The sequence below is a fragment of the Zootoca vivipara genome, chromosome 1 (genome assembly GCF_965207765.1).
Source record: "Zootoca vivipara chromosome 1, rZooViv2.hap1.1, whole genome shotgun sequence".
NCBI classification, from domain to species: Eukaryota; Metazoa; Chordata; class Lepidosauria; order Squamata; family Lacertidae; genus Zootoca; species Zootoca vivipara.
This window is the reverse complement of record NC_142582.1, coordinates 18,516,367-18,640,127: the sequence shown is the minus strand read 5'-3', so window position 1 is coordinate 18,640,127 and position 123,761 is coordinate 18,516,367. Positions and strand designations below refer to the sequence as shown.

Here is a 123,761-nt window from a genome sequence, read left to right as displayed (position 1 = left end):
TTATTATAAAAATCACAGCAAGCCTCTTTCTTGCAAGCCAAAATTTTCACAGTACAGTACAATGTTAAAATTCTGAATACAAAATGCCTGGCTGTTGCAATGTTATTCTTCCACCTGCAAGCAAAATTATTTCCAAATCTAGCTCTAGCAACAGAATACACACGGCAACCATTTTGTGTGAGTTTTATTGGCATGCGACTACTGACGCGAGCACAGTTTTCAGCCCCAGAAGGGAGCAGAATGGGGCGAGCTTATGCACACTCCACTGAGATGCGAGATGACCCAGCACGCAAACCCTGTGCAAACAGGGAGTTGCCTGGAATATAAAGTAGCATTATAAATTATTTTTTTCTGAAATGCTTTATTCATATGAATCAAACTTTAAAATAGCAAATGAACTCATTGAACCTATGACTGAACAGTGAGTTTGCTACCACAAACAGTTGTTTTGGTTAGTGGTAAACCTTCAGTAGACTTTGATTGTTGAACATACTAAAATAATCCTGATCCAGCTGGGACAATGAGCATGCATATCCAGATGTGTACATGCAAATCCCCTGGCAGTCTGGAAGGCACGCGTGGAAGCAGGCTCAACAAGCATCCATAGTACAGCAATGCACATGCAGTTCCTCTGACTACTGGATCAGGACTGTAGCCCTGATTACAATTCATATTTTACATGAATAGAGGATATTAATTCCAGTATCTCATTCAGCCCCTCCACTGCCAGATGATCAAACCTTCATAAGTGGCAGGCAGGTGCAAACGTGAGTGTTGGTTTTTGATGATGCCAGACCTACTGTACTCTTTACTAGCTCACAGAGCAGAAATGTTTTACTTCCAAAGACTCTGATACCTTAAAGCAGTAGCATGATGTGTGTCTTAATTTGAAAACTTCCCTACTAAGCTGCTATTGGTTATAGCCAAGGGCAGTTTCATCCTGCACAGTACATTCTATCATCCAATTCACATAATGAATTTCCTAATAAGATGCCCCAAAGTGCAGATGGGTCTATTTTGCTGTTTCCCCACTATCACCAAAAATCTTAACACATCATTTGGCACTGCCATTACTCTGAAAAGGGTTTCATTCCTGAGTAAATATGTTTACAATCATCGCACTGTACTCTTAATCCGGCATCTCAGTTACTGCAAAGTGGCTAAACTGCATTCTTTAATGGAGGATCATGCCTAGGAGGCATTGCATGAATATTGCAATTGTGGAGGTGAATTAAATGTTAGCAGCAAAAATTATCAAGGAAGAGCTTAGGAACCAAAGAGAAGGTGAAGAGAGCATTATCTATTTTATGCCACATTTGCTGGATGTAAAGGAATTTCAATGCAACACCAAGTTAGGACCTGAGGTTGTGTGTACATGCAGCAAATAAGAGTTTGTGCCTGTTGAGTAAAAATGTACCATAGCTGCTTTAGATGTCTGGGTGTGTGAGCAACTGGCAATGCAAGACTATCTGGTTGGTTTATGGCTCCACCAGGTGGTCAAAGGCAGGATCAACATTTTGAGAAGTAGGCAATTCCCATAATCCAGTTCACTCCTGCTGTTGGCAAAAGCAGCAATGTCACTTTAAACTTCCACTGGCTTTTGTCCTCAGGTCAATGTTACTGTTTTTTCTCAGTCCTGCTCTCTATTGGACTTTAGTTTCTCAGTCCTCAACTCATCACTTTCTCTGCTTCCACCTTATTGTCACGACTCACTTATTTTTTATGCCCCATTCCCTTCTCTGCTTAATTTTTTAAAAAATCCTTCTGTCTCAATCTTCCTCGTCCCTCCACCATTCCTTTGTGTGCTGACTGTTGAGAAAGGGAGCTGTGTGTGAAGTGGAACTGTTGAATGTGCTCTTATTAGCAAAATCAGGGCTGTTATCTCAGGCACACATGTTGACCACAACCTGATTACAGCCAGACAGCAGAGCTGCTTATGGCTTCTAAAAGCGGTCCTTCTGCAGCCTCTGGTAGCTCCTTAGCCTTTCCCTTTCTTTCTCTCTGTGATCTTTCTCCCAGTACCTTCATGAGATACTGTAAAATTGGTTCCTGTGCTTAGCTGAAGCAGCGTTTGGTAGGAAAGTCTCTCTGCAGGTCCCTCAAAAAAAAATCTTTTTCTTTGCTGGAGTGGGGTGTCCCACCCTAGTTGGGGGTAACTTTTGGTACATCCCAACTATATAGCCTTGGGCTGTCAGTTGGGGGAAAAGTACCAATTGGTATGAAGGGTAGCTTTCATTAACACCACAAGGCTATTGGGACTGCACCCTACTTTTAATGATTGCAACTTTAATATTCACTCATTCCCATGCAGTAATCTGAACTTTATAGAGAGACAGACACACATGTGGGAGTTATGCCTAGCTGATCCTTGTTCTTCAGTTTCTTGTTCTTTACTTACATTTTAGGTTCGCTCCTGTGACCTACTTCAGGCTTAGCAAGTCTGCAAACTAGATTGTGGGAGCTCTTTACTTCCCAAAATGTTTGTTCTACCTTCAACCACCAGTTGGAACTATAACCCAACTCAATAGGCCTTGCTTTGCCAACGGGAAACTACCCTTCAGATAGATACCAATTGTGCTTTCTATAACGTGTGCACAACTTACTAGATATCTCCTGTCTTGATTATTCCTTGCAATACTGGCATTACGTTCACGATGGCTGCAATCGTTCATCCGCTTCTTGTTGAGTTTGTAAGTTACCATGACAGCATTAGAGACTACCGAATACTCCAGAATTCAGCTGAATTCAGTGAAAAACTGCTTTCATTCTACTACTTGGCAGCTGGCCAGATGTTTATAGAAGATAGAGCATAAACAGGAAGTTAAATATGTATAGAATTATTTAATAGGCTAGAGCAGCAAGAAATATCAGCTCAGAACAGAAAGTATACCACATTTTTAAAAAGAACTAATATGTTATTGCTACAGTTTCTTTTCATTCTTAAGAAGCTGAACATATCCAAATACTTTAAGAGAAATACTATAAAAGTGCAAAGAAACATACCCATAGCAATTAGATGTCAAAAGTACTATGTGCATTATGTCCAAACTTTCTTAACAACCTGAGGCCTGTTTCGTTTTTGCAAAAATCAGTGCAAGTATCAGTGGCATTAAATTAGGAGGCAGGCTGTGCTTTATTAACAACTTTCATTTACTGAAAAGCAAAATTCATCAACAGTTGAAGCACTTTCAAATACCACTGATTTCAACAGGAGAATTGAGGACTTGCTTAAGCCTCTCCAGCAATTCCATTTTGTCCAGATCATGTTCAGCGTTTTTGCATTAATTGCAACTGCTGATATAAAAGGGCTGGATCCAGAGATGTCTTGTGCATGTGGCAAGGCACTCCCATAAGTCAGCCCCACTGAATTCTCCGTAATTTCCTATCCCACTACAATCCCTGTACCCCATCACATGCCATTCCACAGTCCAACTCGGGTGGTGGGTGGCAGGAAAGTCCCACTACACGAGTGAAGTTCAACTCATCATTTTCAGGATTAATTAATTAAACCTGAATATTCTGAAGAGAGGCAAATATTCATTCTTGGAAATCCACCTAATGAATAACATATTTATGCACTACCATATTTGAGATTTTCATTCAGAATTCCTACAGAGGGTAAAAACACAAGGCACAAGTGTTATCAAGTGCCACTGATTTTAGTGGGAGATATTTATGTGCTAAACTTCCCAATTAATATGAATGAAACTCAAGCTGGATCATATGTGAAATTAAATGCATGTGGTTTGTTAGAAGAACTATGGTGTCTAACATTAGAAGGTTCAAACTGTTTGATTCCAAGAAAGAAAAGCATGATCATCTTTTATCTACAGTAGTTATTTCTCACATTGTAATGCTGTGCTAGTGCAACTGATTCCCAGATAAGGTTTATAACATTGCAGTTCTTTCATTCAACTAAGTTTTCCATGGAAGTCTCATTAGAATGCTTGGCAAGTGAAATTGTACAATATTTGAACAAGCTGTGCACTGACCTTTTTATATAAAATCTAGAATTTGCTAATACCAGATCTACCTGCTGAAGCAATTTAAGATGGAATGATTGAAATGAATTTAGCATACTCACTTTTTTAAACAAACGCTGCTCTAGAAAAGACATGGTTTTCTGACTCCTGTTTAGTGAAAATGTGTGCTCCCCCATACAAAATTATTAGAGCTGTACTGTAGTAAACCAGTCCTTAGAACTGTGTACTAAGGCTATCTTCTGCACACCACATATTGTCCCATTCTGCTATACACTGCGGAATGTAGTCATGTCTTTTGGCTCACTACTTGGGACACACCAGTCATCTGCTTCATGATTCGCTGTGTAATGTCTCCAAGCTGATTTGTTATATACCGGCAGTCTTTCAACAGATTCTGTTGATAAAGCCTGCAGAGAGAAGGAAAGGGCAGTGTTCAATATAACTTAGCCATCATCAGATCCTGCCTTTTAAATGGAAAGACGTTTGTCAAAACAGGTGATAAATAACATGCCTTTATGAAGATAACAGCATCTGTACCATAACCCTCTAGCGAATAGAGCTTCAGATCTCCTTGGAAGTACTGAGCATAGAGACGGGATATAGGCAAGCCGTAACCAAATCCAGCCTAAACATAACACACACACACACAAACCAACAAGAGTTAGCTAAAACATGAAAAACAAAAATAGTAATCTTCTGATCATTCCACCAGCGCAAGCATTTTAGCTTGCCATCCAGATTGGCTCCCTTCCTTCCTTCTTCCCTGTGGTGTTCTGGGGCCTTCTTGACACCCCCCCCCAAGGCCAATTTTGGGGGGTGCGAGGGAAGGACAGTGAAAACCCCCATCACGTCTTTGTGTGAACTTCTGCTAGTGGAACTTGTCTGTTGAATCCCGCCCAATATAATCAACATTTGCTAGAGGAAAAAAAATCTGTTGCTGGACACAAACATGAGAAAAAGGAAGTTACTTTTACAGTGAAAAGAAAATGAAGGCAAAACTGCAGGTAGGGGTTCTCTAATATTCTTCCTGATCCGTGCCAATGGCTTCCTATACAAATGAAACTGAAGCATGCAGTTATTTATTTTTTATTACATTTATAACTTGCCTTCCTTGAAAGGAGCTCAAGGTAGCATACATTTTTATTCTCCATTTAAATCTCACAACAAAGCTGTGAGAAAGACCAAGGTCACTCAGTAAGCTTCAACACTGGGGATTTGAACCTGAGTCTTCCAGGCCTTTGATGCAACACCCTTAACCACTAAGCCACACAGTTGGGCCTTCCTCTCCGGTTCATTCTTCTGTTCAATTGCCATTGCAAAAAAGCTGTCTTGCCCCAACTCCAGAGTAATGTTCATTTATCCCTATTGCATCTGCATGCAGTTTTCTCATCTGATAGGATTGCAAGGGCATCTGTACTGGATATCCAGTAATTTCACTGTGTGACCTGACTGGCATTATCAGATGTATAACCACTAGGCATAAGGAAAGACAAGTGTTAGATAATGTAGTAGAAGATACCACAGAAACTCGGATGAAGTGTAAGAACAAGCAGACACAGGACCTAGTGGTATATGAATTTATCTCACTGAACAATGTTCTTATTTGACTTGCTGTGGAGTAAAAAAAGCTGCCAAAGCTTAAAGCTTGGAAATTTCAATAGTTGGATTTTGAATTAACTGAAATTTCTTAAGTCTTCAAAAGCAGCCCCAAATGCAATAGCAATATATGGTTTTTATGATCATTTATCATGGGGGAAAGATATTCCACAAGTCTTGTTTCCCAATTTTACACAGCTCAAATGCAGGGCTTTTTTCCAGCTTTCTGCATTCACCAGAACTCAGTTCCAGAACCACTCAGGTGAGCACCATTGCCATTATAAGAGAACAAGAGAGGCATTCATGGTGAGTTCTGGCACCTCTTTCTTTCTTTTTTAAATAGAAAAATAGCACTGCTCAAATGGATTATATGAACTGCTTATATGACCCTTTACTTGCCCAGATAAGCCACCAAAATAACATAGGCACCAGCTCACAGAATCTTCAGCCTTAAACTTATTAGCATTTAAAATAGTTGTGCACCACTCTAGAAAGCAGAGAGCAAAAATGGCAGTGAGGCCGTTCTAAGCCCATGAACTGGAGCAAGTTACATGCAACATTAACAGCAGAAAGCAGGTTTTTGCTGATGGAACAGTGCCTTGCTAGAGCCTGATTTTCTTCACTGAAGTTTTTTTTTGCATTTGGAAGTTTGTTTCTACATGGAACTCTGGATACTGGCTTTAGTTAATAATAGCATCATTCTGGCCCATATTTACCATAAGCAATGGATCTGTGTATGGGCAACCTACAGCCAGTGTGGCCTAATTTCATGTGGCTCTTTGCCTATTTTTCAAAAGACCTCTCTGCAAATTTACATCTGGCAAGATTGACCTGTCCTTTCCTTGGTAGCCTGCTGGGTAGGCAAGAAATGGAGAATGGTGGGGAGAGAAGCAATAAAGAGAGCAAGAACCTCTGCATGTATCCACTACTGGCTCCCCCCCCCCAATTACCCCAAAGGAATGCTGCCCTCAACCAGAAAAGCCCCCCCCCAATGTACAAGAAAATATTTTGTTTACCATTTCAACTAACTAATTTGCCAACTGGCAATGCAAGGTATCGCATAAAAACAGCTTACATACCAGAGGTGTTGCTCGCGATGTCTCAACACGGGGACGGGGTGCAGTTGAATACATGTAGTTAAACAGCCGATCTATTTTCCTCAAAGGAACACCACCGCCACGATCACACATCTAGAAGGTGGAGGGGGGAAAACCTGCATTGAGCTTCTGTCTTTATAAGAATTCCCTTAAATGATATTTATTAAGAATGTGATTCATAAACAGCATGAATGATTAGGACTTGGGGGACGATTCATGCCACGCGCTCTAGATCTGGCTAAAAACAAACACTGGCACACCCAACCTTACATTAGAAATATACACCTTGTATATTTTATTATGTGCTTAATGTTTTTATATTGTGCTTTTATCTGGGGAACCGCCCTGAGACCTGCGAGTATAGTGTGGTATACTAACTAACTGAATGAATGAATGGTGAATGTTGGCCTGCATGTACAAAATGTACTTCTTCAAAACGATTTATACACACTGTACTCTTCAGTTAGCTTGGATGTTGAAGACCAGGCATCCCCAAACTTCGGCCCTCCACTGGTCCTGTTAGCTAGGGATCATGGGAGTTGTAGGCCAAAACATCTGGAGGACTGCAGTTTGGGGATGCCTGTTCAAGACAGCTAACAGAATAATAATAATAGGCAGCTAATAGAAATACAAGGGACCCAGGTGGCACTGTGGTTAAACCACTGAGCCTAGGGCTTGCTGATCAGAAGGTTGGCGGTTCGAATCCCTGCCAACCTAGAAGTTCGAAAGCACGTCAAAATGCAAGTAGATAAATAGGAACCACTACAGCGGGAAGGTAAATGGCGTTTCCATGTGCTGCTCTGGTTTGCCAGAAGCGGCTTTGTCATGCTGGCCACATGACCTGGAAGCTATACGCCGGCTCCCTCGGCCAATAGTGCGAGATGAGTGCGCAACCCCAGAGTCGGTCACGACTGGACCTAATGGTCAGGGGTCCCTTTACCTTTACCTTAATAGAAATACAATAATGCAAATCATACAAAACCAAAGATTTATTTTTTAATGCCAAGTAAGTAAAAACAGCAGAAAACATTTCAATAGCAACCCCAATCTATAAAAGATATAATCCCCACAAGGTCTCTTTAAAGCCAGGCGTAGACCACAAGCTGGGAATCCAGCAGAGAGTGTCATAGTTGGGATGTTCCACAGCTGAGGAGGCAGCAATCGAGAGTCTGCTCATATACCCATCCACTGAACCTCAGATGACACAGGGACATAGTGCAGGGTCTCCAATGTGGAATAGGGTATTGAGAAGCTACATATGGGAGGAGGTGATCAAGAAATCCTAGGCCCTGACTATCGCTGCAGATGAAACAATATTGTAGCAATACAATCTACCTGTCTGCCTCGGGTTAAAATCCTGGCAGCCTTTTGGGTCAAATTTCAGAACAGTCTTCAATGGCAGACAGTCCACTCTTGATATTACTATGACTGTGACCAGGACTGTTCAGTTCAAGAGGGGGCTGTAGCTGGCGAAAAGCACGACCACAGCTGCCACTCAAAACATCCAAGAATAACGATAGATACAGGAGCATCTCCCAGCTTCTCATCTGAATGTTAATGGGGAGCACAGCCATGTCCAAAATAGGTTGAACTCCTCCTCATCCTGGATCATAAGAGCCCTGAATTGGCAAAATAACTCTAGCAGTCCTGTTTGAATCATATGCGGCTTCTACATGCTATTTTATGATGCACATTATTTTGACCAGACAATTCATTAGTCAATAAACACCTAAAATGCCCGTGGCAGGTAAATGCACATCAAGGTGAAAATTACTGGAAAACCAGCACTTTAGCCGTTTGCCAGGACTACAAAGTGGGAAATGAGAGAGTAAACAAAGCCATTACCTTCACAGTTAAATCCTCATTGCCTAATGTGACGTGGACATGAATTGGAGGGTAAATGTCTCGATCCGCATGATGTTCCATTGTAGCTCTCATTGCATTCTAAGATTTCAAAACATGGAAGTAATGGCCAAATTACACATCTACATATCATAACAAAACAGTTCCATTTAGCTGCGATCACATAATGCTTCAAAAGATTTTAGAAGAAACTTGTTCTAGACTACATTATAAAGTTGCTTCCTGCTTGTTTTATGAAGCTACTCAACCTACTTGACTAGTATTTGGTCATTTCTGTCTTTCAAGATTGAAAGTTATTTTATGGATGAAGTGCTAGAACGGGAACAGTAGTCTGAATTCTGTTCCCTGCCGTTTTAGAATTTAAATATGGGCAACAACATATATTTTGTATTTTAGATATGAAATCGAGTCCCTTTACTTGCAGAGCAATCCATGGAAACAAAATCTGGAGGACAACTCTCTCATTCTCACATGCGACCCTGTGCACATAACAGGATCCCCTAGGGGTGGAGAATCTCCTGGTATTAAAAGGCAGCCATGACCACAGCTGTCACCTAAACATAGAGGAACAATGCTTGTTCAGGCATGGGGACAATCCCCTTCTGACTGCCTGGCCAATGGTCAGATATGACAGGGTTGCAATATGTCTGGTATTTCCTGGAAATATCCGGAATAATGCGTGTGGGTGGGAATCGATGAAATGTCTGGGAAATTCCAGGTGTATGGCAGCCCATGTTATTGCAGCTGCCTTTCCTGATTTTCCACAACAATAGCTGAGAAACGGCAATTTTTGCAATTATGCAACTTTGGGCAAAACTAAAAAAGCTCAACCATTTTGCCTACCCCCCTCAAGAGGCTCAACAACTGTCCAGATTTTCACTGCTTGTAATATGGCAACCCTGGATATGAGAAGAGCTGTAATCCAACAACATCTGCAGGCCCACATTCGTGTCCTAAGGCCAACTCCAGGCCTGGTGACCCAGTATGACCTGAAGCCCTACTATGCCTCACAAATCAGCCTGCCCTCCTCTGGGCTCCTTGGTGCACTGGCTACTTCCCTATGAGATTATGTTCACCCGAGTCTTTTGAAGGGAATGAAAATAAAACATCTAGCCGAGATGTGGGACGTTATCAGATATGGCTAGGAGAACAGCATTTGCATGAGGGCGAGATAAGGGTGGTGTGGGCACAGCAGAATGGCTACGGAGATCTCCTTCAAGACACTAGATTGTGTGTAAGCCTCACAATATTTTCAAAGCGCTTGTCTTTAAAAGTGCTTTTTCCCCCCCTTACTCTTTTTTCCCAGCATATCCAGTGTCGGGAATTGCCGTGTTTGTCTTGTTTCTTGACAGTTTGACAACAGAAAACAGAGAAAGAGGATCCACAACGTATCAGTGTGTTTTGTACAAACCTTGAAAAGTTCAAAAACCATGTAGTAGAGATGCGACGGCACATACACCACCTGCATGGGCTGCCCTGGTGATTTTACTGTAAAAAGAGGGGAACAAAAAACAACAACCGAGTGCTGAACTATCAGTTTTGGCAAGGCCTGACTGAGCAGACTAAACCGTGTGGCCCTCTTAGAAGTTTACAATGGCTCAGATTCAAAAAAGCTTATTTAGGCATGCCCAACAGCACTTGTATATCCATCCAGTGCGGTTTTTGGATTCCCACCCCTTGTTGAACACAAGCCACTTCTCTGCCCAAAAAACAGTATTAAAAATTTATTCTGAAACTTCAAAACTAATATGTTGGGACTAAGCACATGCTTATTTGGATCCAGGTACATAGTATTTGTTTTTCCATCTGTCTAAAACAGTGATGTCCAACCGGTCGGCCGCGATCGACAGGTAGATCTCCAGATGATCGTGGTCGATCACTGGATCCTTATCGATCGCGGGATTAAAAGCAATGTATAATGAATGTTTCCCCTCCCTGCCCTGTCCCTACGTAGCGTCAATAGGGCTGTATTTTATAGTCCGCTGCCGACGTTATTTGGCTTTATTGTTCTGTGCGGTTGTTAGTGTTAATGGTTAGTCTTTCCCCTCTACAAAAGCTCAACAACTTTGGCCTCTCCTCCCTAAAAAAGGCTCAGGAACTCTGGCAATCCTCCCACCCACCCACCCCATGCACTCTCCTCCTCCAATGACAATGGATAGATCACTGCCAGGTTTTTTTTATACTGGGAGTAGATCACAATCTCTTGGGAGTTGGATGTGCCTGGTCTAAACGATGCCCAACGATGTCCCCAATCTGAGAAGGTATATCAGAGGTATACCATTAAGTGCTTTCTCTGTGATTTGTGTCACAGGCCTTGCACACATAAAGACACATCCTTCTTGCAATAGTAACCACTGAATCATAGAATCATAGAGTTGGAAGAGACCACAAGGGCCATACAGTCCAACCCCCTGCCAAGCAGGAAACACCATCAAAGCATTCTTGACATATGCCTGTCAAGCCTCTGCTTAAGGACCTCCAAAGAAGGAGACTCCACCACACTCCTTGGTGGCAAATTCCACTGCCGAACAGCTGTTACTGTCAGGAAGTTCTTTCTAATGTTTAGGTGGAATCTTCTTTCTTGTAGTTTGAATCCATTGCTCCGTGTCCGCTTCTCTGGAGCAGCAGAAAACAACCTTTCTCCCTCCTCTATATGATATCCTTTTATATATTTGAACATGCCTATCATATCACCCCTTAACCTTCTCTTCTCCAGGCTAAACATACCCAGCTCCCATAGCCGTTCCTCATAAGGCATCATTCCCAGGCCTTTGACCATTTTGGTTGCTCTCCTCTGGACACCTCCTAGCTTTTCAGTATCCTTCTTGAACTGTGGTGCCCGGAACTGGACACAGTACTCCAGGTGAGGTCTGACCAGAGCAGAATACAGTGGTACTATTACTTCCCTTGATCTAGATGCTATACTCCTATTGATGCAGCCCAGAATTGCATTGGCTTTTTTTAGCTGCTGCATCACAATGTTGACTCATGTCAAGTTTGTGGTCTACCAAGACTCCTAGATCCTTTTCACATGTACTGCTCTCAAGCCAGGTGTCTCCCATCCTATATTTGTGCCTTTCAATTTTTTTTTTGCCCAAGTGTAGTACTTTACATTTCTCCTTGTTAAAATTCATCTTGTTTGCTTTGGCCCAGTTGTCTAATCTGTTAAGGCCATTTTGAAGTGTGATCCTGTCCTCTGGGGTATTAGCCACACCTCCCAATTTGGTGTCGTCTGCAAACTTGTTCAGGATGCCCTCAAGCCCATCATCCAAGTCATTGATAAAGATGTTGAATAAGACTGGGCCCAAGACAGAACCCTGTGGCACCCCACTAGTCACTACTCTCCAGGATGAACAACTGAAGGTTGTTGCAGCTCTTTGCCTTTTCAGTAAAAGGTCGCAGTAAAAGGTGTGTATATATGACTGATTTACTCTCTGCCGAGTGAAATAAAATCCTGATCTAGCAGTATTACAGGGCTGCGTTACTCATGCTGAAATTGTTGTTGAAATTGTTGTTTAAGGATACAACTTGAAATGTCAACTACATCTATTCATTTCATAAAAAGACTTTGTTTTTTGTTTTGTTTTGTTTAAAATGAAATAAAAAAAACCTGTTGAAACAAATAAGCATAGGATATGGGTTGGGGAGGACTCTAATAATAATCAAGAATGTCTTTCAATTAGACACTGGCACAACTACATTCTATACAGTAGGTAACAGGTTGTCTATAGTGATTAATTGTAGTGCTATATGTTAACAAGACCAGAGTGAGGACAGCTTGCTTCCTAGTCCTGCAGTGGTCAGAGGGAGCAGACCAAACAACATAGCAAAAATTTTCCTACTGGCTACCTGTCAACCTAGCAGTTCAAAAGCATGTTGAAGTGCAAGTAGATAAATAGGTACCGCTCCGGTGGGAAGGTAAACAGCGTTTCCATGTGCTGCTCTGGTTTGCCAGAAGCAGCTTATGCTGGCCGCATGACCTGGAAGCTGTCTACGGACAAACGCCAGAGTCGTCCGTGACTGGACCTAATGGTCAGGGGTACCTTTACCTTTACCTGCTATAACCGTAGGGCTTTCCAAAAGGGCAACAGGGGTCAGTGGCAAAGTGGCCACTGCTAAATGAATATACTGTCACCCTGGGACTCTTGCGACCCAGGTTCAAATCCTCATTCATCTAATAGGCAACCTTGGCTCTCCAGATGTTTTGGAACTACAACTCCCATGATACCTAGCTAACAGGGCCAGGGGTCAAGGATCATGAGAGTTGTAGTTCCAAAACATCTGGAGAGCCAAGATTGCCTATGCCTGATCTAATACATGGGTAGGCAAACTAAGGCACAGGGGCCGGATCTGGCCCAATCGCCTTCTAAATCCGGCCCACGGACGGTCCGGGAATCAGCGTGTTTTTACATGAGTAGAATGTGCCCTTTTATTTAAAATGCATCTCTGGGTTATTTGTGGGGCATAGGAATTCTTTCATTCCCCCCCCCCAAAAAATATAGTCTGGCCTCCCACAAGGTCTGAGGGACGGTGGACCAGCCCCCCTGCTGAAAAAGTTTGCTGACCCCTGGTAGCTTGACACCGAAAGCTACTTCACAAGCTCACGCTATGAACTTTTCACAGTGAACCCTGCAACATGCAGCACGTTTCTTTCACTGTGAAAACACGATGCAGAGAGCTGCAGCTGCCCAAGGTTTGCCATTGCCAGACTCAATAGAGGACAGGACTTCTGTGCCTTTAATTGCCCTGCTCTCTTTTGAGTCTGGAAACCTTAAAGAGAAACCGGCAGACCCTTTGTTTAATTTCCAAGCAAAGGGTCTGCTGGTTTCTCTTTAAGGTTTCCAGACTCAAAAGAGAGCAGGGCCATTAAAGGCACAGAAGTCCTGTCCTCTATTGAGTCTGGCAACCCTATGCACCATAGCATATTTCTATATTGAATTCGGCATATAGAGACACATCATGTTTAAGACTGTGCCCGGGGTACCTGATTAACATTCTATGCACCAGAGGCAGTACCTGCTCGCACTGCAGACTGAGCAAGACAGTCATCACACACGTGATGCCCAACCAATAGGAAGATGAGCACTACTATTGCAGTCTAAGAAGGGAGACCTGTACAAAAAGTGGCAGTGCATAAATCCTTGCCAAGGACTTGTGACTTCTTTTAATAATCCACTCTACTTCCTGTTCTTACCATTTCTCTCCTCGAGTACAAGTTCTGGAGAATTCATGTAATACAGGTCACAAAGTGTCTTTGCATTTTCATAGCCGTCTGCAAAAAAATTAAACCACAACAATTTTGTTTAAAGGTTTACACTTCGCAGCTCTGCACAATATCCTGGCGGCAGTTTTTAAAAAATGTCAGGAAACAGATTCATGACAGCCCAGTTCTTAACTGTTCAGGAATGAAATGCTGAGGACCGCAGCTGACACCGATCATGAATATTTCTGGCCACAACAACTCAAGTTACTAACTCAAGCCTTGATTCGGTGCAAAGTACAGAAAAAGTGTATGGTAATGCAGATTTTAATTTCCAGGGCTTTCTTTTCTTTCCTTTTTAAGAAAGAGGGGGGGAGCCAAATATATTGTCCCTGAGGTTGAATGTGTTTAAAAGTGTGTGAGCAATGTTTGGTAAAATCTCAGAAGCCAGAGCGGATTAAAAATTTCCAGTAGCCCTTCATAGCCCCCACCCCCACCCCTGACTAGCCAAATACAGGCTATAAAAAGCATAGGGAAGTAACCGTGATCCTATGCACATTTACTCTGTTGTCAGTCCTGTTTAGATCCAAGGTGTTTACTCTCCAGCCAAGTAAGTGAAGTCACACACACTCTCTAGTTTAGGACTAAATTACAAAAATTGTCTACAATTCCTATAATTCAGGTTTACTTTATGTATAATTTGGGTCAACTTGTTGATAATTTCCCCCCCTTTTTTGGCAAAGTATCCATAGCTGCCAAGTTTTCCCTTTTCTCACGAGGAAGCCTATTCAGCATAAGGGAATTTCCCTTAAAAAAAGGGATAACTTGGCAGCTATGAAAGTATCACACAGTCTTGATTATAACCACCAGCATAACTGACACCACGAAGAAGAAGAGGAGGAGGAGGAGGAGGAGGAGGAGGAGGAGGAGGAGGAGGAGTTGGAGGAGTTTGGATTCGATATCCCACTTTTTCACTACCCTAAGGAGTCTCAAAGTGGCTAACCATCTCCTTTCCCTTCCTCCCCCACAACAAACACTCTGTAAGGTGAGTGAGGCTGAGAGACTTCAGAGAAGTGTGACTAGCCCAAGGTCGCCCAGCAGCTGCATGTGGAGGAGCGGGGAAGCGAACCCGGTTCACCAGATTACAGAATCCACCGCTCTTAACCACTACACCACACTGGCACACGAACGATGTTAAACAGAGTCAACAGCCCGTTTAGACTGCCACCAATTATTTGCTATTACATCTGTTTTCCTTGATAAGTCTACCTGATGTTACCTTTTACGACTTCAACCACACTGCACTTAGGATCAATGCTTCCAATGTGTTTGGGATGAGCCGGGTTGACCTTCACTTTCCCCCCGAACAACATAGCTGCCAAACAGAAGAAGATAACAAACGTGCATCACAAGTGAATTCACAATTTATAGGATGCAAGAGCAGCAGTTTTTACATCCGGGGAACAAACAATTAATATACTGTTTTAAGAACAAAACTGGCAAGCGTTTACAGACAAGGAAAATGCTGAAAACATGGTGCCCCGTATACAAGCTCCTGGCTTTTGAAAGAAAATCACTCTCAGTTGCTCTGCACATCTCCGCGATTAACAGAAGTACTTACTGTGCTGATTAAGAAGCATTCTGATTGAAATCCGGCTCATGAAGAAACGGTCTAAAAAATACTGCACATTCTGACTGGTCACTGGATCAACACCATAGTTGTCCTTATACTCTATGATGCCCTGAGCCATGGTAGGAATGACATCGTTGTGACGATTCCGGATTGTTATCACAGTATCTGTAAAACTGGAACCAAGTGCACTCTCTGTGAAATGGGTCTAAGACACATTGAAAGCACTAGGTGGCTAAACTATGGTCTTCCATAAATTGCTGTACTACAGCTCCCACTGACCGTGCTGACTGTAGGCTGACTCAGCAAGTGCTGAAGAGCCAAAATTCCCCCACCACTGCTCAAGAGTCACACCTTCCACTTCAGTGCAAAAATAATAATAATAAATGGTCTTTTTTTAAAAAAAAAAAAAGCATCATGCTATTCAACAAATCATCCAGGAAGCGAAAACTGACCAAGAATTTGAAATTTCAAATCTCTGTTAGCATAGCCTGATCATTTTCAGAGCAAGGTCCATCAACCTTTGTTATTTTAAACGCTTAAGAAAGATGTGTCTACCTCTGACTTTTCTTCATTCAGAATACTCTGAAGACCTCATCTGTTCAATGGCATAAAAAGATGACACTCATCTTCTCAAAGCAGAATAACATCTGCACACAAAGAGTTTAGAGAATCTGTTGCCACAATATACTCAGATGCATTAAAATACACTTACCAAGAAATAGCTTCTGCATCTTCAGCACTTTTGTCTTTAAAATCAAGGATCTCCTGAAGGCTCTGGACGTACCTATAAACACAATTTCCGCACGGTTGGCCTTTGTCATATATATAGTCTAGCTGAAATTATTAGCCATTTCCTGCTAACATTTTCTAACCAAGTCGAGATCATTAACTCAGCAAAATAATATTGGAGAGGGTTAAAGGGTTGCTTTCAGCTTCCAAATCTTTCCTCACAAGTGAGAAGAAAACAAGCAGCAAAGGTATGTAAAAAAATAATGTTTTCTAGCATCACTTGCTGTGTCTATTAAATATCCAAGTTCAGTTTCGCTTTTTGCTTTTAAAAACTGATTCTTACCAACTCTGGACAAGCTGAACAGAAGGTGTTTTGAGAAGGTTGTCTGGAAGCAGGCTTATTTCTTTCATTATGTTTGCCAATCTTACTGGCAACTCCTGTCGCAGAAACATAAATGAAGTTTTCTCACACGCATTGTCAGATCCTAAAGGGGGGGAAATATAGGAATCAAACAATATATGCAGAACCATGGGATGTTATTTTATAAAGGGAACAATGAACCCAACTATGGAAATGTGCAAATTCACGAGGAAGAAGGAAACATGGGGACAGAATTTGTAGTTATTCTCCCACAAAAACACACACACAAAAATATATATGGAACATTTAAATAATAAATGAGGAACTCTTTTCCTGTGAAGGAGGGCTACATAATGATTCTTATTCTGACAATTAATTTATTAATCACCTTCTAAACCACTGCCTCAACGTGATTTACATGCCAGATAATTAAAAGCACAAAAACAGCAAATGCATACAAAACAAGACTGAAGCCTGAACATTTGGTAGTAAAAAACTATTTAACCAGCTGGGAAAGCCAGTTGGGACATAATTCAACAGGAATGCTATTCCACAGGTCAGGGACAGTCACATGAAAAGGCCTGCTCTGTGGAATACGCAGCTGTTCGTTACAGGGATCGAACCTGCAACCTTGGTGTTATCAGCATCATGCTCTAACCAACTGAGCTATCCAGGAGTCCATTGCAGTAATCCAACTCTGAAGTTACCAGTGCATGGGCAACCATGGTCAAGCTACCTCAATCCCGGAACGGTTGTAACTTCCTTACCACCCAAAGTTGGTAAAAGACACTTCCAGTCACCCCTACATCAACTTGAGGGTGATCTGTTTTGGATCACAACCTGGCAGTGGGCAGATCTCCCTTTTTCTTTCTCTCTTCCTCCAGTGGGCTGCAAGGGGAGGGTCAAATAGCTCTTGCTAGAGATATGAACCCTCACCTTCCTTCCGTTACTACATCCATTTGAGCTGTTCCCCCCATTTTCCCCTCTTCCTACCCTACTCCCATCCTTTCGGACTCATCTGTCACCGGCCACAATGAAATTAGGTTGAGCATTAAATTAGTAACATTAGTTTCTATCAAAAGGGATTTGGACAATAAGCGATCACGTAGCTTTGCTCAAGTTTAGCAGAAATCCTTGTGTACTCTATGATCAATACAGCAGAAGCCACTGACACTGCAATATATTTTTCTTGTGTTAACATTGTTGAAATGCTAACAACACACACCTATAAAAAAAACCAACCACCCTACACTCTTGAAGAGCGGCAAAATGATTTTTTCATTTCCTAGCAATAATAGCTAATGCTCAATTTAGAGCTCGTTCACCACACTTGCCTGATACATGTCAATATTTGGAGATACAGTACGCATTTTCCTTCACATTTTTTATGCTATTGAGCACTGTAAACACCAAACATGGAGGTGTACTTAGGAAAAGCAAAATTATCGCATAAAGTCCAAATCAGTCCTCATAAAGTTTCTGCTATCAGGTACACTGTTCGAATACAGCATATCAGCTGCCATGTCACAAATGGCAGTGTTAAAACAGTTCTGCAATTAGATACACAGAGGCAAATGGCAGCCTACAAACCAGATTAGATTTGAACAATATTGCTGAAATGCTTAAAAAATATTATATAAACCTGGCGTTTGCAGATTGATATTGTAGGACATTAAAGGTAAAGGGGCCCCTGACCATCAGGTCCAGTCGTGTCCGACTCTGGGGTTGCGGCGCTCATCTCGCTCTATAGGCCGAGGGAGCCGGCGTTTGTCCGCAGACGGCTTCCGGGTCATGTGGCCAGCATGACAAAGCTGCGTCTGGCGAATCAGAGCAGCGCACGGAAACGCCGTTTACCTTCCCGCCGGAGCGGTCCCTATTGATCTACTTGCACTTTGATGTGCTTTCGAACTGCTGGGTGGGCAGGAGCTGGGACCGAGCAACGGGAGCTCACCCCGTTGTAGGGATTTGAACCGCCGACCTTCTGATCAGCAAGCCCTAGACTCTGTGGTTTAACCCACAGCGCCACCTGGATCCCTGTAGGACATTAGTGCTTCTCAAATAGATAAAGGTGTAGAGTTTAGCTAATGCAATACAGACATGTATAAAATGTTCAGCAGGGTCACTTGCAATAAATAAGGAAAAGTAGCCATTACACACACACACACATGTCCATTTCATATATGGTCCACTTTGGGGGGAAATTAACAATATGGAATCCTGGCTTTAGAAGAGGACTCCACATACTATGATTGGGAAGTGCAGGCCTCAGCAATAATGACAACCAGGACAGAAAACTGTCCCACATAGCTGCCAAGTTATCCCTTTTTTAAAGGGATTTTCCCTTATGCTGAATAGGCTTCCTCGCGAGAAAAGGGAAAACTTGGCAGCTATGCTGTCCCAGGATAAAAAAGCAACACTTATTAAGACACATCTGAGCAGAGATAAAAGGGGCTACATCCAATAAAGTGGAATTCTTTGCACGCCAACATCGCACCTCTCTGCTCAGACTCCAGAAGAGGCATTGAAAGAATCCCTTTCTCCATAGCTGCCAAGTTATCCCATTTTTTAAGGGATTTTCCCTTATGCTGAATAGGCTTCCTCGCGAGAAAAGGGAAAACTTGGCAGCTATGCCTTTCTCGCCTGTTTAAGTGGCTGCGTGGCAATTTCCCTTTGCTGGAAACAGCCGCTTTGCACACTAGCAAGAGAATTTGGGCGCGTCTGTTAATGAAAGCTCTTAATTAAAACTTGCACCGCCAACCACAAGCGTGTTTACTCAGCCCCAGGAATACAATGTGTTGTTGTTGTTGTTGCTGCTGCTGCTGCAATAAAAGCGCGAGCCTATTTGCAAAGCTAAGCGGGGTCAACTTGGATGGGAAGGCCCAGCGTGTTGACATTCCTGCACTGCAAGGGGTTGGGCTAGATGAGCCTGGGGGTCCCCCTTCCAGCTCTACGACTGCCGCCGCAGCATTAGATCTGAACTCTCAGGCAACTCCGGAAGCAGCAGCCTGGTCGGATTTGTTTTGCTCGAAGCGACAACGCGAGGCCTTCTCCTCCTCCTGACCTGCAAACCCAGAACCCGAACGGGAGCGGAAGGAGGCGGCACAGAGGACGCCCGTTCCCATTGGCTGCGCGTCCCGGACCCGCACCCAGGCGCCTGCCATGGACGAGGGAGGGTCGCCGAGGGGAGGCCTAGCGCCCTCCGACCTCCAAGTAGGGTCTGCAAGGGACTGTGTCCCCGCCCCCACCCCACGGGGAGAAGAAAATGGTGGGCTGTTGGGAGGAAGGAAGGAAGGGCGCAAGCAAACGAAGGGGGCGCCGCGCTTTCTTTCCCACCGGGCTGGCGGCGCTCACTCACCGAAGTCGAGGAACTGCTTCATGGAGAGGGGAGACGGGGAGAAGCGGCAGTAGAAGTCCACCTGCTGAGGGATAGTGGCCGGGGAGACGCTCCTCAGCAGCGCCCGGAGGAGCCTCATGGCGACCCCTTTGCGCGTGAGAGTGAGCGAGGCGGCAGCCGGCGCGCAACGCGCACCAGGGCGCACGGGAAGCTGCGGCGCGGCGCGCTCCTCCGCTCTCGTTTTGGGTCCCCCTTCAGGTCGTCCCCGCCGCCATTTCCAGGCAGCTGCAAGCCGAAAAGCCTGTGGCTTTCCCAGGTAGGTTCTCTGCTCTGTGCGGAGATAGAAGGGAAGAGGTCGGCGGCGGCGGCGACGCCAGGCAAGGACAAGGGGCCGGGCGACAAGAGCGGCACGAGCGCCTCCTCCTCCTCTCGGCGCCCAGCCAAGGAGGGGGGAGAGGCGGGCCGAGGCGACGCCAAGGTGCGGCGGGTGGGTCCGGAAGAGGCGCTCCAACCTGAGGGAATCCGGTGCTTGCGGTCCAAGCCGCCTTTTCTCCTCAAAGATTTGGCTACCTGCACCCGCTTCTTTGGCTGCGTTTCGGTGCTGCTCGTTGCGTGCGTGCCTTGTGTCTCTTTTAGCAGCTGGTATTCCACAAGATTAATAATAATAATAATTCTTATTGGACCCCACCCCGCCCGTCAGACTGGGTTGCCCCAGACTCCCTGGCCCAGCCACTCAGGGATGCGACTCTGGCAGGGAGAATTGGGTTAGCCTTAACGCACCTCGCAACATAGCTGCCAAGTTTTTACCTTTTCTCGCGAGGAAGCCTATTCAGCATAAGGGAAAATCCCTTTTAAAAAGGGATAACTTGGCAGCTATGCCTCGCAAAGGACCTCAGAAGAAGTAGGATGTGCTCCCAAGTAAGGCCAACTCTACAATTCTATTATTCTTTTCTTTTTAATTATTGAAAAATTAAAAAGTACAACACTGCAAATGCAGAGAATAAAATAAGACACACAAAAATGAAGCAAAAACAAATAAAACCCATGTGGGAAACAAAACGGGGGGGAAAGGTACTGTACTATCAGTTTTTATAAATACCATATTCAATGGTATTTACAATAACACCCCCCCCCTTGCAATGTACACAATACAATTCTGTAATTCTTAAGTGCACAGGAGTACAGTCTTGAGTGACTTTGGCTGCAGTCCTGAACACCTGGGAACAAACCCCACTGAGCAATATACAGTGGTGTAGTAGGTCTTCCAAATATACATGCATAGGATTATGTTACGCACAGCAAGGAGAGAACAGGAATTCCATCCTGCCCCCTTTTTCTGTTTGCTAAAAATCATAATAAGGTTTGTCTCACCATTGCATTTTTTAAAAAGAAAGCTTAAACCAGGCATCCCCAAACTTTGGCCCTCCAGATGTTTTGGCCTACAGCTCCCATGATCCCTAGCTAACAGGACCAGTGGTCAGGAATGATGGGAATTGTAGTCCAAAACATCTGGAGGGCCAAAGTTTGGGGATGCCTGGCTTAAACTTTTCCATTTGTTGTTGGCCTGCAGCTATTTAAACATGTGTCGTCATGGGGGGTGGGGGGTGGATAGCATCATAAATAGACTCACACACCCAGTTCCCACATGAAAACTGCTTTTTGCTGCTGCTCTGGGAGGTTCTGCTCAAGGCGGACATACATTTATGTGTCTACGGTACTTACTACAGAGTAAGGCCCAGTTAATTCTTTGGGACTGCTGCATAAACATGCTTACGATCATGATTAAAAAGAGAACTTGGTGAGGACTGTTTGGAGTAGGGTGACCAGATGCAAAACAGAACAGTGCTAATGAATTGTTATCAGTTACATAAAAGGCATTGCAAAAGAAATAGAAGATACTGCCCTTTTTACACTAACTATTACAGTTGCGGGAACCTCGTCTTTTGGACTTGGCTACGCTAAGTAGAGCAATTGGTCCTGGCAGACAGGATTGGAATCTATAAGGTAAAAAAGGTAAAGGACCCCTGGACGGTTACTCCAGTCAAAGGTGACTATGGGGTGCAGCGCTCATCTCGCTTTCAAGCCAAGGGAGCCGGCGTTTGTCCACAGAGAGCTTTCCGAGTCATGTGGCCAGCAGGACTAAACCACTTTTGGCACAACGGGATACCGTGATGGAAACCAGAGCGCACAGAAACACCGTTTACCTTCCTGCCACAGCGGTACCTATTTATCTACTCACACTGGTGTGCTTTTTAACTTCTAGGTTGGCAGGAGCTGGGACAGAGCAATGGAAGCTCACCCCGTTGCAGCGGTTTGAATTGGAATCTATAACACATTATTAAAGATGCAACCCTATACACACTGGAGAGCAAGTCCAATTGGATTTACTTCTCACTAGATATCGCTTCTCAGCAGAGTAGAATTGTATTGCAAGATTAATTTTGAGTAGCAGGGACTATTCTTTCGGGATAGTTTTTGGATTACTTTCCCAACCTAGTCAATATCTTAGTTATTAGTAAACATAATGCATGTTTTACTGAGTACTTCCCCCCCCCCCAATCCACTACACTGAGTACTACTTTTTTTTTTTTTTAATAATATTTTTATTGGTTTTATAAAGAATTCATAAAAGAAAAGAATTAAAAAAGACAATATAAAAATAAAAAAAAGATTTAAAAATAGAAAAAAAAACAAAAAGGAAGTAAAAAAAAAGAAAAAAATGATAATAACACATTCTTGTTAACATCTTATCATTGACCTCCCCGCCCCTCCCTTCCCGATTCTTGTTTTCCAAATCTTTTATGCAGCTTTCGTAATACTTATACATAATTTAAACATTTACAATTCTTATTCTTCCATCATTACTATTTCCTTTCCAACTTTAAACACCCTCCTGACTTCTTCTAATTATATCCTTTAGCCTCTAATTACTCTCTAGGAAATATATCGTATTCCCAATCCTCCCTCTTTTTGAATATTTGCCATTCTTCTTGATTTTTTCCCCTACCTCTCCTGGGTAGCAATTCCCTCAAAGCCATCCCCAGATCCGTATTCCTTAAACCTTAGTCCTTAAACCTTTCCATTTCTTAAGCCTCATTGACCGTCCTTTGATTAATGCTTCATAAAAAATAATAATACATTTTTACCCCACACCCTCCCTGGACCTCTCCTTCCCACACCGCTCTCCCCTTTTCCCTTTTTGTTGTTTCTTATAATCAATCTGTTTCCCTCCCACATCTTCTTTTCCTTTGTCCCCCAATATCATCAAACTTCTGACTGGATTGTGTCCCCCTTCTCTCACTAGGAAGACACAGAACCAGTCCCAATCGTCCTTTTCTACCACATCTTGGTTGTCTCTGACTGGGGCCTGGTCTCCCTCTCTCACTGGCAGACCAGAACCCCAGACTTTGTCCCAATCTGGAGAGTCTTGCATCCAATAGAGTTCTTTCTCGGCCACTCTCACTGGCTGCTCTTCATCCGACTGCTCCTTTTTTTCTTCTTCTTGTAAATTTTCTCCGTGGTCATCTTCTTCTTGCTGTTCTTCCTGTTCTTGTGGTAGGAAAGCTTCCACTTGGGGTTGTAAAGTCCTTTTGGGATAGCACAGTTCTTCAGTCATTTCTTGGATAAAATCCAAAATCTGTTGTACGGTGATCACTTCCCCCTGCATGTCAGTTGTTTTGTCTAGCTGGTTCCTTTGTCTTCTCGTGTTACAGCAGGAAGCATATAGTATGGTTCCCAGGGTAGTGCTATTGTCCTTTGTTTGTTATGTTTGCAATAAAAAAAAAAGTCTCTATTACACCCCACGGCCAAGATTTCTTAAATCTCAGAGTCTCAAAGTAACACAAAATCACGCTATATTGTAACTATACTTCCAAAGTTCTCCGTTGCTTATACATTCTTTCCCCTCATCTCCTCACTAGTTTCTCTGGTAATGGCTTCCAGAGTCCCGCTCCCAGGGTCCCGGGGGGAATCGTTTAATCTCACAACGTCCTTTGCAGAGATCTAAAATAAAATACTCTCTTCCCTTGGCTCTGCCCCTAAGGGAAGGGTTCAGGTTAACTTTCTTAGAAGAGTTCGTATCCTTTCATAAACACGGCTGCAGGCTAGTTAGCTGCTGGTTGGAATATCGGTAAGGGGGGGAGCGACCTCCGTTCCCTTGTAATTTAAACTCCCCTCCCGTGTCCAAATTCAAATCTCTCAAAGCCAATTCTTCTTTCTTTTTACTCACGGTCAAATTCTATTTTTGGAGGTATCTGCCGCTCTCCTGTCGTCGGATCGGAGCTTTCCGCCATCCAAGTAGCACTGGACCCAAGGCTCCGTCGCGTTCTCTCTGCTCACGGTGCCCCCAAATAGAGGCTTTCCGGGCAGCGAATCGCGGCTTAATGGGGCACAGCTGGGAAATCCAAGCCCCCAGAACGCACAATCTGGGGTTCTACGGGTGGTCGCGGCGCTCGCGTGACTCACCCCTCCCTTGGTGGCGGTGGGTGTCTCGGCGCTCGAGACGAACCCCGCCGAGCGACAATGGCGGCAAACCGGAAGTCCTTCACTACACTGAGTACTACATAGCTGATGCATACACATTCTGTGAAAAGGTCGTAGTTTTCTGCAGTGCAGTAGACCTACACCTTACTGCATAACTATCATTTTCATGCATTTGTGTGTTGGTTCCTCCCTTTGGTAGTGGCTGCTGATTCTCAAACACCACTTCTATTTATTGGTTGAACTGTCAAATGTGGAATCAGTGTGACAAAGAATTGATTCCTATATTGTGGACATGTAAAATCTTCTGTTGTTGTTTATCCATGAATTTAATAAGTGCATAGCTGCGTAACCGGCCGGAACTCCCAAATGCAATGGTGTAATGACAACATGAGACCTGATCTGTCATTAGTGAAACTACAATCCTTTTTCACATGTACATGTATAGGATTTAGTTTCACAGCCGTAATCCTAAACACAATTCTTTGAAAAATGAGGGGCCCTTAATAGCAGCGTGTCGAACAGCCTAGCCATGCTTGTCTTTACAAAGAAATGTTCCATTGAAACTGTAAGGAGGTTCCTTTTTTTTGTTTTTTAGCAGGACTTAAAAAAATATTTTACTTGTAAGAAAACAGAAATGTACAAAAGAACATACAAAAGCAATGTTTAAATTTTGAATTGAAATGACCGAATTATAAATACAGGAAATCCCTGCAAATTATAAATGAATAGATCACAAGGGCTTTTGGAAATAATCAGCCAACACTGGCAGGATTTCCAGTAAGGGATGTTCCTGAGGATATTTATAATTCCAAAATACATGGTTTTTTTAAAAAATCCCAAGGCGTCCTTCGGAGCTCCGTGACTTGCCTGCGCTTTTAAATGTGTGTCAATTCTGACATGACCATCGAATACCAGGCTCCCCCCTCCCCTGACACCAGCAACAATTTCCAAAAAAACTCAAGAATTTTTTGCAACGCTTTGTTCTTGCCCTCCCACCCCTTATTGTCCTTATTTGCTACATTCCTGAAAATATTTAATAATCAAGCTTGTAAAATAGTAACAAAGTATTTCCTGAATTATTCACAAATGTTTGGCAATGTTCATCCATTGCATTACAGTATTTATGTTGAGGCTAAATTGGCCAGGACTTCCTTCCAATGAGAAAATGGGCAATAACCTTACCTTACCTCCCTCCCCTCCCCAGAGTTGTGAAATTTAGCATTTTTCAGAATCCTAAGCAAAGTGGCCCTATGTAATCTACCCAGGCTCTCATAACTGGTCTCATGCAATGGTCCCTCAAAGCTTCTCTCATAAAAATGCCTCTCTGCTGTATTAAAAGTCTTTTCTGCATCAATAACCTACTGTCGATCAGCCAAAGAAACAGTAGTAATTTCCCTCATTTTCTGATGGCTGTTTTAAACAGTTAACTGATCTTTGTGCTTAAAAAAGTCCCTGATTTTAATCGTTCTGCTAATAGCGAGGGTAGAATTTTGTGGTCCACATTCAACGCTGCACATCCGCACTTATTTCTTTCCAGGGTCATAGTAAAATTTGTGATATTTCCCTGCGCATACTGGTAATATCTTCCTTTCTATATGAAAATGATAAAAGTTAATCTGTGAATAAACTCTACTTTAAACACTTTAGAAAAATGTTGATGGTAATTGCCTTGGTCTGGCGCCTTATTCTATTTTGATTGTATACCATGTTGTATATTTTATTAAGAATTGCTGACTGTGAAAATCCTGTTCATTGTTACTCAAGAGGAAGTATCACTATGTTCAATAGGACTTACTTCCAAGTAAGTGTGAACTGGATTGCAGCCTAAATGATATAATCTATAAATTGAATTATATCTAATACAGGAAAGGTATAGTTTCGTATAGTATACTAAAGAGTCCGGAATCTCATCCTCCATCAGAGGAATTACCCTTAGATTATTTTAGTGGTGAAATCGGTTTAAATCCGAGTCTGAAACTAATAGGTTTTCTTGATTTGCCTCTATAATAATAAATACCCTGGTTAGAGAACGGCATAGCTTTTGCTTTGCCAAGCATTTTATATTTTGAATCTCAAGTGTTTGTTGTTTGTTTAGTTTAGCTGTTTTGATTTTGTGTTTTTTGCTGTATACTGTGTGGAGTGGCCCTAACCAGACTTAATATTGGTTACAAGTTTGCAGAAATAAAAAAATGTATAAGTTGTACACAATACACCGTCACAGAAAGAGCTTTTCATACAAAATTTATTTCACACTTTTTATACAAATATCCACAGGTGATTTTTAGCCGTGATTTAACATTTGATGTTAGCGACAGTCAGTGTATAAAACGAATATATATACCAGTGACGTGACTTGAGAGGACACTTTAGTATAAAGACCAGCCCTAATTTAGCATTGCCTATGGATTTGCCCCCACTTTTTTCCGACAAGGCACCAGAATTACAATTGTGTTGGTTTTTTTAATGAGAAGATGCAGTAGTGTTTTAAAGTTCTGCCTTTTCAAGTTTCAAAGCCCATAGCTGTGGGATCCTGAATGATGATGATTTAAGATGTGCTGCACCCAATAATATGCTGCTATGAGGCTCTTGTAGGAGACAAGCTGTTTAGCTGAGTGGGATACAAAGCAGCAGTATTTGGTGGAATACGTTGCGAGGCACCATAGTTGGTAAATGAAGCTTGGCAATAATAAGTTTAAATATTTATTTTTTAAAAAAGGCCTTTGGGAAAAAATAACACTTTTAAAATATAAACTGTGTGGTGAGAGATTTTTTTTCTTTTTTCTTTTTGGTTGGTCCGAAGACTATGATTCTATGAAGCCTTGAGTTGGAAAGAGACCACAAGGGTCATTTTGCCCCACTCCCTGCAACAGTGCAGGAATCTTTTGCCCAACATGAGTCTTGAACCCACGACTGTAGAGATTAAGGGTCTCTGGCTCTACTGACTGAGTGATCCCAGATCAAGGTGGAATGAAAGAAGTTGAACTTGACAGCCTTGGAAAGGACACTCGGCATCAGCTAGTGATTTATTTTTATTTATTTATTTTGTAGTGTAACTGTAAGGCATATAGAGTGGTTCCTGATGATAAATATTTAAAAGTTTGCATAGTTTTCACCCAATCTCAAACTATCTGCACATACTAAAGCTTCTGTTGATATTTCATATATAGTAAATGTTACAGCACATTTATTATCCTTGCTTAATCAGTACCAATGAGGGCTTTTTTTTAGTTTATATAGAGATGTAGCTTAAAAAAAAACAGCAAATACCTTGGTTACAATCACAAGTATCAAACTGTATGGAACTATTATTAAAATCAAAATTTACCATAAGTATTTAGGAGATTTACTCAGTAGTCTTAAATTGGACCGGTGAAGATCCATAGTTAAATTTATTCATAGCTTATCCTTTGTTTCAAGTGCGATAACATTTGCAGTAGTTGATCTTGTTGCAAATACAGAGCTAGAAAACCTCCCCCCTCGCCCCCACCCCCCCATGGAACACTTGCCACATAAGTTAGTCATATAAAATTTCTATAGATAAAACATCTGCAGGTATGCATTAGTGCACAAATTATTCAGAAGATACAATACTTCCTCTATTACACAATCATAAATATGTATAAAGAAGATTTTACAAGAATGTTTTAGTCGTTGATATCCAAAGGTTTAAGAATTGGCACATCTGGTGGAAAGTGTTCGGTCTTAAACCCTGAACTCTTTACACACTATTGCTCACTATATTTAAAGTTCATTTAAAAAAAAATCTTTGGCTTAACAGTAAGTCAAAGACAAAGATTTATGGTAAAAATAAATATATAGGAATGACTTACAGTATATACAAAAAGTACAACCAATATTCAAGCTTTTAAAAACAAACCTGTATATATTTGGTGTGAGCAACAGGGGCACACAAAGTGATCTTTAAAAAGCATGATTGAAACATGGCCTATTGCACGTTTTAAGATTATGCTGGCTTCCACTGGCTGTGCACAAGAGTTAGGACAAGGAATTAGCAGATTTAGGGTGCAATCGTATAGATGCTTATTTAGGAGTAAGACCCATGGAACTCGACAGGACCTGCTCCTGAGTAGACGTGTATACGATTGCACTGTTGGAGTTTTCAAATTTACTTGGAAGTACACATGTCGATGCCGCTATGTATGTGGGTGGGTGGTAATTTTTTTGGGTGGCAGGGCAGTAGCTTTAAAACTCCCCTCCCTTTGCCACAATAGAATCAGTACAGCAGTTAAAGGAAAGAGTGCCTTTAAATTAGGGCTGCCATATGTCCGCGTTTTCCTGGACACATGCAGGAATCGGGTTGCAAAATGGAGTCAGGGTGGATTTTTCCTGAAGCGGCAAAATGAATCGGGGGAAACCTGGACATATGGCAAGCAGGGCTTTAAGAAAAAAAGAAAAAGAAATGCTAAAAAAAACCCCAGCTTTGGGTAATATGGCAACCCTATTTAAATTCATGCAAAGTGCCCCACACTTTCACTACTGAGAAACATCCCCTATTCTCCATATATTCATAGACAGAAGGAATGGCTTCCACGTGAATATGACTTCCAGACAAAGCTAAGCTTCACCTCTCCTTTAGAAATTTAGCCACACCAATTTGCATTGGTTCTTGAATGCATACTTTTTTTTTTTACAAGAACACATACACATGTATTGGCAGAAACAAAAAAACGAATGAACCCAACAACCAACCAAATGCACGAAAGCTTTACAAAATGTCGGGAAACGTTTGCTTCTGTTGCATGCGGGGTTTTGTTTTGTTTTTTCACAAAACAAAAAAGCCTTTCAAAATCCAAGCATTTCCCCCAAAATGAAAGAACCCGTTACTTCACTTACATGGGCAAAGTGAAAGGTTTGATTTTAGCAGACTCCCACTAAAGTTGACAACCTATTTTCAGTGCCATGGCTTAATCCTAGAAATGGGAAGGAATAAACTTGCGACCATTTGCAGAGTGTCTTTCGCAAGTGAATACTTACAACCAGCTTCCATATGCATGAGATTAAAGGAAAGTATATTCCAGGTTTGGGGGGGCAGGGGGGCGGGGCTGGGATGTCCCTAAAAAACAGGAAATATAAAGCATGTTCCAAAGTTAATGCTTGGCTTGCTACCACTGGGAGGTTGCAACCACAAATGGGAGAGGTACCACTCTGTCACACTCAAGTCTCATATCATATATGTGTCTGCGTAGTGTTCTGTGGCCGGACTCTCCTCGCAAAAAAAAGTGACCGTTGCATTCCATGCAAGGCGATATCCCCTTCCACCAAGACACAGATTTAAATAACAAAAGACCAACAAACTGAAATGTTAAAAGAGCACCCATGTTTAGGGAAATGATCATAGTATCTTTCATCCAAGCGAGGTTGGGGATCTAGGTTAGCTGCTCAGGTATGCAAAAAAACAGGGAAAGGTTAGCCAGGTTGAGACAGGAACGAACATGCAGTTCGAACTAATGCACACTTCAAATCCTCGCAGGAGAGTTCTAATAAGCCACATATCTCAGGTTACTTCATCTCTATTTAGCTCTCAAACGCCTCTCCCACACAATTGGCTCAACCATTTGACAAAGAGACAGAGCAGCCTGAGATTATATTCGCTCTACAGGCTCTCCCATCTTCCTTTCCTGCCTGATAGTTTGGATTAAAACTGAAATGGCTTTTGAACATTGGACATTTTAGATAAGGCATGTAGATTGGTTTAAGCAGTCTTAAAAGTTAGGTCTGTAAAACAAAAAATGCTTTCATATAGAAGTAACAATATTTTTTTAAAGGCAGCTGTTTCTGTACATAGGACTTCCATCCTTCCATCATGTGAATCAAATACACTTTAAAAAAAAAAGAGAGCCTTCAGTTCAGGGGTGATCCTTAGGAATAACTTTCATTTTCATCCCATTTCGTGATCCACTGTTTTTTTGCATAATTCTCTTTAGTTTTTCCTTCTTTGATCTGCCTCTCCTCTTTCCGAATTCTTACAGCGTGGTAGCGTGGGACGCTGTCATCGTACCTGGAACGCTGGAAGAACCCACACTGTAGGGGAAGGAAATCCAAGATAGGAGTTAAATGTGTGGTTACATCCTTGCGCCGGCAGAACACAGACAAGCCTTCCTTTAAAGAGAACAGGCAAAATGCAGCACCCCAAATACAGCAGCAGCAGGAGTCGGCAAAGAGCACAATCCAAGCAGGTAAATAGAAATCACTTCCATTACTCTCAAATCTACCTTATATAGATGATAGATAGATATAGATGATAGATAGATAGATAGATAGATAGATAGATAGATAGATAGATAGATGATAGATGGATAGATAGCCAACATAGTTATACTCTATATGTTGTCAAGATAAAAGGTGAGTTTGTGGATTCTGGATTAATAATCCTATATTAGCAAACTATGGAAACAGTTCCCTGTAGAACAAGGTCCCACAAATACAGTATCTGGTGGCAGTGAGGAATTTCTTAAGTGACAAACAGAGCAAAATATTGATTTCAAGTTCTGCGTATCAGAACTTGGGGGTGAGGTGGGCAGAACTGGGAATGGCTTCTCACTTGGTGCCAGCTTGGATAGAAAGACAGAAACCTAACTCTTCTCCCCCCTCCAAAAAAACAAAAACCCAACTCTCTAGCACAAACTGAGGATTCATAAGGGATGAAAGTAAGGGAATGAAGACCAGGTCGAAAGGCATTCAGCAGTGAAAACTTCTCTTGTGCAAGGCTCTCCACTTTTCTAAAGAACTTTGGGAGGGAGGGAAGGGATCGGCCTTCTCACTTCACAGAAGGCTGGGGGGCAACAAGAAGTGGAAAGAACCTGTCTCACCACTTGACGGCCTCAAAGCTACATCCCACAGAACTCAGTGGAAGAGTGAGGCTGTTCAGTCTTGCTATTTCCCAGCGTCTTCCCTCCTAGCTTGGTATGAATGCTGACCCTCACGCCCCCAGCTGCCTGATTTGTACTTGCAGCCGCCAGACCCGACAGTAGGGCATGCAGGTATATTAATAATACACAAGAGACCAATGCTCTGTAGGGACTGTTCTCCATCCCTGCGGGGAGAGGGGGGGCAGCCTTGGTTATTCTATGCGCTCTGGAGGCCAGAAGCCTGACTCGTTTACTCCCATGGGCCTGTATATCTTATCACCAGTTTCCCTGGGATCTCAATGTCCTTGAGATGTCCCGTTTTTCTAATGATAGGGCCCTGTGCGTTCCTCTTGCCTACATATGAGAAATGCCTGCAGGAACTGCAAGAAGGGTGTTTATCTCTAGTCTCTCAAGCTGAGCTTGGCTGGGGCTGGCAGCTCACTGTTCAGCATGTTGAATGCTCTGCTTAATGGTGCTTCTGATTGGTTTCAGCAAATCTCACGAGATCTGAAGACCACCTATGGATACAGGGAATTAGCACAAGCATCTGCAGGCATTATCTTGCCTCCGACTGTTCACTCATGAAAATTGGGCACCAGATTAGTAGCTCTGGATCCACCCCTCACCTCAGTGCATGAGTCTTGAGATTGTTCAACAGACTCATAAGATAAATGCTCGTTTTGTCTGACAAATGACTCATTTCAGCTTCTTTTAGAGGTAACGCTTTTGCTCGTTAAAGATGAAAGTGGTTGTCTTGGCAATCCAGCAAGCAGAATATATTTACTTAAATATGACTTCAGGTTTTCGCAACAGCACACGGCATCATGCAGAAGGCAAGCTTCAGAGGAGAAATGCATATTTAAGGATAGAAACAGAAGTTCACAATTTACCATAAACTTCCCACAGAAATTGACAAATTGAGAACAGCCCTTTATGAGAGAAAGCAGTACCAGCAATAAAGGCTTTTGGCATGCGTTAGTGGTTAATAAAGCTATTGAACTTCTGAGCATAGGAGCAAAACATATCTAGAATCCTACAATCGATATAGGGTATGGCTCATGCTATATTGAAGCCTATGTCAAATCTCACATTGATTTAATTGTCGTGGGCTGCAATCACCGTCCACAGTCCAGATTGCGCGCGCGCGCAACCACCCACCCACCCACCACAATCGTATACATGTCTACTCAAATTAAACTCCCACTCAGATCAGCAGAGCATTCTCCCAGGTAAATGGGTACAGGATTGCAGCTTTAACTATGTGATGGATTGGGGAAGTAAAACCTTAAAATGCTAATGCCATAGTGACGATTGTTTTTAATGCGGAAAGAACCCACAGGCAGGTTTAAATGAACCACCTCTAATAGTTTCATTAACTACCTGTATGAAAACTTGCACTGCAGTCGGTGCAAGAAAACCATTCCCCCCCCACAAGCTTAGAGCTTCTTGCTTCACGTTTCAGTGGGAAAGCTAAAGTTGGTACGGATGCCATTTCTATTCATATCTTTCCTGCTTTCTCTTTCCTGCTTTCTCTTTCATCGACTCACATTCAAACAAAACAGCACAGGAGGTTCCAAGGCTGTCCTAGCCTCACATCTGAAAATGCTCCTATATCTAGGTGAGCGAGCTGGAGTTACCTAGCTCCTTGTTGTTTGCCAGTGAATAGCAGCTTGGCCCCACAATTTCCCTCGTGGTTTTCAGGAAAGCTTGCCTCTGGGCCAAACTATATAGGACATTCAACTTTGGCATTTAGTTTAATGTGAAGGTATTAAAAATTATATATAGCATCAGCCATAGGGATAGGACTGATCATTATTGGGATTGCAGCATGTGGGGAGGGGTAATTTAACCAATTCCTCCTTTGCTGCGGAAAATCCCTCTTCTGGAGCTCGCATTTGCTTTGGCCAGGGTGGGTGCAGGAATCACAGCGAGGGATTTCCTCCCAAGGTGAACAGCAATTTCGGAGAAGGGAGGGATCCTGACAATTATCATCCCCTCTTCTTTCCAGATGATGCTATTTCCATTTTTATTTTTATTTTTTTACGATCTGCATATTGAAGCGTGCAGATGCCTTTCACGTCATGTCTAGTTTGCTCCTGATAGAACCCATCTTCTCAATGAAGAACGGAGCCCGGGGGTTCCTTAGAACATTTCCTTTTGTTCCCATAGCAGAATAACATAGCTCCAGGGGCAAAATCTGTCACCTGGATCATGAGCCTAAGTGTTGAGAAGCTGGATTGCCATCCTTAAGCGGAAAGCCTTCAGAATTTCAAGGAAGAGCGCACAAGTAAACAGCTGTTAAAAATAATTGACGAAAGGATTTGCGTCCTCGTGCATTGAGAGAGGGAGAGACGGTTATAAACGACATAAGCAAGCGCAAATTGATATTTTGGAAACGCAGCAATTAATGGAAACAGATGCAGCAAGCTTCCAGTCATTAGCCACCACAACCAAAAAGCGTGTCCCGCAGCAGCTAACAAATTCAAAAAAACTGATCAATTACCAATTACAGAAGTAGATCAATACTATGCATCAGAAGTAAGCCTCTCTTTATCAGATGGCTGAGCATGGATTTCAGCCTTGTGATATTTGGCATCATAATGATCTTTCTTATCTCTCTTGAAGAAACCACACTATAAGGAAGTAAGGCATTTAGTCAATGTTACGGACTAATATGAAAAGCAAAAAAAAAGAGGAAGAAGAAAAAAGAAGGTGAACCATATGTATACGCGTGTTAAAATATCCATCCAATTATGTCACAGTTCTACAATAACCTTTGAAGCTGACTTTCTTGCAGTAGGACTTTTCCATCTCTGGCTTTGTCACTTGCTGTTTTCACCCTTCGGTTATATACATTATACAGTGGTACCTCGCAAGACGAATGCCTTGCACAACGAAAAAGTCGCAAGACGAAAGAGTTTTGCATTGCGCGAGGCATTCGCAAGACGGCGAGGTTTTCTATGACCACCGATTCGTCTTGCGAAGCGCGGCCATAGAAAGAGGAAGCGGGCGAGCCACAACAAAGGGGGAACCAGCTGTAGTGCGGCAAGAAGGCTGACAGCTGATCTTTTTTGCCTTCTTGCCACGCTATAGCTGTCAGCGCTTGCTCTCTTGGCTCGGGGAAGGCAGGCAGGCAGGCAAGAGAGCAAGCGCCTGCCTGCCTTCCCCGAGCCAAGCGCCCTTCCCCGAGCCCAGCGCCCGCAGCGCTGGGCTCGGGGGACTGGCGGCGGCGGCACCACTTGCTCTCTTGGCTTGGGGAAGGCAGGCAGGCAAGAGAGCAAGCCTTCACCAAGCCAAGAGAGCAAGCGCCGCCGCCAGTCCCCCGGAGCCCATAGGAACGCATTGATTTAGTTTCAATGCATTCCTATGGGAAACTGCAACTCGCAAGACGAATTTTTCGTAGGACGAATTGACTCCTGGAACGAATTAAATTCGTCTTGCGAGGCACCACTGTACATTATCAGCAGGCTGGCAAACATTAATTTAAAAAAAGACTATTTGGGGGAACCGGATACAAATGCTCCATGCATGAGGCTGAAATCACATGTTTGTTTTCTCTAGCAGAAAACAAAACGTGATTCACTTTTCTGAGAAATCAAACAGGTGTTTTAAAGAGGGAGTGACTATGAAGACCCTTTTTCAGCCTATGTATAAAAAGGTTTCTGATGGAATTTCTGTGTCCCATATTTTTGTGGGCAACTCAACACCTTGACTTCAAATAATCTGAACAGCACTGAGAGGAAGAACTGTGGGAGGTGTTCACGAACCTCCCATTTCCTATAAGGTTTTTGGCACACTGCATCGTCCTGCACACTGAGGTAGTGGAAAGGGTGACATATTGAGTCCTATGGGAATCTCCATACACCTGGGCAACAGCGTTTCACACGGAGAATGATTGGGTCCATTAGGTAGCGAGCTGAAATCCTTATCAATTATCCTTTGATGCAAGGGGAAGCACATTCATGTATACACACACACACACACACACACACACACAGACAGCGTGTTTAGATGTAGATATGTGAAAAACATCTCAAGATGGTGACCTGGTTCACACATAATGCTAGGCTATTTTTACATATCTACAAAGGACAGGATTCTGAAGTGAACTGAAAGAGACTGGCCCAGTTCATACAGAAAAAAGTTAAACCAAATCATAGCTTGGCACGAATGAGGAAAATTTGTGGGTTTCTTGAGAAGAAGATTGTGGCTGCTTTGTTCTTCCTCCAGTTCTGTTCCTACTATGCTGCGCTGAAATAAGCCATGGCGTGGGCTTGGTGTTGCATCCAAACCTAGACTCAAGATTTATCATGCTGCAGATAAACCATGAACAGTAGTCAAGGTTTATTCTATGGCTTGCTACTTGTGGTTTGGGGGAGATAAACCGCGGGTTTGATTTAGATGTAACACTAAGCCAAACCATAGCTTATCTCGCAGCAGGAGCAGTATTAGAGGAACACGGTTGTCATGGTATTCTTTCCAGAAATCTGGGCATTTGATTGGTCATGCTAAGCTATGGTTTGGCTTAGCATTACATGTGGTCTCCTTTATGAACTTGGTTACTTTCAGAATTCTTTTCAGAAGCCTCAGTGCCAACATTTCAATCCTAACAAGATTGAGTCATGTATATGCATATTTATTTTAAAATTAGGAATTGCTTCCCCATTTAATAACAGTCTCAAAATTAATTTTCGTGTTACAAATATACTACGTTGACATCTTATGAAGATAAATGCTATCCTACAAAAAATAAAATGCACATGAGTTTAAAATTACCGCCAGGTGTTTTTTTTTAGCACAAATAACATCAAAACTGATTTTTACCCCTACTACTTGCTTGTTTAGGCAAGTTGTTTCACTTAACATCTCAACCAAAGGAAAGACATTTCCCTATACTAAGTAGGTGGTGGCATCTTTCCATCTGTTTAAAAAATAACCCATGATGTGTGGTGCACATATTAAAATAGCATATTAGTAAAACAACTCACCTTCCATAGCAAGAATACCAACAGAGCAAGCATTAGCAAGCCTGCAAGAATAGCTACTAAGATGATCCACCAAGGCACGCCTTTATACAGAGCTACTGTCTTTGCAGGGAAGACAGTCACCCGCACCTACAGATCAGGAAAGTACATAGATGTCAGTGGAGAAGATGTCAGTGGGCACAATGCGTTGAACTTTAAAAATCTGCATCCTTTTGAGCAATGGAATCATAGTGGACAATGTTAAACCGTTTTTCAGATGGTTTATTACTACCGACTAAAAGTAGGAAGGAAGGAAGGATATCTTATACCCAAGAGCAGGTCCTTTGGACTATCTAGCTCAGTATTGTCTGCAATAGGGTTTCCCAAACTTGGGTCTCCAGCTGTTTTTGGACTACAGTTCCCAACATCCCTGACCACTGGGTCCTGCTAGCTAGGGGTGATGGGAGTTGTAGTCCACACAACGGCTGGAGACCCGAGTTCGGGAAACCCTGGTCTACAGCAAAGTGGAAAATCTTAGGTTCGGTGGGGTGGGGGCAAATGCAGCCCTTAAAAGCAGCTCTATCTGGATCTCCCCACCCACACCCCCTCTCTCCAGGCTACACCCTTCTCACTCCCCCTGCTATGCAGCTTCCCCGGGTGTTTTTGCCAGGCTGGACTGTATCTTTGCACTTCTCGGTAGAAGCAGAGGGCCTTCTCGGTAGTGGCACCCACCCTGTGGAATGCCCTCCCACTAGAGGTCAAAGAGAACAACAATTACCAGACCTTTAGAAGGCATCTCAAGGCAGCCCTGTTTAGGGAAGCTTTTAATGTTTGATGGATTTCTGTATTTTAGAATTGCTTTGTTGGAAGCCGCCCAGAGTGGCTGGGGGAACCCGGCCAGATGGGCGGGGTATAAATAATAAATTATTATTATTATTATTATTATTATTATTATTATTATTATTATACCAACAGTGCTTCCTGCTTGCCTGGGCTGAGTTGCAGACTCATTGAATTGTAGAGTTAGAAGGGACCCAGATGGTCCAATTCCCTGCAATGCAGGCGTGTGTGCAGAAATCAGCCCATTGTAAAAAGTTGAGATTTACAATTGTGGTTCCATCCATTTTTTGCCCTGGCCCCACCCACCACGGATATGTGGCCCCTGGGAAATCAGCCAGAAGGGAATGCGGCCCTCAGGCTGAAAGAGGGTTTCTTATGGAAGTATACAGTATTTCCTGTTGAACATGCTGCGCCCCTCATGCCCGAAGGAACAGTTCCCTCCCTGCCTATGGAAGCGTACGGCCTCCATCGTTAAAAGAAATGTTAGAGACTCACATCAGTAGCTTCGTTTGCCAGCTTTATGTTATCTGCCGCAGCAATGCTGATGGTTGCTCTAAGGACAATGTCTAGATAGCTCATTTTAGAGTATTCCTGGTAAAGCGGGGTGGGAAAGAAAGAAAGAAAGAAAAATTTGCATTGGATCAAATAAAACGAGGTGGTCCAAATCTATCTAAGACAAGTTAACGGAGCTTACCTCTAGAAATGTGCTATTCCATAGTCTCGAACGCAACACAACAGATGCTTTGCTGTCCAGTCCTTGTAAGGGGCATCTTATGGTGACACAGTTTGCCTCCCCGTTACATTGCTGCATTAAATACGCAAAACTTTATTAAAAGTGCATACTTTTAAGGTGGATACCCAATGTTTCTGCCCAATGTGCTGTTTTGCAGCCAAAAGGAACAATGAAAGCTTTTTTACTTTTACTTTTTCATAAACAGTAGGGAACTCTTTAATTGCATCAAGCTTATTCCATTGCTAAGATGCTGTTCGTATGAAGGGGAAAACTCCTACTTCCACTGGGAGCACTGGAAAAGACTTTCAAATCTTTCAGTAGAATTGACGATAGAGTCGTACCTTGGATCCCAAATGCCCTGGAACTCGGACGTCTTGGCTCCCGGACGCCACAAACCCGGAAGTGATTGTTCTGGTTTGTGAACGTTCTTTTGGAACCTAAACATTCAACGGGGCTTCCACAGCTTCTGGTTGGCTGCAGGAGCTTCCTTCAGCCAATCAGAAGCCACAATTTGGCTTTCAAACGTTTTTCAAACAAAAATATAGTTCCGACTTTGTCCCTGCCCTCAGGATTACAATCTGCCCCTCTTCAAAAGTTTTACAAACTCCCAGCTGTGTACTGCTGTGGCTAAAAAAGAGGGTCTTAGGGTTGGATAAAGACGGGCAGAGCAATCCTAACACTGGCCCAGGGAGCAGCAGAGTGTCCCCTTTTTTGCCCATATTCGGTGCGTGGAATAGGAAGCTCCATGCCAGAGTTGTGACAGCAAAACTACTTTGGGCTGTGTGGAAGAAAGCATCTGCCCCATCAACACAGGGCCGACTTAAGGGTATCCAGCGCCGTGGTTCAAAAATTTCTCTGGCGCCCCCCCTTCCCTCCGGCCTGCACAGCTCCCGGCTCCGAGTCAGAGCGCAGGGACGGGAACTCACCTCCGGGAGAGGTCACCTGCTGTGCCCTGGCCGCAATGAGGAAGGGCGGGCAACGGGCAGCCTCAAACCCTGGGCTTCCTCAGGAATCCCAAGGGTGGGAAGGAGGTCAGCAACTCCCGCCTTACGAAGGCCCTCCTGCAGTCCGGAGCCCTCCCGCCAGCAGCGGAGGCCAGATGGGCACCACTGAGCCAGCAGGGAAAGCCCCGGACTGCAGGAAAGCATCCGGAGCCTTCCCGCCAGCAGGGATGACCCTGGCGCTGCGTTTCATTGGAAGAGCTGCTGCCGTGTGGTGTTGCCTCTACCAATCAAACGCCTCGCCGGGATGAGGGATGACCCTGGCGGTGCAGAGCGGAACAGGGTCCTAGTGCCTCCGAAGGGCACTGGAGGCACCAAGCCCCTGCTCCCCCTCGCTTACCTCCCTGCTCTCCCCTGAGCGGCGCAGCTGGTGGGTGTGCAGGAGGGAAAAGGGAGGCTCCCCCACTTGCTGGGGTGCCCCTGGGTGCCCTGGCCCAACGCACCAGTAAACCCAATGGGAAAGACGGGCCTGCATCCACACACCCTAGCAAAGGAATCGGGTTTGGGCTATTCAGTCTCATGAAAATCAACAGCAACTGACATAAGTGAACTAATGTAAGTGAAGACTAACTTGTCTCACTGATTTCAATGGAAGCTAAGATCAATTAACTTAGTTTGGGTCCAATGCTGATCATTTTATTAGGACATAAACTGCCACAGACTTTGCAATCTAATAAATTGGTCTCTAATCTGCAAAGATTTATGCCCAGATAAAAGTGTTCATTTTTAAGGTGACAGGCGACTGTACAGTGGAACCTCGGTTTACGAACGCCGCAGACCCATCTGGAATGGATTAATCCACCTTCCATTACTTTCAATGGGAAAGTTCGCTTCAGTTTAAGAACGCTTTAGTTTATGAACAGACTTCTGGAACCAATTGTCTTAATAAACCGAGGTACCACTGTAATCCTTTAAATTTCAAAACAACAGTTATTTTTTTAAATACGTGTTACATGTAACTCAATAAAATTATTCAACAGGAATTCAAAATCTTTATGCATAATACCTCCCTGCATAAATATCCGCACTTGGCATCGGCACTTGGTGACTAATTTGGAAAATAAAGGGAGGGAGAGGGATACAAAGCAGCCGGTAACAGGTTAAGGCAAATGCTTACCAAAGTCTTATATTTTCTTTCTGAAAACAAAGAAAAGCCTTTGCCACCCTCTGTCTGTTTCTCTGCAACTTGACGTTTTGTCCTTGAACTTCGAGACATCTATAAAAATTGAACAGGGATACAAATGCAGTCGGGTCTTTTTTCTTTTTTTTAAGAAGTGTGCTATAGAAGATTTAAAAAATTAACACAACTGAGTAGTTGGAGCAGGATTTATGCAGGAGAACTGAATTCTGCAGCCTTCTCCAAGCAGCATCACCACCCAATTTCCTTTTTGCACCTTTTCTCAGGCGCTCTTGCAAAGACAACAACATACGGCCTTATTCCAGTAACCAAAGGTCTTTAATACATCCCTGCAGTAGCAGGTGCTTGGAGAGGTGCTAGCCAGATCACAGGACTCACCTCAATTCTGTGCCAAGATGACGAAAACTTACAGTTGTTTCACTCTCTATTTAAGAAGCCAACTAAAGGCACCAAACACCTATTACTGCTGAATTGTTAGTCAGCTATTTATTTCAAAAATGTTCTGAGAGGTAAACACTTACTTACCTTAATTCCCAAGGGGTTTATTTCATTCTGAGGTTCGCACTGGACTTCTCCTAACTCTTTGGAGTTGATAGACACCAAATACAGCAGCCATTTGCCTCCCTTGATTTCTTTTGGCCACAGGATGTCCAAGGAAGCTGTGCCAAATGTTTTCAGCGGCTTGCCCAAGTTAATTATCTGTCAAGAATATCAAAAAGAAACAAACATGCATTTTCTCATGCAACAAGACATTATCGATATTAGTTGTATAACCAAAACAAGCTATAGCTTAGGGCCCCACTCTCTTGAAGGCGCCCCAAAAATGTAAAGGAAAAAATCTGGATGTACATTTCTGAAACATAAGGTAAAAACAAATAAAATAATACCTACATACAGCAACAGTGTTTTGTGTTGTGTAGGCTCCTATGATGTAGGTAATAGGCCCCCGCCTGCCAGCCTGCTCCCTAAAATATCACTTGTTTGCTCATTTCTATATATAGGGTAGGGACCCAGGTGGCGCTGTGGGTTAAACCACAGAGTCTAGGGCTTGCTGATCAGAAGGTCAGCGGTTCGAATCCCTGTGACGGGGTGAGCTCCCGTTGCTCGGTCCCAGCTCCTGCCAACCTAGCAGTTCGAAAGCACGTCAAAATGCAAATAGATAAATCGGAACCGCTACAGCGGGAATGTAAACGGCGTTTCCATGTGCTGCTCTGGTTTGCCAGAAGTGACTTTGTCATGCTGGCCACATGACCTGGAAGCTATACGCCAGCTCCCTTGGCCAATAATGCGAGATGAGTGTGCAACCCCAGAGTCGGTCACGACTGGACCTAATGGTCAGGGGTCCCTTTACCTTTATATATAGGGTGCCTGCATTCTGCATGAACTGGTTGCACAGCAACATTATTGGGTCCATAAATTACCATATAGCATATATTCAACACAAAAAAGTGACAATTTGTTGTTGACAAAGGACAGCTGGACATATAAAGGGCCCCATTACCTTCAGTAGCTTAGGGCCTCATCAAACTGTTGTAAACAAAATTTCCCTTATTCCCTTATGGGGTACACAAGAGCCCTTACAGAGTCCTTTGTAGGTTCTCCATCGGTAGGAGAAAGGAATAGAGGCCAACCAGAGAATATTGAGAAGCAAAGCAGCTAGTAACCCTGATCTTTATTGAACTGTTGCAACAGGGTGCCCTCTCACAGGCAGGAGAAAGGAGGAGGACCCAGAACAAAGGCGTGCCTGCCCTTATATAGACATTTAAAACTGCCCACCCTGGAGTCCAAGACCACCGCCAGAAGCATCATACATACATCACAGAAGGGGCGTAGCCCAAGACCACCCCCCAGATACATCATACATCACAGAAAAGGGCGGTCTACAACAGAAATCTGAGTACATTGTTTATCTCTTGTCTGGCAGGTTGCCTGTTAATGTTCACTTGATTGTACCTGGGGAACCTGGCCAGTCTTTTTGTAATGATAAATACTTAGTTCCTGAGCCAAGTCACAGGCTCACCCTATTCATACACAGACATACCCTTAAGACAGGATTTGTGAACGAAAAGACAATGGGAGGCTTTTCCATTTTCCTTCGACCTTGCAAAGAAATATTTGAGGTTAATTTGGGAGGGACAAAATGGTTTCAGGACTTTTTCTGTGGGGTTTCAGACATGTGGTTTATATATTTATGTACGTGTTTGCTTGGTACATTTATGAACATTTATTATATATCTAAGACCTTAAAATTCTTATAACAAAACCTAAATCCGGATAACATTACAATATAAAAAACACAAAATACATTGTAAAAGTAAGAACAACAGCAAACCAATCCCCCCCCTCCATTTAAAAAGACATCAGAGGTCAACCAGTCAAAGGCCTGGTTGAAGAGCAAAGTTTTTGCTTGGCGCCTAAAGATGTATAATGAAGGTGCTAGAACTATTCCTTCATATATACAGTGGAACCTCGGTTTATGAACACCTCGGTTTATGAATTTTCGGTTTATGAACACCATGGACCCATCTGGAACGGATTAATTCACTTTCCATTACTTTTAATGGGAAAGTTCGCTTCAGTTTATGAACGCTTCAGTTTATGAACAGACTTCCGGAACCAATTACACCCATGTTTCAGTTTATGAACGCTTCAGTTTAAGTACTTCGCGGACCTGTCTGGAACGGATTAATCCACTTTCCATTACTTTCAATGGAAAAGTTCGCTTCAGTTTATGAACGGTTACTCCGCGGACTGTCTGGAACGGATTAATCCACTTTCCATTACTTTCAATGGGAAAGTTCGCTTCAGTTTATGAACGGTTACTCCGCGGACCGTCTGGAACGGATTAATCCACTTTCCATTACTTTCAATGGGAAAGTTCGCTTCAGTTTATGAACGCTTCAGTTTATGAACAGACTTCCGGAACCAATTGTGTTCATAAACCGAGGTACCACTGTATATCAACTTACTCTGAATTCATATTCTATTAAGCTGCCGATGTCCTCCTCAGATTTCATAGCACTTTCCCCGATGACGTTGCCTCCAAAGTACACCTGGGCAGGCTTAGCCACCCTATTGTTAAAAGAAACGCCACATTTTAATGACCATCATAAAAGGATTGTCTCTAGCATTGATTTGTTATGCTAAATATAAGGCACTTACCCTGTGAGTGTCAAAAGCAGTTCAATAACTACTTTAGCACTAGCGGTAATTGGATCCAAATTAACTTGATTGCTTGTTCTGCAACAAAAAGGAAACAAAAGGACACTTGTTTTTTTTTTCTGCTTTTGTTTTTAAAACCACTAACCATTTCCATGTCATAATTATGGCTGCATTCACAACAAAGTCACAACCATTTCAGAATATTTACAAGCGTTAGAAAAAGCAACCAATACTTAAAAAAATAATAATCTTACGTTTCCAATTTCAGATTAATGTCCAAGTCCTTGGTATCGACATTAACTTTAGATGTACTTAAAATCACGTAGAATGTAACCTGAGAAATGGAATAAATGCAGAGTGATTGATACAGATTAGAGACATATCAATTTTTGCTTTATGTACTAGGATAGGTAATTTCTAAATTTAGGTTTTTTTTAAAAAAATAGGGGTCGTCTTATACATGGGGGCATCTTATACACAGAAAAATAAGGTAGCTTTTTTGGGGGGGAGTGATTTTAGCTTGGAAGAAAAGGAGCACATTTCAGAGTTATCAGATGTTGAGTAAACACTGGTTTTAAAATACAGTGGAACCTCGGTTCTCCAACGTCTCTGTTGACGAATGTTTCGGAACCTGAACACCAAAAGCCCGGAAGTAAATGCTTCCATTTTCGAACGTGCCTCGGAAGTCCAACGGCTTCCACTGCGTGTTTTTCAATTTTCTCAACTTAATTTGCCGACCACCCATTAATGCTCAGTTTTCAAACATTTCAGAAGTCGAACGGTCTTCCATAACGGATTACATTCGAAAGCCGAGGTCCCACTGTACCCCAGGCATTGGCTCTATAAGAAAACACCACTTACGGAAGAATTTCTCTTGAAAGGATTTCCAAGTTCGCAGTCTACTTGAGAGCCGTTTGAATTAGCCCCACAGGTCAATGGTTTCTCCTAAGTTAAAAGAGATCAATATTTCAATGCGAAGAGTTAAATGAAATAGGTTCTTTGAACATCCGCATCACTTGGGACTCGGCTACATTAGCAAAGAAAAAGTGTTTTACGTGCATTATAACACAGTGACCCGAGATGACTGTGGAGTCCCGTCTTTCACCAATGCGATTTCCCATGATAAAGGTTACAATGCGTTTTCCTGAAATGCTTTTTTAAAACGGAAACAGTACTTACTTTCAGCTCCCTAAAAGCAGAGTAGGTCAAGCTATCTGGAAAGGTAGCTACGAGTCTGGCTTCGTGGGCATCTTCGCCATCTCTCTCAGGATCTCTCGGGTCCGACGGACTGTTTGTCACTGTGATTTCAAGGGCAATGTCTTTTTGGTCTTTGAGGACAAGCACTGGAATGTTGTTCTTACTAAGGACACAGAACGAGTCAGGTTTTAGGGACTGGCGGGAAGAAAAGCCTCCAAGGAGCACAAGCGGCTTTATTTTCAAAACTGGTACCCCATTCCTTGAAGACTTACATTGGTAAATAGGAAAATCTGTCTTCATTTCCTTCTTTGGTGCAAAATCTGTAATGAAGCTTCAGATTGCTGTGGCAAATATTGTCTTCTCCACAACCTTCTTTCAGGAACTGCACCTACAATGAACGCAAGTTTAGATTTTGAAACAGCATCGAATTTAAAGAATAACAGCCACATAGGAAACAGAGGAGGCATAGTAATCCTATGCCACTTTTTTGGTCTTTTTTTTTTTTGCACGAGACCTAAATTCAATCAACCCAAATAGTGCTGTGCCAAATTTCTACACCCAAATATTTATGAGGTGCAGAACTGGCTTTCGAGGAGTTTGAAAAGCCTGACAATGTACCTGTTATTGGTCTTGTGCGTATATACCGTATAGGCCTGAATATAAGCCTCACTTTTATCCCAAATTCCAACCATGAAAAGTGTGGCTTATATTCGTGATGTTACAGTATGGAGCCAAGAGCGTGGCAAAGTCCTCCATTCTCTCCCCCAAGGCCGGGAAAGGAGAGAGCAAGGAAGGGGAAAGGCGCTGGCAACGCAGCATGGCTCCCCCCACCCACACCCAGTATACAGCTAGGAATGGAGTGGCTTACTTTTTGGTATTTTTTCTCTCCCCCCCCCTCCAATTTTAAACGTGTGGCTTATATTCGGGTGTGGCTTATATTCGGGCCAATACGGTATATCTGTCTACCAGCTCATAACCCCAATTATGATTTCTTCCTTTTCCCCTGCTTCATCATAGCTAGTCAGGAATCCACATAGGGAACCTGGCGGCATGTCACTAAGCAGCCAGCTAGATTTGCCTGCCTTATGGACTGCAAGAAGATCAAACCTATCCATTCTGAAGGAAATCAGTCCTGAGTGCTCACTGGAAGGACAGATCGTGAAGCTGAGGCTCCAATACTTTGGCCACCTCATGAGAAGAGAAGAATCCTTGGAAAAGACCCTGATGTTGGGAAAGATTGAGGGCACTAGGAGAAGGGGACGACAGAGGACGAGATGGTTGGACAGTGTTCTCGAAAATACCAGCATGAGTTTGACCAAACTGCGGGAGGCAGTGCAAGACAGGAGTGCCTGGCGTGCTATGGTCCATGGGGTCACGAAGAGTCGGACATGACTAAACGACTAAACAACAACAAATATCACCACTGCTGAGAATAATCATGCTGACTCTCTCTATCTTGCCATGCTATAGTGCTGGCTTCACTGTTTGCCAGAGCTGTACAGAAAGTGATTCTCTTTTCCTTGTCCTTTGATAATTTAGGTTTCCCGTTTTGTGAGATCCACACTACTTTTGCTCAAGTTACCGTATTTTTCCCCGTGCCCCCGGTTAATTTTGGATTAACAGACAGCGCACATCAACAAGCATGCAGGCATTACAAATGCAGATTTCTGAATTGTTACTCAGACAAACCTTTCCTTCTTTCTATGTGTTTCTGAGACGTGGTGCAAAATGAACTAATCAGGCTGGAACAGATCTCGAGATTAGAAAGGGAAAGGAGGGAAAAACTTACTTCCGCATTAACTGTACTTGGCTCATTGGAATTTAGAATGGGGAGAAGTTCTGGGAGCGACCGTCCTTGCCTCCTCCTTGACTGAGAGCTGGACTCGGAGCCATTTATTGCGACGCCAACTGTTATAGGAATTGGACGCAGTTTATCTTTGATATTTTCCTAAGAGATATATACATTTGAATTATTAGCACACGGAATAACCCCCTGCCGGGTTTGGCAGCAAATATCCTGGCTTCAAACTTACTCTGCGTTCAGCTTGTACAAAGGCCCCAGCCTGCACAATGCCATCACTGTGATAACAACTCGGTTTCCAACATTGGGACATTAGTTCAACCGGCTAGGGCCATCCCACAAATATGTAACCTAAAAGTAACTACTCGCATTGCCAAACCTTTTATGTATGTGATAGCAGCGGCTAGAATATTATATGCACAGAAATGGAAAGAAGAGGAGGTTCCAATGAAGGCTTTTGAAAGTAACAGTCTATGCATTCAAAACGGCAAACTTTTTATAGAGGAATGGAGGCCTTTAGTGGACTATTTTTTCATTTAAAAAAGTCAAATGAAATTGCACGCAAATTCCTTGCTTGTAACACCAAAGGACGCAAGCAAGGAATTTGTTCCTAGGGCAGTGTTTCTCAACCAGTTTGCCTCCAGATGTTTTGGGACTACAACTCCCATCATCCCTAGTTAGCAAGACCAGTGGTCAGGAATGATGGGAGTTGTAGTCCCAAAACATCTGGAGGCACACTGGTTGAGAAACACTGTCCTAGGGTGCTTACATACATGCATAATGTTTTGATATTTCTATGTAAACTGCTTGTGCCTGGACTAAAGAAGCAAACATGAAATTGCTATTCTGTGCAATGATTAGAACATGCAAAATCATGGAGCTCACAATAGCTGGCATACATGTTGTTCTCCTGTACGTTCACAACAACCCTGCGAGGTAGGCTAAGGCTGATGGAGACGGACTTGCCAAAGCTCGCCCAATGGGCTTCCTGGCTGTGTGGGAACTTGGCCACAGGTTTTCCTAAGCCAGCTTTCCAATCACAGCATCACAATGGATCTCATACGTGACCCACAAGCCGGAGGCCACTTCAAGTTCACCTGAAAGCATATTGTTGGCGAAACTAGACCGGAATGGGGCAGCATTAAAAACAGAAGCCTCTGTGCTTCTCATACCTGCAATATGAGTTTTTTTGTCACACACTCTTCTTTCTTCTGTCCTTGGAGAGTCACACTCCCACTCAACTGATCTGAGAGTCGCTCAAGAGTCTGCCCTCTAGAAGAGACTCGATCAGAAAACTGCACTCTGGACAGCCAGCCCAATCGCCTCCTCTCATTTTCTACTTCAATTGTATAGTTCAGAACTGGGGGTGGGGGGGGGGGGGAAAGGTTGGAGTGGAAAGAAAAAGAACCCTCAGAAATAGTAAGGGAAGACAAGTCGCACCATGTTTAATTCACTGCTCTTTTTTTAAATGGTAATAGAAATCAATGCAGTTCAGCCTTCCTCACCTAGTGCACGCTAGATATTGTTGGACTACAAATCCCACCATCCCTGCCTTAGGGGACTGATGGGATTTGTAGTCCGTAACACCTTGGGGACGACGACACCAAGTTGGGAAAGGCTGGTATACTATCTTACGGATGTTGTACATTAGCCCATTTTCCCCCTGCCTTGCCCCTGGAAGGCAACAAGTTTTAAGACCTGATCACATTGCAGGATGCGCCACTGAGCTGGCTTTGTAAGGACACAAGCGTCCCGCTTCAGGCAGTTAAAACAATGCAGAACAGGGGATCGTAAAAAAAATTGGGGTCCATGGGCACATTTGCAAATGGGACAAATTGTTGTGGGAGCTACACTTAATGATATGCAAGTATCGTTATACCAACTTACTTAGTTTGGGGTTGAAGTCACTGGAACTAGCTGTATACTCAAAGCACGCTTCAATGTTCACGCTGGAAGAATTCAAGAATTCACAGAAATAAACTTCAAAGAGTTCAGCACTGGAGACATTTCACCAAAAGCTGCTGGAATCTCGAGAGTAAATGCATTGCTTCAGTGCCCACCCTCTATAGTCAGGTACTTGGTGCCATAAACACATCTTCTGTTGTCTTGAGGCCTGGTATTTGCATTGTCCCAAGAAGGAAAAGGGAAAGAGACTGCCATTGTCAGCCCCTTGAAACCCTTGCTGTTCCTCTGCCTCTTCGCTGCCACTACCCCATCTGCTCTAAGCAAGTGATCAGTAGAGCTGGACAATATATCGATAAATTGTCTGAAACCGGTATGGCGTTCAGATCACGATACCGGTTTCAGAGAATTTGAGCTGGCAATTACCACCCATCCATCTAAGAGATGGGCGGGGTTCGTGACCCGGCCCAGAATTCCTTAGCCTGGGTGACACCCTACCTTGCTTGCTGGACCGTCGCTCCGCCCCTTCCCCAGCTAGCCAATCGGCTACAGGCTGAGGGCCGGAGTGAGGGTCAGGTAAGGGCAGGCTCCGGTCGACCTAATCCTAGTCGGTATATCAATAAATTGTCTGAAACTGTTATGGCGTTCAGATCGCACTACCGGTTTCAGACCATTTGAGCTGGCAATACATTGCGCCAGGTCAAGTTGCCGGCGGAGCGGAAGAAGGTTCCGGGTGAGCACCTTCTTGGGCTCTGCCTGCGTCTTTAAGGAAGCCCCGCGCCCCTCCGCTGTGCGTGAGCCTGAGTGGTAGTGGTACTTGTTCAGATGGGGGACGGGAAGCTTCCTGCCCCCCGGCTGAGCAGTTTAACAAAGCCCTGGTGCCCCTCCAGCTTGCTCAGTAGGGCTGGGTGATGTATCTCAGCTGTTTCTTCTTCCCGTAAGGTGGGGAGGAAGAAGCAGCCATGATACATCCCAGACATCGTGATGTATCAGCGTCTTGCAGTATATAGCTGCTAATATACCACAATGCTGAAAACCAGTTATCACCCAACCCTGGTGATCAGGGACAAGACCAATGAGAAGAAGTGCTTGCTTGGTGTTCTTCTGGGCAACGGTAGGGACTGGTCCCAAAGAGAAAAGGGAAATGAATGGTGACTGTAGCAAAAATGGTGACCCATGGAGCAGGCGCACTCAGGACACCTTGCCCAAGGGTCTTCAAAAACCTGGCAGCGTGGTCTCCACCATAAAAGGTTTGTAGGGCTCCAGCCTTGAGCTCCAAGGGGGAGAAGCTAGCTGAGACCAGGGCTGCCATGCTGGTGGTTCAGAGCCCATAGAATCAGAGGCTGGCGGCTCAGAGCTCACAGAACTTGAGGGTTGGACCCTGCAGAGCTGAGCCAGGACCCTCACAGTCCCCTAAGCATGGCTGGCCAGAAGAACTGGGTGCCTTCCGCACTACCACGCTTGCCCAATGGCACAGGGAAGAAGTGTGCCTGGTGGGCGGCCACAGAAAGGCAAAGAAATGTCCCTCTTCAGGCCGGGTCTTTAAGAACTGTGGCCTTCAGGCTAGGAGAGTAGTTCTTGGTGAAGACAGAGAGGAGGAAGAGACCCGTGAGGCCCTGCTGCCTCAATAAGTGAGAGGGATGGGTCGGAACAATGGTCCCTTGCTTCCAACATTACCAAGGCAACATGGGAAGAAGTGGCGTTGTTGTAGCTCTTAACACCCAACACGACAGGAGTAACGTCAACAACCCAACCTGACAGATAACAGCAGGCTGGCATAGTAACCTCCCATGCAGTGCACCATATACCTGGTAGTAGAAATTCTCGTGCATATGAAGCACACAAACGTTTGCCAAAGCATTGAAACAAATATTAAGAGTTCAACGGCTTACCAAATCCCACTGGGGACTTCACAGTTCTTTTTCTTTAAGTCTATTCTGCCGGGATCTATCTTAATAGTTTTCTTAACGTTCACCACAGGCCGCGATCTTGTATGTCGGGAGGGAAGAGGAGGTTGGGGAAAAAACTTGTTATTTCAATGAATGGCACTCGAGGAAGGAATTCTTAGGCTAATAAACAGGGAAAGCCCCATTGGGCCTTCCATTTTCACACTGTAGGATAGAGAGGCTCTGACAGAGTGGCCTAGTTCTTTGCAGTGTGTTAGAAAGCACAAGAGGGTTTAGACTAGAGTAAAATATTTCATCAAAATATGTTGCAAATCTGATAAACAAAGGCTGGGTGACTGCATTTGGAATAAAACTGACTTCTCTTCCTCAGTCCTAGTCTGTCTGGCTGTCTGTCTGTCTATCTCTGCTTTTATGCACAATTATTCCTGCAACAGTGGCAACTTAGGCCTGGACTTTGACGTGCTTTCGAACTGCTAGGTGGGCAGGAGCTGGGACCGAGCAACGGGAGCTCACCCCATCGCAGGGATTTGAACCGCCAACCTTCTGATCGGCAAGCCCTAGGCTCAGTGGTTTAACCCACAGCGCCACCCGCGTCCCAAGATACTGTTAGGGCACCACAAAATGCCCACTTCAAAGAAGAAAACTGGTGGTGCTCACACTCCCCCGCCTCCCCAAATAAACAAAAAACCTGTGCACACCCCATAACAAATTAAAAAGAAGAAGGAAGAAAGCAGGAAACCTCCCAAACAAACAATGCCACAAACCCTCAGTTATTTTTTAAGGGTGACAAAGGAGGTGTCTGAGAACAACCAGGGTGCGACAGGTGCCACATTAAGGACCCCAGAGTTAAATCAAGGTTAAAATCAAGAAGGTGCTACACACCTGTAAACAGCTACAGAATCTGAAAGAGACCCAACAGCAATATCCGGATATGAGTTTTTGTCAAGGTCCATGTTTCCGGTGATAGAATAACCAAAGGACGAGACTCCGTTTGCCCCACCATCCAGAATCTAAAACAGTGAATATCACATCTGCATTTATTAGGAGGCAGGCCATGCTCCACACATGCAATTTTTTTTTACAAATAATAATAATACAAATCCGAAGGAAGAGCTGAATTCTGCAACAACAGGAAAAAGTATTTTAACTTATTTTCTATAGAAGGCAAAAGACTTAGCAAGCAGCGTCTTTTAAGAGGAATAGCTTGAGGAAACATAGAACGAAACTGTTCCACTCAGAGAGCTACAATTTCCAGAGTGGTTTAACAACCCCTCTTTCCAGGAAACTCCAGAATTGAAGCTCTATTAGGGGACACAGGGTCCCTTAACAAGACTCAATGCCCTTATAATGAACTACAGTTCCCAGGATGCATTGGTGGAAAGCACGACTGTTTAAAGTGGTATGATACTGCTTTAAATGTATATTGCAGATGGGGTCTTACATGAAAATATATTAGGCAGAGAGGAGAGTGGCATGCAAAGTCAAAGGAGAGAGAGAAGCCGGTGGCAGAGAGCTGGCAGCTGCTTGGGAGAAGCTTAGGGAACAAGCAAAATGAATATTGGAAGGAGAAGCGGACATCATTCATTAGTACCTGTGCTGGTTTTGTGTTTATCCCATTCTTGGAGCCATGATAAATATACACCTTGCCAGAGTCGTCATATGGAGCTCCTACAGCAATATCTGTTATATTAAAAAGGAGTAGGACAACAAAACAGTCAAAATGAACATGCAAGTTTTCAAAGCTACATGGATTGCTCAAATAAGGCCCGACCCATGGAGTTGGTCCAGGCCAGAGAATCAGCATTCTGTGGCTGGCGCAGGTCCAATGATGACCATGTGGAGATCTCTGGATGCCAGGCTGGCGACTGGGGAAAGCAAAATGTCGCTTAGAGAAGGATCTGAAACATTCCCCCCCCCCCCCCTGGAGCTTGAATTTGTTTTATTCTGGATTGTTTTATTTGACGTCATGTTGTTGTAAACCGCTTTGAGATTTGTTCTTTAAAATATAAAGCGGTATAGAGATGGAATGAACGATGACAACAACTATAGCAACAACATTGGGGGGGGGGGAATGGTGCTCAGACATTCCATTGTAGCGACTGTAACCTAGGTTTAAGATGTCATTTGGCAATTAGATTACCGTATTTTTCTGTGTATAACACGCTCCCATGTATAAGACGCCCTCTATTTTTTTAGGGACTCCGATTTAAGAAATCCCCACCCTTCACTAACCGTGTATAAGACAACCCACAGTTTTTCACATAATTTTAATTTTTTAAAAAAAACCTAGTCTTATACACGGAATAGTACGGTATCTATCTCAGTTTCTATCCCTGCCAAGAAGCAGTAGCAGTGTGTGGAGGGCTGGAGATGTACAGATGTCCCACCACATTCTCACACACAAAATGGAAACAAAAGGTCGTTCTGCCAAGGGCAAATTTTGTAAGAATGAAACTCTCAGAGATGTCGAGATTAAAGTGGGGTAAAGGTAAAGGGACCCCTGACCATTAGGTCCAGTCGCGGACGACTCTGGGGTTGCAATGCTCATCTCGCTTTATTGGCCGAGGGAGCCGGCGTACAGCTTCAGGGTCATGAGGCCAGCATGACAAAGCCGCTTCTGGCGAACCAGAGCAGTGCACGGAAACGCCATTTACCTTCCCACTGGAGTGGTACCTATTTATCTACTTGCACTTTGACATGCTTTCGAACTGCTAGGTGGGCAGGAGCAGGGACCAAGCAACGGGAGCTCACCCTGTCGCGGGGATTCGAACCACCGACCTTCTGATCGGCAAGCCCTAGGCTCTGTGGTTTAGACCACAGTGCCACCCGTGTCCCATTCAGTCCAGGGGTACAAATACATTAAACAATCCATAAACAAAAAATAAGCACACATTTTGTTGGAATCAAGTGCTCTATCCTGAAGTATTTTAACATGACGTGGAGGGAAAGCAGAGCTATGCACACTCACATGCCCCCAATGTTACCAACCTCCTGCCTCTCTCAAAATGTTCTCCACGTGTTGGAGGAAGCTTTGAAGAGGAAGCCCTGCCAAACATGCCTAGGCTGCCCTTTAGCTGGATCTCTCTGGACATCGTTGGGGAGGGGCCTCAACAGCGTTGAGGTCAGAGGAAATTAGCATATGGATAAATTCAGCAATTGTGAATCCAAACCAATCCATCACATTCTCATTTCAGGGCTTATAAGGCTGCTGAAGAGGCCAAGGACCACCTTGGCTGTGAAACCTGGAAGACCTTGCAGGCCTTTTTTCCAGAGCCCTGGCTGAATCCAGCTCCGAAAGCTGAGGCCACAGACCAACTTGGCTGTCTCTTAGTGCAGACCCAGGTCATGGAACCTGATCTCCCACAGCTGCTGCCCACCATGAACCACCATAGCCAGGATTGGCAGCAACAGCAGTAGATATGTTATATGCTTATGATAATATTCTCTTGCTATTTATGCTAGTTTAAATACGCGCGTTATATTTGACTTCCTTTAGTAGTGTTTTCCTTCGAAATGTTCATGTGGTTTTTGTTGTTGTTAATTTTGCTTTGTTAAATGTGCTTCTGTAGTCGAACCTCCTTTGCAATATTTCATCTTGAAATATTTAGTTTCCTGTTAAGTTGCTTTGAATGTACGTTTTTTATTTGAAATTCTCCAGAGAGCAGCTTATTGGTTTGTTTTTTGCTTTATTATGTCTTTTGTGTCCTCATTTTGTGTTTTTTTATCTTGCGATCCACCCTGCAATCGTCAGGTGAAGGGCGGTATACAAATTTAATAAATAATAATAATAATAATATTCTGGATTGTTTTATATGATGCTTTGATGTAAGTTGTAAACCGCCTTGAAATATTGTTCTTAAAAATATAACGTGGTATAGAAATGAAATTCATCATCATCAAAGAGCAGGCCAATCGTTTTTCCGCTTACCTTCGAAGCCATCTTGGTTAATGTCACCAATATTTTCGACTGCGATTCCAAACATGGAGTCTGCTGGTCCTGTGAGCCGAACTGGTTTGACCCCTTCCCACTTGCCTTGCTGATTAATGTAAATGTACACAGCGCCGCCAATTTCTCCTTCCCTGTCAAAGTACTGTGGCGCTCCAACAACAATATCTTGCCAACTGAGAAAACAAGAAGTTCATTGTGTTTAAGGCAACTGTGAGAAGCAGGTGATAAAAGTGACCTCAGAATGACAACATGTTCAGCAGAGTGCAGAACTCAACACAAGGCTTCCAAATAAAACAGCTGCTCAGAGAGATCTCTCGAATTCAGTTTTAAGAAGTTCAGTGATAAACGGCTAGATTCCCGCCCCCCCCCCCCGCCATTTCTACAATACCTTGCTGTATTTTGTACAGTGTTTTATTCTCACTGAATTCACGGCAATCTTGCCAAGTTGGTCACCGCTCGTCCAGTTTTTGCATGTACGGAACTTGGGCTGCATTCCTATAATCACTCACCTGGGAGTAAGCCTCTTTTAACTCAATGGGACTTACTTCTGAGTAAACATGCACAAGACTGTACCGCTCATAAGAGTGACTCAAGTCAAAGTTCGTGATCGGGATTTCCCAAATCTAAGTTCTGTTTAATCCTCTGGACCACAGTAGAAGGGATTATGGTTTGTTGGTTTAAACCAGGCATGGCCAAGTGGCCCTCCAGCTGTTTTGGGACTACAACTCCCATCATCCCTAGCTAACAGGACCGGTGGTCAGGATGATGGGAATTGTAGTCCCAAAACAGCTGGAGGGTCAAGTTTGGCCATGCTTGGTTTAAACAATACAATAACCATTAAACACTTATCCAGCAGTACAGCTAATGGTGATTGTTTTATCCATTGTCTCTTGACTTACACTTATGGCTTGTTTAGGTCATGGATAAGGAACCTGTGGCTCTCCAAATGTTGCTGGATCATCCCTAAATGAGCATCTCCACCCCCATCATTCAGCCCAGACGCTGAGGTCCAGCGCCAAGGGCCTTCTGGAGGTTCCCTCACTGCGAGAAGTGAAGCTACAGAGAACCAAGCAGAGGGCCTTCTCGGTAGTGGCACCCGCCCTGTGGAACGCCCTTCCATCAGATGTCAAGGAAATAAACAACCAGCTGACTTTTAGAAGACACCTGAAGGCAAAAATGTTTAGGGAAGTTTTTAATGTTTTATCGTATTTTTAATATTCTGTTGGGAGCCGCCCAGAGTGGCTGAGGAAACCCAGCCAGATGGGCAGGGTATAAATTATTATTATTATTATTATTATTATTATTATTATTATCATCATCATCATCATCATCATCATCATCATCGGCCCTGTTCACTGGGGCTGATGAGTTGAAATCCAGCAACAACTGGAGGTCCTCGGGTTCACCTTCCCTGCTCTATATTCCCTGAGATACTTCTTTAAAGTTTGCTGAATTTTTAAAAGTGAGTAAGCTTTCTTACTCAAACCACTTAAAATGGAGGGTCAGGGGAGCAGGAAGTGTGAAAACATTCAACGGTCCGCCAGTTACGTTTTATGAAAATGGGCAGGTTGCTTTTCTTAAAAGCAATGATGCATTTATGCTTTACTGAGTTTGCCATAACCTAATGAGGAACAGCCTCATTTCTCCCACTTTGCAGAGAGAGAGAGAGAGAGAGAGAGAGAGAGAGAGAGGATCACACTTCCCCACGGTACTAGAAGAAAGAGGAGACAGAGGGTAGGCTTACCCGTCACTGTTGAGGTCTACAACGGCCACATCATAGCCAAAAGAGGAGGCCAGCCCCTCGCCTTCAAATGTGTGCTCGGGAGACAATGCCCGTTGAATGACAGTGTCTTTTTTCAAAAGGACAACCGCTCCACTGTGGTTTGCTCTCGGAGCTCCAGACACGAAAGTGAGCTCGTTCTGCGAAGTGATGCCTTTCCCAGAGTCCAGAGAAAAACCTACCGCACAACACAAAACAGACGAACCGTTGAAGGTGTGGGGCTATTGTAGGGCAAAGCCTCTGCGATTGATGCTATGTTAAAGGGGTGACTGGAAGCACATGAAAACCCGCCTAACAGGGTCTACACATGTACATTAAAAGGTTAAACCTGTGCTCTCCCAACAGACACTGAATCAGACTCAAAGCAGCACATACAGTGGTACCTCGGTCGTTGAACGTAATCCGTTCCGGAAGACCATTCGACATCCGAAATGTTCAACAACCTAGGCACAAAAGGCGGTCTGCAAAGACAGTGGAGAAAATTGGGGGCGGGGGGGGGGGACGCAGCAGAAGCCGTTCAAATTCCGAGGTGCATTTGAAAACAGAAGCATTTACTTCCGGGGTTTCGGTGTCCGAAAATCAAAATGTTTGGCTTCCGAGTCGTTCGAAAACCGAGGTACCACTGTATACAGTGCCGATTTCAGAGAGCCACGTTCGCAGATGGATCAGCGATTTCATTGTGCTTGCTTCAGACTTTGTAATAAATAAAAAATCTATTCAAGTGTTCGCTTTAACAGAGCATGCCCATGATGTTAAAGGAATGGTAGGACCTCATGAAAAATGTATCATGCTTATGGCGCGATTCCCCCAGGTACTGATGCTGAACTTCTACATTCAGCTCTATAAGGCTCACACAGGTACAGTAAACCATTTGAGCACTCCCTCTTTGGTGCGGCCAACTTCGTCTTATTGGCTCCCTTTTATCCATGTTCTGGTGGAGCAGTCATCGAGGTCCACAGGTTTTCCATCCTTGACCTGCAGGCCCCTAGCCAAGCCAGCACCCCGAAAGCTCGATTCCCGAGGATTCTTTTCCGCCCCAAACTGTCAGAAGTCCCCCTCATCTCATTTGATCATTTTCCACAACACGCATCAACTTGAAATGGAAAACAAATAATGACGTCGGAAGTCTGGAATGTAACGAAGGAAGCGACATGGACAACCACTTTTCAGAGGTCACAAACCTAGATAGCTATTCATCATCAGCTCGGTGGCCTTGCCTACCCTGACGTTGGGAGGCATTGTTTTGTACACAAACTGATCGGGGCTACCAAAAGACACACTTGTCAGGAAAAGGAGACCTGCAAATGTGGGTGGAGAAAGAAGATGAAGGAAGGAAAGAAAGAAAGAAAGACGGACAGGTTAAACAGAGAGCATAACAACATGGAGCCTTAGGGGGGGAAACCTGAAGGAGAGCAGAAGTTTTACCAATGGAAATATAGGCAGGTTACATCCTTTAGGGCCTTGCCTGAAACTACAGGGCATGTGACTTGTTGCCATGCAAGAGGTTGGGTGTTAGTGCTCCGACCCTTCAACACCCATTAACATCTACAGATTTTCACTCATGGCAAATGGGAGTCAGATTCGTGGTAACCTCCCCACTGGTCAGATTGCTGCGAAGGTTAAAAAGGTCCCGGATTGTAAAGTAAATTTGGATCCTGCCTCACAGCTTTAAAAGAAAATAAGAACACTGTATTAACTCCGCTTACACACAAATAGGACTTTTCCTTCCATCCCCTTCATCAGTTTTAATGGCAAAATATCATCCTTGGCCTCAAATGTTCCCCGCAAAATCTCATCCCAAAGTGTGCTTTTACAGATGGGTCGCTATTCAATCCTTAAGGGCCCCTATCCCTTCTTGGAGGAGACGTGCGCAAACGCCGGTGAGTTGTTTGCCGTTCTTCACCGTTTGCGTTAAGAAGGAAATGTTTTCACCGTTCGTTGCAAAACGCCGCACAGATTGCGTCAACTGGCACTCAGAAAGCGAGGGCGAACAAAACGCGATCTCTGCGATTTGCCATAGGACACACCCATCTCTGGGGGTTAGCCATTAAAACATTGCAAAGAGGCCTCGGACGTTAGCTGACAAATTCTGGATCCCTATCCGCTGCAGATATGCCATGAACGTCATTTCTTAGCCATCACAATCTTGTTGAGTAACAAAGCATTTCATAAAACTTCCCTGTGCTACACATTTTGAGGTCACATGACTTAGGGCTACTGATGCACATACAGTACCTACTGTGAGTGCGAAAGAGAGAGAGAGACAGAAAGAGACAGAAAGGTTATAATCACAATGTAAAAATCTGCAAGTCCTCATTGGTAATCTGAAAGGTCTCATTACATTAGCAGCTCTTAGAGGTACCTCAACCAAGAGTGCCATTTTACACTTCAAAGCAGTCGTGGAAATGGCGAAGGAGGGCACGCACAACAAGCTCTTGGCTTAAACGCAAGCGGGTGGGGAGGGCCCATAACTGAATTACAATCCAACAGCGTTTCACTTTATCGCTCCACATTTGGGTAGTGAAATTTCCTCTCGAGATCTCTGAAGAGCTTCGTCCTACCTAAGTAACTGTTAGATGGAACAGGAACTAGGCTCTCATCGAGCTGGTTCTCCCCGCCAACTTCGTAAGGCCCATCGTCATAGATACCCATTTCAAAATATGACTGATTCCTTTGCTCTGCATGCACCACTCCTAGGGGAAAAAATATGAAATGGCAAAAAACAAAAAAGTGGGATGAATGACAAAGGAAGTAGGGAATAAAATAAGCTTTAACGAAAAGAGAAGACAAAGCAACTATGGTATAATCCTTGTGGGAAAGGGAGGAAGGAACACTGACGCAATACTGTGTAATGGGCCCCATTCTAGACTTGGGTTGAAGTTGCAGGATGCAGCAAATATGCGATGCTATTATTATTATTATTTATTAAGTTTGTATACCGCCATATACCTGCAGGTCTCAGGGTGGCTCACAACATAAAATCACAATATACAAACACAAAATCTATCTATCTATCTATCTATCTATCTATCTATCTATCTATCTATCTATCTATCTATCTATCTATCTATCTATCTAAATGTAGAAGGGCCATGTTTGTGTTTTATGACCTTTCTCTGCAACCGCTTGACTGATTGCGTTGAAATTTGGACCCAACGTCACATGCGAATATTCCGAGGGTTTGTGTAAGTCTTTTGGCCCCCTACCGGCATGACCAACAGACATGGATGATGGGAATTGTATTGCAACAACATGTGGACAAATTGGGACAGGCTGCAGTAACAGGGAGGACCCTGCAAATGAGAGTTGGCATTTTGCACCAACAAGACTCTTCAGCGTGGATATTTGTTATAAACTTTTTTCCCCTAAGCGCTAATACCATAACATTTAAAAATGTCCATTATGTTAAGTCCCTGATGCAGGTAAAGAGCTGTCCCCTAATTATGAAAACACACTTTTGCGCTCTTTAGAAAGCAAGCAGTTCGGTTTTGACAGGTATACAATACACTCTCAACTAAACAAACGTGTTTGTTTCTTCCTCCGGGCCGTAGAAGAGCACTCTTCAAACCAAGCGCTGCGGCAGTAAGTGCCTGCAATTCAACTAAAGCAATGGCTCTTTATTTGACGCACCGCATCAGGGTGGTCCAGTTTTCAGAATTTGGAAGGGTAAACTCAAGTACACCTTGCACCAAGGGTCAGGGGTTTTGCATAGTTCACGTGCTGGGCACAGGGACACGCTGCTACTATTTTTGCAAAGGAGAAAGGTCAGAGGAGAATAGAATGCCACAGCTGTTGGCATGACAGAGTGCAACCAAAAACAACCACCACCTTGGTTTTTTAAAAAAGAAAGGTGGTATTTCACAGCTTGTTAGCTTAAGTAAGCACAAACCAATCCATCGGCCACAAAATTCAGCTTTCTTTCTTTCTTTCTTTCTTTCTTTCTTTCTTTCTTTCTTTCTTTCTTTCTTTCTTTCTACTATTATTGTCATTTTATTTTTCAAACACTTCCCCAACCCCCGAGTGTGCATTTTTACTTGGCTACAAAAAAATTAACAGTGATCTAGGCTGTGGCAACTAATACTTTTTGTTCCGAGGGCCACATTTACCCTTGGTCAACCCTTTGAAGGCCACATGCCCGCAGTGAGTATGGCCGCCCTATAAAAGGTAAAGGTAAAGGACCCCTGGGCAGTTAAGCTAAAGGCGACTATGGGGTTGCGGCGCTCATCTCGCTTTCAGGCAGAGGGAGCCGGCATTTGTCCACAGCTTTCTGGGTCATGCGGCCAGCATGACTAAACCGCTTCTGGCGCAACGGGACACCATGACGGAAACCAGAGCGCACGGAAACGCCGTTTACCTTCCTGCTGCAGCAATACCTATTTATCTACTTGCACTTTGACGTGCTTTCGAACTGCTAGGTTGGCAGGAGCTGGGACAGAGCAATGGGAGCTCACCCTGTCGCGGGGATTCAAACCGCCAACCTTCTGATCGGCAAGCCCAGCACCACCCGTGTCCCAGTAATATATAGTCTAGGCCACACTATACTTTCACATGAGCACACACGCACAGGGGGTGGAGATCACATTGGGGCTGGGCAATATATCATCCACAATCAGTTTGAAGTCCATATCGTGATATACGTTTTAAAAATTTTGACCTGGCAATATATGGCAAATCATGATGTGTGTGTGTGTGTGTGTGTGTGTGTGTTATGCAAAAATCACAAAAAACACAACATAAGGAAAACCAACTGAAGGCAGCCCTGTTTAGGGAAGTTTTTAATGTTTGATGCTGTACTGTTTTTAATATTCAGTTGGAAGCTGCCCAGAGTGGCTGGGGAAGCCCAGCCGGATAGGCGGGGTATAAATAAATTATTATTATTATTATTATTATTATTATTATTATTATTATTATTAAGCCAACTGATGCTCCTCTCGATTCCTGCAGCCCTTGTTAACTCTGCCGGCTCAGCTCTCCCTTGCCTCCTGCAGGCGGGAGCGAATCACAAGAGCCAGCAAAAGTCATGATGTGGGAAAAACCGTGAAGCCAGCCCAAGCCACTACATAGCTCCACCCTTATTTCAGACATCATGATACAGTGGTGCCTGGCTAAACAAATTTAATTTGTTCCACGGGTCAATTCTTATAACGAAAAATTCGTCTTAGTCAGTAGCGAATCCCATAGGAATGCACTGAATTTTTTTTTGTTATTTTTTTGCCCATAGGAACACATTAATTGAATTTCAATGCATTCCTATGGGAAACCGCGATTCGCTAGACGAACTTTTTGTAAAACAAATTCGTCTAGCGAGGCAACCTCCGCTCGAAAAATCCTTTCGTTAAGCGAAAATTTCATCTTACAGGGCGTTCGTTAAGCGAGGCACTACTGTATATCCATATATTGCAATGTTTAGCTGGTGATATATCACGATGTTGAAAACCAGGTATTGCCCAGTCCTAGCAATAAAGCACCACCACCCCTCCCAGTTCTCAGCTGATCTATGGATGCTTGTAGGGGAGGGGAAATGTGGGGGCGGGAAAATGTGGAAACTACTGGCCTAGATAGACAAATGGTCTGACTCAGTATAAAGCACCTTCATGTAATTTAGTGAAAGCACCAAAAGCACATAGCATGAAAAGCAGATACAGTGGTTCGGCTTGGTTCTCAAACTCAATCCGTTCCGGGAGTCCATTGACTCCCGAAACCATTCGAAAACCAAGGCGCAGCTTCCGATTGGCTGCAAGAGCTTCCAGCACTCAATCGGAAGCCGCGTTGGGCATTCGGGTTCCGAAAAACGTTCGCAAACTTCCAGATATCACTTTTGGGTTTGCGGCGTTTGGGAGCCGATTTTTTTCAGGAGCCAAGCTATTCAAATACCAAGGTACCACTGTACCTTGATTTTGGGGGAAAGAGCATCAATGTAGGTGGGGTGGAGGTGGTATACAGATCAAGAATCTATGAACAAAATAACCAAGTTTTCGATACTGAAACAGCAGTCAAGCTGTAAGACAACAGAAATCATAGAATCGTAGCATTGGAAGAGATCACGGGGGTCCAACCCCTTCTTGCCCAACGTGGGGCTCGAATCTATGACCCTGAGATTCAGAGCCTCACGCTCTACTGACTAAGCTACCCCAAAGGAGTGATATTTAAAGGAAAATCCAAGCCATACCTTTCCAGTTATAAGCGCCCGGTGCCCCGAACACGACATAATGATAATCTCTGGTAAAAGTGGCAGCTACGCCTTGCTGGCAGGAGCCAAACTTCTCGTGGCCTCGCAACCGGCCGTCGCAAAAGCTCCAATCCTCGCCTCCCATTTCCTCACTGCTGGAGAGGTCCTGATTCAGCACATAGCACTTTCCAATGATATCTCGGGTTTCCTGGATCGTGTTGACGTACTGCCTTTTCTCATAGCGATGGGCGCAAGTCTGCAAGGTATTAAGAACACCGTCGGCAATAAGCAAAGCTGAGCTGCCTTCTCCACTAGCACTTCAGCAGGGCGACCGTATGAAGGTTGGCAGGGCTGAGGAATATGGCTGACATCATATATATTTTTGACCATTAATTTTTTATTAATTTTTCATTTTTAACAACAAATGCAATACATATTAATCCAAACGATACATAGCTGTCCCCAGCACTGACTCCCCCCCCCCAAGCAGGTACATTAGTTTTATCTTCTCGCGTATTTCAACTGTCTTTGAAAGTCACCAGTGTAGGATTTAACTCATTACCGCCAACGTTTTCATTCCTTTATAGTTGTTCCTTGCATAATCTACAAACTTACTCCATTCTCTATAGAATTTCTCGTCACCCTGGTCCCTTATTCTATAGGTCAGTTTGGCCATTTCCATCAAATCTAGTAGCTTCGTTTGCCACTCCGTAATCTGGGGTACCTCTTGTAACTTCCATTTTTGGGCAATTAGCAGTCTTGCGGCCACTGTGGCATCCATGAAAAATCGTTGGTCAGTTTTTGCAATATCATTGTCTAACAGCCCCAATAAGAAAGCTTCTGGTTTTTTTTTTGAAGGTGTACCTAAGTATCTTTTTTAGCTCATTATAAACCGCTTCCCAAAAAATTGGGAATATGGCTGACATCAAGTTCACTGATATTGAATGCTTCTGCGCTGAACAGCCAACATGCCACCATATCAAAGTACAGATGACTCTTAAATCATCTGGAGGTAAGCATTTTTATTTTGCCTCACAATATTTTTTCATTAGGACAGTTACGGGAAGGAATCAGTGAAGCATTCATCAGTTTGATGGCCATTATTATTATTATTATTATTATTCCGCCCTATACCTGGAGGTCACAGGATAAAATCAAGATATAAAACCACAAAATACATAATAAAAATAAAAACAACAACCCAATAGCCCCCCCCCTCAAAAAACAACACATTTTAAAAGGGCAAGGGATGTCAATCAAATAAACCAAAGGCCTGGTTAAAAAGGAATGTTTTTGCCCGGCGCCTAAAGGTGTATATTGAAGGTGCCAGGCGGACTTCCCTGGGGAGAGCATTCCACAGACGGGGAGCCACTGCAGAGAAGGCCCGTTTTCATCTTGCCACCCTCTGAATCTCTCAAGGAGGCACACAAAGGAGGGGCTCAGAAGATGATCTCAGGGTCCGGGTAGGTTCATATGGAAAGAGGTGGTCCTTGAGGAATGCGGTCCTGAGCCGTTTAAGGCTTTATAAGTAAAAACCAGCACTCTGAGTTGGGCCCAGAAGCTAATTGGTAGCCAGTGCAGTTGGACCAGGATCGGTGTGATATGCTCAAACCTGGCTGCTGAATTCTGCACAAGCAAAAGAACCTTTTCAAAAGTTCTGTGCATGGGTTCTCTTTCCCTTAGAATATGAATGTTGCAATGGTACCTGAAGACCACCGTGACTAAGAATCAAGAGAAGTATATACAGGTTGCAAGTGAAACCTGTAATAAAATGTTGCAGCGTGGAGAGCTGTTGTTCCGATTTCCAACCACTCCAATTCCATACACCCCAACATTCAATCGCCATTCCATGGCCACTCAGCATGCTCACTCCCCATTGGACTGTTTTGTGGGTTCCACACTAAATATTTTTGTGCTTCTGCAGCTTCCAGGTTTCTTGGCTACATAATGGTGCCTGATAGTAATATAATAGTAGCTATCCTTGACCTTGTAACCAATGGCATTCACGGTCCAAAAACTGGAAATAGAGGAAATTATTTGTTGGGTCCTACAGCAAGTGTGATTCCTAGTATTTTTCAATTAAAAATCAATAAAAATGCAGTGAGAAATGCCATTAGCAAAATGTTTCCCGACTGGTGATTTCTCGGGTAACTTACCACTACTTTCCCCCCAGGCCCTTGACTCTGGACAGTAACACCCATCCATTGGTCTTCCTTGCTTTCTTTACTCAGATCAGCTGAAAAAAATTATCACAAGGTGATTAAAAAACAAACAGAAACAACTTTAAAAATAACATTTCTCTAGTGACTTAGCAACATATTATTTTAACTATGCCCCCGCTGACAGGTAAGGCTACAATTCTATACACAATTTGCCTGGAGGAAAGTCTCGTTGGACTCGGTGGGGTTTCCTTCCGAGGAGGCACGCATTGCATACGATTGCACCATATATTCATTCAGTACCTGAAACTGTCTTTAGAGGGCAGTGTTTGCCTACAATATTCACACAGGACGGTTCAAATGAGCATCACTAGGGCATTTCGGTCTGGGAATATTAATATTATATTCAATTTTGAGAGGATTAAGTGATTTGCAGAGCTATATAATGAAGCTGTGACTCCTCTAGTGCTTTTTTTTTTAAAGAAAGACGCAAAAAATGTTGAGCTTCCCCCACCCCTGGGGAAACCCGAAGGTTGATTTTTTTCCCTTTCCCCTGGATGTCAATTCTCCCTTTGAAATCCCAGTAATGTCTGGGAAAATCCAGACGTAATGGCAGTGAGAGGAAGGGAAGCCTTCCCAGGGTGAGAGACTGGAAGAAAAAGGAATGCTTCCAGTTCAAGCTGGGAGGGTCCACCACTTTCTGTGTGAGACAAAGGTTAAGAGCTACCTTTTGAGAGAGGGTGTTTTTCTTTTTCTTTCCCTTTGTATGTTTTTCTTTAGTTTCTTTAATAATAATAATAATAATAATAATAATAATAATAATAATAATAATAATACATCAGACATTAAAAACTTCCCTAAACAGGGCTGCCTTCAGATGTCTTCTAAAAGTCAGACAGTTTTTTATTTCCTTGACATCTGATGGGAGGGTGTTTCACAGGACGGGTGCCACTACCAAGAAGGCCCTCTGCCTGGTTCCCTGTAACCTCCACTTCTCGCAGTGAGGGAACCGCCAGAAGGCCCTCAGAGCTGGACCAGAACTATGAACAATGGGGTGGAGACACTCCTTCAGGTATACTGGGCCGAGGCCGTTTAGGGCTTTAAAGGTCAGCACCAACATTTGTTGTGTTATTTATCTTCTTGTATTATGAAAAGTGTTAATGAAAACTTGCTTTTTTAAAAAACGGACACAAGTATCAGTAAGTTCTTCTACATAACCTTCCTAGAATTGAATGAGAGTCGCCCAACAGCATACCCCTTGCTGATTTAGGAAAATATGGATTCTGTGCCCATGTCTCAGTCAGGGGCACCATGGCACTGTTCTCAAATCATGGTCAATAACTTCCCAGAGCATAAATTAAAGCAACAAATAAGATCCCCTCCCAATGGCTTATTTTATTTTATTTTTAAATGAGCGTTTGGACCTTGTGTAGAACAGAAGAACGAAGTCTAGATATTGCTGAGCTTACCTTTCTCATCGAATTTTATCCGTGTGCATTTCGCATTTGGAGTTGCGATGTCACAGCTATACAACCCTCCAGTTCTATTGGCTAGCTGTGACGGGAAAGCTCTTTCTCGAGGGGCACCAACCAGCAACCTGTTGAGAGACAAACAGCAGAACTCCATCAGAGGAATAGACAGTGGGGGAATTTCGCAAAAGCAAATGCCGAAACCAAGGTGGAGGAAAGCTGAACTTCCAAAAATTTGCAGAAGAAAATAAAATGCAATAGATATATAGAGTTGTACCTAGGTTTTCGAATAGCTTAGTTCTTGAACGTTTTGGCTCCCGAACGGCGCAAACCCGGAAGTGACTGTTCCAGTTTGTGAACTATTTTTGGAAGCCGAACATACGACAGGGCTTCCACGGCTTCCGATTGGCTGCAGGAGCTTCCAATCAGAAACTGTGCTTTGATTTCTGAAAGTTTTGGAAATCAAACGGACTTCCGGAATGGATTCCATTCGACTTCCAAATGTATACGTTTTACATTTACCGGTACAGTGGTACCTCGACTTACAAACAACTTGACAACCGAATTTTTCCACTTACAAATGGGGCAAATGGTCGCACGCTTACAAATTTCTTGACATCCGAATGGAAACCGCGGCGGTTTTAGATAGGGTTTTTTCGACTTACGAATTTTTAGATGGGGTTGCTTCGACTTACAGATTTTTCCATTGTTTCCAATGCATTCCTATGGGAAATCGCGTTTCCAATGGCGCTTTTCGACTTACACATTTTTCGACCTACGAAGGTGCCTTCGGAACGGATTAAATCCGTAAGTCGAGGCACCACTGTATTTGTTTTACAATTCCGCTTCTGTCTAGTTTGCAGGGCATGGGCTGTTTCCCACAAATAACATACAGTGGTACCTCTACTTACGAATTTAATGCGTTCCGAACGCACATTCGTAAGTAGAAAAAAATTGTAAGTCGAATCCCATAGGAATGTATTGGGAGACAAAATTCGTAAGTCGAAGCAACCCTATCAAAAAAATTGTAAGTAGAAAAAATCCTATCTAAACCGCATCCAAGATGGTGGACGGAGCTCTATTCGTAAGTAGAAAAATTCGTAAGTAGAGTTATTTGTAAGTAGAGGTACCACTGTATTGTGAAACGTGTCAGAGATTGGCGTGGAGCACTAACTTCCTACCTGAGCTGTTCTTCGCATGGTGGGCATGGTGCCAATATAAATGTTGCTGCATTCCACCCCCTTCCCAGCTTTTGCCTGCTCCAGGTGCAAGCCTATATTGTCCTAAAACTGGACTTGGGTCTTATCTACAAGTTCAGCAGAACAAGGTGGTGGAGTAATGGTCTGATAGCAGTATGGGTCATACCACTTAAGACAGAAGGTAACTATGCTCCGCTGCTTTTTAAATGCTCCTCCAACTCCCTCCAAATAAAAAGCCAGCAGAGCAGGCAGAAGCCTAGTGAGCCCTGGTGAGCTACTTTTCTATCTCCAATTGTTTTTTTTATTTGGAATGAGGTTTTGAATAGAAAAGGACAAAGATAAGTGTGGCCTGGTGAGTCTTAAAGGGCAGATAGAGAAGGATGCTTTTGACCCCCACCCAAAGCCAGGCATGTCCAAAGTCTGTTTTGGGGGGGGGGGCTAATCCGGCCCGCCAGTCGGTTTAATCCGGCCCTTGTGGCAGTTTATTTCCTGGGGTAAATTCCTTTAAAAAGGTCAACAACTTTGGTCGGCCCTCACAGCCCTTCCCTCCATCAGATCTGGCCCTCTTTGAAAAAAGTTTGGACACCACATATCTGGAGGGGCGTCAAAGGTGGTTGGGTGATGCCTTGTACGCCTCCTTCTGGCAAAATCTGGTATTGCTCCGCTTTCCTTTGGATCACATCAGCAAGGCCGAGAGGGGAGGAGTCTTGTCATCTGGGAAGCCCAGGACTTCCATATAGAGGGCCCTAGGCTTGTGCCACAGGGAAGTCCCTTCAGTGCTGCTAATGCAGCCATTGGAGTTCAACCCCAGAGGCGCACTCCATTCTTTTGAGACAGACGGATGTCAACGACGAGCCCAACCCTGAACATGGCAGCACCACACATTTACTTGCTAGAAACGGTCCCATTTTCGAAGCAGGATTCGACACTTCTGCTATGAAGGGTCAGTGGGGGGAGAAATATGTAGACAGTCAGGGTCAAATGTAGATCCAAGGTGGCCTCCCAACTACCCTTGGTAATCTCATTAATGATAAATGGACATAAATCTGACATCAGGAACCATAAGACTGAAAAACCAGTAGGAGAACACTTCAATCTCCCAGGACATTCTATACAAGATCTCAAAGCAGCTGTTTTATTACAGAGAAATTTCAGGAACAGACTGGAAAGGGAAGTTGCTGAATTGGAAATCATTACCAAGCTTAAAACCATGGAAGCACCTGGGATGAATAGAGATATCGGATTCTTATCTCATTATGCATGATCAAGCTTTCTTTAGCACCTCAGCCCAGGACTAATTGCAGCCATCAGCAGCCATTAACACCCATCTACAGGTTTACCACTCCCATCAGCCCATCTCCCATTCCCACCCACCCCCACCACCCTCTGTATATATATAGGGTCTGACACTTCTGTTTCTAGTGTATCTGAAGAAGTGTGCATGCATGCACACGAAAGCTCATACCAAAATATAAACTTAGTTGGTCTTTAAGGTGCTACTGAAGGAATTTTTTTATTTTGCTTCGACTCAGACCAACACGGCTACCTACCTGTCATTAATGCGTGTTTGTGTCTGCATAGTCTCTCTCTGGCCTGTTTCATTCAGCCGCCCTGACTTGCAGCCTCTGAAAGACCCGTCCTCCATGGAAATGTCTAATCTAATCCCTTTCTTTAAAAGTCATTAAAATCCAGAGGCCATGCCCACATTTTATGGTCGTGAATTCAATAAATTAATCAACACTGTCTGGAGTGCTTCCTTTTGTTTGTCCTGTACCGCCTGTCAATCCATTCCACTGGAGTTTTCACAACCTGTATTATTATGAATAACCATTGAATCATCTTCCTCTTCAGTTCCTTGGAAAGAAAGGGAAAAAACTTCTCCAAAAAAGATCCCCTGGAACTGCTCTACTTGCAAGTTCCACTGAACCCAGTGGCATTTACTTCTAAGACAGGAAGCACAGGATCAGACCGAAAGAAGTCAAATGTAGAAGAAACCAAAGTTATTAAATATATGTGTGTGTGTGTGTGTGTGTGTGTGTGTGTAATACATGCATACAATTATATTTCCCTTTTACTTTTTAAGAAAGGGAGGAAATGAAATATGTCTACAAGTTTCTTTTATAACACATATATTTAAAGGGCAATAAAAGAGGAATCAAGGTGAAATTTATCACATGCCGCTGATAAGCATGCTAGCAGCTGTTGGCTGCCAGGACTGGGTGTTTCCCTAAGCAAATATGCATTTCCTTTTGAACTTCAACCCACCCACACACAGAGTGTGTGTCTAACTGACTTGGGTTTGTCTTGAGGAACATTCTCAGGACAATTCAAAAATGATCTTGAGCTCCACCTTATCTCTGATTTAACCTAAGCATGCTTCAAGTTCTCCGGACCACCAACGTTGGTCAATGAAAAACCTGTCTAGGTGGCAGGACGGAAAGAGAATCGAGAAAACCCAGAGATTTTATTTTTGCGAGCCTTAAAATCTTGATTGCTACACCACCTTAGGAAACCCAAAGGCAACAGCTTCATTTTCGACAGCAACTTTCAATGACTATTCACTGGACCATTCATTGGACTCTTTCAATGACTATTTATTGGACAATTCATTGGAAAGACCGTGAGACACAAAACCCCGACCAAGTATACACAGATACGGAACTCATAAAAGGTTCGTTCCAATTCGCAACAGCAGTCCAGAGTTGGGATACGCTATCTTTAAGGATAGTCTCTAAGAAGACCTAAATGTTAGAGAAACACAAATATATAAGAGTAAGGGTTCCTTCTTCCTTTTCACTTGACCAAGGTCCCCTTCATTTACATTTTGACCACCACCCTTTCCTACATTGCGCAGAATGGACCTCCTAGTTAAGGCGGTATTGGTAGGAACACAGAACACAGTGATCAATAGGGCATATAAAGGGTGAGATGTCTATCTTTCAGGTATTCTGGTTCCAAGCTGTGTAGAGCTTTCTACACCCAAACCAAAGGCTGGTAGCTAAATTCCCACTGAAATCAATAGCAAGGCCTGAGCTGTAATTGTCTTTCAAAGTGAAATATTCGGCACCAAACCATTCATTTGATAGCTCTGTGCTTTCGGTATGGCTCTCCTCCCTCCCTGTGAGAAGACCTCTTTTATTTTTACCTCATTTTTATTCTGCTTCCATCTCACTTTGGTTTTACTAGTTCTTTTCCCAATTATAATGGGACTGCCTGGTAAATCCTTCTCTGGCTAGATTTTTAACAAGAAAGAAAAAGGAATAGTGGAAATTGCCACACTTTGTGGCTTTACAGAATGTTAGTTTATATTAGGTTGCCAAACAACTGAGAAAGTGAATCGCACAATGTCCTGTTTTCTTTTTGTTGCAATGGGGGACCCTGACAGGATGGAGCTGGATCTAGAAAGCACTCTGTTCTGTTATTAGACATATGAGAAATGATAAAAAGAGGTTTATTATGTTAACATTTATGAAGCAGCCTTGTTGCAGCTCTCCCTGTTTATACAATCACGTAGGAGATTTTTTTGAAATATTAAAAATTACATAACCGCTTTTAAATACATACATATAATAATAATAATAACAATATTTATTATTTATACCCCGCCCATCTGGCTGGGTTTCCCCAACCACTCTGGGCGGCTTCCAACAGAAAAATGAAATAAAATAATCTATTAAACATTAAAAGCCTCCCTAAACAGGGCTGCCTTCAGATGCCTTCTAAAAATCTGGTAGCTGTTTTTCTCTTTGACATCTGATGGGAGGGCGTTCCACAGGGCGGGCGCCACCACCGAGAAGGCCCTCTGCCTGGTTCCCCACAACTTGGCTTCTCGTGACGAGGGAACCGCCAGAAGGCCCTCGGTACTGGAACGATGGGGGTGGAGACGCTCCTTCAGGTATACTGGACCATTTAGGGCTTTAAAGGTCAGCACCAACACTTTGAACTGTGCTCGGAAACGTATCAATTTTTTAAGTGACAGAGAGGATGCTGAAGTAAGTTATCAATGTCATGTTGAAATAAGATAGCAAAGCAACAATATATGATAGTAAAACAGCATTGCTGGCTATCAGTTTGTTTTCTGGCACAATACAGTACAGTATGTTGGTTGTGATCCACAAAGCATTATGGTCTCCATGTGAACCTGCCTGGTTGTTAAAAATTCTCACCGAGGTCCAACTTTTAGTACTTTCTCCCTCTCCCTCTCCCCACCCCTTTCCAAGGCAAGGTGACTGGCTAACAGAGACAGAGACTTCTTGGTGGTGGTTCCCCCCAAAGTCAATTTGCCCATCCATTACCATGATGGTTTTCCAAGCGCAAGGCAATAAAAGCAAAACAAATAAAAGCAGCGTTTGAAAGAGAAGGGTGCTTGTTAATGCTGCTCTTTTGAGGTTTTTGTTTTTTTTTTGCTTTTTGCTGCTATTATTGAGCTTGAGTTAAGTTTTCAAGGTTAGATCATTCTTAAAAGTCTGCTTTTTATATTTGCATGCTGCTCTGAGCTACTCCTTTATGGAGCGGGAAAGAGGGGAATAACTTTTTAACAGCAACAACACTGCTCTGGAGCTGACAGCTAATACAACATTTCTATCTTTCAGAGAACAGGATCAAACACCATCACCGACTGTGGGTTGATTAACCTTTTCAGAAAAGTTTAATCACAACTCGTTAAATTTTAGCATATCCCATTAAATTTCAAATTCTCAGTTCAGATGCTTTCCTTATTAGGCTAGCTAGCTCTGGCTATTGTTTTTTTAAAAAAAGAAAAAGAAAAGAAAGAAAGAAATGATGACCCTTTTATACAAAGGAATGATTCATTCATTAACAGCTTCACTGAAGACAAAAGGTTTACATTTAAGGAAGAGACAGGATTGTGTTGCCTGTCTCTGGCTGCATGGCAAAGGTCTGTCCATCTGTCTCTTTGCGTCTACATCAGCCTAGTCTGAAAAGGAAGAACAGAACAGCTGGTTTTCCGTTCTTCCTGGACTCTCTCTTTACTATCTCTTGTACGCACCCGTTCTTGGATTTAGCTATTTTTAAGAGCTCCAAGAGAGACTACTGACCACTGCTCCTTTAGTGCTCAGCCCAGTTGAAAAGAAATGTATTACTGGTCAGGCCCAGCGGGGGGAGCACATTATAATAGGGGGTGCATTTGGAACCTATCAAATATGCACAGAATCAAGAGGGGTTTTTTTTTTAGCACAGTCTCCACTCTGCACTCTTTCCACTTGGGGCTTTGAAGAGCTATCTTCTATTTAGAGACAAGTCTCACTGTATTCAGCGGATATTGCTTCCAAGTAAGTAGACCAAAGTTTGCAGCCTTACTTACATATAATTCCATGAACTAATGCTTCATTTGTTCTTCAGGTTTGATAACTGGACTGAAACTCATCCTTGTGCATTGCAACTGCAGAATGTAATCTAAAATCCGGAGGTCTTCATTTTAGGAATCTAGATTCACCTGCACACAACTTGATTCACTTTGATAGACCCAACTCTCTGTTTTTACTGTTCTGCTACCCTAGTCTTGGCTTCCATTTGCTATATTCCAAGTATGGCAGAATACTAGATGTGTTGTCCCTACCCACATCTCAAATGTACTTGCAGCAGCATGCTTGCTGAGAGGAACACCGTACAGCAGGAGCGGAGAACCTTTTTTCACCCAGAAAGCCGCATTCCCTTATGGGCAACTCTCCAGGGGCCATGTGCCAACAGTGGGTGGAGCTAGAGGCAAAAGTGGGTGGAGCAATGAGTGTAAATTTTACCCTTGTAGAGTAGGCTAGTTTCTACAAACAAACACACACCTCTATACGCTCCATCCTGGCAGGCATTTTCAGAGTGCAAAAACATGTTCTAGGAAGGCAAAAGCGTTGAAGGAGACGGTGAAGCAAGACCAGTGAGGGGTGAAGTCTGGAGAGCTGCAATTGAGCCCCTGAAGCTGAGGTTTCCCATCCCTGCTGTACAACATTATGGGTCACAGCCTGATCTAACGCGGGCTGCAAAAACAGCATTACCATCATACAGTAAGTAAAGCTGGGGGTCCCCAAATACGCTCTTGGGCTAAAGGTGGATTCTGGTTTTGAAGACCACAGCATTTAAAAAAAGAAGATGAAACTTGTAATTGTGGACGTGCAACAGCCAGTCAGAGATCCCTTAGCAGGTGAAAATGCTCATCTCCACTTGACGATTTATGGTCTTTGCTACAGTGGCCAGGATACCTACAGCCATCAAACTGGCAGCTCACCTTCTAAAATTCAGTCCTCTGTCTAGGCACGTCCCAGTGCAGTTTGTAGACACACTTTCCCCCATCGGAGCCACTTTTCATACGATGAGAACATCGCTTTAAGTTTTATCGGGGTATACGAGGTTGATTTATATGTTAATAAAATAAGATGTGCATTGATATTCTGTACACTGCTCTCTGATCTCAGTGCTGCCTCTGCCAACTCCTTACCCAAATGAAGATGACAGAACCAATGTATAATAACCTAAAGCTACTTAACTTAGCCGTTATAATTGAATTTCATTCCAGTAAGGATTATATACTTCCACTTTGTCACCACAGTGTAATACCCTGCCTGTCTTAAATAACAGGCAGCTTTAAAACTGTCACAGGATCAAACACAGCACAGTAACCTTGTTTAGATGTCAAACCATCAGGATCATGTCATTGTCTCATGCCTCTTCTCCTCATGCACTCTGATTTCCACCACCACCCATCTCACAATTCCATGGTAAACTAGTTTACCACGATGTCCGAATCAAGCAAACTATTGCTGCCACAAACCACAGTCTGCCTCCAAACCACAACTGAAAACCCATTCCAAACCACAGTTTCTATTTACAATTAAGAGGGGAACTACAGTTGGTGGTAATCGCCATTTGCTTGATTCGGACTTCACAGCAAACTACATTTATTGTGAAACAGGGAGAGCAGGAGACAATTGGAGAGTCCCTGGACCCCAATGTTCAAAGCATGGCTTGCTCGTGAACTTTCCTCCCTCCCATTCCTTTTTCACTGTGTTATATCTTTTTAGATCGTGAACCTGAGGGCAGGGACCATCTCAGCACTGATTTGTGTAAGCCACACTGAGTGTTGCTTACATAAATAAATGGCATACATACATAAATTAATGACATCTGAACCAAGGTGATGTCTAACAAGAACTGAAGTAGAAAATCCAATGAACTATTAATCTCTGGGTCTTCTAAAATTTCGAACAAAGGTGGACGTTAACAGTCGTTAACAATCATCAACAGGTTTACCACTCCTATCAGCCAATCACCCATTCCCACCACCCTTCTGAGTAATACCCCCCTCCCCACCCTCTGACTATACATAAGGGTCTGGTGACTTCTGTTTCAGTGTATCTGAAGAAGTGTGCATGCACACGAAAGCTCATACCTATGACAAACTTAGTTGGTCTCTAAGGTGCTACTGGAAGGATTTTTTTTATTTTGTTTTGACTGCATCAGACCTACACGGCTACCTACCTGTAAGTGGTACCTTGGTTCTCGGACGGCTTCGTTGCCAAACAAATCGGATCCCAAACGTCACAAACCCAGAAGTAAGTGTTCCGGTTTGCAAACATTTTTCGGAAACCGAATGTCCGATGTGGCTTCCGCTTGAGTGCAGGAAGCTCCTGCAGCCAATCGGAAGCCGCACCTTGGTTTTCAAATGGTTTTGGGAGTCGAACGGACTCCCGGAACGGATTAAGTTCGAGAACCAAGGTACCACCGTAACAATCTTTTTGTGCAGAACTTCAGAGCGAGGGTAAACCCAGCCATGACCTGTAGTATTAAAGCCAACTGGCCCTCGACCATTCACCCCCAACACTGCATGCAATTTTTGGCCTGAACACATGGAGAGGTGAGTGAAATTACTCTGCTTTCAAGTATTTCTGAGAAAGGATTTTTCAAGAGCATCCTTCCTCAAAGAGCTGTTCTACATAGCTGGTTCTCTCATGCAGTTCTGCATTTAGCTGCAACTGCCACACCTGCAGGGTAAAGGCGGTTGCCCTCATATCCTGCTTGCGAGCTCACCAGAAGCATCTAATTGGCCGCTGCAGGAAACAGGATGCTAGATTCGATCTAGCAAGGCTCTTCCTAGGGTTATCTGCTCTTATGTAAAACATGCATCTGGAATGGCATGGGAGGGAAAGCAGCTTAGCAAGAACTGTGAATGGGAAATCAGATGGCTGGGGAAGAATTAAGCACCTTCTCCTTTTATTGCTCAAAATCACAGCCTCCCTGTACTCTGTACTCTTTTCTCCTTTCTCAGAGCAAATGGGGGGTGGGGGAGAAAACTGGGCTGGGCTGTTCCTTTATTTGATCCCAGTATTAAACTCGGGATTTCAAATATGAGTTACTCCCCAGCAACGCTGAAGAATCTTAAGCATGTAAAACTTCACATGAAAAATTAAGTGAAAATTCGGAGAGAACTAGAGATTACCATGGTTTTAAAAAATGAAACCAGTTGCTGATCCCTCATTCAGAGTGTGGGGTGAATGAGAGCGTTGTCTCAGCAAGAATTCCAAGAAGCAAGTTAGTGAAAACAGCTTGTTGGACATGACGAGTGGATAATTTCTGTCACAATCTGTGGAAGCCTAAAGTAGACTGGTGCTGCTCTGAATTATTTTTGAGGCCCAGCCTTTGCCTGAAGAGCAGCCATTCCATCGCCGACATTCTGCTGATGATGTTTGGCAGGGTGGAGGGGGAAGAGAGAGGAAGTGCGCATGATGCTTAGGCAACAATTGAACCAACGTTCCCTGCCGCAATGGCCATTTCACGACATGCCAAAGTCGTGGCAAGACTTTGGCTCCTACCCAGTGCTGAGCAAGCACGTTCATTCATTATTTTCTGCCGATCAGAGCGGAACACTCACAAAATGACTCACCAAAACCAAATATGGCCAGGGTGGAAAATTGGAGGGCAGGTTGATGTTGTTGTGCTATTTATTTATATATTTTTGCTTCACCAGTTCCAGGGCTGAAGATTGGGCCTCTCAGTAGATCCATGGGGCTTTGGATGCAATATCAGTATGAAGAAGCAAGGCGTCAAGTTTCTGAATCATGATCAGCGCGTATTCGGTAAAGTCTTGCTAATCTGTGCAGACTTCCACCAAGCTCCTCTCTACTCTTGCAGGAGGCCTTGTGTCTCATTTCCCCCTCTATGTGTTTTATTTATTGTGAAGCCTGGCAAAAAACAGGTGGGGTTGGTTCACAGATTGAAAGCTCATGCCAAATACAGAAGCCAGCTGTCACTTGAATTAAACCCCCACGGCAGAACTGGACTCTGACATCGTGACGCAACTCTTTTTAAAACAAATAAATAATGTCCATTTTCAAAAGCCACAAATGAGCTCTTGAGGATTGCTATATCCACTCATCCCGATAGGTGAAACAAATGCCTCTACCCTTATCAAGACTCTCTTATTCAATGAGGTTGTGGTGGATAGAGATGAAATTAAGAAGAGTGATTGATCCTTTCCAAAAATAAAAATAAAATGGTGTGAATGGAAGACTGCACAGGTCAAGCACAGCTGGGAACCTGAAATACAATCTTCTTCGAATTAAAGCTCTCAGGGTCACAAAATCAAATCAATCCCGAACCTCCAATCCTATTCTCTTGTTAGCATTGCTAAAGGATTCTAAAATTCTGCCTGAGACTGTGACTATAGATGGCTGCTTGCATTATTTTATTCTGTTTGTAAGTCACCTTGGGGACCATAGATGGAAAAATGGAGTTTAAATCTTTTAAGTAAGTGAACAAAATAAAGTGTATTAGAATCACTACACATTTAATTAAGGTATGCTCAAGATCACTTAAACTCAAAATAGTTACAACCCAGTAGCATGCTTCACAGCACAATTCTGTGCACATCTACTTGGAAGTAAGATCTACTGATTTTAATGGAACTGGACTCCAAGTAAGTGTGTTTAGGATTGCAGCCATATGCCACACTTTATTTTCCACAAGCAAGATAGATGAACTGCAGCAAACCCTGTTTTCTTTTCATCTGATACATGCTTATGAAAGGATTTCCCCAAATACCTGTATTCATTACTACTTTATTCAGGATATATGGATCAGAATTATCCTCCCAGTTGTGCACACTGGTTATAATGGTCACACAACCCATGCTCCCTATCTTTCTTTTTTAAGAAACTACATACTCACAGAAACATCTGAGTTGTAGAAAAAGTAAGCTGATAAATACAAACAAAAATAAAAAAACAATTTGTAACACAAAGTAAAAAATATATGGCTGAATATGTAGTTGCTATTCCAAGATGTTCTCCTGTCAACCTAGCAGTTTGAAAGCACGTCAAAGTGCAAGTAGATAAATAGGTACCGCTCTGGCAGGAAGGTAAACGGCGTTTCCATGTGATGCTCTGGTTTGCCAGAAGCGGCTTTGTCATGCTGGCCACATGACCTGGAAGCTGTACGCCGGCTCCCTCGGCCAATAATGCGAGATGAGCACGCAACCCCAGAGTCGTCACGACTGGACCTAATGGTCAGGGATCCCTTTACCTTTACCTTTTTCCAAGATGTTATAAAGTCCATTTTTCAAAAAGCTTACAGGCAACGACCATTTTAGGTGCATCCAATATGTGTGCAATTGCACACATGCGCATTACACCAAACCCAGAAGTGACCTGAAAATATCACAAAAAGGGGTGGAACAGGTGGTTTGCAGGTTTTTTCAATGGGTGTTCCAATTCTACGCGATTTCACGTCAGTGCGCAGTGCCTCAGAATGCAAATCGATCGCTGCCTGTATTTGGTGTTTAGTAGCCGGTCTTTTATACAACAGCACACTTTTTATACACACTTTGAAAGATTCATGTACAGTATGTGTTAAGACTACTCAACCTGTGTGAAGATAAAACTAATCTATGAGCAGTGCATCATAAGGGGAACTAATCTGTTTTTTAAAGAAATCTCATGACCTAGCGGGCCAATACTTCAGAGCTGTGAGACTCATGTAAGTGTTCATGAGTAGAAATTAAAATAAACAGAAGCACAATAAACAAAATTATCTTTTGGTACGCCCAAGCACATGACACAACTGCACCATGGACACACAGCAACCTACTGAACATCTGTGCATGTTTTTAAGGACATAAGAAGAAAAACGTGCTGGATCAGGCCAAAGGCCTTTCTAATCCAGTATCCTGTTCTCACAGTGGCCCACGGGAAGCCTGTATGCAGGGCCCGACTCAAGTGCAATATTTGTGATTCCCAACAACTGGAATTCATTTTCTTAGAAACAACATTTACTTGTGTGGCGCAGTCACATCACACAAGGCCACAAATGTGCACTTTCAACTTTCGCCCTGGCCATATTCTTGTGCCTCCATGACTGCCTTCCCCTCCCCCACCGAGCCACCTATGACAAATTTCCAGCTGCCTCACGGGTCTTATTTTTCAGCTACAAAAGATAATTGGGGAGGTGGGCGTGATGGCTGTTTTTCTTAAGAGCAAATAGATATTTGATACACATTCTATTCTCTCCTGCCCGCTCTCCAGATTTTGCAGGTGGCAAGAGAGACTTCTGCTTTTTTGCATATCTGGAAAAACACAAGTGCTGTGAAGTACTAACGCACAAATCTCGCCCACAATTAGAAATGTACGCTAAAGACAAATCTGACTATGGGAGAGATCTGTGCATATCACCAGAGCACGTACAGAATTTTCTTCAGTTACACAGAGGGGGGGGGGAATGATTCCTGACCAAAAAACAACCACCGCCATACAAATTAACCCAAATAATGCCCCCTATATTATTCTTTAGGCCACAGAGTTTTTAGGCGGGCTCAGACCTAGCTAGCTGTTTTTAACAGGAAACAAAGAAACCACCAGTTTATCTAATTCAGCATGTGCACATTTTGCTGTGTATAGGAACTCTTTTAAGGCAGGGTGTGCAAGCAATCCATTTGCAAACAATTCAATACTCTTATAAATCAACTGAAGTCCCCGTATGTCAACTAGTGCTTTACACACATAGCACTTAAATCACTGCTCACCAAACATTGCTTCCCATACACACAAACACACACACACACACTTTCTTAACATCCCCACTCCAAACTTTCTGTGGGACTTTGCATGGGATTTGCAAACAACAAGTCACAAGGAAACAAATGGAGGTGACAGAGCAGCTGAACTAGACAGATTGCACCTTAAACTTGTGTTTACATTTGGTACTTTTTTGAGATTAACAAACATTTCCACTCATTCCAGCAAGGGCCTTGTGGGGAGAACACTGCAGTGCGTCACAGAGTTAATCCTGATTCTCTTGAAGGAGAAAAGGATAATGTAGCTAACATTTGGTGTGTCTATGAGGAGAAGCGACTGGGTGTTAAAATTTGGATGGGGGGAAACACATTGTTGTGAACACAAGCCCTTAAGTTCTCTCGACCTTGAGTAAATCACTATCTCCTTGCCTTCCTTACTTCACAGGGCGGTCGCGGGGACAAAGTGTAACCTGCTTGTTGCCCCTTGGCAGCAATCAGAATGCTGAATAGAGATTTTGATTTCAAACCATCAACAAAATGTTCGTCTTCAGGCCCCTGGTTTGTGTTAGTTGCCAGTTCATTTCTGGGCACAATTTAAGGTGCTCACGGTAGTGTTTAAATGCTTCAGACCCCCAAATGCACTATCAGATGTCAAGGAAATAAACAACTATCTGACTTTTAGAAGACACCTGAAGGCAACCTTGTATCGGGAAATTGTTAATGTCTAATGCACCAGGAAACAACAATATTTGGAAGACTCTAGCCAATATATATTCCTGACTACTGTACCAAGATTGCCCAAGATTCCTATCAACTGGCAAACAGTTTCTGATACTTTGTTTTGAAGTAGTAATATTAATACTTAATATCTGTATAGCATTGCCACACTTAGCAAGGACAAGTCCAGCTTTTCAGGCCCAGTGTGGTGTCGTGCTTAGAGTGACCACATTCGCACAATACATTTGAAGCAGTATGATACCATTTTAAACGGTCATGGCTTCCCCCAAAGAATTCTGGGAGTGGTAGTTTGTTATGGATGTTAAGAGTTGTGAGGAAACCTCTATTCCCCCCACAGAACTCCGTGTGAATAGGACCTGATTGTTAAACCACTCCGGAATTGCTGCTGTGTGTGTGGAATAGTGGTCTCCTAACAAATGTCATCACTCTTAACTACAACTCTCATAATGTTTGGGGGGAAGCCAAAACAGTCATCATACTGCTTCAAATGTATTGTGCGAAATGTGACTGGTGCCACATTAGGACCGAGAAGGCCTAGGTTCAAGTCTGCACTCGTCCACAAAGCTCGCCAGATCACCCTGGGTCAATCTACCTCTCAGGATGGTTGCAATAATAAAATATGGGTGGCTCATTGGGAAGAACCATGGCTATACAAGGCCTTGGGTTTCTTGGACGAAAGGTGAGATCAAGCAAATGTGGCTTCCCAGCTCCCTCCTTATCAACACAAGAGACGAGAATATAATTTTTTTTCCAAGTCCACGTGCACCTCACCTCACCTCACCTGATCCACATCCTGGGGTGACCTCACTATTCCAAAGGAAGTTTCACATGTCTTTAATATGGAAACGTTCCGTTATTGAGTGAGCTGCAATTGGTCAGAGGGATAATTTGGCATGCATTTAAGAACATATTTATGCACTTCATTTCCCTTCCTTATAATATTTAGCCTTCCACAGCTATGGGTGTATAAATATCCCTGCCAACTTAAGATAGCGCTTCTTCTATTTGAGGAAGTGAAAACATTCCTCTTCAACCAGGCCTTGGGCTGATTAACACTCAATGTCCTTTTAAATGTGTTGGAGGGAGGGAGGGATTATGGGCTTGGCTTGTTTTGCTTTTGTTTCTATTATGGTTTTTGTATTTTTATGCCGTGAACCTGCCCCGAGATCTGTATACTGTAATACTGTAAATAATTTTTTTGTGGTTATCAAAACTATATGAATCTTGAAACCAGCTTGCATTAGGCAAATTCATGGAGGATAAAAGGCTACAAGCTTCAATGGCTACTACGCTCTACCCTTAACTGTCAGAGCCAATATGCCTCTGAATACCAGGTGCTGTTCAAGTTTTGTTTTATTTAATAAAGTTTATATACCACTTGATTGTAAAAATAAAATAAAATCCTCAAGACAGTTAAAGTTGGAAGAGAACTCTCATGCTCTAGGGCTGGGCAATATATTGATATATCATCCAAAACTAGTTTGAAGTCCATATCGTGATAGCGGTTTTATAACTTTTGACCTGGCAATATATTGCAAATCATGTTATGTGTGTGTGTGTGTGTGTACTATGCAACTGGAGAAGGAACTGGAAAAAAACTCCAGTATTTTGCTAAGAAAACTCCATGGACATAAAAAAGGAGAAGCTTTGAGAAGAAGTGAGAGTTTCCAAGGCATGCTCTGGTTCATGGGGTCACGGAGAGTCGAACATGACTAAGACGACTAAACAACAAAATACTATGCAAAAATCACAAAGTGGGAAAAACCATGAAGCCAGCCAGTGCTCCATCCTTATTTCACACATTGCGATATATCATTATATAGCAATGTTTAGCTGGTGATATATCGTGACACTGAAAACCAGATTGCCCAGCCCTATCGTGCTCATGTCTTGCTTGTAGGCTTCCCATAGGAACGGCCTCGGCCCAGTATACCTGAAGGAACATCTACACCCCCCATCGTTCAGCCCGGACACTAAGATCTACCACCGAGGGCCTTCTGGAGGTTCCCTCACTGCGAGAAGTGAGGTTACAGGGAACCAGGCAGAGGGCCTTCTCGGTAGTGGCACCTGCCCTGTGGAATGCCCTCCTATCAGATGTCAAGGAAATAAACAACTATCTGACTTTTAGAAGACATCTGAAGGTAGTCCTGTTTAGGGAAGTTTTTAATGTTTTATCACATTCTCCCAACAAAATATTAAAAATGTAATAAAACAGGGTGGCTGGGGAAACCCAGCCAGAAGGGCAGGGTATGTATGTATAAATAGTAATAGTAATAGTAATAATTACTATATAGGCATCTGGTTGGCTACCATGAGAATAGGATGCTGGACTAGTCACTTTTGGTTTGATCCAGGAGGGCTCTTATGTTCTTAAAGTCTCCAAGAGCCCCTGTAAATATATCTGATGTACTTTGCCTGAGATCCATTGGCTTTTATCTTATAAACAGTAATACAGCCTTATGCCCCAGTCCTAAACATTTATTTAACTGGATATGACTTCCAAGGCGGTGTGTTAAGGATTGCAATCTTATATTAAATGTGAGTGTTTCTACACTCATAACCGGAGCCAAGCTTTTGTGAGGAAAGCTTTTGATGCTATGTCTACCTCTACCCCTCAAAAAGTGAGAGAGCTCAACAACAATGCACAGTCAAAAGGCAAGTTGATAGTAAATGCTGGGTCGACGCCAGCAATGGCATAAGGCAGCCATGCCCAAAGGAAGCACATGTTCGTACTTGTGGCAGCTCACCCGAGCCTTGAGGGCAAAGAAAAGCGAGTTCTCCTCTTCCGTTCTGCTCCTCCAGAACGAAAAGAAGCTAACATTTACTGGGAGGTGCAGTTCAAATATTGTTAAGCACATTGCAAACACAGTTGTTGGGTTTTTTTTCACTTTAGGCTCCCCATTCCAATATATGCATTACTTTATTTCACACATAAAATATTCAAGAGCTGAATGAGAGTTGTTTCGTCTCAGTTCCTGGTGCGAAACAAAGTTTTGCTGAAATGACGTTCTCTAGCACAGTGCATAAACCCTGTTGCATTTGATGGGATTTATTCCCAAGAAATGTGAGTATAGGACTGCAGAGTAAAATAATGAAGTTAAAATCCTATACCCACTTACCTGGGAATAAACCCTGCAGGAAATTTGTGGGTTGAATTTTAGCTCTGCCATGAACTCAGCAAGTGGCCGTAAGCAACACTCTCAGCCTTAACTGCACATCTACAATTAGGATAATGCTGGGTGATCTTACAAGGTTGGTGTAAAAGGAATACAAGATAACATAAGTAAAAACACACCATTCTAAAGTGTTATATGTAGAAAGATGCTGCACTTATGAAAACCTAGGATTTTATGTAAATTATTGAATCAGATGATCTTTGGGGTTTGCAGACTGCCCTGCTCTGAAGCCCTGACAATCAGCTGAGTGACAGCCCCCCAAATGCCAATCACAGCTCTCTGCAAGCACTGACCAACTGACAACCAGCATTTTACAATCAGCAGGCTGCCATGCACAGGGCTCTGTAAACCCCATTTTGGCCCAGCCATATTTTTACCTGCCTCACAACTGTCATCATCACAGAAACATAGAATTGCAGAGTTAGAAGGGACCCCCAAGGGTCATCTAGCACAACCCCCTCCAATGTATGTATATGATATCAAGCGCAAGACAAGTGGACATGGCTTGGCCAAACAAACTCACAGGCCTAATATTTGGCCCACAGACCAGAGGTTTCCCACCAGTTATTAACATGTTCAGGCTAAGAGGCGTTGTATACAGCAATTCTGATCTCACCAATTATCCAGAGATGAGCAAGCCACACAACACAGTTGTGTTGGTCTTAAAGGTAGCATCACTTCACCTGTTTGCCATGCTCTTTTATCAAATTCTTCCCCAGTGCAAAATTGGTATTTAGGCTTGACCAAAAGCGTGTCCTTCAAAAAAGACACCCAGCTGGTCCCTGCGCACAGCTTTCTCTTATGCCAAATGTTCAAGCAACGGTACATTTTAAACTACGAGCGTTTTCCGTTTTTCAACCTGCACCTAGAATCACAGAATTGTAGAGTTGGAATGGACCACAAGGGTCATCTAGTCCAACCCCCTGCAATGCAGGAAACTTTTGCGCAAAGTGGGGCTCAAACCCCAAACCCTGAGCTGAAGAGTCTCGTGCTCTACCGCTTTACAGCTGATTTATCTGCAGCATACCCTCCAACATTTCTCCGATGAAAATAGGGGCGTCCCATTCCATGATGATAATTTTACTATTTATACCCTACACATCTTACTGGGTTGCCCCAGCCACTCTAGGCAGCTGGTAATAACAACAACACCTGGTAATAATTGAGTACTTTCAATGCTTTTCCATAATATTGAAAACTTGTACACATAACACCTTCTGTGACTTACCAAATACCCATTGATCTCAGGTTTCCTGGCTTGGAGACACACACACACACACACACACACACACACACACGCCTGCTGTTTTGTGCAAATCTGGTAGATGGAGAAACTTGTATTTTTTTAATTAAAAAAAACCACACACACTAAAGGTGTGTGCTCACAGGTAAACAGATACCAGTGTGCATGCCCATAATGACCTCTGGCAAGGCCCACCTATGAAGTGGTGTGAAGTATCATAGAATCATAGAGTTGGAAGAGACCAGTCCAACCCCCTGCCAAGCAGGAAACACCATCAAAGCATTCTTGACATATGCCTGTCAAGCCTCTGCTTAAAGACCTCCAAAGAATGAGACTCCACCACACTCCTTGGTAGCAAATTCCACTGCCGAACAGCTCTTACTGTCAGGAAGTTCTTCCTAATGTTTAGGTGGAATCTTCTTTCTTGAAGTTTGAATCCATTGCTCCGTGTCCGCTTCTCTGGAGCAGCAGAGAACAACCTTTCTCCCTCCTCCATATGACATCCTTTCATATATTTGAACATGGCTATCATATCCCCCCCTTAACCTTCTCTTCTCCAGGCTAAACTGCCTTAGGCATCAGAAGCCCCCGAGGCAGCAAACTCATGGGCACCTCCTGCCACGCCCACACCTCTGCCAGAGAAGTGGTGCCAGGATAGGTGCTCATTTCCTGCTCAATCTCATCAAAGTCTTGCAAGAAGACAAAGAGAGCAAAATATCTCACGAGATGTGGGTGAGATCTTGCAAGCTCTTTCAGGGAATCGGCGGCGATGGCAGCGCTGTAGTGCTGGTTACAGGTGTATTGCCACTGGCAGGTGGTACAGTGGTGGCGAGTGTCCCACAGGTGATGGTGGTGGTGAGGTGGTTTGGCAGAGCAGGGTGGCACTTCCACAGCCCAGGTGGGGCTCGCTAGCTAGGGGAGGAGGTGTGTGATTCGTCAGCTGGAGTAGAATCAGAACAGATGGAGGGTCGCGTCACATGCCTTGTCAAGCCCAGAAGGTGTAGCAGGAAAAGGCATCCTGGCCAGGCCTACATCCTCATGAGATTTGGGTGAGGTCTTGCAAGCTCTTTCAGGGAATCAGCACCAATGTCAACCCTGCTTCTCCACAAGGTAACACAGCTGGTGGCCTTGGTGGCAGCGGCTCCCATACCCTTCAACATTTATCCGATGAAAGTAGGGACGTCCCATTCCATAATGATAATTTGACTATTTATAGCCCCACACATCTTACTACGGTAGGTTGCCCCAGCCACTCTGGGCAGCTTCCAACATATATAAAAACATAATAAAACATTTTAAAAAACTTCCCTATACAGGATTGCCTTCAGACGGCTCGGGGGGTCGGATAACTCCATACTCTCCAACATTTCTCCAATGAAAATAGGGAAAAGTGGGACATTCCAGGATCAAATCTGAAACACCTTCTCTAAATCAGGGACATCCCTGGAGAATAGGGACACTTGGAGAGTCTGCTGCAGCAATCTGCAGATGATCATGTTTAGTCTCATGAACTTAAGGCGATTTCTGAAAATCAAACCTCTGCTAACAGCACAGAGAAGGTCAGACTGTGGTTGTGCTTGTTTTTCTGAACCAGGTGGCAGCCCAATTTAAAAGCCTCTCCCTTGTTTACTCCGTCCGTCCACAAGAAGAGTTAAGAAAAAGTTGGGGGCAGGCATATCTTGTGATTGTCAGGCGAGACATGTATCTCAGCTGTGTGTTGGGCATTACTGGGCAAAGCTTACACACCCACAAAAAGCCAAAGGATTCTTTCTTCTTCTTCAAAAAATGGCACCGTTCAAATGCTGTTCAAACCGGGTAAACGTACTTTCCTGAAGGGGAGCATTATAAACACTTGCTTATTTTAGCACCGCCCTTCGGCGTTGCTGCTCAACCGACCTGAAAAGTTTGCATTCCCTGAGGGGGAAGGTCCTTTTGTTGCCCTACACCCCCGTCGGCATTCTTTGTTAGCAGGGATCAGGAATGCGCAAACACAGTGGGGCAGGTTTTGTTTTGTTCCAAACCAAGCCTTTCCTGAGAATCTCGTTTTGCTTAATGGATCCCCATTCTAATTCTCCTTCATCAGGTAGTGGCTCCCGGAGCAACAACCCGGATCAGGCACTTTTTTCAAAACACCCAGTTCCCTTCCGACATTTTGATCCGTCCCATCCGTCCGCCGCGTTTTCTGCAGCAACTCTTGATTTCCCCCCTATCATAACACAGCCCTCCATAACAGGTGGTTGGTGGGTCCTTCGATTCCCATTTTGGTTTTTAGCCAGAAAAAAAAAACCCCACACAAAAACTCCATGCAAATCCGCGATCAGGGGTCGGTTGGGGGAGGGAGGCGTTTGCCACACACACACACACCGGCGGAAGTTGGTGTCCTTGGGAGCCTCACCCTGCCTGCTGGCTCCACACCTCCATCCCCCTGGTGGAGAAATCGCAACGCGGGCACAGGCGGCGAACAAACTTCCGAATTAAGCAGCAGCGCCTCCGGCTCCGCTTCCCCAAAGCTGAGCGGATCCCGTCCAGCCCCGGGTTCCCTCCCCAAGGGGGACGGGGAAGCACAGGATCCAGGCTCGGAGCGATGGATCCTCTGATCCAATCGAGCGCGCCGCTTCCCAATGGCAGCCTGTGCGCGCGAGTGTGGCTACTTCTGCCCGATAGCACCTGCGGGCCGCGCGCGCGCGCCCCGAGGGCGCAACACGTTTGCATCCTCCCCTCTTCCGCCCCCCCAAAAGAATCAAACAACTTAAACCGACTTCGGAATCTGGCGATCAGCGCTTCAGCCCAGCCAAGAGCTCTGCCCAAGACAGAGGATCCGCATTAAGGTGGAACTTGGGCTTCTCGGGAGCCAGAAACTGTTCCAGTCCAGTACGCGGCGCATCTAGGACCAGGCAAGCCGAGCTACCCTATTGGGAGCCCCCCCCCCCCCAATTCACTCGCCCCCTTCCAAAAACCCAGCCGAGATCAAGATGCAGGCAACTTCTCCCCCACCACGGACCCACTTACAGCCTCTTGTCCTCGGGCTGCAGCTGCCGGTGCATCGCCAGGGAGAAGCCGAAGAGGCTTCCGGAGTCCCCGCTCCACATGACCACGTTGCCCGTGTCCAGGTTGAAGGCGAGGACGAGCCCCGGCAGGAGGGACAGGTAGAGAAGCGGCGGCATGAGGCCGGGAGGGTGCGCCACGCGCGGCTGCAAATCCCAGGGAAGGGCTTGTCGCTGGATGGAAGGCGAGGAGGAAAATCCAGGCTGGCGGGGCGCGCTCCTCGCCCGGCTTGGCTGCCCGCCTTGCTGCCACTACGTGAATGAGCTCGTTGTTCTCTCCGGAGACTCTCTCGGGCTTTGCACCAAGTGACGAACAACAAGCGCGGAGCCCCGCCCCGTCTCTCCCCGAGCGCGCACGGCTGCCTTGCCGCGCTCTGCCCTGCCCAGCCAAGCCCTGCCCGGCCTGCCGGAACTCCGCTTTGCCTGTTGCCCAGAAAATCTGAGTCAAGGCGGCTGCAAATCGCTCGGGCTGACCGCTCTCCAGGAACAGATTGGGGCGTGTTCATAAGAATCGCAGAGTTGGCACGGATCTCGAGGGTCATGTAGTCCAACCCGCTGCGGCAATGCGGGAATCCTGCCCACAGCAGTCCCTTGGGTGGGCTCGAACCGCCAACTTTCTGGTTAACAGCCAGAGACGCACTGTTCTCCAATGTTAGAATGTGGTCCAGCTTCACTGTTGTTAGTGTGTTGTTGTTATTATTATTGTTGTTATTATTTAGTAAATTTATATATACCACCGTTCTTCCATATGTGAGATCCCGCCCACCCCAGAACCAAAGAAGACAACTTTCTGGGACAGCTGGTGGACCCCGGATTGGCTTTCGGCCAAAATCCAAAGGACGATTTTGGATCAGACTACATCTGAATTTTGGTCCGACTACACCTGGAATTGGGACACGGGTGGTACTGTGGGTTAAACCACAGAGCCAGATCAGAAGGTTGACGGTTCGAATCCCAGCAACGGGGTGAGCTCCAGTTGCTTGGTCCCTGCTCCTGCCAACCTAACAGTTCGAAAGCATGTCAAACTCCAAGCAGATAAATAGGTACCACTCCAGCGGGAAGGTAAACGGCGTTTTCGTGCGCTGCTCTGGTTCGCCAGAAGCGGCTTAGTCATGTTGGCCACACGCCGTTTCCCTCGGACAGTAAAGCGAGATGAGCGCCACAACCCCAGAGTCGTCCGCGACTGGACCTAATGGTCAGGGGTCCCTTTACACCTGGAATACTGTGTCCAATTCTGGGCACCACAATTTAGGAAGGATAAGGGCCACACATGAATCATCATTGTTTTGGTTTATTGAATTTATAGTCATCAAGAGACCACAGGGCAGTTTACAAGACAGAATCATACAAAAATAGAAGGGTTATTTTGCAGGGGGTTGGACAGCAGCTGCTCCAGCCCATTGGCAGGATGCAGGGGATCCACAATTAAAACACATCCCCAGCAGATGACTGTTCAGGCTGTCCTAGAAGACCTCCAGCGAAGGAAAGTGCACCCCACACCCACCCCAATTAAGTGGTTTCATTGTCAAACGGCTCTAACTGAGAAGCTTCTCCTAAGGAGCAGTCAAGATCTGCCTTCAAGCCCAATACATCTAGACAGTAGGGCTAGGCATTACCTGGATTTCAATATTGTGATACCGTATATCAGCAGCTAAACATTGCAATACACCTCCCGAGGGAGACCATTCCACTGTCGAACAGCTCTTACTGTCAGAAAGCTTTTCCCAATGTTTAGTCGGAATCTCCTTTCTTGTAAGTTGAATCCATTGGTTTGAATCCTACCCTCCAGAGCAGGAGAAGCTTGTTCCCTCTTCCATGATGTGACAGCCCTTGAGATATTTGAAGATGGCTATCGTGTCTCCTCTCAGTCTCCTCTTTTCCTTGCTAAACAAACCCAGCTCCTTCAACAGTTCCTCATAAGGCTTGGTTTCCAGACCCTTGATCATCTTGGTTGCCCTCCTCTGCACACGTTCCAGCTTGTCAACATCCTTCCTAAATTGGGGTGCCCAGAATTTGACGCAATATTCCAGGTGTGGTCTGACCGAGGCAAAATAGAGTGTTCTAGAGAGATGCAGAGCCCCCAACTTGTAGCGGCTATTTATTTATTTATATCCCACTCCTACAAGGAGCTCAGGGCACCCATAGGCGATGAATCTTCCCCCTCGCCCACAGACATTTTATTCTCATAAGGACCCTGTCAGCTCAGTAGAGAAAAGGATAGCATATAGCCCAAGACCTCTCAGTGACCTCCCTGGGTAGGTAGGCTGGGGTTTGAACATGGATTTCAGCGCACCTAGACCGAGATTCCTGTGCCTACAACACACTGGCTGTCCGCGAAATCTAAGCCATAATAATATGCCCCTTGTGAAGGAGCTCCTTTCTGGCCTTGCACACATTCCATGCTCCTGTGCCAAGCCAAAAATTCTAAACCAATATGAAACTCTGAGTGGCTCCATTCTTCCTCGCTGCAGACGGTGTTCTGCTGGCATTTCCTGCGGCAAACAACTGAGGTGTGTGAATGACGGGCGCATGTCCTTACACACCTATGTGCGCATGTGCGCACCTTGGAGCCTTGACTGGGCAGCGCCTGCGTGACATGAGTGCATGAATGTTTCAAGGACATGTGGCTCATGTGTTGGACGGACGAGCTCACTATCTGGCAACCTAGGACCACTTGACCCTAAAATTGTGTTTGCAGGTGTTGCCCTGGTGCCTCTGTAAACAATCACCTAAAGTATGAATGACAAGACACATCCTCCCCACAGCTCTCTGGTTATATGTGCACTTAAGGCCAACCCCGTTGCAATTGGGATATCTGCTGGAGGACAGGTTGATGTGTTCTACCTACAGCATCCTATGTTGAGCTGCTCCTCAACTTCCTAGGTACCTCCTTGCTTCCTTCCTCTTGCTTGCTTCCACCACACACAAAAAGCTATCAGCAAAAAAAAAAAAATTGTATCAGCTGTTCAGGGGAAGCCAGAGTTCACTCAGTTTCCTATGTTCCTAATTATCAATAAGAAATAAAGACTTACAGATTGATTAGGGCTAAGGCTAGAAAGTTGTGATTACCTGTTTGTAATGTGGTTTGTTTGTTTGTTTGTTTGTTTGTTTGTTTGTTTTTCCAATATGTTGTATGGAATATTAATGTACTGTATTATATCCGGGGTCCAGAAATAAACAGTAAATTGCAGGAACTCAGGTCAGGAGGAAGATGAATTTCAAGTGAATCTTCAAAAGGTTTGTTTGTGTTTAGAAATCTGGACGTATTTTTGTTATAAGGATAATTACTCTAAGATTTATTTCTAATGTTCAATTTTTCAACATTCCAGCAGACGAAGAATTGTCGAAACAGGGCCTTGTCCTGGGATTTTTTCCACTGGAATTTATTTTTATTTGCCTATTATACTGCAATTGATTCCTATTTGAATTCTTCATTACATAAATAAAACCTTTTGAAGATTCACTTGAAATTCATCTTCCTCCTGGCCCGAGTTCTTGCAATTTACTGTTTATTTCTGGACTTCACCAAGAACTCAAATTTCTACAATTACCAGTATATCAGGGGTCAGCAACCTTTTTCAGCTGTGGGCTGGTCAACTGTCCCTCTGACCATGTTGTGGACCGGACTATATTTTGAAAAAAATAATGAATGAATTCCTATGCCCCACAAATAACCCAGAGATGCATTTTAAATAAAAGCACACATTCTACTCATGTAAAAACACCAGGCAGACCCCACAAATAACCCAGAGATGCATTTTAAATAAAAGCACAGATTCTACTCATGTAAAAACATGCTGATTCCCAGACCGTCCGTGGGCCGGATTGAGAAGGCGATTGGGCCGCATCCGGCCCGCGGGCCTTAGGTTGCCCACCCCTGTATTATATCCTCCCATGACATAATTTATTTCTGTATAAGTTTTTCAATGTATGTTTCTTAAAAACACTTTGGGTCGAAAGTGACTAATTTATTATTATTATTATTATTATTATTATTATTATCATCATCATTATTATTAATTGTGAGCTTCGTTTGGGAAGAAATGGCAGGATGCAGGTTTTTTGTATTTTTTAAGTAATAAATATGTTTCTGTGGAAGTCATTGTTGCCAGGAATGGTCTCTCGGCAAGATGTAAGCTGTGAGTCTTTTCAGCTCACACGTGCCCTGCCATCGCTGGATTTTCAGCTGCCTGTTTATTAATGGCATGCTGGGACTCTGCCAAGCGCACTGCAAGATGTGGGCCTGCTGGGCTTCCATATTGAGCTGTAGCCGTGCCAGCAATGCTCTCCTCATCAATATAACGATTCTTTGCCTAATGATAGGGTTGAAGCTGAAATGTTCATTTTTAAAGGGGGGGGGGGAAGGTGGGTAGGGAGTTGGAGCCAAAGGAGGCACTCCAATCTGCCTTCTGGATCCACTTTAAGAATGGTCTCTTTCATTGCTAAAGTCTTCATCTGTCAGAGGGACACAAAAAAAAAAGCACATTTGCACATGTATTTGGCCTGAAGTGTATAATTTTGTTGGTGTGCGTTCAACGCACAGCTGTGCATCTTTCAGGCAGCAGGTGAAACGAGTTCGTAAACCAAATATACAATATATTTTTTCCTAACCTAGATTACAATCAATGCATTTTAGAATAAAACTCTGTAAAAAAAAAACGGATAGGTTTGTTCTGAATGTCAGTAATTGCAATCTGGCAGTCCAGGGTTTTAAGTACCATTCAAATTGTGGGTGGGTAGCCATTTTAGCACTGTGGGATGTTTGGCTCCCACAGGCGGCAGCGATGGCCGCCATCTTGGATTAGACAGATACATGGAGGTAAAGGCTATCAGTGGTTATTACCGTAGTCACGATGGCTGTGCTCTGCCTGCATGTATGTTTACATACCCTCCAACATTTCTCTGATGAAAATAGGGACATTCTGAACACCAGTTGTTAGAAATCATAGGAGGGGAGAGTGCTCTTGTGCTTGGGTCCTGTTTGTAGACGTCCCATAGGCATCTAGTTGGTTACTATGAGAATAGGATGCTCTCGATGGACCACTGGCCTGATCCTGCAGCACCTCCCCCCATAACGATGGGCATCTTGGTAGCACATAATACAGGGGTCAGCAAACTTTTTCCACTGTCCCTCAGACCTTGTGGGGGGCCAAACTTTATTTTTTTAAAATGAACAAATTCCTACCGTATGCCCCACAAATAACCTAGAGATGCATTTTAAATAAAAGGACACATTCTACTCATGTAAAAACACCAGGCAGGCCCCACAAATAACCCAGAGATGCATTTTAAATAAAAGGACACATTCTACGCATGTAAAAACATGCTGATTCCTGGACTGTCCACAGGCCGGATTTAAAAGGCGATTGGGCCGCATCTGGTCCCCGGGCCTTAGTTAGGGGACCCCTGACATAATAGATCATTGAAATGAAGTATGCGTCTGAGGTATTCATTCTGCACTGCATGTCGGTGCTTGCTTCATGCTAGCATAAAGCGGACTATGTCAAGCCACAGTAAAAATGTTTGTTTTCAAAGTGTGCTAAGCTCCCTTAATTTCTTTCTCTTCCTTGCACGCAAGCTGCAAAGGGAACAGCGCACTGACAACTGGACTTGTCTCCTTCCAAAGTAGAACCGCCAAAGGACTGAGTCAGCTGCACAGAGAGTGGTTTTTTGGGTAAACGAAGGCCTGAGCTATTTGCCCCGGACAATGGCTTCATTTCCCCATGTAAGCAAAACCTCTGCATGGTTGCTGTTAGTTACCAGAATGCAAAGAGGTCTGTTAGCTGAGGCAGTTGTGTTACACGAGACGAGAGTCTGGGAGAAAATAAATCGCCACTGTTAAGCATCGCTCAGGGTCTACATTTCAGCACAGGACTGTCAGAAACCACTGACAATACCAATACATATTTGGATTTAAGTATTCAGATACCTCCTACGTGAACCTCTCAGCGCTTCCGTGTTTACAGTACGTAGATTATTTTGTAGAAGTGGGTTTCGTTTTGGGGGACCCTTTGAGCCTCGGTAGAAAATACTGTGGTATTGGACAGCACAAGTACGGTAAGTGCAAGCTGAAAATCTCTAGGTCAGTGTTTCCCAACCTTTGGTCTCCAGCTGTTTCTGGACTACATCACCCCTAGCTAGCAGGACCAGTGGTCAGGGATGATGGGAGTTGTAGTCCCTGGAGACCCAAGGTTGGAAAACACTACTCTAGGTCGTTTCGACGCTTGTTTAAGCTTAGGAGAATTTCATGGTGCTATAGATGCTTTTAGTTATCTTGATGGCGTAACATCTAGGATGGGGGGTTAGAGTTACAGAAATGCATGTGGACTATGTGGCTTGGGGTGGGGGCTGTTGGGAAAACACTTGGTTTTCATTCAGATGGTAGCAGGTTCACACACACCCCTCCCCAGCTGGGGATAGGACTGGGAAAGTCAGCTCATCCGCCAAAGTCAAGTTTGGAGAACTAGGACTTTAAGAAACATGAAGGCTCTTCAGTCAAAACACCAACACTCACCCACAGCCACGACACTTTAGGCAAAACCATAGCATATATCAATTCAGAGTAAATCAAGACTGTCCAAACTCGCGACAAATTAAAAGGAAGTGAGAGAGACAGTGTGGCACTGGGGGCAGTGAGGGAGAATGGGTGGAGCAGTTTAAGGGAGCGGAAGTCCTTTTGCTCACTGAAGGTAGTAGATCTGGAAAGGCACACTTCGCAAGCAAGGATATGAAGAGAAACAAGGGTCAGAAGACGAGGCAAGGTCATGTTAAAGTGAGGACGAGGAGTTTGGGCTGGAGACAGGAAGCCTGTGAAGGGATCTGATAACATTCAGCCACAATGAGTACATCAGCACCATTTCAACATTGACAAAGTAGTTTTGGTTGCTCCCACACATTACATGCTGGACAATTAGATTTTGCCAGTCTCTCTCTCTCTCTCTCTCTCTCTCTCTCTCTCTCTCTCTCTCTCTCTCTCTCTCTCTCTCTCTCTCTCTCTCTCTCTCTCTCTCTCTCTCTCTCTCTCTCTCTCTGTGTGTGTGTGTGTGTGTGTTTAATTAGGAGCTGCTGCTACCATTCTCACATCTTGATGAGTGTACCTGCATGACAGACATGTGTCCAAACACGTATATTTATATGCCTAGCATGGTTAATTTAAAAACACCAACCTCTAAGCAGTTTACAGTACAGTACATACAAAATAAATATAAAATCTTAAGGATATGCAGATAGAAATCAACAGATGTTGAAAACAAGTAGACATCATGTTATGTATTAGTGTATGTAGTTTTCCCTCAGGTCCTCAGGTCCTTGACAGTTGTTTTAGGAGGGAACTTTAGGAGGGAACTTTGAATTATGTTTGATACATTGTTTGAGCCAGCCTCTATAAAAGCAGGCCAGCTTGGCAATGCAGTTCAGTTCTGTTCTGGCTTCCAAATAAAGAGCTGCTTTGGAGAGATTGCTGTGTCGTCTACTATGCTTACCCACAACTTAACACATCATAAAATAATCGAATACACATAAAATCAACAGTTTTAAAAACAAATAGATAGAATAAATTTATGTGTCTTCCTGTCCGTACATTTTTTTTCTTTTTTAAGGCTGGCATAGGGGTACTTGCCTGATATTTGTTTATTTGTGTTATTTACATTTTCAAGTGTATACTTCAAATAATCTCAAGTGAGAACTGGCTGTTTAGTGAAAACAGGAAAAATAGTACTGTTTGCTGTTCATCCATTCACTTATACCTTACCACAAACATTGCTTGTTTTGGTGAAACACATGCTAACAAAGAATCGGGGCCTCTGTAAGCACATTTGCTTCCAATGCTTTTTATTGGTTTATGTTTTCCACCTTAACCTTTGTTTGGCTGTTATCTACCCAGTTATAGCTTTTAAGGCCAAAGGGGTTTTCCATTTATGCTTACATTTCTTCACTAAAAGCAGCTTTATTCCAGCCAATGGATCTACAGTACTTAAAAAGGTTTCACTTACCTAAATCTTTGCAGAGTTTGGGCCTAGTTACAGGGCGCTTTTAAACAGCCATTGTATCGAAATGCTGGCTTTCCCCCCCTTATTTCTCTCCTCCTTTATAATGTGCTTATTTCCACTCTCGCCCCCTGCCAAGCAAAGCCCATTCACTATTTCATGCCAGGAACTTAAAAAAAAAAAGGAATAAAACTTTGCCAAATAAAGAGACATGCCAGACGGGAAGTGTATGAGTGAGGGGTGGTTTTTTTGGGGGGGGGGGTTGTGTGGCACACACACTTAAACTTTGTAAGGAAGCTCCCACCATCCCATTTCTCTGTGGAGCTCCAGTTTCGCTCTTCAAAATGCTTGATTGCATTATGCTGTTGTGAACAGACAAGCTTAGCAAGTGAACAGTAAATCTAATCAGTTTGGCATAAGGGGTTTCATGGGATCAGGGCAGACAATAGGAATAGTTGTGCGAGCTTCACTGACTTCAAGTGATTCACTAGTTTATCCATTAGAGCCAAAGTCGTAACAAAGCAACCATTAATTACTGATGTGCAGGACTCACCAGCGAGGGGCGGGGGTTGAGTGACCCATTCACGACAATTCGGGAAAGCCATTGTCTTAAGAGAAGCAATTAATACACGATGGTTCGCGGCAGTTCTGTTCTTTCACCGCTCCTCCATATTTCTCTTCCCTAAGCTTTTACTCTAATGGCCTCTTTGACAAAAACCTAGAAAACTGTTACTGGAATATAGAACCAATCCTCATAGTTTTGGAACAAGCCTTAACAGAAAGCAAGTTCTAAGTTATTTTCAGTTGTTATGTTGATAATTCCCAAAGGAACTCCACACCCCATGCCCTGTAAGTCCTAGCACTCAAAATCTGAGTGTTAAAGATATTATGTTTGTTACAAGTAATTACTGGTTTGTTAGTCTTCTTTTCAGTCTTCTCAGAATCTCGGGCACATCATAGAGTTTTCCCCACTACTACTACTACTACTACTAATAATAATAATAATAATAATTTATTATTTATACCCCAGCCACTCTGGGCGGCTTCCAACAGAAAAATAAAATACAATAATTTATTAAACATTAAAAGCCTCCCTAAACAGGGCTGCCTTCAGATGTCTTCTAAAAATCTGGTAGCTGTTTTTCTCTTTGACATCTGATGGGAGGGCGTTCCACAGGGCGGGCGCCACTACCAAGAAGGCCCTCTGCCTGGTTCCCTGCAACTTGGCTTCTCGCAACGAGGGAACCGCCAGAAGGCCCTGGGGACTGGACCTCAGTGTCCGGGCAGAACGATGGGGGTGGAGATGCTCCTTCAGGTATAAAGGACCGAGGCCATTTAGGGCTTTAAAGGTCAGCACCAACGCTTTGAATTGTGCTCGGAAATGTACTGGGAGCCAATGTAGATCTTTCAAGACCGGTGTTATGTGGTCTCGGCGGCTGCTCCCAGTCACCAGTCTAGCTGCCGCATTCTGGATTAGTTGTAGTTTCCGAGTCACCTTCAAAGGTAGCCCCACGTAGAGCGCATTGCAGTAGTTCAAGCGGGAGATAACTAGAGCATGTACCACTCTGGTGAGACAGTCCGCGGGCAGGTAGGGTCTCAGCCTGTGTACCAGATGGAGCTGGTAGACAGCTGCCATGGACACAGAATTGACCTGCGCCTCCATGGACAGCTGTGAGTCCAAAATGACTCCCAGGCTGCACACCTGGTCCTTCAGGGACACAGTTATCCCCTTCAGGACCAGGGAGTCTTCCACACCTGCCCGCCTCCTGTCCCCCACATACAGTACTTCTGTCTTGTCAGGATTCAACCTCAATCTGATGTGCAGGACTCGCCAACAAGGGGCGTTGATGTACAATGCAGCTTGATTATTTAATGGCATGGGTGACCTGTGAACCTCTAGATGCTATTTGTTGGTGGCTCCCATCATCCCTGACCATTGGTCATGCTAGCCAACGTTGATGGCAGTTGGAGAACCCTGGGAAGTCCAAGGGTAAGATGAACACAATGGAAACCACTCCCAAACTATCCCAGGCTACATATATACCATGCATTTAAAGCACATTTCCTCCCGTATTTTTCCAAGTATAAGACTAGGTTTTTTTCTTTAAAAATCATGCTAAAAAGTGGGGGGTCATCTTATGCATGGGTAGTGCATAGGTTGAATATTGGATTGGTTGCTGCCACGGCTGCCAGCTGCTATTGTGCGTGTTATTGGTTGCTGTGTGAATGGGTGGTATTGATTGGCTGAGCGATTTTCGGCGAAATCCCCCCCCCCTAAAAAAAGCTCAACAACCCTGGGTAATCCCCCCACCCCAAAAAATGGGCAATTCTCTGCCAAAAAAGCTCAACAACTCTGTGCCATCTCCTGCCATTTTCTTAAATCTGAGTCCTCCAAAAATAGGGGGCGACTTATACATGGGGGCGTCTTATAGATGGGAAAGTATGGTATGTCCTAAATGTTTACATCCAAGTACCTGGATCAGGAAATAAGTGTAAGTCCTGCTGGTCCATTTCTCCCTTCAATAGGTGTAAAGCAGAACTCTTGAAAAAAAAAACACTTTGCAGCAGAGTTCGATGCCATGCTCACTTTCAGATGAGGATAGAAACAAACGCGAGCTGGTTGCTCTCACGATTTATTCAGTCAGTGAATTTGGGTGAAATGTCTGCCGGAGGTTTCCTTCTTGCTGGAAGACATTTCTTCATCATGACTGCAGCGAGACAACACCTAAATATTTTGGTGTGCTCTGTCTCCACACGCCAGAGATGAAGAAGATTCATACCCTCAGGTGGCTTTTATGTGAGGTATTTACACTGCTGCTCCTGGGTGTCTATTATCCAGTCCTGCAGTGGGTGGAAGATAACATCGCAGGAGTTAAGCAATAATGTCTCTAATGAATCAACTAGTGTCATGAACCAGCAGTCTTTTAATATCAAACAGATTAACTTTCACTGAGTCACAGCCAGTCAGATCTGCAAACCACACGGAGTCAGCACATTTGGGCTAATACAGGTTAAGGCCAAAATCACACCTTCGTTTTCAAATGCTTTAAGGATCACTCCGGAATCTGCGTCACTTAATGAGCTGGCTAGGCATGCTTTTCCTGCTTTACAGTCGCTGTGTTCCTCCAACTTGTACAGAAGACCTCTTCAGCCACTTGCTGGCCCATACCCTGACTTGAAGGCGATGCGGTTGCTGGCAATCTAACCCTCCCGAATTCTTCATTACCTGCCATGCTGCATCACCATTTATTTGACTGTCTTATGCGCACGTGCGATCCAGCCCATGGAGGCATCTCCGCTGGAGTGAACCAGCCCAGGCGAGGTAAACCTTGCCAACCCCTGCTCTTAATAAAAGACTGTGGCTGGAATAAGTACTCCTTTTCCTTCTTAAGAAGTGGAGATTTGCAGATGAAGCTCATAGCTGCCAAGTTATCCCTTTTTTAAGGGAAATTCCATTATGCTGAATAGGCTTCCTCGCGAGAAAAGGGAAAACTTGGCAGCTATGATGAAGCTGTCTGGAGGCACATGTTAAGTGGCCCTTCAGTGAGGAAGCAATGATTTGACTTGCATTCTGAGCATCTTTTCGTCTTCTTCTTATTGTACTGTTCTTGCAGTTTCTAGGGAATCTATAAAATCTTTTACTAAAAAAGTAAGGCAGGGGGAAATGTTGTTGTTGTTATGAATAATTATGCTAATAGAATTTCAATCAAAAACTGAGTGACTAATTTATAGACCACCTGCTTAAATGGAAACCCACTTAGCTAATTCAAGCATTTGGCGGCTATCCAACCAGGTAACTTGAAACCTTATGGGAGCAACTCATGCAGACTTCATTAGTTTCAGCAGAGTTTGTCCAAACTTCGTTATTAGGAAGAGAAGTTAGCAGGGGCAGTTTCTAGATAGTCCCCCACTTCTTGTAAGGATCCTTTCAATTATGAACTGCATATCTAACGGGAATGGATTAAAGGCATAGCAAAGATTAAGCTTTTTAGATAATTTGAGTTGGCTCATTGATATGAAGACGTCATTCCTTTGTTAGTCCCACACTCAGTAACTGCCTCATGCTGAACATCATTCAACATACTGGAGAGCAGCCAGCTCTGCTTGCCATCAATGCTGCTCTGATAGATCGGATTTTAAACAATGATAGTTCGATTGCGTTCTCCTTTTCACTTCTGCTACATTTTGGGCTTGGACGGCAGAAACCTGGGCATGTCTCCTAAATTTATTCAATTGTTTGACCTCATCGATGAAGAGGGGGTTGTGGGGTGGATGGGAAAGACTTGTTCTTTCATAAACCTAAAATCTTCCAGAATCGACCCATGTAACATTTCCTCTACTGAGTTAAGAAAGATTTTAAAGCTGTCCCTTTTAATGTAAGAATCAGTGCTGAAAAGCCATACAATTGAACTCTGTTGTAGAGAGCAGACAATAGCAGCCTGTCATTTTCTTCTTAATTTTTCCCTTGGCTGTTTGTGTGTGGGGGCTTATATCTGAATGGTAAATTCAAACCATTTTCTGAAACAATAAAGAAGTCCCGACAGCACTCCATTTCTGCTTTGATTAGTTGTAATCAACACATTTGCACACCATAATGCTGATCTGTTAACCAATGATGAAAGTCTGAATGAACTGGAATATATCAAGATTGTTGTGTATTTATATTTTGTATATATACCCATTTGATAGTTATTTTCATTGCAAGTCACTGAGGCTTTGATGTAAGGTATTAATAATGAGAATAAATAATATATTCAGAAGCCTATCTACATAGCTTAATGGTCTAATGTACCGTAATGTTGCACATGAAATACCTCCTGAAAATAAAAGAGTTCAATAGATTTAAAATGTGCAAATAAACTACTGGTACTATAGGACAAGCAATTGGTTCAGCGGTGAATGGCATTGCAACAGAGCAGCATTTAAAGTAGGCATTAACAGGCAAATATGGCCTGGCGTGCTCTGGTCCATGGGGTCACGAAGAGGCGGACACAACTAAACAACAAGGAATTTGCCCACCGGGCTTATTGGCTCTGACCTGGTGGTTTTGCCTACCTCATAGCAATCATCACAACTGGTTGGGCATTGGGGTAATCCTTTGTCTTGGATGGAGGGGCGGTTGTAGTCTCCACCTGCCCCTCCAAACGCTGGTGTATCCTGTTAAAGGGATCCAGGGGGAGTGGTCACACCTGCGTGCCCAGGGCCAAAGGCAGTCCCTGCGGGGGTCACCCTGTTGGATGTAAGTCTTAGGAACCCCCACCTGGATTGACCACACATCATTTCCGGCAGGTGGGCCAGAAGTATTTAGATTGCCCCATGCCCAAGCCAAACCTCTTTCATCTGTATTCAATAAAGTTGTTGCCTGTTTTGACCCAAAAAAACCCCAGTCTCTTTGGTCTCTTATATGGGTTGGGTCCGCAGGCGTCGGCAATGTTTTCCGGCCATGGGCTGGAGGATTCCCGTGGACTATCGTCCGTGGGCTGGACATGCACAGAAGCTATTTTCGGTGTTGCGCTGCCCATGTCCGGGGTGCCGGAAATGGCTTCTGCGCATGTCCGCAACGCCGGAAATGGCTTCTGTGGCTGCGCAGATGCAATTTCCAGCATCTGCCCAGGCGCAGGCGCCATTCCGGTGCCACTCAGCGAGTCCCCGAGCCGTGCTGCACTGGTTTAGCACAGCATGCAGGCGACTTGCCGAGCGGGTGGCTTGGTGACCAGGTGGCTCATGAGCTGGATAAACGGCCTTCGTGGGCTGAAGGTTGCCGATGTATGGGTTGGGGTATGGGAAGCCTGATGTCTGGTCTTGCAAAGAACAGAAAGAGCTTCTCCTCTTCATTCCCTTCGCCCCACCAATGGTGGCAATGACAGCAGAGGAAGAATGGAAAGGCCTCTCGGGCTGTGCATCCACACTCAGTCCTCAACGTGATGACAAATGAGTGGAAATATAATATAGGAAGAAAAATCAGCTACTGAGTTACCACACTGCCAGCATTTTCTTTTCTTTTCTTCTTTTTTCTTTTACATATTTTGCTCAGCCTAACTTCAAAAAGGAAGAAGTTTCTGGGCCATATATAAAGATCTGATTCCCAAACTTCCTGAGTAAGCACAGTACTGGAAACGGTGTCCCATTTGGATTTAAAGTTACTTCCTGCCTGTTCTTCCAGCTCTAATAAAGTGGAATCTATTTTTGACAGCACTTTGTTGACAGCTTCATCATGGTTGTTTCAAGTCTGAGCGTGGTCCGATTTCTTAAATTGCTAACAAAACAACAGCAAACCTGAACGGGAAGAAACCAACCTGCAGTTATTCCCTTGACTGACTAGATATTGCACGAGTCAAAAGAGTTTTTTCCCCACTGGCTGACTAGAACATATGCCTAGATAAATACTGAACAGCCCAAGTTAATTGCTGCAGTAACTAACATGTTTTCACTACACTGCTCATTTAAGGATTGTGCAACCACGACTGATGATCACATGGGCCGATATGCAACTGCTTTACTGTCTAAATAGCTTAATAATTTTATTGGAAAATTAGCTTTACAAGCTAAGGGGCAAGCACTGAAACAAAGTGCTTGGTTCCAGGAAATGCAATTGCCAGCAACAGGGATAGCTTGTTGCAAAAGTGTGTCCCTGTTTTCATCGGAGAAATGTTGGAGGGTATGTTCACCCCCGATCACTTTGTGTCCTTGACGAGATCATAATAAGCTGGATGACAGGTTCTGAAGGCAAGGAAGAGGTCATTTCTGGATTCTGGAGAAATGAACAAGCCCTATAAGGGTTAATAAGCCACCACACCTGGAAACGTATTTGCTGTAAACCAGGGAACAAGTTGCTCTTGTAAACATCCTATGCTAACTGTTACTTTGATTGTTCTTGAGACCTTTTTTACATACATGTCTCACACAGTCTATAAATTATTATCTTCCCTATTTACACTGTTCCTAGTAGATAAACTCTTTGAAAATAAATGGAAGGGAAGCTGCGGTGGTATTTATTGTGGCTGGCATAAGATAAACACTGAAAAATGCTATAAAGGGGAGAGCTCTTGGCTTTATGTAACAGTCACACTGCTGTTTATATAAATGCCCAAAAAGGAGAGAAGGGAAGCAGTTGTTTCCTGCATGTAATGTCATTTTGTCATCTGCCCAACCCTTTAATAAAACGATTGGAAACCTTTATTCGGTTTCCCTGGTGGGGGGACGGGGACGCTGAAACAAAATTATTAGGGTGTTTTTGAGAGACACATCCCCTCACTATTTGATTTGATTTCTGCTCCTGACAAATCCACAGTCGTGAGCTTGTGAACAGGTGAACGAAAGGCTTGTCTTCATGATTTTCCCCCTTCTGAAACCATATTGCAGCCAGCGTTTTTTCATGCTGCTCCGGTGAAAGGAAGCTGTGATAGCACAGTGTTTATATTTTGGTAGGCAGCAGGAACAATAATGGTCATGATAAAAAGACAAGAGGCAGCAAAAACATACCCTCCAACATCTCTCCGAAGAACATGGAGATGTCTTATTCCATACTCTCCAACATTTCTCCAATGAAAATTGCGACGTCCTAAGGAAAAGCGGGACATTCCAGGATCAAATCAGAAACTGAGAGGGCGCCTGTAAATTTGGAAAATAAGGACACTTGGAGGGTCTGCAAAAAACAGCTGTTGGAAAATGTGATGAAAGACTGAGGACAAAAAGTGGGTGCTCCCAGACCCTAACAACAACAATAATAACAACAACAACAGCAGCAACAACAACAACAATATCCCACCCATCTGGCTGGGTTTCTCCAGCCACTCTGTGTGGCTCCCAACAGAATATTAAAAACACGATAAAATATCAAACATTAAAAACTTCCCTAAACAGGGCTGCCTTCAAATGTGTCATGGCCTCATCGGTGTTAACTGGGTTCCTTCAGATATTTTTTATTCTTGAAATGAGGCAACCTACTACAGCTGCATGAGCCCACAGAAGAAAGGCAGCATGGTATAAGGAGGTAAAGGCATCTATCATTCATTCATTCATTCAATCATTCTCTGATGCTTTCAGTCAAGGCAACCCTTGGGCAGAGTAAGACAGCCACAGGTTCCCCATCCCTGAATTAAACCAAAGTCTCACTTGACTTAACCAGAAACAATATCCTTCCTTCCTTCCTTCCTTCCTTCCTTCCTTCCCTCCCCCCCCCCCATGATATGGTACCTTCTCAGTCTGTAATCTTATATGAGAAGCGACTGCTTCTTGTTGCTCAGTTCAAAGGCAGTCCCTGATCTCGATACTCAGATGGCTTTCAAAGAGGATTAGACAAATTTGTGGAGTCTATCAGTGGCTACTCACCTTGATGACCACGGTCAGAAGCAATATGCTTCTGAGTACCAGTTGCTTAAAACCGCAGGAGAGGAAAGTGTCATTGCACTCATGTGCTTGAGCATTTCACACAGACATCTGGTTGGCCACTGCGAGGATACAGAACTAGATGGGCCGCTGTTCTGATTTAGCAAGCTCTCCTTATTTTCTTATGCATTAAATGCCATTTCACAAAATGCCACTTCGTTGCTCTGTGTGCCTGAGAACGTTTTAAATTAAGGTATATATTGGCGTGTTTTTTATCCCTTTTAGACTGAATAAACCACTCACAATGATCATATTTTCCCGTTTTCAGGCCTCTCCATTTGCTTTTAAGCTCTCTCTTGCCAGAAAAGTAGGTGGAGCAGGAATTTGCCAAAATAAGCCTTGATTAATTTAACTGTGGGGCATGGCTAATGCCTCGAAACTCTGGAATTTTTGAGTGGAAAGAAACAAACTTCCGTGCGAACGCCTTATATTTGGATGGGAGTCACAGCTCCCACTTTGAGTCCATTTTTTCATTTTGCAGTCGGCAAAAGTAGAGGCTGCGTTCCTTTACCAGCTCTTCTGTTCAGCTCATCAGAACAGAGAACTAACACCCAAGCCCTCATTTCTTTCAGTAGCTTTGCACTAGATCTTAATCCAACCGACAAGGTAGTTATGTAGAAGGACCATCATAGGAAAAGCGTGGGAATATGTCTGAGGAGCACTGAGAACAGCCCTGCTACAGCAGATCAATGTTTGCTGAACTAAGCCTGGGAATTAGAACTGGCGGCTAATTGGACAGCTAGCAAGCGATGTGCAAATCTCAGACTGGGATACATTTTATAGAAGCTCTTCTGGAACGGGATACTGCTTTTCCAAAGAAACAAGCCAACTTCCCATTAACAGACTAAACAGGGGAAAAGACCCATAGAAGATGGTGGGAAGAGACGTGATTCCTTTTTATTTTCAGAAATAGAATAATAATAATAATAATAATAATAATAATAATAATTTATTATTTATACCCTGCAGGCAGGTGGGGTCTCAGCCTGCGTACCAGATGGAGCTGATAGACAGCTGCCGTGGACACAGAATTGACCTGCACTTCCATGGACAGGTGTGAGTCCAAAATGACTCCCAGGCTGCACACCTGGTCTTTCAGGGGCACAGTCACCCCATTCAGGACCAGGGAGTCCTCCACGCCTGCCCGCCTCCTATCCCCCAAGAACAGTACTTCTGTCTTGTCAGGATTCAACCTCAATCTGTTAGCCGCCATCCATCCTCCAACCACCTCCAGGCACTCACACAGGACCTTCACTGCCTTCACTGGTTCTGATTTGAAAGAGAGGTAGAGCTGGGTATCATCCGCATACTGATGAACACCCAGCCCAAACCCCCTGATGATCTCTCCCAGCGGCTGCATGTAGATGTTAAAAAGCATGGGGGAGAGGACAGAACCCCGAGGCACCCCACAAGTGAGAGCCCAGGGGTCTGAACACTCATCCCCCACCACCACTTTCTGGACACGGCCCAGGAGGAAGGAGCGGAACCACTGTATGACAGTAACAGAAAGGTTACTGTAAGTCAACAGGAACAATACATGAATTTTTTTTGGGATGGATGAGATTCACATGCATTTCTCTTTCTTTAGTCTAGAGACTGTCAACATGGGAGTGGGGAGCAATGCAGCTAATCATTCAAGTCTAAACTGTATAAGGTTTTATAATAATAATAATAATAATAATAATAATAATAATAATAATAATAATAAATTTTATCTTCTTTCCAATGAAAGCAACAAGAAGAGGTGGACATGAATTACTTGGCCCCAGTACCTTTGGGTCGGATATGTGTATTTTCTAGAGGCAGCTGATCTTGAACGTGAATCAAACTGAATCAAAGGAAGCTAAATCGTTACTTTTCCATTATCAGAATGTTTCTGCTCCCAGCGAGAGGCACTTGTGTGATTTTCTGCCTCAAAATAACATGGCCATCCATAACTGAGTCCTATGCACCTTGATGGGGAAGAGGAGTTGGGAGGAGGAGGAGATTGGAAGCTGCAGCTTCCATTTTAGTATTAACCATGGTTTGTTGTTGCATATGACAAGGATAACCATGGTTAGTTTGAATAAGCCAGGCATCCCCAAACTTCAGCCCTCCAGATGTTTTGGACTACAATTCCCATCTTCCCCAACCACTGGTCCTGTTAGTTAGGGATCATGGGAGTTGTAGGCCAAAACATCTGGAGGGCCGCAGTTTGGGGATGCCTGGAATAAGCCATGGTCAGAAACAATGGCTCCTCCCTGGCTTGTTTCAGTAAACTATAGGAAGAAGCCAAATGACCACTCCTTCTCCCTACCTCACATCAGCTTTAATGCATGCCTGGGATAATAACAGGTATGAGTGATGGACACTTTCTGAAATAACTTTGGTTCACAAGACTAGAGCTATTAAGAATCACCACCACAACATTTTAAGTAGCATCCCATGGACTCCCCTGAATACAGTATCCCTCACAAGCAATGGAATGACGATTGCATTTCTTTCTAATTCCATGTAAACTATACAACACGATCCTGCTAACTAGATTAGAGGTTTGATGCCTTGGACTCCATGCCGTTTGCCTTTAATATTAAATCATTATTGCTCTTTAAAAAGCAAAGAATTGCCTCTCTGTGAGCCAATGCTGGTTTTATCTGGGATTAAGACCTATTTTAAGATTAGATTTGGTTTAATTGCACTGAACCAAAACACAGTCTTGTACACAGGGAACTGAAACTTCTGATTAAACGCCTGTCTGGGATGCTCACAAAGCAAAAGTAAATTTAACAGGCTGTGTAGAGATGCCAGTGATGATTGCAGGAAAATGTCCTCTCTTTTTTGCAAGTGATTGGATTAAAGAGGATGCTGCGATATTTATCGCAAGTTCTGAGACACAGAAGCACCCATCACAGAAGCCAAAGTCTGCATACACACCCTACTTTTAAAGCACAATTAAAACACCTTCTCTACCCACAGGAGTTCTAGGAACTGTAGTTTAGTGCTTTTTTATCTTGGGGGGTACGCAGGGATACACATTTTGTGAATCTAAGTTTGGCCTCATTAAGGGGCAGTATTTCAATATAAGTAGGGAAATGAGAGTACCCCTAAACATTTTTTAAAGGGAAAAAGCACTGAGTTTAGCCATTACAGAGCTATAATAATAATTATAAAAATTTATTATTTATACCCCACCCATCTGGCCGGGTTCCCCCAGCCACTCTGGGCGGCTTCCAACAAAATATTTAAATACAGAAATCCATCAAACATTAAAAGCTTCCCTAAACAGGGCTGCCTTGAGATGCCTTCTAAAGGTCTGGTAACTGTTGTTCTCTTTGACCTCTGGTGGGAGGGCATTCCACAGGGTGGGTGCCACTACCGAGAAGGCCCTCTGCCTGGTTCCCTGTAACTTTTCTGCTACAATTTCCAGCACCCTTATCAGACTATAACTTTCAGGATTCTTTGTGGGGATTGCTTTAATTGTACAGTATCTATGCAGCCTACCGTGTTTCTCCTAAAATAAGACACGTCTTATATTTATTTTTCCTATAAAAAAACACATCGCGGCTTATTTTCGGGGGATGTCTTATTTTTTATTAAGCATGGTACAGCATTGTTACCGTAAGTATGGTACGAGGCTTTCTTGCGCCGCCCGCTGAGCCCACTGCTGGGTCCCTGGGCTTGACGCGGCGCGGCTGGGGCTGCTGCCGGCTGCTGCGGCTTTGCACGCTGCCCGCTGCCGGGTCCTGGGGCCCGTTCAGTCGGAGCTCGGCGCGTCGCTGTGCTGGGGCTCCCGCTGTGCTGGGGCTTGGCGCGGCGCGCGCTGCTGCGTTTGCCGGCTCCCGCTGGGTCGAGTAGGTACCGGTACCCCCAACATGTCTTATTTTGGGGGGATGTCTTATATTTTTTTGCCTTTAAAAGATCGTGCCATGGCTTATTTTAGAGGCACGTCTTATTTTAGGAGAAACACAGTACATGCCTGCCTTTTCAACAGCCTACCTCAGGCATCCCCAAACTTTGGCCCTCCAGATGTTTTAGACCACAATTCCCATCTTCTCCGACCACTGGTCCTGTTAGCAAGGGATCATGGGAGTTGTAGGCCAAAACATCTGGAGGGCCGCAGTTTAGGGATGCCTGGCCTACCTAACTCCATATCTTTGTTTCCTTGTTGTCCATGGCTGTGAACTTCATTGCTTCCTTCTCACTAGGCTCCTTCAGTTGTAGAGTGCAGCTGTGAGAAGGAAGCTTCTTCTTCTTCTTCTTTGGCGATCACTCATAGCCGAGTAAGATTGTCTTCCATGAACACGGTCTTAACAGTGAGTATGTAACTGACTGTGGAGGCCAATTCTGGATCCCCATGTCCTTCCACAGTGGTGGGAAAGGTTTCCAGGTGGGAGTTGATCACGGTGAGGGTTTGCCAGGCGTGCCTTCCTCTTAGCACGTTTCTCCCTTTCATCCTGAGTTTGAGCGTCTTCAAAGTCCATGACACCTTTGGTAAAAGCTGTTATCCAACTGGAGTGCTCGCAGACCAGTGTTTCCCAGTTGTCGGTGTTTATACTACATTTTTTAAGATTTGCCTTGAGAGAGTCTTTAAACCTCTATTGTTGACCACCAGCATTACGCTTTCCATTTTAAAACTCAGAATAGAGTAGTTGCTTTGGAAGGCTATAATCAGGCATCTGAACTACATGACCAGTCCAACGAAGCTGATGTTGAAGAATTATTGCTTCGACACTGGTGACCTTTGCTTCTTCCAGTACACTGGCGTTAGTTCACCTGTCTTCTCAAGTGATGTGTAAAATTTTTCGGGGACACTGTGAGAAGGAAGCACATCCACAAGGAACAGGTGGGGTGCTGGGATAGAGCCAGCCTCCCAACACCAACATTGCCAGTATGTTATCTACCTTTGCTTATCTATCTTTCCTTATTGAAATATTTATAGTGTGCACTTTCATAAAACTACAGCAAGACAGAATACAGCATACAAAATGACAGTAAGGTCAATCAAACCATCTGTAAAAGTATCAGTAAATACTGGTTGGTAAAAAAAAAAATCACATTGCAAAGTCCCGTCTGAATAACCCAGTTTTTAGGAGTTATAGTTCTGTATATCTCATAGTAAATGACCATCCCCTCAGTTTGTGTAATGCATTTTGTAAATATACAAAAACAACAACAAAAACAACAACAACAACAACCCAACAACAATCAGCTCTATAATTTTGGTGGGTTTTTTTTACACCGCAACCCATGTCTTTGTTGAGGAGCACAACATTGCAAATCTGCAGGAATGTCAGACAGTGCCAAGCGAATCCAGACACTCAAAAACAGTTTGTTGGCATCTAAAGAAAACCATTCTAAGATACTGTCAGAACCTAAAGCTGTTTGATTGCTTTCCAGAAAAAGGTGGGGCGGTTTATATCCCAGCTAACCAAACCACAGGGTGAGACATGGAGAGCAAATGTTTACCTGGAAGGTATGCATAATATGCGCTAAGTAGTCATAAGAGATCCAGAATACTGAGTAATATGTACTGAGTGTGAATTAAGTTTTGCAGAGGAGGACACATTCAGTAATGCAGAATGCTTGACAAGCCTTGACCTGTGTCTTGTTCTGTATTATTTCGGATAGTACTAGCTTAAAGCCAATTATTTCCCACAACGTTTTATTGTATTTCTTCAAAGAAAGAATATAAACCAAATGAAATCCAAAGCATTGTCATCAATGAAAACTGATGTCCATAGAATTACCTAACCATCATATAAACTTACATACAGAAAAGAGCTTCTTCTGGAAAGATCTGTGTTGACTTGAAAAAGACTGATTATTGAGATTATAATGTCTCAATAAACGTGTGCTCATCCATCAGACACATCATACTTGATCAGACTATCTGCCCATCAAATCAAAATTAGGTAGAATTAAAAATTAAACAGTAGAATATTCAGGCAGAAAAAAACTACACTGAGAACAGGAAGAAGATCTTTCATCTGCTAAAATAAGGGAAATAGGGCAATTTGATGAAAAACAGGTTTTCAGACAGTCAGACATTACACACAGAGGGCTTGCCTTCCAAAATAAGCTGAGCTGTCAACATCTGATGCTCTTGAGATAAGGGAGGACTTACTTGCCCTCATGCCTAGGAAATGAAGGGAGGCAATAGATGTAGCCATTGTACTCTGAGTGAAGGAGACACTCTGTGTTGTTAGGTGAGATGATAAACAGTCCCATTTTAGCAGAGGGAATGAGGAAAGGATTTAGAGCACAGTGGTGTGTTTATATGACTAAACTTTCTCTAGAGGCTTCCTTTAGTTATATTTTCTCACGACCTGTTCTCCCTGTGTCTCATGACCTTTCCCCACGAATGGCAGCCATTTTAGAGGCAATCTGTGTAGACTTCTAGCTGCAGGTGGCATGCACTTAGACAGCTGCAGGACTGCAAATGTCACACACACACACACCCAGAATTCAAACAATAGTTTGATTTTTGGTATGCTACAGAGATCCATTCACCCCAACCCGCAACTGAATGAGAGCCACCTCTCATTGTATGATCCTAGAAGGCTACATAGTGTAGGTAAAGGTAAAGGATCCCTGGACGGTTAAGACCAGTCAAAGGTGACTGTAGGGTTGCGGCGCTCATCTCGCTTTCAGACCAAGGGAGGTGGCACTGTGGTGCTGTGGTCTAAACCACTGAGCCTCTTGGGCTTGCCGATTGGAAGGTCAGCGATTTGAATCTCCGCGACGGGGTGAGCTCCCGTTGCTCTGTCCCAGCTCCTGCCCACCTAGCAATTTGAAAGCACACCAGTGCAAGTAGATAAATAGGTACCGCTGCGGCGGGAAGGTAAACAGCATTTCCATGCGCTCTGGTTTCCATCACGGTGTCCCATTGCACCAGAAGCAGTTTAGTCATGCTGGCCACATGACTAGGAAAGCTGTCTGTGGACAAACGCTGGCTCCCTCAACCTGAAAGCAAGATGAGTGCCACCACTCCATAGTCGCCTTTGACTGTACTTAACAGAGGTCCTTAACCTTATACCTTTACATAGTGTAGAATTGTGTGGCAAGTCATATAAAGGAGGCATTGACAGGATATGACAGGCCTATGTGATTAGGCTCCACCTACCCAATTCAGGTATTTACAGATCCTCCCAAGTGTCACTAGTGTACAGAGGCCATCCTGGATTCTGATTGATCCTGGAATATCCCACTTTTTCTTAGGACATCCCTATTTTCATCGGATATATGTTGGAGGGTATGGAGTTATGTGACCACACACACACCCCGAGTCAAGGAGATAAATAACTATACAACCTGAAGACATCTGAAGGCAGCCCTATATAGGGAAGGTTTAAAATGTTTAGTGTTTTATTATGTTTTTACTAGCTGGCCCTGCACGCTTTGCTGTGCGTTAGTCTGTGAAATGGAGGGTAGTAGCCCCCCTTCAGATCCCCCTGAGCCTCAGAGTCCCCCTGAGTCGAGGCGAGATACTGTGGAGAGGGCAGGTTTCATCCCTGTGTCTCCCCCCACCCTGTTCTGACCTGTATCCCTGCCCTCTATTCGGGGCCCCCATCCCCCCCAGGCAGGCCCCAACCTCCACTTGGCCTAGTCTGGAAAGCAGCCTAGTCTGTCTGATAATGGCCGTCTTGGTGGATTCAGTTGCTTGGTTGATGATGTCATTTGGTTTGTGGGTGTGGCTTAGATTTCACAGGAAGGGGGTGGAGGAGGGTATTACGCCACTTGAGGGCGCTGTTTGACTTGGTGGAAAACCAGGTCTATACCTGCCCAGGTGTGTGATTTGAGGGATTTTTGTCCCCAACAACGCTCGGGGAGTGGCCTGGATCGTTGTGTCAAAATTTCAGGACGATCGGTCAAGCGGTTACGGAGAAAAGTGGAAAACGCAGTTTCACGATTTTTACATTTTTATATATCTAGATATATGTTGCAAGCTGTCCAGAGTGGCTTGGGCAATGCATTCAGATGGGTGGGGTAGAAATTATTATTGTTGTTGTTATTATTATTATTATTATTATTATTAGACATCCCTATTTTCATCAGATAAATGTTAGGGGGTATGTATTTACATACATAAGGAACCTACTTCCAGAACCTCACTGGCAAGGCCAATTGTAGGAGTCTTTCTGAGAGGTAGGAACACAAATGAGTCTGAAAGACCTGCTCAGTTGGCTTCACCCATGTGATTCTGTCACTGCTGCTCTCTAGAGTTCTGACTCAGCAAACTTTACAATCTAAGCACATAGAAGTATGCCTGGAATTTATATCAGATATGTAAAAACAGAGATAGCATGGATTGAATATACACTCTGCGACAAAAAGAGGAGAGTATGCTGATGGAGATAACAGGAAGTCCAAAGATAAAATTTACTTTTTTTTCTTTTTTTCTTTTTTTTTCTCCTTTCCCTTTTTTTCTCTGGGAAAGGAGGATTAGAAATACGATACGAAAAATTGTAACAAACAAACATAAATGTATATGTGTATGTATATGTATGTATATGTATATGTATATGTATACAAGCATGAAGAACAATGTTCAGGTTTGGTGATGGGAAAAAATAAATAAATATCATTTAAAAAAAAAAAGGAATTTATATCAGTGCCCTAGGCAAGACATACCTATGACTATCGTGATTAGGGAGGAAAGTTACAGAAATAATGCTTGTATCAGGGGGACATATCCAGGACGTGAAGAAAGTTGAACATACAGCTTTACTAATGGAAAAGGCATCTCTAAAGGCCCTCTTAAGAGTCTTTTCTCTTTTTAATTCATAATATGTTTAAGGTGGAAATTGATTTCCCATGAATGACAGCAGCAAAACATTACTGATTCGGCTGGATCAGCAATGTAAACATGCTTGATACACATAATTTAAAAGAACATGACCTCCAAGCCATTTACTACTGTACTTTAACAAGGCAAGGGCACTGTCTCAGGAGTCTTAGATTAATGACAAGCCATGTATCTATTTTAGAAGGAAGACGTGTGTTGGTTTCCGAATTTGCTCATCCCCTCTCGAATAGACATTTCTGCGTTAACAGCACAGCATTTATATGGCTTCTGAGAACACCCGGGTTGCTTTGATGGCCACAGGTAATGCATCAATAGATCAGAAAGACAGATGTGGGAAAAGGAAGGGAAATAGATCTGTTCTTTTCTATGATAACTTAATGTAGTCTTCAACTATGTAAGCACACAGGGACATTGATTTCCATCTGATTCTAGAGAGGAGCAAAAGACAGGAAGAAGAGTCAGGTTGCCTCCAGATGGTTGTTTTATTGTGGTTGTATTCGGCAAAATAATCTTGACACAATAATAGTGCATTAGTAGTGGATTTGTTATACTTCAGTTTCTTCTGTTATGTTCCCAAATGCTACCACATTATTGCTGTCCAGAGGGGCTATAGTGCAACAAAAGCAGGACAAAAATAAACCACCAGAACACTTGTGGTATAAAATGTTATGGGATTTCATCAGGAGGTTGTGGGATATGCACTGATTGGAAATGGAGCAGTGTGGCTTCTGAAGTGTCGGTGGGTTCCCACGAGGCAAGACACAGTGATAACAGCCAGAACCTTTATTGAACTAACAGAACTGGACAACAGGGGCAAAGCAACTGCTTATATACATTTCTGAAGGCCTGGGCCACTCCCACTCCCAATGCCATTGGCTGTCTAAACTTCCAAGCTGCGAATCATGACTCAGAGTTTAAGGGCCAATGGCAGAGGCCCAAATCCTGAAATGTTCCGTGACTGGATATCATGTACTGTGGAACCTCGGTTTATGAACATCTCGGTTTACGAATTTTCGGTTTACGAACGCCACGGACCCATCTGGAACGGCTTAATTCACTTTCCATTACTTTCAATGGGAAAGTTCACTGCAGTTTATGAACGCTTCAGTTTATGAACACACTTCCGGAACCAATTACACCCATGCTTCGGGTTAAGTACGCTTCAGGTTGAGTATTCCGCGGACCCGTCTGGAATGGATTAATCCACTTTCCATTACTTTCAATGGGAATGTTCGCTTCAGTTTATGAATGCTTCAGTTTAAGAACTCCGTGGACCATCTGGATCAGATTAATCCACTTTCCATTACTTTTAATGGGAAAGTTCACTTCAGTTTATGAACGCTTCAGTTTATGAACAGACTTCCGGAACCAATTGTGTTCATAAACCGAGGTACCACTGTATCAAATCAGAACACAGGGGCTCAGAATCCTTAGTCCAGACTCAAGTTCAGGCAAACACACACCACTGAATACATAATAGCTTCCTGGATAGTTCATTTGGTTGGTGTGTGGTGCTGATAATGCCAAGGTTGCCACATGTTCGATCCCCATATGAGACAGTTGCATATTCCTGCATTGCAGGGGGTTGGACTAGATGATCCTCAGGGTCCCTTCCAACTCTACCATTGTATGATTCTATGACCAACCCAAAAGAGAGTACAGCAAGGGCCTCAAAGTTGCCCAACATGAGTTAGCACCTGGAGAGCAGAGGGGCCTTCAAAACATCCTCTAGATTCAGTGGTGATTATGATTTATAAACAGTGAATAATAATTGCGTCAAAAACAAGAAAATGTGAACCAGTATCTTTTGTGTGCTTACATGTTAAGGTCCTTCTAATGAAAGATGGTGGTGCTTGCATAATCGAGTTGTTTTGTTTATGTAATCCATTCAGTCTTAGGAAGGGCAACAACCATTTAAAAGTGAATTCACTACCACCACCTATTATTGCCTTAGAGATGCTAAAGCATACAAGATATAGTGGTACCTCGGGTTACAAACGCTTCAGGTTACAAGCGCTTCAGTTTACAGACTCCGCTAACCCAGAAATAATACATCTGGTTAAGAACTTTGCTTCAGGATGAGAACAGAAATCTTGCTCCGGCAGCACGTCGGCAGCGGGAGGCCCCATTAGCTAAAGTGGTGCTTCAGGTTAAGAACAGTTTCAGGTTAAGAACGGACCTCCGGAACGAATTAAGTAGAAAATAAGTTGCCTGTATCCAAAGCATCATGGTGATCTACTGCATTGGGCATGACGGATTACGTTGATGGACCTGTTTGCGGAACATTCACCCCTGATTCCTTTGCACAAAGTTTGCAGGGAGGTCAGATCACGCGGACTACTTACTGAGCATGCATTCTTATTTGCTCATGGAGAGATTATATGATGTGTCAAGCAAGTGTCACCCCACACCCTCCAGTGAATTTCGCCATCTCATTCCCTATCATAAAAAGTGGGGGGGGGGTTGTGGGGAGGGGAAGGGGAGATTAGTTTGTTGAGCAATAGCACCAAATCCACTCTAATCGTACAACCTGAATTTGCCAGCCCTTGGAGTACCTAAATAATGAATCCTCTTCAGGTGTTCCTCTCATCGCGAAAGGACCTTTCATCCTGGACATTTGAACCAATAGGAAACTCCAGCTCGCTTCTGATACACGCAGGGCCATCTTAAGCGCCCCTGGCGCCGTGGAGCGACAGATCCCTCCGGCGCCCCCCACCCCGTTTCCCAGCACGGTGGGTGGGCGGGCGCAGCACGCAGCGCGGCAGCCACAGGCGCTGCTGCGCGGCGGGCGGGCAGGCACAGCGCGGTTGCCATGGGCGCAGCTGCACGTCGAACCGGCGGACCGGCCGGCCAGCGGGCGGGCACAGGTCGCGGCGCCCTCCTGGCGGGCCGGCACTGTGGTGCCCTGCGCCACCGGGGGTCTACCTAGAGCCGGCCCTGGATACACGTATTGGGGATGGAATAGAATGGAGCTGAAACGCCACTTCAACTCCATCCTCCAAAACATTAAAATATGGGGCTATATAAGCGGGGGGGGGGGGGGACAGGGAAAAAAGAACTAGAAAAATAAGATGTGAGACCTGCTAGAGGTTTTCTTTTGAACAGCTCCACTTTCACCACCTGGGGGACAAACAGGTGCCCACAGTAGATGGCCTCTAAGTGCTCTACTGATGGAGCAGCCTTTGCACAGCTGAGACCATCCTATCTGGCAGGGGTCTGCTTTTCAACTGATGGTGCTGGTGAAGCCACACACATTTTACCCAGCTGCTACTCCCCACAAAGGCTGCTCTGCGGAACAAAACACCACCAGCCTCTTCTCTCCCTTTCTTCCCCAAACCTTTCCCAGCTTGTAGGGGATTCTGTCTGCTGTGCTGTATAAAAGAGCTTCTTGTTCCAACCATTCCGTTCTCCCCCCGCCCTATTTTCAGCCCAGCCGTAAATATTCTCTTTAGATTGTGCGCCATGCGCTTAACCCACATAAGCGAGTCACTTTCCCTTAGTCTCATTTCTTGTCAAAAGCAAGGAGAACAAAGCACTCGGCTTTTCTTTTGTCCAAATTGTAACAATAAAAAATAAATAAAAATTCAGAATGGCTGTGGTGTTTTGTGTGTATGTGTGTGTTTAGCATTTACATGACAATACTGTACCTCTTAAGTATATGGGTATATTTGTATGTTACAATGTGCTCTGCTATTTAGAGCAATTTGCATGAAAGTATTCTTAGGGTCCTGAGCCAGGACACAGGGCAAAGCTCATGCCTTTGATTCCAGGCTCTGAAACTAGAAGAAACTGTGGATACCTTTACTAAGTCTAATCTCTTTCTCTCTCTCATACGTATACCGTGTTTCCCCTTTTTTAAGACACCGTCTTATAACTTTTTTTCCTCAAAACAACACACGGTGTCTTATTTTCAGGGGATGTCTTATTGTTATTATGTTTTTATGGTATCTGTGGTTCCGGGCGGTGGGGCGGCAGGCCTCCTCAGCCGGGCCATGAAGACAGGCCACCCGCGCGCCTTCCGATCTTGGCCAGCCGAGCTTGGCGAGGTGGAAGGCCTCCGGGGAATGTGGGGCCCGGGCAAGGCGGCACTGAGAGCCCCCACGGCCGCGCAGCCATCGCCCTCGTTGCTGCGTCCCTTTCAAGCCTCTCGCTCAAGCTTGGAAGGAGCCGCGCGCCCACGGCTCATGCAGCAAGGGCCCTCCCGACTCCTTCCCAGGCGCCCCTTTCCCCTCCTCCTTGCCGGTTCTGGGCAGCAGGCAGCAGGCAGGAAGAGGCCAGGTCGCTGGCTCGGCGCTCTGCCTGATCGGCGTTGCGGAGCGCTCCGAGGGATCGGCGCTGTGGAGCGCTCCGAGGGATCGGCGCTGCGGAGCGCTCCGAGCGATCGGCGTTGCGGAGCGATCGGCGCTGTGGAGCGCTCCGCTCTGCCGCCGCCGGTTCTTCCTTGGGCCATGCAGCCCACGACACTCCGGCGTCGTGGAAGGGGCCAGCAGCGCTCCCGCCGCCGCCCGTCACTCCAGCGGTGCGGAAGCGCCCGCGGGCCTCCTGCCGCCGCTCAGCCTTGGGCCACGCAGCCCTCCGAGGGATCGGCGCTGCGGAGCGCTCTGAGGGATCGGCGCTGTGGAGCGCTCCGAGCGATCAGCGCTGCGGAGCGCTGCGGGCAATCGGCGTTGCGGAGCGATCTGCGCAGTGGAGCGCTCCGCTCTGCCGCCGCCGGTTCTGGGCGCCGGGGCGGCAGGCCTCCTCGCCGGGCGCTCTGGCGGCGCAGAAGGGGCCAGCAGCGCTCCCGCCGTGTGTTGCCCCGGTGGTGCGGAAGGGCCTGCGGGCCTCCCGTCACCACTCTTCCTTGGGCCATGCAGCCCACAACACTCCGGCGTCGCGGAAGGGGCCAGCAGCGCTCCCGCCGCCGCCCGTCACTCCAGTGGTGCGGAAGCGCCCGCGGGCCTCCCGCCGCCGCTCAGCCTTGGGCCTTGGGCCATGCAGCCCCCAGGGGTTGCTACGACCACATAACACCCAGCAGCAGCAGCAGCAGCAGCAACAGCAGCGGGAGGACAAGGACGGCACTGCTGCTGGTTCCCGCTGTCTCGAGGCGAGCGGCGCTGCTGCGCGGAGGTATGGCTTATTTTCAGGGGGTGTTTAATATTGCACAAATGCTTTAAAAGCCTGCTATGGCTTACTTTCTGACTACGTATTAAAAAGGGGGAAACACGGTATAGATCAGGGCAGGCGAGGTTGTGGTCCTCCAGACTACAATTCCCATCATCCTTAACTATTGGCCATGCTGACCAGGGCTAATGGGAATTGGAATCACAGGTTCCCCAACCCTGATATAGATAGATGGAAAGATAGATATTGGTAGAATCTGGTGGTGCCTTTTAATTTTAATCTTCATTTTGATGTCTTTATCTGGTGATATCTGTTAGTTTTCTTTGTACTTTTTATCAATCTGGTAGTGTCTTTTATTTTTTAATCTTTATTTTTAATGTGTTCCTTTTGACCTCATCGCTTTCCTGCAAATCCATCCAACGCTATTGTCGCTCCACTAGCCAAGTAAGACTCTTCCCCCCCCCATTGCAACAGTGAACAGCCATATAGAAACATTAGGTTTCCACGCCCCATGGGCAAGTGACACGATTTGACACTGCTGTGTTGCCCCTTACTTGGTGCCAACGTTCTTTGTAGTCCTTTTCGGGGAGGGGAGAATGTGGCGGATTAGTGCTTGCTGAGGATTCCGGTGCATTGGGGGTTAAACTATCCCTCCAATGATAGGCAGTTCTCCAGGAGGTAGAACTAGACTGCGTTTGAAAACAAAAGAGGGATAAGGGCTAGGGGGAGTCAGTTGGGAGGAGAGGAGTTGGTTGGGGAAGGTGGATAGGGAGTGTGGGGAGTGAGGAGGTTAGATTTGGAGGGATTAAATGCTATATTAAGTCCGTGTCCTATAATGAGAGGAATGTGCTATAAGTTATCAGTAAAATCCAAGTTCTCAAGTTAATAAATAAAGTTAAAAATGTGCCTAAATGCTAATTGACTCCAGCAGTGTATCAGTTCCTCCAGTTGTGACTAGGAAGAGAACCAAGCTTCCCTGGGGTCAGGAAAGGAAGCTAGTTCAAAGTACTTCTGACATACTGGTCAGTGAATCCAAGAAAGCCACAAAGTTGCCTGAGGGAAAGGCTAACCAGAGCAGTAGGGATCCATGAGAGGGAAACCCCACTGGTGGTAAGGTGGTGAGGGGCTTTAGATAAAGCGCCCTGAGATAACCTAAAGCCAAGCCCTATCTTTTGTGAAACTGGAGGTTTTCATCCCACTTTTGCTGAAAAGAACAGTGGGAACTACTATCTGGGTGTTAGAGACTCGTTGTCCCTTCACAGAGAACAGTTATAATGTCACTCCAGGACCTGTCAGGGTGGATCATGACAATGACTTGTTTTAACAAACAGGAACAAAAACAAAAAACTCCTAATAGGGTTCTGTATTTTCCTGCCATTAGCGGCTACTTTGTGAATAATACATATCTGAACACCTGGGCTTTGCCGCCATGATTTAGTTATTTATAAGCAGCAGCTTTCATTACATTTTGAAGACATCTCCATTTATAACAATTGAAAATGACAAAAGACTACTGAACTATAGGAGTACATCCAAGGCTTCAGGTTGTAAACCCCTACTAGAGCTTTCTGAGCAGACAGGATAAAACTAATCTAGGGAGGAATTGTGCCTTTTCTAAGGTTACCCAGCTTACTACCCAGCTGCCTCGAGTTTAACATCAAATAACTTGCTGCATTACAATACAACAACAACAACAACAACAACAACAACAACAACTTATTATTTATACCCCTCCCATCTGGCTGGATTTCCCCAGCCACTCTGGGCGGCTTCCAACAAAATATCAAAATACAATAATCTATTAAACATTAAAAGCTTCCCTAAACAGGGTTGCCTTCAGATGTCTTCTAAAAGTCTAGTAATGTTTTGACTTCTGGTGGGAGGACGTTCCACAGGGCGGGTGCCACTACCAAGAAGGCCCTCTGCCTGGTTCCCTGTAGCTTTGCTTCTCGCAGCAAGAGGACTGCCAGAAGGCTCTCAGCGCTGGACCTCAGTGTCCGGGGAGAACGATGGGGGTGGAGACGCTCCTTCAGGTACACAACCTGCGTTTGTCCAGTTTCTTTGCTTCTGATGCAGAATGCTGGTCTCACATTCCCACTCAGGTTCTCTGTCTATCACCCAAATATATAGCTTCACTTTTCACAAAGGCTTATGGGAGACAACAGTTAAAAGGATTGAGTCTCATAATGATGATGTCATACAGTTGAGACCCAGATCAGCTGTCCCCCAACAAGCCCAACCCCCCACTCTGTTTGCTACCACCACCTCCCGCCCATCCTTCCAGCCGTATTTCTTAAAATATCAGAAATTGTGGACCTCACTGGGAATCCTATTTCCACTTTCTGAACCCTCAGTAAGCAGTCTCATTCATTTCACAGCTCCTTCTCCATAATAATGTGGGCTAGGAGCTTCCTCAGATAACAACAACAACAACAACAGTCAAATTGAAGGTCAGGCTAGATGTGAAATTAGACTCATCTTTATGTTTAATCCTTAGGATTTTTTAATGCATTAACATCAGCTGAGGGAGACTGATAATGGTCAGACCACAGCTGGCCTGGATGGTAGATTTATTTCGTCCCCTGTTGCAGTCTTGAAGAAGATCCCTCCAATGAAACTTGGTATTTGTGTTTTTTGGGGGAAGATCACCCATTGGAGCCAATAGATTTTCCCCCAAAGCAAATACTAGCCTCAGAGGAAGGCTGTTACTCAAGACTGCAACAGGGAAGAGTTAAATTCTCCCTTCATGCCTGCTTTGATCACAGTGTGCCCCCCTGTCCTCATCACCACCCCCATGAATGCTATTTGCATTTTTCTAACTTGTGCATTAAAATAAAAGGCACTCAGAGATTTCAGTTTCTGTTTGCATCAGATAGCAACATCCTCTCCCACCACTTCCCCACTGCATGGTAAAACTGCAGACATGCAAATTTGTAGCCTCCCTTCAATCATTCACAGACCACAAATTCTGCATCAGAAGGGCTATTGCTGATTAGACATCTTACTGTAAACATCGCCTTACTATGAACCAAAAATCTAGATACATTCACCGTGGAGGAGGGGAAAAAATCTTGCACCCCCTCATACATTGGCAAGTTCCCATCTGCGAATTTCTTGTTTGTTCTTCTTCAACAGTCTAAAGAGACGTATGTTTTAAAAATTAGCTCCGCATCTTTGTAACAGAACAATTGCCTTCCTTTTCCAGCTTGTGAAGCACGATTTTCCTTTCTCACACTTGTTATCGACATGCTTGCCGAAAGATAACAGACAGCCTTGGAACATGGGCAGTCTATTGATATGAAAGGCTCTGCCGCGGATTACAAAGTGAAGTTCGTACTCTGTAAACACACCGCCGCCGACAGATTGGCTCAGAAGACGTCCAGGGGGCAGCGAGGATATCAGGACCAGGGCAGCTGGGCAGCTGCTGTGCATTTATAAACTTTCTCCTGTAAGAATGCTGAGAATTTTTTCTGAAATCACCATAACGCATTACGTCTTTACAAGCAACCGGCCAGCTTCAAAAGCCACCCACTGCCAGCCAAATCAATTTCATGAAAAGAAAGGAAAGCACCATACAAATGGCTCTTTATGAGGAAATTAGCACCGGCTATAACTCTAATATAATTTACTCCAGAATAATCCCATCGCCCTCAGTGAGATCATTCCACCCATAGTAGCCTAAAGATCACAACTGATTCCCACACTCTTAACTACCGTATATTATTACACACACACACACACACACACACACACACACACACACACATTTGAGCTTGATATTGCACATCTGAACAATAAATATACCATGCAGCAGCATCCTAGATGTGAGAAGCCCCTTTGAGTCCTAAGCAATTTCGCCCATTGATTTCAGGAAACTTAATAGTGTGGTGGACACTTTGTGGAACATTTGGTACCTGGCACCTAGAATTCAGCATCCTAGAGTCAAGGTCTTAGAACTACAGAGAACGGGAAACTGTCTGAGAGAATCTCTTTCCATATAAGCCCCACATATTCCTGTAGAGGACGCAGGTGGCTCTACGGTCTAAACCACTAAGCCTCTTGGGCTTGGCGATCAGAAGATCAGCGGTTCGAATCCCTGCGACAGGGTGAGTTCCCATTGCTGTGTCCCAACTCCTGCCAACCTAGCAGTCTGAAAGCATGCCAGTGGCATAGATAGTGCTGTGGCGGGAAGGTAAATGGCGTTTCTGTGCGGTCTGGTTTCCATCACGGTGTCCCGTTGCACCAGAAGCAGTTTAGTCATGTTGGCCACATGACCCGGCTGTCTGTGGACGAATGCCGGCTCCCTCAGCCTGAAAGAGAGATGAGCACCGCAACCCCATAGTCATCTTTGACTGGACTTAACCATCCAGGGGTCCTTTACCTCTACTTTTTTTTTTTTACTGCTTGGAAAAAAATCACTGAAGCCAGAGAGATACTCCTGGTGCATGGAACTTTCATGTTCTGCGTAGCTTCTACCTCCTACCCATGACTAATAAAAGCAGAACGAGTTATGCAAAATGGGGGGGGGGTGCATAGACTATTTGTTTGCATAATTTATTCTAGTTAAATAATTTAATTCTTCTTGATGTAGAACCCGGGTTTACAGAGTACTGAAAAAATACAGCCACAGTTAAACTTCAAACAGATGAGCCTTGCATCAACCACCTGTTATTGACATGTCCCATTTCCAAGAGTAATGGGGGGGGGGTCAAATGATTCCCAACATAACATATCTTATACATACATAACTAGCATGTTGGGGAGAAGGCTCTGAGCTAGATTTTGTTTGACATTCTGATTTTGTATGCCTGAAGTGGAAGCGTTTTATGTCAGGGACCGCTTGCATTTGTTACGGGTGAACTCCCCAAAGCTTAATTTGGAGTTGGCCCAGTATTTATGAGCTTTATGAGCAAAGCTTTGGGAAACACTTATGGTTTCTAAATACTCCCTCGCTGCTCCTAACATGGACATGTTATCTGCTTGCCTCTGAACTCCTGTGACCCCTGTCTGTATCCACCCCACAACACCAGCCAGGATGCAGAGCCGCTTGGGGGAAAAAAACCTCCTTCCAACAAAACATCCAGGTGGAGAGGGTTTTCTATCTGCATGGAGGACAGCAACTGCACAAAATATTTGCAAGCAACTGCACAAAATATTCGCAAGGAACAATGAAGATAATTGACCCAGAATAAATACTCATCAAACTAAAGGCTGCTTAGTTTGGTAGTTTGGTCATGTAAATTTGTGGCAATCAATGAGAGCATCACACTACTAGATGCACCTGCAAAAAGCCGATGTTCCCACATTACATTCAGTTGGTGTACAATCTTTTTACCTGTGTACACAACACTTGCGCTATACACTCTTACAGTTTTTCACATGTAATATTCAAGGCATGTGCAGTCTGCGTACTTCTGTCCACAATAGCTGAACTGTGCAAATCAACAAGTGTACACTCTTTCATGCAAACGCTTGTCCGTGTTTACAGACAGCGTGTACCTGTGGTGCAATGAGTGAACAAGCCTACAGTTTCACAGCAAACAACAACAGTTTCAATGAGACTTTGGGGTTAATATTAAAGAACTCTGGGTATCCACCTTCAAAGAGGCTGGCTTTGTCTCCTTCCCTTCTCAGTGTGGATGTGCATGTACAGAATTCTATTTAACATTCTAAACTAGGCATCCCCAAACTTTGGCCCTCCAGATGTTTTGGACTACAATTCCCATCTTCCCTGACCACTGGTCCTGTTAGCTAGGGATCATGGGAGTTGTAGGCCAAAACATCTGGAGGGCCGCAGTTTGGGGATGCCTGTTCTAAACTATGGAAGAACTTCTGGGGGAAATGGCACTCATCTTGTAATAAAGGTGAGCATTATGAACTTTGCTTTTAAAAGGAATTTTCACTGGGGGAATAAACTCAAAAGGAGCACTTTGAAATAATAAGACAGAGAATTTTTAACCTTTACATTAGACGCACATTTAAATAGTAAATTATTTAATTTTTAAAAAACTTGGCATTTAAAATTTACCTAAAAGATCTAGAAGACAGAAAGATTTTTTAAAAATACCAAATCCCATTCAGCATTTATCTTTGGAGCAGCCTGACATTGTCTCCTGACTCTGGCTGAAAGGAAGTGGACAACAGCAGGCCTGGGGTCGTAATAGGCTTTACCAAGCCCATTCGGAGCTATGTTTAGTTGTGCTTTAACAGTCTGTGCTCTCATACTTGTTTGCATGTCATTGATTTTTTTTCATTTATTTTCTTTCTGGGACCACAAGGTTCAGTCTCCCCTCCTTTTCCCAGACTGCACACAAGAGTTTGAAAGCCTTGAATGGCCAGAGACACAGGTTTTTGCTTAAAACAAGGTGGCAAATCATCAATCATAGTTTGGAGGAAAATCTCAACAGCATCTAGAGCTGCATTTCCTTTTCCCCAAATGTAAACTGGAGCCAAACAGAATGAAAAGGGCATGACTTGAGGGCGGAAGAGGATTTTGAGTTTCCTGCGGGAGATTCATGAAGACTGCGGGGGCAGGTCTTTCCCCCACACTTTATATATTAAGAAAAGTCGTGCTGTGTAAAACTGCATTATTCCCCCAGCGTTTCAGCTACTTTTGAATTTGCTTCTTGCATCCCTTGACCAAATGGCCCCTGACTCACAAAATCTTTATGCCACAATAAATTGGGCAGTTGTGTGACGGAGCCAACAATGTCCTCTGCTTGTGTTTAGTAAAACAGAGGCTCTTAAAAAAGGATTATTGCCCGGATAA

The 123,761-nt window shown here is 44.1% G+C and overlaps 2 protein-coding genes and 1 long non-coding RNA gene across 4 annotated transcripts; 1 reads left to right on the top strand and 2 right to left on the bottom strand.

The window, feature by feature from the left end:
* Window positions 1-2,821: 2,821 nt before the first annotated feature.
* PDK1 (pyruvate dehydrogenase kinase 1) lies at window positions 2,822-20,806 on the bottom strand. Its single transcript, XM_035135276.3, has 11 exons — window positions 19,818-20,806; window positions 16,445-16,586; window positions 16,085-16,156; window positions 15,361-15,545; window positions 15,019-15,114; window positions 13,734-13,811; window positions 9,951-10,027; window positions 8,522-8,620; window positions 6,659-6,769; window positions 4,495-4,608; window positions 2,822-4,390 (listed from the first exon to the last, which is right to left on the bottom strand). Exons 1-11 carry the CDS (start codon window positions 19,933-19,935, stop codon window positions 4,250-4,252), a joined length of 1,233 nt encoding a protein of 410 aa, XP_034991167.1. The 5' UTR covers window positions 19,936-20,806; the 3' UTR covers window positions 2,822-4,249.
* A 6,490-nt stretch (window positions 20,807-27,296) lies between these two features.
* ITGA6 (integrin subunit alpha 6) lies at window positions 27,297-87,172 on the bottom strand. Of its 2 annotated transcripts, none has more exons than XM_060281114.2 (26): window positions 86,697-87,172; window positions 65,319-65,446; window positions 63,847-63,926; window positions 61,691-61,946; window positions 58,083-58,214; window positions 56,703-56,819; window positions 55,486-55,699; window positions 53,721-53,914; window positions 51,384-51,472; window positions 50,675-50,802; window positions 49,778-49,873; window positions 47,871-47,932; window positions 47,156-47,343; window positions 45,972-46,130; window positions 44,455-44,570; window positions 44,165-44,345; window positions 43,847-43,930; window positions 43,240-43,319; window positions 42,986-43,063; window positions 42,793-42,895; window positions 40,349-40,522; window positions 39,803-39,901; window positions 37,646-37,756; window positions 37,447-37,542; window positions 36,136-36,261; window positions 27,297-30,320 (listed from the first exon to the last, which is right to left on the bottom strand). In XM_060281114.2, the coding sequence occupies exons 1-26, from the start codon at window positions 86,849-86,851 to the stop codon at window positions 30,159-30,161; spliced, it is 3,408 nt and encodes a 1,135-aa protein (XP_060137097.2). In that variant the 5' UTR covers window positions 86,852-87,172; the 3' UTR covers window positions 27,297-30,158. The 2 variants fall into 2 exon arrangements, with proteins under 2 accessions (XP_060137097.2, XP_034991145.3); XM_035135254.3 differs by lacking the exon at window positions 56,703-56,819 and adding an exon at window positions 33,651-33,780.
* LOC148687493 (uncharacterized) lies at window positions 30,315-31,839 on the top strand. The gene is made up of 2 exons (XR_015947329.1): window positions 30,315-30,475; window positions 31,640-31,839. It is a non-coding gene; the product is annotated as an uncharacterized LOC148687493 (long non-coding RNA).
* Window positions 87,173-123,761: the final 36,589 nt, after the last annotated feature.

What these genes read in the sequence shown, in the direction of transcription:
- PDK1 (XM_035135276.3), bottom strand. Translation starts at nt 19,935, where the DNA reads ATGAGGCTCCTCCGGGCGCTGCTGAGGAGCGTCTCCCCGGCCACTATC. An exon ending in TGTGGTTGAAGTCGTAAAAG is followed by an intron (nt 13,812 to 15,018) that starts GTAACATCAGGT and finishes ATTTTTTTGCAG; the next exon opens with ACGGCTATGAAAATGCAAAG. An exon ending in ATGAGGATTTAACTGTGAAG is followed by an intron (nt 6,770 to 8,521) that starts GTAATGGCTTTG and finishes TCCACCTTCTAG; the next exon opens with ATGTGTGATCGTGGCGGTGG.
- ITGA6 (XM_060281114.2), bottom strand. Translation starts at nt 86,851, where the DNA reads ATGCCGCCGCTTCTCTACCTGTCCCTCCTGCCGGGGCTCGTCCTCGCC. An exon ending in GATAAAATTCGATGAGAAAG is followed by an intron (nt 63,927 to 65,318) that starts GTAAGCTCAGCA and finishes AATTTTTTTCAG; the next exon opens with CTGATCTGAGTAAAGAAAGC. An exon ending in AGATTTTCCTATTTACCAAT is followed by an intron (nt 44,346 to 44,454) that starts GTAAGTCTTCAA and finishes CTGTGTCCTTAG; the next exon opens with TAAGAACAACATTCCAGTGC.